The following is a 143,398-nucleotide window of genomic DNA, read 5'->3' as shown; positions in this document are numbered from 1 at the left end:
GGGTCCTCTTGAAACACCATCTTTGTTTGGAATCAAGAAACAATGGGAGATTGGTGTCAACTACCATTGAGTGGATGGGTGTGGTCCAAAGACAAAGGCTAGAAGTAACTCCCAGGTACAGCAGCTGTCAATAACAGCCCAGCTCTGAGTGCCTTCACAGTCTTGTCCTTTCCATATCACCAGCCTTAACAAACTTCCTTTGACCTCCCTCAGACAGCCAAACACGGGCCTCACGCTTAATAGAAGTAAGCCTAGGCTGGGGGCCAGACCAAAACCCTGTAGCCAAACCCTGGCTTTCTGTTCGCTCCCCCTCCTGGCTGCCAAATGAAGTGTGTTAGCAGTGACTCACTAGTTTCAGCACTTAGCTGAATTGCTGCCTAAAAACAGTGTCCCAAACCTCATGGTACAAGCTGGCTCCCAGAGAGGCACAAGGCTATAGAAACCTGGTTCCTGTCTCCCTATGACTTTATTTTCAGCATATCAGGAGCAAAGCTTTCAAGTAACAGCATTTGGGAATGGGTCCAGGCTTCTCACTGGACCATTTTCTTTTTGCACCCTCCCCCCGAAAATAAACCAGTTTGTTGCAATGGGAGCATGCTTTCTGTAAGAATCTGTTGACAAAATCTGGGCCTTTATTCCAATACTGAAAAGAGAAATGAGTCAAGGGAGCACTTAATCTTGTTAAGAGCTCAGAGGACTCTGAAACATTAATTGGCCTGTCTGGACCAGTTCTGCATCTGGACACGTTTATTGTAACCTCTATCACAACTATTGAAATTAGAGTTTGGGACCACACAAACACACACACAGACACACATACACACACACACACACATGCATATACACAAAATTTAATTTCTTTTCCTTACATTGTATACCCTATTTCCTGCTTTCAGGCTCTTTTCTTGTAATTCTTAACAAAAAACAACATACTTCACCATTTCAATTGGTTTTTGTATTGCTAAGTTTCTGTGCTTTTCAGCTGCTGTGAAGAAAAGCTAGGGCTGTAATTGCTTTAGAAGGAAAATACATAAATATGATGCTAAAGAGTAAACTTAGGAATGAAAGTGCTTGTCTGGCACAGACATTCTGCAACACAATCTTAAGGGAAGGATCCTCTGAGCAACAGATCAAGGTTCAAGTTTACACCTCAAATGTGGGTAAAATCTGAAGAAAATCTCCAAATTTCAAAAGACTTCTGATTGAGACAAGAATTTCCCCCAGACCACATTCAGGGGGGACTCTATCTGGAGGAGAGGATGCTTCATCTATCCCGACACACTGGTGCTTGCCTGGTGCAGTGATGCAACACTGGTGGGGAAAAGCCAGGGTTTATCAGAAAGCAGATGACCAAGAAGAAGCCCACCAGCCCATGTGGACTGTCCAGGTACCCCCCTACATAAACCTCCACTGCTCCAACACCATGCATAGACCCCAAATATGGGGTAGTCAGGAAAGAAATTGATGTCTGTCATTGCAGCAGGGCACTGCACCCAGGTACTGGTGTCTAGCCCATTTGTCTCTGGTGTAGTAGTACACTCATGCAGAAGCATCTCTCATGAGGCCAGGGGTGCCCCAAGGCTTTTAATGAGTATCACACTTCTCAGAAATGTCTCATAAGTCATTCTGGAATTGCCATGAGAGGAAATTGCATGGCAATAAAGCAGAATTATTTGGTTCCTGTTAATTAACCAGTAAGGTGGTAAACATTAACTATCTTTGAGAATCACGTGATGCATAGAGATGTTCAGGTTCCCCTCTCAGCTCAATACAGTTTTCCTTATTTTCATTTGGAGGTTTCTGGAGGTGGGCTGTCTCCAGGAACATGTAGGCTATGACAGAGCACTAAGGGGGAGTTAAATGTCCAGCACAGGAAGGAAGAGCAGCAGCTATGCTTCCCTGCATCATTAATCACTGTCATATCCTTTGCCCTACAGCAGTCCAGGGAGTTGGTATGACAGCACTGGAGCACTGCAGCAGCATTCACCTTTCTAGCAGAGCATGAAAATGAAAGAAAGATCCATACATTCCCCTGTATCTTCACTAGGCATATGACCACAACTTCACTAGGAGGGCCATGATCTGTGTGTGGCATGGCGAAGTAACTTGAAAACCTCTTCTGGTTGGAGGCTGAGGGTCAGCCTGGCTGTAGAGGGGGTGGAAAGGGACCCATTGCTCCTCTGTAGCACACAGAAAAGGCAAGGGCAGGTCTTCTCCTCATGCCCTGTTTGGCAACTAGGAAAAGGTTGCCTTATAGTCCTCTGCTCCAACAGACAAAACTGGTGCTGATAGATGCCTGAAATGCATCACTGGCATTCATGTGACTTGTAGCCAGTCACATGAGGGACATACTTGGGTACCATCTGTCAGTGGTCACCTTGGTCATATGGACAGACCCACAAACCACACATACATGTTGGCCAAACAGCTGTGAAATCCTTATGAAACAGTGATACCTGCCACCAGCATGGATATGACATTTTACAGCATTGCTTCTGCTTGGATGTAGCTGTGGCTTGAGGTGTCTGATGGATTAGTCTAAGACTCGAAGGCTCCTCTGTCCTGGGGCTCTGGCTGTGTGGTTCCTCAACCCTATCTGTCATTGCATGAATCACAGACCCCTCCAAGCTTTTGGAAGGGGCAGGAGCACATGTCTCATGAGATAGCCACCTAGTTTTGTTTCTTCCTGTCTGCTCCAGGGCATTTCAGCCCTGTTTTCCAAATGCTTTATTACAGATGTCTTCAAGGATCCTAAGTTTTTTTTCCAGGATGTGGTGACCATCTTCCTATTCATCCCTACATATTTGCACATCCAAAAATATAATTGCTTTGAAAAATGTCAGCTGGACAGCTTCTGCAGTGTAAACATGGGTTCTTCAGCATTAATTGTTTGGGCACAGAAATGCAATTGTATGTGCACTTTCTCCCCAGTGAACATCATGGTTCTGTTAAAAAAGCATCTAGGAAATCACAGATTACAGGTTTTTAAACTTGGACTCCATACCTACAAACAGCCATCCTGTGACCTGAGCCAGCAACAAGAGATGAAGCACCGTTGGTTTTAGGTAAGAAAATGAGACAGTGATGGTTTATGGATGCACTGCATTTGCAAGGCAAGTTTTTCATAGTAGAGGTGGGGGGGCAGTCTATAGGGGTGGCTTCTACAACAAGCTTCTAGAAGATTTCCCTATGTCCAATGGAGCCACTGCTGGTCAAAACCGTGCCCTGAAGAAATCCAGGCCAGAGAAGGGGAGGAGTGTGAGGAGTCCTCCCCCTGCAGAGAAAGGAGTAGAAGAGACAATGTGGGATAAATTGACTGCAGACTTCTCCAACTCCCTGCATTCTGGGGGATGAGGTACAGAAATTGCCAGGAAAAAAGGAGACATGGGATGAAAGGTGATTCTTAGGCATTTAGTTTTATTTTTTATTACTCTACTCTGATTTGATTGGTAATAAATCCAATTGATTTCTCTTCCAAGTTGAGTCTGTTTTGCCTGTGATGGTAATCAGTGAGTGATCTCTTCCCATACTTATCTCAACCCACGAGAATTCTCCCCTCTGTCCAGCTGAAAAGCAGACTGGCAAAGCAGCTTTGAGAAGCACCTGGTGTCCAGCCAGGGATGACCCACCACAAGAGGCAACCATATAGCTGCATTTTAAGAGCTCAGTCAACCCCCCAACCTATGGACAGCCATGGGTGCAAGGAGAGAAAACAATGGTGAGGCAGTGCCCTAGTGTTCTGAGGCACACCTTGTGGGAGGGATGTGATGCTGTCCCACAGCTGAGATGACATTAAGGCCTTGAGACACCTTGGGATGCAGGTCCAAAGCTAGTTTGCTCTTTCTCTTTCCATCGTTTTTCCTTCACACTGCTGACAGCTTCTTTACTGCACTGCTATGTCTCCAGATACCAGATCACTCATTTCAGGGTTACAAGAGGAGCATGAAAGAGCTGCATGGAGTCCTGAGAGAGGTAACACACTTGCTCTCCTGAAGCCAGTGAAGTAGACCCAATGCCCCAAATCCATTCTAGTTTTTGGAGCAGAGAGGACCATAGAGGCACTAAGTGTAGGGACACTAGTGCCAAATTTGTCTCTGCAGTGGTCTAGGGAGTGTACTAAACAGGAAAGAGGGAGCCCCACACCTTCCCAATAGGACCATGAACAACTCTCAGTGTACAAACCACATCATGTGTTCTTAAATCAGACCTGACAAATGCATCACTGCTGAAGGTCAAAGTCTGTGTGGCTTATGCATCTGAGTCCCTCAGCCTGCAGGTACTGCACGAATATGGAGGTTTGTGAGGCAGATTCAGAACTACACAGAAATGTATTCTTACTTCCAGAAGAAAAGATGTAGAGCATGGTGAGAAGGAAAAAAAAAAAAAAAAACAAGGAGAGGTCAGGAATTAAGAAAAAAACAAGACAGGAAAGAGGGTGACACTGAGAGAAAAAGAAAGCAGAACAGCTTTGGGCAGCAGACAGTCAAAAACAATGTTTGTCATTGGCACTGGTTTGTAATTTGAATGTGATGCAAAGAAAAACTAAGAACTGAACCTTATTCCCACACCCTTTCTCACACACTGTTTCTTGCAAGAAGCACAGCGTGGTCTGCCACAGCCAGCTGCCAAAAGGCACTGGACTCCTATACATTTGATTGGGAGATCAGAGCCAGGCTTGATGCAAGGACACCTGAATGGTGGCAGTCAGAACAAACACTTCAGGACCACAGGAGCCTACCTCAGGTGCATAGGTACTTTTTTCGGTCTGTGAACAAGATTTGGGAAGGTAGCTAAAGATAATTACAGCTTGCAACTTCCCTACATTACATAACAAAGCACCCATGTGTGATGTCAATATTTTTAACACAAATGTGTTAGTTCACTGGTAACACACCAACTCAGTGTATTTCATTCACAAACTTGCATTTAAGATGAAGAAAATCAAGAGCACCTGGCAAATTGTGCTAGTGGAAACTGGCTCAGCCCTGTAGACTTCCTGGAAACTTTCTGATGAAAAGGGTCCTGCCCACACAACAATGAACAGACTTATTTTGGGTGAAATATATACATTAGTCATTTCCAGGAACTAATTGTATTTCAGATAAAATCTAAATGAAAAGCAGAGGACCAAATCCCTGGTGAATGGGAATTATGTGTGAAAGTTTTGGTAATAGGGGGCCTGCAGGAGTGGCTTCTGTGAGAAGCTGCTAGAAGCTGCCACCACATCCAACAGAGTCAATGCCAGCTGGCTCCAAGATGGACCTACCACTGGCCAGATGTAAGCCTGTCAGCAAAGATGCTAGCATGTCTGGGGTAAGAAATCTAAGAAAACACCAAAGTCAGTGAAGGAGAAGGAGGAAGAGGTGCTCCAAGCACCAGAGCATTCTTCTTGAAATCTTTGGTGAAGACCACAGTGTGGCAGTCTCTGCCACTGCAGCCCATAGGGGTTCATGGTAGAGCAGAACCTACAGGACCTACAGTTTGTGGAGGACTTACAGCTCAGAGCAATGGGATGCCCAGGGGAGGATGAGATCCCATCGGAAGCTCATTCTGAAACAGGTTTCTGGTAGAGCTTGTGGAGCCATGGAGAGAGTAGCCTGTACTGGCACAGGTTTGTTGGCAGGACTGCTGACCCCCCGGGGGACCCTGGCTGGAGCAGTCTGTGTCTGATGAATGGCACCCCAAAAAAGGGACTAATACTGGAGCAGTTCAGGAAGAACTTCTGCCCATGGGAAGAATCCACACTGAAGAAACTCATGGAGGACAGTCTCCCATGGGAGGCACCCCACAGTGGAGCAGGGCGGGGAGTGTGTGTGCTGCCCTGCAGAGGAAGGAGTGGCAGAGAGAATGTATGAGGAACTGACTGCAGCTCCCATTCCCCATCCTCCTGTGTCACTGGGGGCTAGGAAGTAAAGAAAATGAGCAGTGAAGTTGTACCAGAAATAAGGGAGCGGTTGGGAAAGATGTGTTGCTATTTCTAATAATCCAAATTGTGATTTTAACTAGCAATATATTAATTTCCCAAAGTTGAGGCTATTTTGCCTATGACAGTAACAGCAGTCTGTCCTCAACTCAATCCACAAGACTTTTGTTACAAATTCTCTCCCCTCTGCAGTTCAGAAGGGGGAGAGATAGAGTGGCTTTGGCAGCCAGCCAAGGTCAACCAGCCACACCGGGAAGCAAAACATATACCAGCTATTTTGTCCTCCATGTAGACACCACATACACATTTATTCTGCATGGCCTGCTTCCTCAAAGACATCTCCACATGTGTATCTCCACATGTTCTGAAACATCAGTGTTTGTCTATTGTCAGGCCAAATCAGCAGATACTGTCCCCCAGACAAAATGTTATGAAAATGCACATGTCCCAAAAAAGCAAAAATATCTCATCTCCTCTCCAGGAGTCTCCTGATCTCCCATTCTGCAGATGTTCAGCACAAGCACAGCGACCACAAAGTGCTAAATTTCAGCTTCATGCTTTGGCACAACCTTGAAATTCTCTTTTCCTCTTTGTCCACTGCCGTCCTCAAGGCCAAGAGCCTTGTAATACCCTCCTGCAGCCCAAAGAGTCTTGCTTCTGTGTAGTAGCAGGGGACATTTGGACAGACAGATTCAGCATCATTCCCTAGGAAAATGAAGGATCCCCTAAAAAATATGTGGTTCTCTAGGGAAAAAAAAAAAAAAAGACACAACATGTATTGTAGAAAAAAAAATGCAGATCTGCTTGCTCTAGACTGCTCTGCTACCCAAGGAAGAACAGAGGCTGAGAGCATGGAGGAGATGACTGAGTTTGAGACACTTAAGGCAAATACATGTGTTTGTCTTGACATGAGGCCTGAAGTGTCTCGATAACAGAGAGTGCATATAAGCATTCCCATGTTCACAGACCTCCTGTCAGGGTACCTTCCTTTGTGGAGACCCACAACATGGCATAAACCCAGGTGAGCTCACAGAAGCTTTCTTTAAAAAACAGGTTCCTTCTAATACAAGTCCAAAAAGTAGTAGCTTCATCAGTTCTGGACTGTTTTGAAATTCTTTTCTCCAAAGATTCAAAAATGAAGCAAAAATGAGGGAAGGGAACATGTATGTAAGGGAAGTGACTTGGATGTTTTCTTGATTCTCAGAAGGGCTTTGTTAACCAACATACCCCCATGGTAAGGGGAGATGAACTGCGGTCAAGATCTTTATTTCCCTTTTTTTCCCCCACATTTTACTCAGCTTCTCTCTTTTTTAATCATACATGCTACACCAAGCATTCAAAAGACTCTAGGCAATTACATCTGCAGTACATCAGCCTGCAAGAGAGAAAGAAGTATGTTTCCTCTGTGACTTATGCTGGCACAACACCAAGCACACCTATCCAATTATTAAACATTTATTGCACCTTTAATACATGAGTTACAAAAGCAAAATCCTCCAGAAGGGCAGGCTGGAAGGAAAGGGAAAGTACAATTAAAGGTTGCTGCCCTGTTGCAATGTCAGGGCCAGATGTTACACTCTCAATTTACATTGCAAGACAATGGCAAATAACCTGGCCTTCCTATGGTAAAATCTGATGCTCCTATGGCTGGAGTTGTTGCCTCTAGCAGCTGCCTCATTTCTGCAGCTGGATGCACCATTTTGTAATGTTGGACATGACTGACCATCTGTGCCATGGCTGTAGTATTATTATCCTTGTAGCTGTGCCTTTTATTGAATGACACATTTGAGAGGTCAGGACACTTAAGAGTGGTTTTAGGAGACAGAAGTTTTTCTTAGATATGCTCATGGATGTGCAGTTGCAGACCTACAGCCTACCTTGGGTCTCACCACGCCATGGCATTCCTCCATCCACCAACATGCACTGGCATACAAAGAAAAGAAAAAGCAAGCCCTGGAAAGGTAATTCATGGTCCCAAAGCCTTTAAACTACAGATCTGGAAAGCCATGTGGAGCTGGGGGGGCATCACACCGGGACCGTGTGTCACAGCTCTGGCTCATTCATCCAGAGGGACACCATGATTTACAACCTGCCTTGCTGGTCATCCTGTCAGGGATTACTGCTGCTCACCTTTTCTACCCTCCTTCCCACCTCTCCCAGCAGCTCAGAAGGAACTGAAACTGTAATTTGCTCAGCCTCCCAAAACCCTACTGCATGTCAGACCCTGAGCACACCCCGAGTTCACCTCCAGGGTGAAGCTCTTTCCTACTGCTGGCCCATGTTGCTCTCACCTAACAGGTGACATCAAACAACACAAACAAAGCCCAAAAAATAAAGGATGCCTTCCACCACAGGAGCTTTAAAGGTGACTAAAACAACACAAATTGAATTCCCACCTGGATGTTTGTGATGACTGTGGCATAGCATGAGCTCTCCAAAAATACAGTCCTTTTTACTGGCCTACACCTAAGTGGTACTGATTAATTCACTTGAGGGCACCTAAATTTAGACCTTCTGACTTCCTCTCCCACATGTTTTGCACACATCCAAGGAGCGTGGCAAAGATATACTCAGTTATAGTGCATGGGTGGCTCAGTCATTTCTCTATGTCTCCAGACTTTCTGCAAGAGAAACTATCTAGGGACTAATTTTTGAAAGTTACATTGCCTTTTCACTCTGCCCCTCCTCAGACCACATTTTCTGACTTCCAGAAGCAAGCAAACACACCCTCCTGAATGTCTTTAAGTGCTTCCTCATTCTCTGTCAGCCCAGATTTGCAAAGAGCCATCTACTGGCCACCGTCCTACCCAGTGACTCCTGGGTATGACACATCATACAGCAGTCTGCTGAATCATGAAATTCACGTGATTTTCAACTTCTCCACAGCCAACTTGCATATTTTTAACATCCACTCTCCAGCAGCCTGGGGGAGAGAAGTATGTTGCATTTGTGGTTGTGAGGAAAGTGGGTGGGAGTGAGGGCACCTGAGAAGCTGAGGCTCCTATGGATGAGTGACTGTGTACATGGGACAGCCACAGCATTGCTGAGCTAAACAATGAGATATTCCACAGTTTAAAAAAACAAAACACCCATTTAGAGGATACACATTGCTCTGTAGCATTTTTATTATGTGCTGTCATGATAGTAATTACAACAATTTAAGAATCAAGCACAGATCACATATATTATATTACTGTCCAGTTATTTTAGGCATCCATACAACAATCATACAGCAACATTTTGAACTTCAAACTGCTGTATGCCTAAGCCTGTTAAGTCAAGTGACTGTGAGCACAGCAAGAGATGAGTGGCCACATATGGCACCTAAGAAAAGACACACTTTTCCTTCTAGTTTAGAGAGGGTTTACCCACCCACACTTGCCTTTAGAAGGCTGTTGGTTTCTAAGAATTTATTGTTTGGGTGGGTTGTTCCCTGCATTTGCTTGCACTGGCTTCTGCAAGAGCCACATAATGCTTGGCTGAGGTGGGGAATTCAGGAGTTGGACTTTGAAAGTAGTCTGGGCTTCTTAATTTATCCTGCCAGGCCGCAGGTTGTAGAGAAAGGTGCCTTGGCTGATGAGGAATTCCTGCTTTCTTCTGAGCAGCAGCTGCACCTCCCCAAAGCAGCACAGGACACATGTACCAGTTGTGTTTGTCAGCCACAAGGCACATGGACACAAGGGCAGCAGGGACCAGCTGGAGGAAGCTGGATGAAAATACAAAAGCCAACAGAAACCACTAAGCCTTCATGGTGCTGCTTCTCACCCACTGGCATCCTGGCTCCTCTAGTGATGCTGCCAAAGAAAAAAAAGGAGATGCTCATGGTATCTAACAGGTGGGGGAAGAAGCAGAAAGAGCAGCAATCAAAGTGTTTCAGGCAGACAAAACCTATCAGGTCTGGAAAGATATAGACAGGGGATGCAACCATAGGGCCAGAAAAGAGCTTACTAGTTTTCCTGCAGTAGTATGACACACACTTAATAAACTTCCAAAATAAAAAATTACTTACTCAGTTTCTACCACAAGTAAAGCAACATATGAGGGCATATCCTGTTGGGATGGGTTGGTACCTGTATCCAAGGCAAACTGTCTTTTGTTTTCTTTTTCTTTTCAAGAAAGAACTGTATTTCTTTTTTTATCCAGGACCTGCACTAAGTCTTCTCACCTTCTGCTCAGGTGTATCCCAGAGCAAACTTTCACAGGCTGCTAACCCAGCTGCTAAAACCTGCAGAAACAGCCCGTTCGTGACACAGCTGGCACCAATATCCCAACACCTAACCTTTCCTGGGTCCCGTGCAGTAGGAACTGGAGTCAGCAACGTCCAGAGTCCAACATTAAACCCTACCAGCCCAACAGAAGGAGAACAGGGCTGTGGCAGGCCTGTTTTGCACTGTGGGGTGAGCTGTGGCACAGCTTGCGATGAAACAAGGGACGTCTCCAAAACACAGAGAAAAAAACCAAGATGGATGGAACTTGTAGGTTCCACCAGAGAACCCCCTCGGATGGGAACGCTAAGCTATTCCCTTGAGGAGTCTTTCTGGCTGAGTCCCTGCATGAGGGGAGCTACGGGAGGCGGTCAGAGTTTAACCCCGGGTTAAACACCGCAGCCTTCCGCGCTGCACAAGGGCCCACATCCCACAGAGCAAGGGCGCCACTCCCTGCTTTTGGTGGTGGGAAGGAAAACAACAAGGGAAAAAAAGTAACAAGGAAAAAAATATTCCCGTCATTTATTCCTGCCTTCCACTCTGCCCGCATTACGGGCAACACCAGCTCCCTTTCTCGTAAGGCGAGCAAAACGCCGCGTCAGACAGAGCCGCTCCCCGCGGGGACGTGATGGGGGGGGGGGGGGGGGGAGGGGGAGGGGCCAAGCAACTTCCTGCTCATCGTTACACAGCACTTTTCCAACCTCCTTGGGCTTTCTTTCTTCCGCTGCTGCTGCCGGTTCCCCCGGCAGCCGGCAGGGACGCACGCTCCCCTCCCGGGCCGCCGCCCCTCAGCGGGGCCCCAGCGGCGCCGCGGGCAGCGGCAGCGCCAGGAGGCGGGTCGCCCCTGCGCATGCGCGGCGCGGCGCCGTGCTGGGCATAAAAGGGCGGCCGGGGCGGGCCGGAGACGCGCTGGGACGGCGGGAGGCAAGGCGGGAAGCTGAGCCTTGTGTGGCGACGAATCCCTTGGTTCCTTGCCTTTACAGCACCGACTCTCCTTTCCCACCGTCGCCGCCATGGTGAAGATCGTGAGCAGCCTGGTGAGCCCGATGGGCGAGGCGGTCGTGTCGTTTCGCCGTGAGAGCGGCGCCCGGCGGGACGAGCATCATCGCCCGGCGGGCGGGCGGGCGGGCGGGGATTAGCAGTGCCCGGCGCGGTTTGGCCGGCGGGGGATCGTGCTCGGGCTGCCCCGGGCCCTCGAGGGCCCGCGGGAGATGGCGGCTGCGAGCCCGTGTGCTGCCCGGGCAGGCGGAGCCTGCTTCGCCCATGCGGCGCGGCCGGGGGAAGCCGCGCGGAGGGCTCGGCCGGGGCAGGGTTGGGAACTAATAACTGCGGACCTGAGGCTTCGGGGAGTCGGAGTGAGCGGGGACGTGATGCAGTCTCGCCTTATGACGGGCTGTTCATCGCTCTTTTAAGGAAAAGGTTTCGTTTCTCAAGCGGATAGCAGGGCACTACAGCGACAGGCGGAGAGAACGCAGTCTTAAGCTGCGTCAAAGGAGGTTTAGGTTGGACATAAGGATGAATTTCTTAAAAGACAGGGTGATTTGGCGTTGGGGTACGCTTCACAGGGAAGTGGTTGAGTCACTGTCCTCGCAGATGTTTAAAGAACTCGACATGGCGCTGAGTGCCATGGTCTGGTTGACAGTGTGGTGTTGGGTCACATCTCGGACTCGATGATCTCGGGGGTCTTTTCCAACCTAACTGATTTTGTGATATAGTATCTTGATTTGGCAGTTCTGATTTGTTTTATGTACTGCTAGTGTGTAGGGGACTAGGTGGCTTTCTTAGAGTTTGGCCTGTTGCACTTCTGGGGAGGACATCGTGCAAGAGTTCATCCATTCTTGACTTGAAAGGAACTGCTAGAGCCCATTCCCCGTGCTTAAACAGCAGGAGTTGCTGGCATAAGAAGTATTTCCCTTGTTATGGTGCTGTCTGTTGTATTCACAACCCTAATGCAGCACATCACTGTTTGGATGATTCTGTGAATACAAACACATCTGTGGCTCTGAGATAGAAAGTAGTAATAAAGCCTAGACACATGGAGAATATCCTGCTGGTGATGAAATAGTATGTGGTTTTGTGCACAGCAGCTGATCTGGTTGATAGACAACAATAGAGTACTTGTTAGCTGTAACTTAGGAACCCAAGTCTCGAAAAATATTCTCCATGCAAACTTAGCAAGTTCTTAATTTCAGGAAAAATCCTGTTGGGCTAGTCTCACCCTTTTGAACTTGGAATCTGGTGCAAATGTCAGTTTGATCTCATTTTTGAGGCATCTGCAAGTGATGGTGTGTGGGTATCCTGTAAGGCCCCAAAAAGTCGCTCAGCAAGATCTTTAACAGGGCTTACAGTTAACAGGTCTTTGACAGGGCTCATTTACTCTGAGTTAGACACGGGAGAAATACTGTCAAGATATTCTCAAGAGGTCAAAAAAGACTTTACTGGCAACTTTAGAAAATCAAAGAACTTTGGCAAAAGGTTTTGTGTAACATTCAGTTAACATAAAACACTTCCCAAAGCATTAACTTAGCCCATTCAACTTGGCAAGCTCTAAACGTGTTTGATTTCAAGTCACTCAAAAATTATGAGAGGAGAGACTTAGAAGAAAAAGATAGAAGAGATATTAAAAAGGGCACATACAGCTACTAACTGCTGGGTTCTAGCAGTGTTCAGCTGATAGAAATTCCAAGAGGAGGCAGGGTCAAGACATATGCTTGCAGCATGTTTGGCCTTAAGTGCCCCTTGCCTATAGCGTGCCCATGGTTGGTGGTCACTGTCTGGGAGAAAGGCTCTAGGGATGCGGGTGTGCACTGCCTCACCAGAGCAAGGTCTGATCTGCCCCTTCCCCCACACATTTGCACCTCAAAATGTTTTGAGACCTCAGTCTTTCCAGTCTCTCAAACATCCAAGTTTGTTTTCTAGGCCGTGCTCTTCTACAGTCAGTTCGCTTTATATATGAAAGGCATGTCAAACCTCTCCCACTGGACCGCAAATTGTTGGAATCTGATACATAAATATACAAATTAACACTTGTGACCACAGCTCAAAAGCAGGTGAATGCACAAACCTCCTTAAGAGGAATGAAATGCCTTACCATTTCAGGTTCTGAAGAGAGAATGGTGTGTGACTACAACCTAGAATTGTTCTGCTTTGTATCTCTTCCCCCTTCTCTGTCTATGGTGCCACAGAAGGGGCAAACTTTTGGTGTAAGGGTGTAACAGATTAAACATGGCAAGTCAAACCTGGCTCTGGAGGAGGAGCCTACTCTTTAGGCAGGCTTTCACTATCCTCCTAGCTATGAGTGTTGTTTAACAGTCTGCTGTAGCTAAAGCGAACTTTGGTTTTGCATTCATGGACAGTGTGAACTCGGCAGTCATGCTGACAACAGCATTTTAACCTCGGTGACACCCAGAGTATTCAAGTGCAGTGCAGCTGGGATTTCTGGATTAATTCTGGTTTTCAGTAAAGCAGGTTTGTATTATTCTCTGATACAAAGGGTAAAAACCCATTCTTGCACTGTCTGCAAGAGCTTCTATGAGTGAGAGCTAGGTAGGTGTGGCCCTTTTCCCTGCACACCTCCTCAGAAGGAGACTGGCTTCTGAAGAATGTCTACTTTCAGGGTGCCTGACTGTTCCTTCTGTAGTACCTGCTATAGCACAGAAGGAGATGTATTGTTACTGTTTTTTAGTGGCCTTGAGGTGAGTGACTAGTGTAATTTGTAAGAGGGTTTGACTATGGGACATACTGCTTTTTATAGCCAAAGCTAATGGGGTGTATAAAATTAAAAAGCTGCCAAAGCTTTTCTCTTCATTCTAGCTGCCTCTCTTGTTATTTAAGTTAAAGAAGATGCTGAAAAATTGCAGCTTTTGCTGTAAGTGATAATTTTAGAGGTGGTGTGTGCTAGGGAGTTCAGGCAGTTGAACCTTTGCTTTGTTTATGCTAGCTTCTGTATTTTAAAAAACCTCTCTAGATTACATTGGCACTCAGCCGATGACTGGGTGAATTCAAGGGTGACTTGAGAAAATAATGTTTACAACCAAGCTGTAATCAAATATGCCAGATAGTGTGGACCTATATTATCTGTTGCTGAGAGCAGCAGACTCCTTTCAGCACCATCTGAAGGAGGCCAGCAGCCTCCTTTTTGAAGCACTACCTGGTGCTGGGAACCTCTGAGGCAGTAGAGGCTTTCATTATTAGAGCTTCTTATTTGGCCCTAGGGAACAGATGCCTGCTACCAATGTGTTTGTTGAAGGTACCAAGTTTCTTTTCTGCTGGACAACAATACAAGTAAAATGAGGTCTTGTGTTCAGGGAGATTGTAGTTAAATATTTAAGGAAAAAAAAAAACAACCAAACAACAATAAAAAAACCACCACCACAAGGAACCAACCAATATTGACCATCATGCTAGCTGAGGTTTCCCCCAGTGTGCTGTTACCCAGAGAAAATGCTGCTTAACAAAGCTGTAAGATCCTTTCAAAGTGTGACAAATAGCACTGTGATGGGAGGTTCCCCTTCTGGTAACAGAGATTATTTAGTTTTTCATAAGAAATCTTGTCACTTTACAGTTAACATGAAACAGAACTAGTGAAGTCAGTTGGACAGGTCAAGCAGCTTGTTTTTTGTTTTGTTCCTGCTACTGTCTTCCTTCCTCCTGGGAAATTAAGCTGACTAGAAAAATTCAGAATTTCTCACTAGTTCGATACTTTTTAACTTGAAGGGGTAACACCTTTGGATCTAGCATCTCTTTTCACTGTCCTGCAGCAATTTTGGATGATAGTAGAGATGATCTGCAGGGTAACATCTGATTTGTAGTCAGGACCAGGTCACCAGTATACATGGTGACCAGCTGGTATACATGACCAGCTGTAATTATGATGCTGTCCTACTTTCCCTTTGTTCTGTGCAATAGCAAACCTCAGGTGTGTGGCCATATGATGGAACACATTCTAAGGCTGAGCTTCCTTTTACAGAATACAGTAATTTTTTAGGGGTTAAAAGAGGATGGTCTAACTGGCAGCTGCGGGAAGTGAATAAAATACAGTAGTGATGTAACAGTGCAGAGGTCTGAGAAGCTACACCAAAAATCAGTAGGAGGATTTCAAGGCCGAAAGGAGTGAGAAACTGAGGACTGAGCAGCAAGTGTGGATTGCTGTGTACAGGGATATTAAACATTGTTAGTGGGAATGGGCACAGGAATGCATATGTCAGTACAGGAGACGGGGAATCTAGGGAGACGGGAAAACTTAACTGTTCCTATGTCTTTCAGAATGAGAGTAGGTGTTGTGGAGTGTTACTACTGGTTTTGTAGCAGAGTAGACTGTGATTGTCCAAGATGCAGGGATACTGTGCCTATGAAGAGAGCTACATGCGAAGGGAAAAAGTCTGTTAACAGGGAGATGTAATGCTGAGTGTATTTGAAGTTACAGGAAGCTGTGAAGACTTTCACATAGGCTTATGCATACATAAGAATGCTCATGCAGGATTTCTGCTTGCTTGTTAAATATATTAATGTCCAGTTTGACTTTGGCTCCTCAACTGCATGACATTCTTTAGCTTACTCGAGTTGAGTCACAACTTACTGTGGCTGATTACAGAAGCAGGTATGAATTAGTTAACCTTTGGGTTGCCCTGTGTACATCTGGCAGTAACCATACTGCTTTCAGTCAGCTCTTGCTGACAGGACTCCAGTCCTTTGCTCCATTAAGTTGTGGGGGAGCTAAAGCAGCTATCTTTTGGAGTTTATACTAACAGTTCTCCTGAAGCTTGTTTGCCAACACAACAAATTTGAAAATTACTGAAGTGGCTTGTTCTTTCTTTGACAAACAGTATCAGAAAGTAGGTAATCAGCACTTTCTGCTTCTGCCTGAGATATTTGCTTGCCTTTTGCTGGCATGCAAGTATTTATCGCTTTTCATGTCTTTCAGTTCTGCTAAAGCTTTCTTTCACTTTTTGACCAGTAAAAATGAGTAATGGCATGTAAGTAATTTAATTCCAAGAAATATTGTCCAGAGATGATTCATATGACTAAGTGCAACACAGACTTGAAGACTCAGAAAAATTATTGGTTGTTTACATGTATAGTCTGCATATTAGTGTTGCTTTGGCTAATGATGTGAAATGTGGGTTCACTTGGCAAAATATCCTGTGAGGTTGTTTTCAAAAATGTGCTTTAGAGTAAAACACTGTCATTTTGATGTTAGCTATTGATTGGAAAAGTCACCAGAGTGGATGACTGTACAAAGGTTTGTCATTGTCTGTCATTTCCAAATTCTGCAGAGGAAAGTCTGTCCCGAATAAAGATGAAAGTCTTGCTGCCAAGACAGAAATGAGAATATGGATTATAAAAACTCTAAGGATCATATTTTGGGGATAACCTAGAGCTGTCAAAGTTGAGCATCATAACTAGAGAATTTCTAACTTGTTTCCACAATTCAGTGACTTTGAGCATTCTGGTTGTTTTCTTATTGGTGAGACATAAGACACTGACTGCTGCTAGCACCAATGGAAACAATTCATACTGAAGCACTTACATGATGGTAAATAACCCATTTAAGTGTTTAAGACTTGTCATAATGATTAGTGTGTTAGGTCGGAGAGCAAGCCAACATTGGGATTAGTCTTATCCTATGTGTCTTTTTTTTTTGTAGGTTGAATTTGAGGCAGAACTGAAAAATGCTGATAACAAGCTCATAGTAGTTGATTTCTCTGCCACATGGTGTGGACCATGCAAAATGATCAAGCCCTTTTTTCATGTAAGTAGTTTTTCTGGATTTATTTCTGCATTAAATTGTATATACATGTTTGTGTTGCTTGACAACAACATGGAGGAAAGTACCTTTTGCCTTATGTGATTGCCAGCATTTTCTGGAAAAGTGAGAAGTTGCAGAAATATCTATTTTTAAGACTACCAAGTGAAACAGACTGACCATTGATATAGCTGGGAACTACTATGAGGTTTGGCTTTTTTCCTGGTGCTTACATGCATTTAAGGTACATAGAGACCTTCCATTGCATTGCAGCCTTCTGTACACCACTAATGTAACTCCTCCAGCTGTGTTTAGATGGCTGTGTTAACTCCTGATAAGGTATGAGAAGCTGAAGTGTCTTTTGGTGATCAGCTGAAGGCTGTAAGAGAAGGCCTTCCACCTGTGTCTTCGGATATTTGAGTGTATGCTGGGAGAACATGTTTCCAGAGACTCCTCCAGAAACAGTCTGCAGCAGAACAGAAAATTTTTGCTTTGGTAGTAAAATAGCTGCTTTAAGATGACAAAGCATGTTTCATTAGCAATTTAAGCAGCACCAGCCTTTCCATGGAACACTTTAATGGAACACTGTAACTGCATAGATCTTTTTATTTCTTTTCTTTTTAGAGTTTGTCTGAGAAGTATAGTGAAGTGATATTCATAGAAATCGATGTGGATGATGCCCAGGTAAGGTCTGGGGTGGTGCTGAGGAAGGACAGCTAAGGACTTCCACACAAGTGACAGACAAGAATTCAAAATGCCTTCACTCATTTTGAAACAAAATCTAAAACAAAACAAAGTTTACTTAAAATTGAAACATAGGGATTTAGCTGGAAAGAATGATTTTTTTTTTTTTTGCAGGTAACACCTGAACAGAACAAACTATCTTGATTATCAGCACTATTAAAGTCCTGTGGCATGTGTTGGATAACTTGGAAGCAATGTCCCTTTAGTTTGGGAGGGGGTATTAGTCTGAGGTCTTAAGCTGCTGTGATGCAATCTTCCTTAAACCTAATTGTTCATAACCTACTGATCTGTCTGGTCCCTCCACTGCTCTTGGCACTGTTTCCTCTTTCATTAAAAATGAAATCAGATCTTGAATTAAGTGCAATAAAATGTCTGCTGTATTGCAGTTTCAACATAGTCAAATGTCCTTGAAAAATATCACATAGAGGCCCAAGAGTTGCCATAGAGCTCTTAAAAGCAGACATCTGTTTTGATGTGGAAGTCTGTTTTTTTTCCAAACATAGAGTACAGGTTAAGGTTTTTGCTATTGCATTAAGTGTTAAGAAGAGATCTTTAAGGCTTACTTCAGGTTTACTTACTGCACTGGTTTTGCTAGTGATGAACTAGGAGAAATTCTTTTGCTTTATATTGAGCAGTAATGGCTTTAATCTGTTACCTAAAGAGAAGTCAGCTAAAGTGGGTTCTAAATTTAACTTCTTTAAGAATACCCAGTTGAAGATGGTTTTTTTATCTCTTCCAGGATGTTGCTTCACACTGTGATGTGAAGTGCATGCCAACGTTCCAGTTCTACAAGAATGGAAATAAGGTAGGCTCTGCCTTTTTGGAACTGGAGCGGGCAAGCTAAACACTTGAAAGAAGTTTGGGAGTGTTGGGCTACTTAGTCTTCTTTCTCTTGATTGTGTCTCTATGGTACCACTAGCATTAAGACACACCTGAGAGCAAGCAAGTTGATCTTAGTACCGCAGCATACGTAACCAGCAGTTAACTGGTGACACAAACTGTTGTTCACAGGTTAGTTAGAACTGAGTTAGTTATGGGTTAATCTTACAGACAGTTTCATGAGAGACAGAGAGACACATGTCTGTTTGGACTGCTGGTCTGTCTGCTTAGCGCCCTGCCTTTTACTTGGTCAGTGTTTGCCTATGTAATCCTGTCCAAACAGAAGTCTCTAACCTGGTTGAGGTTATATACAACAAACAGCTGTTTAGTTTATTTCACAGGGAGGCTATATAACTTTTGAAGTGAAGGTCCTGTCCCTCTTTTAAGGACTGAGCAGACCTCTTGTGTCTGGTCTGCCAAGAGATGGATGAGATGGGATTCGGAGGATAGTTTGAATAGCTCTTTGAACTTGCTGAGCTGAATGTGTTGTCTTAGGCTTTTAGTTGGCTAAGCAAGCTGAAGGTAGGCTTTCCTAAAGGAAAACAGTACTTGGGAGTAAGTTGCATGGCTGAAGGCAATGGAATTGCATCTTGGGTAGTTGAGTGTCTATATAAGGTGACTTTCAGTTCAGAATGGGGTCAGTATGAACCTTTGACAGTTCTGTTAGAGTGAACTTTTGCAACTTCATTATGTCATTGGAAGAATTGTGATTACAGTGTGACAGCGTGTGGCTTTTTGTGTCAAGCAAGCAGTTTCATGGCCTGTAGTGTAGTTCGCTCTGTGCCTTGCACCCCTGTAGATACAGGAAGACAGAGCTGCTGTTTTTGAGACAGCAAATGAATGTTACCTCTTATCTTTCTGCCTTGTAAAAGAACAGGTCTCACAGTAGAAGTCAGGCACAGGGGTGTCCTTTCAGAATTTGATTGGAAGGGTCCTGAGCAACTCAAGATTACTTTGAGCTGCCTCTGATATGTTCAGAGTTTCTTCAAGCCTGTTTTTGAGTCTTACATAATATTGATCCAGGATTAATCCAGGTAGTCTAGAAGTGAAGTTTGCTAGTCTTCTGCCTCCTCTTTTGCATGAGTTGAATTGAGTGGGAAATAAATGTGTGAACATCTGCAAAATACTATGTGTTTTGAGGGTGGGAAAAAATTTTAGCAGAGTTGAAAAGATGTGTATGTAACTGCAACTAATGTTAAGAAGCATTAAATGCAGGAGTTCTGAAAATCAGTCTCTCTTTACAGGTGCAGGAGTTCTCTGGGGCCAATAAAGAGAAGCTGGAAGAGACCATTAAAAGTCTAGTCTAATCTCCAGTCATGAAGACACTGAAGCATGACTGCTTTGGCTAAATCACAGCCTGCAACTTTTCTACTTAAAAAAAAATAAACAAGCTAGCTAGATTAAATGGTGCAAACTATCTTCTTGGTCCATGTATATGAGTAAAATAAAGTATAAACTCTTCACTTTTGGATATTGCTGTGTGTTTAATAAAAATCTTGGGAATTTCATAATGTCAGGTGAGTGTCAGGTTGTACTGTGTGTATACAAAGACTTCTCAAAGTCAACCTCATCCATTGTTGGCTCGGGATCCATGACAGTTACTTTAGGAGGAGTCTGCGGCCACCCTACTCAGATGGTAGTCACTAGGCTATAATCTAGTTTACAAATACCAAAAGAGGAGTTGGAGAAAAGAGGGTAGTCACTGGATGGGATAGTTCTTTCTTTCATTACATCTTTATAGTTAAAAGATTTTTAAAATGTTTCAAGCTGCATTTTCAACTTCAAAGCTAAGACTTGTCCTTCCAGAATATAATACCAGTCTTACCATGGAAGTGCAAGGTAGGACTTGGACTTGCTTGGTCTTTTTGCCGTTTCAATTTGTCTTGCCATTTGTTTGTGTACCTTCTGATTCTATTAGTTGAAAAGTGTGTTTAGGCAGAGTTGGGCTGCTTTGTTCCGAGGCAGTAGTCTGGAAAAAAGGACTGAAGAAGTAAAAGTTATAATGTCTTATGGTCAAGAGAATTTTAGATTTCTATACTCTTAACGATTTTCATTTGATTGCACTGTTGCACTTTCAGAACACGTTTGACACTGTGTTGAACAGTAAACTGGACTCTGGCTCTCCAGTCTTGAATCAGGCTGTATAGATAAGGCTTTTTAATACATGCCATTCACTTACTCTTGACACTGTAACCAAGGGGAACAGAGTTTTTTCCACTGTATCAAAATGGCTTCCTTGCTTGTCCTGTATAAGAACTTGGTGAAGAAGGCAGCAGGGCTGTAGCTAGTAGTGAGTGCAGCTTAGTGAGCTGTGCTGCTCACTGAGTATCACTCATAGAAAAGCTAGACTTCCTGCTGCATATGCAGACAATGTGGAATGAGTGAGCCTCTTGTCTTTTTGGTAGGAAACTCACCCATGACTCAGCCTTACACTCACTTCACAAGAATGCATGAATTTCTTGATGGCTCTGGAGGACTGAGGGCCTTGAACAGCTTAATATATATGGTCCCAATTTGAAACAAGATTTTTCTAGTCCAAGAAGTGGCCACACCCTTTACTTGAGAGTGAGCCATCAAGGCTCTTCTTGGTTATAAGTTCCGAGTTGTGATTATGCAATGAGAAGAGCATGGAAAATACTTTGCATGTAGCACTGGCTATTTGACTAAGAAGTGCAGGTGCATGTTTGAACTGTTCAAAGGTAAATGGGAAACCACTACCCCAAGTGGTACCATGAACAGACTTGTGAGGAGAGAATAAAATGAAGCTGTAGCAAGAATGCACTATGAACACACACTATCTGCAAATAAACACTGCTTTTCAAAGCAGTTTCTGCATGGCCTACTTATTCCCTTTGGGCAGTAACTGTGAGCAAGAAAGGTTTAAAAAAATACTGCTGAAAGTTCCAGGTGAAGTTCAGTAAGAGGCCTCAGCATACCACTTCATCCTTAAGAAATAATACTGAAGTGTCCTGCAACATACTGTATCTCTGCTAAGGCAGGACCAGACCAGGTTGTTACAGGGAAAAGGTGCAGTCAGTGGTGTTTTGCTGCTTGCATGTTGAGTTTAACTTATACTTTTAGTTTTTAAATACAATGCTACTCTGCAATAGCCTTGGACAATCCAGGTGACAGTGACTAGAAATTCAAGTTGTGATTGGGAAGATGGAATACCTTTTGTGCTGAAGCAAGGGGTGCAAAGCAGTTCTTAAAAGGGCAGTTAGTTCAGCTTCCTTGCTTCAGCTTCAGATACTTGCTGCAGTATCTTCCTCTCCCAAGAACTGGTATATAGGTATACTGTGATGAAAATATCTTGCGTAGCCTAATTTGAAAGATGTTCTTTAAGGCTTGGCTCTTTGAAGACTATGTAGTGAGGATCTCCATGTTAGGTAAACTTTCTCGTTAAAGGAAATAACACATGGTCCTCAAATGCAAAGTTATACCAGAATTTCACTGGGTCAAATTGTAGTTTGCCCTTGTCATTACAGGTGATGGAAGGCAAAGCCTATGCTTTATTATGGTTAAATGTAAGGAGCCTGTGTTCCTAGAGCACAAGTGCTCCTACTGGGAGGAGAGAACCTTAGCCAGGATGGGAACTGGCTTAGATCTTTCAACAGGCAAGGACAAGGTGTTTTAGTCTTTAACAAGCCTAGGTATAGCAAATAAACATTTTCTTCTAAATGGAATGGGTATGAGTATCCATGCTAAAGCCTAGGGCATCTCCTCGGCTCTCCCATGAGTGTTAAGTAATGATACTTCATAGAGAGCTTGGTGGGTACATATCTTCTTTGTTATTTGTGTGAGGCCAGTATTGCTATGTGCCAGGCAGTAGCACAGCATTCACTCTTTCATTAAACCCTGTGGTCTACTTCTTGCATGAACAGAATTGGCTGCTTTGACCCAATGACCTGCAAAGATGCCTGTAAGAGAGAAGTGGGTAGATGGCCAACTGACTTCAATGTTTGGTAGACTTGATGTACACAGCAGACAAAAAACAACATAGAAAGGTTTCTTTTGGAAATAAGGGTTTCAGGAAGAAGTTCTCCCCTCAGGCAATGACTGCAGTCTGTGTCATTTGGCTATGAAATAGCTGGGATCTGTGCCTTGCTGTCAAACAAGAAAAACAAGATGTTTTCTGCTGCAGGCCTGTTACATAGCTTGCTTATAATGGGCTGGCCAACAGGAAGAAAAGTACTTCCTTGAGTACAGCAATTAAAACACATAGCTGGAATAATTAAGCTTAATGAGAGAGGACTAACATGAAAGGAAGGGCCAAGGGGTCACAGTGAGTGGACATATGAACTGTGCTCGATCAAACTGCAGTGGAATAGTGACACTCCTTACCTCCATCCAGGGGTTCTGAAAGCGCTGTTGTGCACTTGGGGAAGTGTATGTCATGCACGTGAGGTGCTTAACCACCCACATGTCTCTGACCTCTTGCAGCAGTCAACCTAATTGCAACTCCAGCTAGCCATCTGCTTTCCCTTCTTTCCTTGACCTGAATGAAAACTAATTCCCCTCTGGAATGATTCCAGTGAGAATATGGTAATAATTTTAATGTTTATTTTCTTAACTGTTGATTAAAAGAAGCTAAAAAGTTACATCTATTTTTTTACCAATGCCGACATACTGGCATATCAGCTCCTCTGTGTTGTACTCTATTGCAGCTTTCAGCCACCAAAGCAATTGGCTTGAGGAGCATACTGTTGAAATCCTTGCTGGATTAATTCTGTTGTGCTGGTCCCTGGTCCTTGGTGAAGGGTAGGAGAATCTGACTTGGTGAAGGTGTCTTTCAAGATGCTTTTTCTCATGTGGTCTTGTTTCTTTCTCACTACTACTACAGTTAAGATTTAAACTTAGCTATCACTGAGAGCTTGGCTTTGGCCATTGGTTAAGTCCCCTTTGGCGCTGGCTGTCACTGGGTCTATCTGATGTGATGGCAGCTTCTGGTTCTCACCAGAAGCCACCCCTACTGCCTCCCCAGTAACAAAACCTCTATAAGAATGAACTAGATGAGTTTGAGAAACTTGAAAACACCTGAGGAGATAGTGGAAATGGACATCCACCTGAAATGCAGATTTTCCTCCTATGATCGAAGTTGGTACACAAAGTGGGGAGGCATGGGAGCTGTGCCATGCAGATTGTCACAATGTGGCCATGGCCATGGCCATCTGTGAGTCTTACACGTGTAAAGGCAGGCAGGCTCTGTGAATGTCTTGTGCTGGTACCTCTGACAGTGCTGGGGTGATGGTTGTACCTTGAGGTAATGGGCTAGAAGGGAATGTATAGGGGAAGGTGGGCTCCTACTATCCTGGTGGCACCATCTGCCTGGCTTACAGGAATTGGAGCATTTGTCATGGATGTAACAAAGGTATAAACAGACTTTAGGGAGTGCTGAAGCTAAGCATTAGGTCAAACGACATAGAAGGAGGAAGAGTTTTAGATTAGGTTTGGGTCATCTCCCATCTACACTTGCTCAGGGAGACAATGAAGTCTGGTATTTCAAATTCCTTTGTTTCTAGTTCCTCTGAGAGAGACACTTGGGGGAGAGCAAGGAACAGTATTATATCTGTTAATCCTGCTGATAAGGGAAACACAATGGGCAGTTTTAGCACCACTTAGCAGGATTGCTCCAAAGGAGGCTGAGCCCACACTGGGCTAGTGATGATGGGTTGAGGACAGGGACAGGAGGCATCTCCCTACACTTCAGGTGATGGCCAGCAGCAAGCTAACCTGTCTGGAGCCAATGGTGGAGATGAACAATAAAAGTAAGGGGTCATAGGAGCAAGATAAAAGGAAAGGATCAGAGGTATGGCTTGCTTGCTCCAGTACAGGCAGAGGTGGTGGCAGGTCTAAGGTTGGATTTGATCCAGCTGGGGAGTGGATCTCCCTCACATAGAAACGGATGCTGTGACTGGGCCATGGTGTCTCATGACCCCTCCTGTGGGCACTGACCCTGGAGGGACCATGAGAGAAGCTCATCAGGAAGCAATGTCTTCCAGGGATTCCTGGTTTCAACAAACCACAGGCCTTTGCAACAAGTTCCAGTGCTTCCTGATGCCACCTTTGGTGTGGCAGGCTATGGTGAACTCCTTAAGGAGGTACCCACTGTGTCCTGAGCTCAGACAAGTTATTACCACTAGCTCCAGCTTGCTGCTGCTTAGGAACAGGAAATAAAAGTTGCATATTTATTAGCCTGGAACAACTCTAGAGACTGCTTCATTTTGCACAGGCAATCAAAAGGTGTTAATCAGTTAAACCACTACACTAGAAATAACGATATGTATAAATGAAGAGCTATTTAGCCAATAAATTCTGAAGCCTGCAGCTGTTTACATTTAAGATAAACTCTTCCTCTTGCTCTTAAACATTACATCCTCAATTAACTACCATAAAGAAGTCTCAAGAATCCCACTGCCACTCTACGTGCAAACTGTAACTTACGTAGTGGTACAAACATGACCATGTGGACTGGAGATAAGCAGCAAAAAAAGACCAGAGATGATTATCAGATAGCCACAGCTGAAAGGTGATTGAAGACTGACCATTGCACCCTGGGCAGAGCTGACACCCTTTCCACCTTTGCAGACACACAGCAGAGAGCTGCTGAACTGACCTAGCCCAAGGCAAACTCTTGCAACACCTTCTGGCAGCCAGTGGGACCACTGGAGCTCACCCCTTCCCAGCAAGCCTTTAGATCAGCTGCAGAGTGATAATGTTGGAAGAGAAGGAGCCTGGCAGAGTGCTGCTCACAGGCCCTGTGCAGCTCTCAGAGGATCGGCTGGACTGCCTGCATGGTACTACCCATGCTCTACCCCTAAAAACACGCAGAACCATGAACAGTCAGAAAAGCCAATCCCAGCAACACATTGCTGCGTCTTTGTTCTAGGCTGGACCTTGGCTCCTTGTTAACATCATTACCCTGGCTGTACTCATAGAATTAGTTTGCTTCACTAGCAGGGTGAAACAGAGAGACTTTCATCCTGCCTTGTGCCACCGCTACAAGGAAAAAGACAAACATTTTTAATATTTTCTTTTTACTTTCAACATGTGGAAAAAATAATCCAGGTATTGTTCCACTAACTTAGAACTTTGAGGATAATAAGGCTCACAGTAAGAAACTACTGCAAGACCTCAAACAGTGCCAGACAATGAGGGATAAAACTCATTATTCATGTGGTGGCAGTGTTCCTGATGTGTAACAGAAAACTTGGATTTTCAGGAGGATATAGCTATATTCCCCAGAGAAGTTCAGAGGCTCAGAGGTGTGTAGTGTTGGTTTTACACAGAAAAATTATATTTTCATGGTTAAACAGCCTTGCAAAATCAACTGCTATTTATGAAGCATAAAATTTGCACACATCAAGGGGAATGTACACATCAGTATTTTAGGAGAAAGCAGGCTGAGCCAGGATTTTTCTAAATGACAAATCTTTCTGCAACTCTAAGGGATAGGAACTCCATGTGGCTGTTCTTAGTTAATTTCCCAATCATCACTTTACTTGAAACAAGAGATAATTAATTCACTGGACTTAAAACAATTCAGTATTTTAGGAATTGCAAGCCCTCTGAAAATTCCTCAACAAAAAGCTACCACACAAGAGCACACCTCTATGCGGTGCATCTGAAGCCTACTGACAAGTTCCCTTTTTTGGTTTACTTCTTTATGTGATATGCAGTGGTATTAGACCACAGATCTTCCTCAGTGGCCAATGTAAAACTACAGCACAGAAGCTTACTCAAATTGTCAATTGATTCTCCTTCGAAAACACTATAAAGCTACCAGAATCTCTTCCCTACTTGTGCCAAGAGTCATTATCTTCCCAGTGGTCAGCTGACCTGCATTTCAGGGTATGTTTTGTCAAGTCCACTCAGCAAGTATTGTCAATCTATATCTTAAATAAATGTTCTCTTTTTGTTGACATACAGAGCATCTAATCCTGGCACTGCAAAGATATTAAAGCTGCTTGGGATATCTCTTCAAGGATCAGTAATGAAATCTTCAAACCAAAAAAGAAGTCCTCCACAGTGACTGAAAATGCATCACAATCACCTTCAGTGCCTGTCTGTATCCCATAGTAACATGTCATTGTTATTTTTCAGAACATCTAAGATATTTCGTATTGCCAATCTGTGTGTCTCCATTGTCTAGCACATTGTGTGTGCTGGGCACCAGTTTAATACAGCAGGGCCATCATATTCATCTCACCTTCCAGGAGAGCCAGGGTGAACACTATAGCAAGGTCAGCTCCAAGCTTGGACAACAACAAGTTTCTCAGGGAAATTAGTAATCTATCCATACCACCTGTACTGAGATCTGCTGAGATAAACAAGTCCTTGTAATATTTTAGCTCCTCTGTGTTAACCATAAAGAAGTGAGAGTGTTTCACAAATACAACTATAACATAAGCAAAGTATACATTAAAGATTTATTTTTCCTTCCCATATTCCCAGAATAACTGAGATAGTTACACTGCTTAATGAAAAACAAACAAACAAACAAACAAACAAAACAAAACAAAAAAAAAAGCCAGCTAGAGAAGAAGCTGGAATCCCCAACTGCTGTTAGCTAGTCCCCAAGTTTATTCTCTGCTCCTTGATACGGGTTAAAAAAATCCCCCTTGCACAGCTCTGGGCCAAATCAATGGGTAAAAATTAAATGTGCATTCAGTTAGCAAAGCTTTTCAAATTGATTTTCCTTGCTACAAGCCTGTTCATAGAAAGGTTCAAGCTATTATCTAATCTGTTCCAGTTTTGATTTTCAGCAATTTTAAGGTATTTTGTTTTGTGTAGCTCTGGCAAGCAGTTCTCAATTTCTTCAAGAGCAAAGCAACTGGAATATACTAAGACTTACTAGCCAAATTATTAATAGAAATTACCATCACCAAACATTCAGCAAAATGATTGAAACATACTGATCATATGATTTCACATGTGAATTAAAAGCATCTAACAGAAACACATTCTCCTGCGCCAGTCTCCCAGAAATATCTGATCTTCACACTTTTACAACAGCTTTTCCAAGATTTTCTCCCTTTAACATTCCTATAAAAGCCATTGGCATGTTCTCGAATCCTTTAGTGACTTGTTCATGGCACTTCACTTTTCCCTGTCAAAAGAAAATAGCTGAATTTTCATCCACAAAAACTGAATAAATTGCAGCAATATTTTCTCCAGCATATGTATTTCATTTGAAACATGCAAGCTGGCATGCACCAGGATAACTGCAAAACCAAGTGGGCTCTTGTGAGGATCTGCTTTTGTTGTAAAACCTGCTTTGAGTCAAAACAGGAAGTAAAAGTCACTACTGTAAAAACATACCAGGACAAATTTATTGCTACTTTGTCCTCAAACAATTGACAGGTAGGGGATCATTTCCCCAAAATCAGGCCTGTCTCTACCCATACAGAAGTACAGAATTGCAAATCCCATGATCAAAACCTGACCCATCCCAAAACCTCATGTTTCTAAAAGCTAGAGCCTCTTAGCCTTTATTGGTCACACTCACAAACTTCTCACAGCCATGAACTGGGTTACTAACTCAGCCTCCACCTAGAAAAATAAAATATAAGAAATTCCCTATTAAATCCCTTCAAAGCCCAGCTCCCAATACTATAAATTCATTCTTGCCAGTAACTTCAGCACAATACTACAACGGAAATCCTGGCCCATACTACAAATGACTGAATGAAAGATACAGGAACTACTCTAACTATGAAAATCTTCATCATCAGATAAGTGTTTTGAGGCATGTTTCTGGGAAATTTATTCTGTACAGGTATGAAGCATGTATTCTGGAAGCATGCTTCTTCAAAGCCTACATGTATTCTGGATTATATGTGAGCCTACAAGCTGGTATCACATCTCAAAACAGAAGGGGTCAGGCTATACTGAACTTTCTTTATAGTTTAAGTGTCTCTAGGATCAAGGCAGGGAGAAGGAAAGTATCATGCTGGGACCTCACCTAAACAGCTATGACACCTCTCTTGCAAAGATGGACTCTGCAGTATGAGTACACCTTATGAACAAGTGCCCCTTCCTTCCTTACCTCCATGACCCACTTCAGCAGGGCCTGCAGACCTTCCTCCCGGCGGCTGTTCCATCGGGTCACAAGAAACCCTTCCATTTGAAGCTCTTTGAAAATCATGGGCATCTGCACATATGGCCCTGCAAGAGAAAAGAACCAGCAAGCCACCTGTAATATCACTTGTATTTAGAGCAAGTCCAACACATAAAGTGAGCTTTTAGCCAGCAGAGACCACTGAATCACTTTCTTTCAGCCAGGAGCAACAGGTATTTTTTTCCAAAGAGAATTTCCAGCACAAAAGACCAAAGATTCATGGACAGTTACCTAGGGAGAAAAAGGCCTGATCAAAAAAGCTGTGGAGGTAAACAATTCTGTAAACAATTTAATTCAGAAATAAAGTGGCCTCAGCTTCACCTGAGAGACTTAAGCTGTATCTCAAAAATATTGTTTTAACACCTTGTTTAAAAGCCTGACAGGCTGTCATGCTCTGACTCTCAGAATTTAAGTTATAAACCCTAGAAAAACAGTTTCCTCAGTCACAAAAATGTGTGGTAGTCTCCTCATTACCAAAAGCCTGTTCCATTTTTTTAAAGCAATCTAACAGTCCAAAGCCAGTCAGCTACCAATGAGAATCAGTTCGCCTATTTATTTAGAAGGCACATCTGGAAAACTTAATGCTACTGAAAATGAATATTCATTCAGACACATTTCTCAGCAGTTTTATTGGTAGCTGAAATCTTACTGAGGGAAAAAAAATGAGAAAGCTTAAGCTGCATCATCTAACAACTGAGGGAAAACCATTATCTCATCTTAAAATACATACTACTGTATAAATGGCATCATGACACCACACCTGCCTTCTGCTGATCCAGATTTGCATAGGGCCATATGGAGTTCTGTTTTAAGTATTTTAGCCACTCCTTTATTCCTAATCAGCCGACGTTCACCGACAGTGTGCAAAAAGGAGGATGCATATACACACAAGGAGCATGGTCCCAGTGTTCCACAGCAGCAGTTAGTTACCCAAATGTATACACTTAAATGGCACGGGGAAGTTAAACAGTAGACTGCTGTTATGTCTTTCTGCCATCAAAGAGAAAATAATTTTAGACGCAATAAGGACCCTCACCTTTCTGAGGCACAGAGTCATTGTACTGAGAGATGGCGCCACAAACTGCAATCCTTCCATATTTCTTCATTTGGTTGATAGCAACACTGGCAAATTCTCCACCCACCTACAAGAACCAGAGCATGTGCAGCATTAGAGACAATCCAATATTCAGCATTGACTGTCAAAATCTGCCAACATTGCATTGTTGCACCAATAGGTTAAATCAGGGAAAGCAACTTCCATTACCCCAAAGACTTGGTGGATGCAGAAACCCTTGCATTAACACAGTGCTATGACGACTCAATCTCACCCTCTAAAAATTAGTTATGAATATAGGGAATTAGTTTTAATTCCAAATCTGTTTCCTGAAGCTTGATTTGGAAGCATCAGGCAGGACTAGCAGATAGATCCCTCCTCCCAAGGGTGCTAAGAAGCACCAACTCTGCTTTTCCCACATACCAGTCTGCAATTTTTTTTTTTTTACATCATGGTGATATAAACATCTTAATTTATGGTTTTCATTTCCAAAATAGGGAACAGGCATGAAAAGAAGCTTCTAATAGTGAAAAGCTGTGAGAAAATATACTGCTGTGCAGAACTCTGCACAAAAAGGGAGATACCTACATCAGCAGTCTCTATGCCAAATGAAAATTCCACTTTCTTAGCTCAGCAAGAAAACTGTCTTGCACAAAAGTTAGAAGTGAGAATTAAGGGAATGGACATGACAATAAAGCCTATTTAAAACTTTAGCAGCAGGGGACATGAAATTTGGAAGGCTAAGGCAAAGTGGCAGGAATTCCTGCCAAAGAGACAAGCACCTTGCCCTGACACCAAACATTCCTTTCAATTGCCAGAGAAAGGCAAAACACCATGGCCTTCATCCCTGGATTGGCAAAAGCCTTCTGAAGGAAAGACATGCTAAAGAGGTGATGATGGCTTCCTTTAAACCGAGTAGCTAGCCAGGGAGGCTAGCTAGTACAGTTTAAGGCTAGTATATCCTCTAATACCCCTGTGGCCAGGTATCATATTATTATCAGGTATAATACATATGTTAGGTATAGTAGGAAATCAAAAAAGACAGGGTTAGTTCTGTATCTTGAAAGTGAACTGACATGATTTAACTGCATTCATACTGTTAAATTTTCTTAACCTTCAAAACAAGATGTTCACGTTCAAACATCTATCAAGAACAGTACATAATCCCCATCAATTCCACCTGCATTTGGGAGATGTCAGAAACTTTCTGAGGGCTGCTCCAGTAGTTTTGCAAGTGGGTCTTGCTAATGTTTTGTTTATAGGTACCAATTCAGCCCCCATGACTGTGAGAGCTGAATTGGAGGAGCCAACTGGACTGGACATGTGGAGCCATCCACACCCATTCTCCTTTCAGCAATAAAAGAGAACTGCCTGTGGTGGAAGGTGGGGCCAGGAATGGACTGGATCAGTCTCATATTACTGTGACTGTCACTTCCCAAAATGTGCCATGCTTTTCAGAAAGTGAAGCAAAACTTCTCTCTCTCCATTCATAAACACTGCCAACAATCCATCTTTGCCTTTTGTGTTTTGTTCTTTCTATTACTGCTCAAGTCAGCTGCAGAAATATGTGTGGGAAGGAAACAGAAAACAAGTAAGCTCCTATAGAGACACTGCTTAATTAAATAGATCTCCATATTGAAATCCTGGTGTAGACTTCAATTAGATGATTACAATATTGAGTTCCTTCTACAGTTTAAAGAAAATGACAGCTGCTCAAGGCAAGGCCTTCTCTCTGAACTTACATTGTCAAAGAAACAGTCGTAGCCATCAGGAGAGGCTTTACGCAGTGCTTCATCCAGAGATTTAACAGTCTTGTAATTAACGACTTCATCAAAGCCTATTTTTTCCAGATAGGCAACCTTGTCATCTGAGCCAGCACAGCCAACCACTTTGCAACCCTGCAAGGAGAGGAGAAAAACATTTATAAACATGACCTGACAATACAGGCTGACACCCAGTGTGCTGGGTGAAGGGCTCACCCTTAAAGTAAGGCTGTTGTCACATATGAGCTCCTGAAACTTCCAGCTAGATTTGCTACATTTTCAGCAGTTTTTCCATCTCAAGACCCTAATGTAGGGATGCTTGTCCTACTGATCATTCATGGTCTTGTTGCCCTAATTTACAGCTACGTCTTCTCAGCAGTAAGTATGAGCAGTTCAAGCCACTCACCCCAATTTTAGCGATCTGCCCCACCACAGAGCCCACAGCACCAGCTGCAGCATTAACCAGTACTGTCTCTCCTGGCTTCATCTTGCAGACCTCCAGCAGACCAAAATATGCAGTGAGGCTGTAAAGAAAAGTTAAGAATGTTCAGTGAGAAACAGAAGACAGATAAAGAGACGTGACTTGACCACATTAATCCAAAATATTGTCACCACCAGAACAAGATAGTTTTCCTGTATTGTGAAAAACAAAACTTAATCCAGCCTTCTTAATCAGATTTTTTCACAGCCATCCCAGGAAAAAAACCAGATACACTGCTGGGAAAGAGATTGTTGTGACAGAAATCTCTCTAAGGTGGAAACAGCTTTCATTGTGCTCATTAGTTAAAAGGAGAAACACAGATAACTCTGCGACAACTCAGTACATACTGGAAGAGATAGTAAATCCAACATAGACAGAAGTCGCCAGTTGGTAATCTAATCTACTAGATTAAGTTATACTCGCCTGTCCAAGATTAAAAAAAAAAAAATGTTTTCCAATTACCATCTGAATAAGAGTTGCCTTAGGGCAGTTTTCCTTATCTGCTGTTAATAGCCCCATCAATGCCTGGCCACATGACTCAGAGATAACACTGTCCAGGAGAAGGAGGTGATTTAGGACACACCTTGTGACTCATAATGACCCATTGTGAGATGCTCTGCCCAAGGGGAGGAGCTAGGCATTCCCACCTAAATAAAAGTAGAGATTTCTAGACAGAGGGGAGCCTTTTCACAGGTTCTCCGAGAAGACACAGCAACTACATCTGCCATCCCAAGAGGACTGCAGCTACTCCAATTCGGACTGCTACCAGCATGCTGGCCAGGTTGTATTCTGACTTTGTCAGTAGCCTTTCCCTTTGTATTATTGCATGTATTTTTGTCCTTTTTCCCCTTTTCCCAATATATTGTATTTCTGACTTGGAGTCTCTCACTGGTTTTACTTTCAAACCAGAACAGCCACAAATCAAAACTGGCAGAAAAGGATAAAAAGGCTGAGAAAAACTTGCTGAACTGATGAGCTCACTGCTCCAGAGGACTACTGTGCTATGGCTACTGCGTGAAACAAAATGCTTAAGGTTGGAAAAGAGCTCCAAGATCACTGGGTCCAACCTTTAAGCAATTACCACCTTTTCAACTAAACCTTAGCACTAAGTACCACATCCAGCTGTTTCTTGAGCACTTTCAGGGACAGTTAATCCACCACTTCCCTGGACAGCCTCTTCCAATGCTTGACAACCTCTTCTGCAAAGAAATTCTTCCTGATGTCCAACCTGAACATCCTCTAATGCAGTTTGAGGCCATTTCCTGTTGTCTTGTCACTTGTTACCTGGGAGAAGGAACCCCCATTTGGCTACAACTTCACTTGTAGAGAAGAGTAAGGTCTTCTTGAGCCTGCATTTATCCATGCTAAACAAATCCAGCTTCTTCAGCTGCTTCTCATCAGACTTGTGCTCCAGGTCCTTCATCAGCTCTGTTGCCCTTCTCTGGATATGCCTCAGCAATTTAAAGCCTTTCTTGTAGTGAGGGGCCCAAAACTGGAAACCGTACTTCAAGTCTCACCAGTGCACTAGTAATCTGTAGGAACCACTAAAGTAGCTCATTGACTGGCCCAGAATCCCACAGAATTCTAATTTCGAAATTTAAGCTCATTTCTAAATTCAAGCTCAGAGCTTCCCACATGGTCTCAACTGAAAGAGCTAACTGAATCCCTCTATACGACATCTAGAAAAAATATGCATCTTGACTGATGCCAAAATGCAATCTGAGATGTTTTCCACCACACACAATTTTACAACCATTTTGAAAGCCTTCCAGATCATTATGACTAAAAAAGTCCTGATCTCACATAAAAACTACAGAGAATGAGGTAAGAAATGCAAGCAGATGACTGAGAGATTCTGATAGTATGTACAGATTTGAAAGCTTCTGTCTGCTGCAGTGCAATTCAAATGACATCTATTTTGCTGCAGGATACAGCATCTGTCTTTTGCATTTTTGGGTTGATTCTGGAGAGCCCAATCAGTAAAAGCAGACTAGTCCAGGTGTCAGTGAAGTTTGAGACTTTCCACTGAGGTAAACACAGACTGAACTCAATTCTTTCCAGCTCTTCCTGGATCCTCCTTTGGACTTAGTACAGCTCCACAAGGAGAGGCCCAATAATGTCCAAGGCAAATCTCCCCTGATGGGCCAAAGGATGGGCCAAGCTTCATGCCCTATACAGGGCAAGGGCATCCAGAAGCATACCTTTATTGCCAGTGTGAATAGGCAATATGCTGGTAGAACAAGACTAATGTCAATACAAACACAAAATGCACACCAAAATCCAGGGGATAGTTGCCTTTTCATCTCAACACTTACCCTGGCATGCCAACTGTTCCAAGAGCTAGAGATTTAGGCAGTGACTCTGGCCAGCTGGAAGGAAGGAGTTGTAGACCTTTGCCATCAGAGATAAAATGAGTTCTCCAGCCCCTGTCAGCCACAACAAAGGTCCCCACTGTGAAAGCAGGATTTTTGCTTTCTACAATCCTGTTTAAAAAGTAAAACAAACAAACAAACAAAACTCAAGCAAAACCACATCCAGGTTAGAAATCAATACTGGCTCTTCTATTCTTCCTATGATTCAGAAAATAGTATTTCATGTCATTATTTTTAACCTATAACTGCTGATGCTGTAGGTGTCAAGTGTCTGTCCTGAAATGTCTATAACCCCTCATCATGAGGAAAATACTGGCAAGATCATTTTTGATTCAGCCCCGCCCACAATAAACCAAATTTTCCCACACAAGTGCCAACTGTCTCTTTGACCAGTTTGGTTTGAGATCAGACCAGGTTTCTGTATGTTAGAATGCAGGAAAGAGGATGATGTAATTAAAACATGGAACAGCAAGGAGTTGCTGATTGGTTGTCTGTTCTCAGACAACCTGCACCTCATTTAAAAGCTGAAGATCCTGAAAATGGAGCCACTTGGGGTAATGAAACCAAACAAAAAGCAATATCTAAAATCAGGGAGATACCCACATCAGCAGTCTCTATGCCAAATGAAAATTCCACTTTCTTAGCTCAGCAAGAAAACTGTCTTGCAAAGGGTTAGATAAGCAGCTTAGAATTATTACAAACAGTTGACCTGTTCATCAGACTTGGCTGTTAATTTATCCCAATCCTCACTGTTTCTGCAGAGAAACACAAGAGTCAAAGGCCACAGATGTCCTGCAGAACAGCAGGAACAAGACAACAGAGAAATATGTGTGCAGCTACATTACCACAAGCTTGGGAAAAGGATGGATTTAAGGTTCTATAACTCTTTGGCTAGAGCTGTATCTTTGGTGATGTGGAGATATTTTCAACTGGAGTATATAGCATGCATGGCTGCTGACAGACAGCTACTAGCCCATCAGGTTTTAAAATGTGAAGTTCAAAATGTGTGCCAAGTACAATGGTTAGTCCTTTATATTTGCAAAATTTGCCTTTGAAGACATTATCGCCAGAAAAAACATACAGATTTTATCATAGGTCTAAATGCTCTCCAGAAAGGCAAAAGAGATTATTAGAGGAAAAACACATTCCAACCAGTTACAGGTAAGAATGTCAGTAGCAGAAGTATGTAGACACAAGTCTAGGATGGGTAACATGAGCTGCAGATGTCTCCAGTGTCAGCACATTCCTGTTGTGATCTGCCAGGCACACTGATAACAGGAACTGAAGGTCTTACCTGGCAACCTGTGTGCCTATCATTATGTCGCCTTCCTTCATGATCCTTCGGCTGTAAGGTCTGCAACACAGGCACAGCTTACTGTGGGCAACTTTAATAATGTTCCAGACACACTACAAAGTAATGGCAACTGTTTGACCCAGGAAGAGAGTATCTATTGTTGACAGATCACAAATAGCTTGTCATTGTAACAGCATAACCAGATGTTTTCCAGAGCCAGGTACTTGGGCATCCTGGGCAGGAGTGTTGGAGGGATGATAGCATTAACCTTCCCAGCATGGTCCATCACTATAAGAAGCCTGAGACCCAGAGAACTATCTCAGAATTTAGCCTCCACAATGCCTCGTCAAACCACCCAGTCTCCCTGTGCTTCAACTACCACCTATTGGGTATATCAGCAATGTCCAGCTTAAGAGTATGTGTCCTTAAGTGCAAGTTTGCTAAGTTAAATTAAGCAGGAATTGCTACGAGGCTGGAGTCTCATTTGAGTACACTGCATGCCAGTTGAAGACATGACAAGAAACAACAGCTGATTCCAAGAAAAGTCTAGGGCAGCAGAAGTGTTACCCCAAAGTCTACCTAAATCTGACACAGCTCCATATACTCAGTCTTGTAATTCACAAAACTCAATATATGTATTATGTAGTATTCATACATAATATATGTAAGTAATTCATATATTCAGTCTTGTACATTCTTAAAAAAGCAGACAAAGGCATTGGGACTCTGGCAACAGTGTGTGCTGCTTACTGTTGTTTTGAGGTTTAAATGGCAATTCAGATGAGGTGCTTTAGCCAGAAATTCAGAAAGGACAAAAAGGTATACCTCATGTAAGGATCAACACTGAGAAATATTGATTCAAGCAGCAACTCTGCAATGAAAGACAAAAGCAAATTCTTGCATATTAACAGCGCAGTAAAGCATAGTTTCCACAAGTCAGTCCTTTCAGCTAAATTGATAGGAACTCCTGACAGCTCAAAACCCCCATATCCCATCTTTGTTTAGGGAAAACCTACCAGAAACAACTACTCCAGTCATTAGTTTTGGGTTATTGGTATGCTGTTGAAAAAGAAACTTTCTCCAGTGTAGTTTTAGGAAACTACCTTATTTTCAACCTTGCTATTTTGCATGTGTCTTGTCCCTCTAGAGAAGAGTCAAGCAGCCAGAACTCCTAAACAAAATTCTCATTTAATTTTGATGTACATAAAATGTCATCCCATGATTCAGCCAGAAGAGGGTGGCACAGGTCAAATACAAACTAATTGGCTTCCTTAAACATAAGGCATTAGTTTATCTTTTTGAAGTAGCCTAATCCGCTTTACTCTCTCTAACAACACTAGTTTTTGGGAAAGACATTGTTAAAGGTGTTTTAAATTTCTCATTTATGAACCACTTTTAGTGGCTCATCTCCACCTACTAATATTTTTTTTTCATTGTCTGTGCTGCAGCAGTCTAGCTGGAAATGTACTCAGATGTAAGTACTTTCCCATTACTAGAGAGAGAGCAGAAAAGCCATGTAATGTAACAAGGAAGGCCATCACCTTGAAAGTGTCATTGTAGTGTGAATGCCTCTTTTTGCTTTAGGGATTAAAATAGGAAGGAAACATATACTCCACATTCTTAAATACACACAGGCATTAAATTTTTAAGTGTATCTGTAAATGTAAGAAGAAATCTGTTTTCAAACATTTAAGTTGTAAACATAATTGGTACTTTAATATCCTTCTGCACAATTCCTTCTACACCCCTTTTAAAGTGTGCCAAATTTTGTAAATGACAAGTGGTGAGATGAAGCTGAAGAAAATATGCTACAAATGTCCACATGAAACCAAAAATCAAAGTTCATTCTTTTTTTATCAACTGCTCTTGCTATTGATATGATGCTAAGTTATCATATTCCTTACTCTTTTCAAAACAGAGGAACACAGGAATAAAAACTGTCTTTTTTTTTTTCTATTTATATTCAACCTTTCTTCTTGTTGCAACAGATCAAATAAGATAAGGACTGTCAAAAAAAAAAAATATTTTGAATGCAAGCACTAATCTTGCCATCTTACTTCTTGAAATAAAAAATCAACCTTCATTGGCTCCACCCCTGAGGTCTTTCAGCTACAGGCTCATTCCCAGTACAGTCACTCTGCTCTCCTCTAGGACTATCCTCAGTATTTTCTCTATAAGCATGAAAAATTCCACAGAAAATGAATTCCTATAGGGTATCATATTCTCCATCTTTTTCCAAGGGATTTTGCAAATTAAAGTAGATAAAAACATTTTACTGGTAAAACATGTTAGGAACTTAATACAGTTACTTGACTGGGTCTGAGTCACAGTCCACTTCTTGTCTTTCTCATTGAACAAATTCTGTTTTCCTTCTGGTTGTCAGTTTTGAGGCCATATCAGTTTGGTAATTTTCTCCATTTGCAAACACATTCAAATACCTTTTTAATCAAGCAGCAAGGGTGATTAGGCAGTATGAAACTGGGAAAGGAATGCCACAACTGCAGTGCAATGGACTTAGAATTCAATCATTGCTTCTAAGGGCCTTACCAGAAGGCAAGGTGTCTTTGAAACAACCAACTCCATCAGTGTACTTCTTCAGCAATTGTCTTCTCTGTTAAGGTGCATGGCTTGTGGTAAGCCAGCAATTTTGGAAATTCAAAGAGAAACATCCCATTTTATAGATCCACAGGCAAACATCAGCAAGCATATAACCTCCAGAAAAATTAGTAGTAAAGGTAGCACTCTGCTCACCTCCATCCTTTAGATTTGGTAGCTCTATATTTTTCAGGTCAAAGTCACTGGTTTGGGGAAAACCATCAAAATGCTTCTTTAGAACCCACGCCTTGGCAATCACCATCCTGTACAACGAACACAGACAAAGCACACCTGTCAAAGCAATGCCCACCAGTGCTCCTGGGACTGGTTTAGATTTCATCAGGCAGAACACCTATCTCAATAATGTGCCATTACACAAGAAAGCCTCTGCTTGTCTCTGTGGTAATATCACCAGGTTAAGAAAATGTCAGAAAAGTCCCCTCACTGTTTTAGCAATCTAGATCTTCCTGTGACCTGTGAGACCTCTGCCTGCTGGCAGCAAGTCCTCATGTGGGAAGTCATCCCAGCAAAATGTGTAACTCCCACTCTAAAGATACTAAAGAAGGAAAATCTACTGGTTTTAGGAGGAAAAAAATCCCTTTAGATAATCAAATTTAAAACTTTTGTCTATTGCCCCCATTACCTTTAGTAGAGGCTATCTACTGAACCTAAACTTTTACAAGCTTGAACCAAAGTGCAAGTGAGAAAAACAAAGGTAAGTAAGAGTTCTTTCTGTGATGCTCATTGAAAGAAAACACTTCTCCAGTTGTGAAGACTGGATCTTGGAATTGGAAGCACACTGCTACCATACATTTTCTGTACAAGACAGAAACGAACAAATTACTTGCATTAATTCAATCCTCATAGGTCCTCTTCCCTTCTTACACCTAAGTGAATCAACAAGAAAAAAGAAAGAGAAGCTTATACTTAGAGCAGGCAGATGAAGACTGGGTCTTCTGCTGACAAGTCAAGAAAAAAACTGGGTCTTCTGCATCTGCAGAGTCAGTGGCTGGCCTCCTTCAGTCACACACACTTATAAAAGATGAAAATGTCTGCTGTTGGTAGGTACCACCCTCAGTACACTTCCCAGGAAGTAGGTAAACACAGCCTAAGGCACACCCACTGTGATTCACCATTTTGCAGTTAAGATTTAAGCTCAACCTTTCAAATCTGCCCAGTTCAGTGTCCAGCCAGTTGCACAGGCACGTTGTAAAGCACGCAATGCTAAATTGCATAAAATCCATGGTTCTAGAACCCACAAAATACTGCAAGACAAGACTATCCATCTAAAAGGAGTTTCTTCAAATTACATTTTACCTATCCAGTCCTGAAATTCTTAATAGTTCTACTTCTGTGCAAAAATAATTAAAAATCAATGTCCATTTCATTGCTCAATTCATACTTTAACACAGCAAATACATTCTCCACTCATGGTGTGTGCCCTGACATGTTCACTGTTCCCTGCACAAGGAGAGCTTGTGTGGCTAAGCCTCTATGTGTGAGCCACCTTAAGAAACAATAGCAAATGTTGGCATTTTGCCCCGACGATGTTGCAATGAGGTATGTAGCAAGAGAGAAAACTTTGTGCAGGGGACCATCTTCAGCTTTTGTTCTTTTTCTGAAAACGCACAAGTATAATATGAAGGGTGAAAAGTGTGAAAAAAAACAATATATAGCAATGTGTTCAGCTACAAAACCCATGAAGACTGAAGTGCTAATTAGTAGCAAGGACCTGAGTGGAAAAAAAGCAAAATGTGTTTAAGGATGCACATGCAAAGATCAGGGAGAACAGGTCAAGCTCTCCACTATTTAGATAAAAGAGTAAGTCACCAAATCCAGAAACTAATCAGCCCTCGACAACTTTCTGCGATGAAACAGAGATATTCCATGTTCCTCAATGACAAAGAAACACAAGTTAAGGCTTCCTGCACCAGAAGTGTGTGCTGGGGAAATCACCTTTCACAAAATGAACTATCATCAAAATCGAAGTACCCCACAGTAGGTAAGTGGGCCAGCTTTTGTTTCTACTGCTTTATGTATTTACTTTGGTGTCAACAGTGTTTGGCTGTAACAAAAGATACCATGACACTGCAGCGACAACAAAAACAGAAAACATGTTTACAAGAGCAAAAGCTGAGTTTAGAGAAACACAAAACTGATCCCACTCACTAGCTTACACTCACAGGCATTGAGAAGGATTTGTCCTAACTGTGTGCCCTGCATTTAGATAGGTATCCAAGTGCTCCAACCAAGAATGACCAGGGACAAAGAGATGCTGTCCAGACCGACAGCATTCAGTGATGCGCCATTTGTATCCCGGGGGAGCCACCAGTGATTCAGAAATTACTTTGTCTTCCATCTTGTCACGTGTTTGTGAATCATCAATACCGATTTTTGTCTCTGTTCTCTGTATGCCTGCAAGGCACCAGCCCTGTGCTTTACTTTCCCCTATCCTATCTTAGTAGCTTGAGTCTTCACGTCTGAGTACAGAACTAAGAACTTGTTACTTGCTTCAGGCTGTCCTTTGTTTTCCCTACCTGGCCGATTCACACCTGCTGTCATCATGACGATCCGCAAATCTACGTGCCATAGTACTGGCCATTTCTTTTCCGTAGTTTCTTCGGGTGCTTCTACTCCCAGATCTCCTATTCACACGAATCCTCACCTTCTTATCAAAGATCTCTACTTTTTGGAATACACGGGGTTTTTTCTGCAGAGCAATGATCCTGCCTAGGAACAATATTGAAACACTAATTTCACTATACCGTTTTTTATTATATTTAAGCCTAATTTTGGAAGGAGGACAAATTTTCTGTCTACTATTTATCTTTTCTCTCCTGAAAATGATTTTGCTTCATTACATCCACTTCAATGCTAGGAGAGTTTGCTGTAGGTCATAAAGCAAAGAACCCCAAACCAAACAGAAAACAGAGGTGCATACTTGATTAAATGGATCCACAAACTGATTTCCAGGTTAACAAATCAAGACGATTTTGTATGTTTAGATACAAAATCATAAGAAGTCATAAGGACTACACTGCTTAAGCATATTAAATAACTCCAAAGGATAAACAGCAGTGATAAAACACTTATGAGTTCCAGCTAAATCTTACTGGACTAAGTATGTCATAGCCACAGTTTCAATTCCAAGAACAGTAACCTGCTCTTGTAAACTGTAATACTACTTTGTTTTCAATGTCAGTAGATTTGTATAATACATTTATTTTGATGGTTGTATCTTAGTTAACCAGGAGTTATGTGATTTTAAAAAAATTTTGTAATGAACTACATTTGATTAGTTAAAAAAAAGTCTGACTGAGATTTTAGCTGATTTTGATTTAGATTTGTGTTGGCTGAATGCCAGAAGAAGACCCTGAGAAATTACGTCACTGCAACTGCAGAAAGGAACTCCATGAACCCATACCTCTTAGACAATCTAATCAATAAAGAACAAAATTTAATAAAGAATTATTCAATGGTTATCAATTAACTAGAGATTAATTAGAAGTCACAGAAAAAGAAAGATAAGGAGTCAAAAGGTCTGTACATCCCAGAAAACTTGACTAGTACAGGTGCAGATGCAGTAAGGGACCTATTTCATAGTTGAGAATACTCCAGAAAACTTAATCAATAGGAATTGTCCAACCAGGACAGTAAGTTTAATAAAGCACTGTTTAGCTGGATAAAACTTGGGTTATCCATAAAAAAAAAAAAAAGAGATTAAATGTTCTGGAAGTACTTAAAAGAAACAAACCATATATATTTTGATGCAATAAGTAAGGCAGATTTTTCAGAGTGTCAATAAAAAATCTTGAATATTATAGTGTATATAAATGCCTGAAAATTGTTGGTTTTTTGAACAGGTCTCTGCAAATAAATTCCAAATATGTTCCAAATTTTGACTCAAAATTGTTATTAGGAACATTCCTCTAACAGCTTTTTGATAGTAGATTTAAAACTCTTTGTTTCACTTCTGTGTGTTTTCTGTATAAAGTGTTTCATAGACCATTATAATCATTACAGTAAAGAGACTGCTATGATAACTTGAGAAGGAACAGCACAGAGAGTGATAAGAAGACACCTTTAAAAATAAAGTGATGCACTTCTGCTTGATTTTCTTACAAAAGAACCATCAAAGCCTTTGCTGAAATTTATGTCCAAGACAGCATTTATTCTTGATGTCATTGATGTCCTTCAAACCCTCCTTGCCTGTGGTCTAGCCCATCAAGTTATCAAATAATAAAGACTATCAAGGAAAGAGGTAATGAATTGGGAAGTCTTGGCTTTTTGCACTAACAATGTATGTAACAAAGCAAAGATCCCACCTGTATTCACTGCTGCAAACTGCAGCAGGGCTGAAAGTGAAAACAAAGCACCTTCACACAGGTAATCATAGCTCAGTCCCCAAAATCAGCATGAGTAAGGATGTTCACAATTCAGGGGAAAATGGAAAAGAAGGAGGAAGAGGTGAAAACTGGAATACCATAATACATACTAGCAACGAGAAAAGAAGAGAACAGACAAGTCTGAGAAAACTGAAATAGTTTCAATACACTGAAGACCTAACGGTGATAGCTGAAATCTGGGAACCATCACATTAAAGCAGAAAAGCAGTAAAGCTTTCAAGACAACATGAGTCAAATTAGAAAAGTTTACTTTTCTTAAATAACCTTAGTTGTTATTCCTGAGTGGTGTGGTATAATTTCCTAGCCTGGACTTGCCCAAATCTAACCTTGAGGACAAAATCCTTTTTGAAACCTGTCAATTACATTAGTTAAATTCAAATTTTGGGTTCGTTTAACAACTCTTCTTCCTGGCAACCACAGTTTGCAGATATGATTGTGGCACTTTTATCTCCATTCTGAAGCAGTTACACCTATGCTCACACCCACATTGGAAGAAAAGGGTATGATTAAAAGTTGAGTAAAGTGTATCTCAGACAATTAATTTGTAGATTGGTTCTAAGGAGAAATTCACCCATCACCACAACAGCAAAGTTTTGCTGGCAATCATAATCTTTTTTTTTTTTTTCCCCAGATCTAATTTATTAGTCTTCTGCAGCATTTCAAAGCAAAGTGGTAGCATAAGAGACAAATACCTTAAAAAACCCCCAAAACAAACAAACTAAAACAAGCAAACAAACAACAAAAAAAACCAACCCACAAAAAACCTCCCAAACTAACATAAAAGGACTTCTTGGCATAGATACTGCCAAGGGAGTAGTAATCCAGAGGCTACCTCAGGACATCCCATACACATACAAGGATTACCAATTACCTGGGAGTGAATATGGACTCAACTCCTACATTCCTACTCGCTTTAGCAAAAAATTACTTGTTCTTCCCCTCTGGCTTAGTTCTTACAATGCCTTTTCAACGGTACTTTTTTTTTTCCCGTGGTAAGAAACAAGTAAAAGCAAACTACTCCCATGCTACTTTTGTCAGAGACCATACCGCAAATATCTATGCAAGCATGACACTGCATTTTGAAACAATAAAGCTGCAACTACACTTACTTATGCAATACTATCTAATCTTGGAAGAAGGTCAGAGACTGAAGGTGACTAGTTTTCACTCTGCTAAATGTGCCACCCTGTACTTTGTTATCAGGTCACAATTCCATCAGAGGTTCAAAGGAGCAAGTTCACACAATGAAGTGAAAAGGGAAGTTAACACCATCAATATCATCAATATCATCAAATAGGTCAGCTGCATTCACTCTCAGAAACTGGGCATAAAGTAAGACCTTATCACTGTCTACAACTATCTGAAAGGAGGCTGTAGCCAGGTGGGGCCTGTCTCCAAGGAACAGGATGAGAGGAAATGAGCTTACACTGAACCAAGGAAGATTTAGTATAGATGCTATGAAAATATTCTTCACAGAAAGGGCTGTAAAGCATTGGAACATGCTGCCCAAGGAACGAGTGGAATCACCATACCTGGAAGTGTTCAAAAAACATCTGGATATGGTACTTGAGACCATGTCTACTACATGGACAAACTACATTCATTTACTGGTGAACATGGTGATGCTAGGTTGGACTTGATGATCTAAAAGGTATTTTTTCCAATTTTAGCAGTTCTGTGGGGCACAGCAGTTGATGTGGGCTGACAAAAAAAGCTGAAGTTTCTTAAAGGGCCTGCTGTGCTTTCCTAGTCACTGCATGGCACCCTAAATTTCCTTTTAGGCACTTTTATTACTTCTGCCTTACTTAAATGTTGAAACATATGTTGTAGCATCAGTAAATGCAAAATTTTACCAAAACTGTAGAGACACCCCATGTAGCCCAGTTTCACTTCTTAGATTTGCAACAACAGGCCAGTACTGCCCCACAGAGAGAAATGTTTAATCTGCTTGATTTTACAACTGCCAAAGAAAGCTTTGGGTTCTTAAAAGCATAGATTTCTACAAATGTTAAACACCCCCTTGCAGTGTACAGATCTCTTGCAACATCATGACTAAGTGAACTCAGAAGGGAAGTGACAAAATTCGAGCTGATGCTTTCAATTTCTGTAATATAACAAGGGTAGCTTCATCACTGAACAAGTTCCTGCTTGAAACATGCACAACCAACTTCTCCCTCAAGACAGAAACCCGCTGCTCCGGCCTGCTTAGCATATACATACATCTGATCTGGTATCTGTTACCTTTTATCTTATAATATTTAAAAGACAGATAAATTAAAAATTAAAGGGACATGAGGAAAAAAAGAAGATGAAATGAACAGGTTTTATGCCTTTATTAGTGTTCAACTCTTTATTAAAAAGTCAGCTCGGCAGGGGGGGTGTTTGTAGCTTCTTCCGGTAGCTGAAGGGCGAGAAGGCGTACAGAGTCTGTCCCTGGAGTCTCCGTGGCACACTGGTAGCCAGAGGTGAAGAGGTGTCCAGTCTGTATCTGAAGTCCCGATCAGCAGAGCGTCCTCTCTCTTTTTCTCCTGGCACACTGGTAGCCGAAGGGTGGGGGGATGTGCAGAGCCTGCTGCTGAGATCCCGCAGCAGCTATCCCTCTCCTTCCCTCCTGGTAACACCAGGTAGAGTGTCTGATTCCTTGTGCCTGCTTCCCACAGCCCAGTCCAATCTGATCCTCTGCAGGTTATAGTGACAGGTTAAACATAGACTAGGGATGGGGTCCCTTTTCCCCAACCAACACACCCATCCAGCCCCCTCCACTGTGCCCCTCTTTTTCATTTTGGGGTGTTTTTCATCCCCAAAACCCCCTCCCATGATTCCACTGGCTTATTTTGCATCCTAGTCCTAGTTTGGGTGGGGGTGTAGGTGATTCCCAGGGGCGATTAGCTAATTAACATTTCAATGTCAGTACTTAGGTCGAGCCAAGTGTCCCAGCCAGGCTGTTTTGTTCATAACAGAAGAGGTATGTCAACAAGAGTCCAAGGAAACAAATTTTAAGAGTGGAAGTACAGATCAGATTGTACACAGACATGCGAAGCTGTATTACTTTTGAAAGATAAAGATTTCACAATCTCTTCAGGCAACCTGTTCTAATATCTGACCTTGACATGGCTTGGCAGGGGGAAATCTCAGGACTCTCCATGCGCCACTGGAAAATACTGTTTAGCAAACAACATTTATCATCTCTTACCATGCATTCCCCTCAGATGAGGTGGGTTCCATTCTCTTAAAACTGTCTTGCTAAGCAGCTAAAGAAGGCAGCAGAAACAATAGCTTTTGTTTCTGGAAACTGAACAAAGCCATTTCTCTCTTGATTTTCCTTCATCATCTTGGTGACCCTACTCTGGATTTGTTCATGTGTGTCAGTGACTTTCTTCTACTAGGGAACTGAGAACACTGGATGCAGTTGGATCCAAGTTCAGGGTAGTGGGGAAAAGATTCTGCTCTTCCAGGTCATGACTGTCTACATCTTTCATAAAGATATCAAAAATTATGGCTAATAGTGGGCTGCCAACTGGACTTTGTCCTCTGTTGGACATCCTCCAATTTAGGGACAAGTTTAACTCACCAGTTTGTCTCTGAGGTAGGGCTAGATGAACACTCAGATTTACAGAACATAGGAAATATCTCAGTCAGAATTCACAGTCATCATTCATTTGATCAGTATCATTCATTTGATCAGTGTTGATCACTGGCAAGAGGCAGATCTGTCAGGTGTCATATGTCACTGAAAGATAGCTTCTTTATCATGACACTGGGACTCCTAGGATGGCATTTTTCACAGATGCAATCCCACCACTAGACCTTCACTTACAGCAGGAAACACTTTGCTACTCCAGTCCTGTTGAAGGGTGTGGGAAGAGAGGTGGTTTGCCATTGAAGACAGGCAAAAAATTTGTTGAGTACCTCAGTTTTCTCATTCACTGCTACCTGTTTGCCAGCCTTGCATTTCCCACAGTGGTATGTGTGTGTACACTTTCTTTGACTTCTTCTGTCAAAGTAACATACCTGTAGAAACCCTTGTTGTTATTCTTAGCATTCCTTGTCAAGTTCAGCTCCAGATGCCCCCTGGCCTTCCTCAGCCCATCCCTACATAATCAGACTCCCTGTATTCTTCCCAGATATCTGTGTCTGCTTCCACTGCCTCCGCATGTCCCTCTTGCCTTTTTGTTTGACTCACTCATGCTGATTTCTTGCCTTCCTTACCCAATTTCTTGTGACTGGGCATCACTAGCTCTTGTGTTCTATGGAAGGTGTCCTGAAAAATATGTCACCTCTTGTAAAAAAGGCAGTTTTGCACAGGATTCTACTGACTAGCACATTGAACAGCTGGAATTTTGCTTCCCTGAAGTTCGATAAAGTTCTTATAACAATAATAAAACCATTCCTAGATAGCCAGCTGCTAAAAATATATTTTCCTTGCTCAAACCATGTGTTATATTCGCTCCAAGGTGCTAACTGCATGTTAAATATCTACAACCGGATTTATATTCCTTAAAATGAAGCACTCAAATTTAAGCCTTGTGACATCAAAGCTATTACAGATCTACTTAAGAACTTATTTCTTAATACTTAAGAAATTATTTTTCTTTCCCACATCATATGTAAATGGGGACAAACATGGCTGTCTTCCTATGATGAAGCCTCTCACATCAGAATTGGTTCTGCTTTATTACTATTTCCTTATTTCAGGCTGTGGTTAATCTGGATGGAAAAGGAGCAGGCGGAGCAGGTACAGTACTAGGTCCCCAGCTGCCAGCTCCATCAACCACACATTGAGAAGGACTTTGGCCATTTGAAGAACAACCAGGTGCCACCTTCAGTGTAGTCCAAGCAGCCACCTCTAACAGAAACAAACCAGGAACTTTCCTGCAGGCAAGAAACACTCCAGTATGTTTGCCACAGAAGGTAAATTCAAAAATAATTTGGGAGCATTTTCAGTTTGCTAAATAAAGAGTGGGCTGCATAGTTACACAGTATCAATCTGACTCTTGTCCAAATTAAAAATAGTTTTTCCCAATATAGGTTCCAGATGTAAGCAAGTGAACTGCAGATAAGGGACCATCAAGTACTTCTGGCTACAGTAGCTCCAGCAGCAGTGCTGTCACGCTAATGCCTTAAACAGCTGCATCCAATATAATTCGTGCAGCAAGCAAATGCACTATATTTTTCTTCCCTAATGCAATGTAGACCTTCAGTCTGAATTATTTCGAATTACTGAAATAACATCAAACTCAGTAGTCCAGGGCACAAAGTTTTACAGCAGACCTCAACAGTAACGCTGTGCAGCTGCAAAGTCCTGGTCTACCTACACAGCACGACAAAAGCAAGCTCAGAAACGAGTAAATGCATCCAGCCGACTTTGCCTTCCTGCTTTGAGCAGCGCAGCAATGGACAGACAGCTACCTTTCTTCCAATGACACGTACTCACGTTTTGAACAAGCTCTCCTTATTCTGCTCGAATGGAAGCATGTCTGTATAAATTACAATAATAGATTTGAACAGGCATAAATAGCGCTTGGGTTTTTTTTTTTTATTCTTTGGGGAGGAGGGAGTGGGTTAGGGGTGGCATAGTAGGAATGCGTGTAGGAAGTATAGAACAGCACTTCTTTGATTTTGATGTAATTTCAGGGAGGACAAAGCCACTTCCCGCCGCAGCCCGGAGCTAACGCTCAAGCTCCTCAGCCGCGCTGCAGAACTCACCACGAACTTACCAAGCGCCTTCCCGCCCACCCCCATCTCCCTCACGGGCGCCCGGCCGTCCTCCCCGCCATGGGCCGCCACCCGCCACTTTCCGCCCCCGTCAGAGCCGGAGGAGCCCTTTCCTAGCCGCGCCCGCCTTTCTGCGCCCGGTGCGCGCCGTCCCTCCCGGCCAGGCGCCCCCGGCACCGGCCAGGCGCCCCCGGCACCGGCCAGGCGCCCCCGGCACCGGCCAGGCGCCCCCGGCACCGGCCAGGCGCCCCCGCTGCGCCCGCTCCGCCGGGGTGGGGCGGGCCGGCCGCGCTGAGGGCGCGGCGTGGCCGCCATCAGGCGCCGCCCCTAACGGTCGCAGCGGTCGGCGCCAAAATTTGATCGTGGCGGGCGGCGCGGAGCGGGTGCGGAGGAGCGAGTGAGGCGCTGGCATCGAGGGACAGCCCTGCACGGGGGTGAGCGGGCGAGGGGCCGGGAAGGGAAGCAGGCCTCGCACGGCCGATGCGGCGCCAGAGGCGGCAGGGAGGGCTCGCTGGAGCAGGGCCGCGGGCGGCAGCGGTGGGGATGGGGCTCTGCTGGGTCCTCGCTCGGAGCCCGGGCTGCCGCTTCCCGGGATTCGTCCCTCGCGGGCGGTGAGGCTGGACAGGTACGGCAATTCCGCAAGCGGGAGAGGGAGACCGCGCCGTGTCGCTTTGCGACAAACCGTGGCTTTGCCGCGAGTCTATAGCCGAGTGTTCTGATAAACTGTGCGTAAAGTCCCTTAGAAATGCCGAAGTGCAGTTGGGATACTGCCTGGATCTGTGGTTTACTTGGCTTTTTTAGTTTATAAATGTATTATACTTTTGTTGTAAAAGGCATGCGTTCTTTCATTTCCTCGGGTCTAGTTGTTTGTTTGGCAGTATCATTCATTTGATTATTTTTTTTCTTTGATGTGTATAGGATTATACTCCGGATACCTTTCTCAGTGCTCAGAGGAATACTTGGCCTGGAATACCTTTTGGGAGCATTGGGAAGATGTACATTAAGTCAATTGTTCTTGAAGGTTTTAAATCCTATGCTCAGAGGACGGAAATTAGTAACTTTGACCCGCTATTCAATGCCATTACTGGCTTGAATGGTAGTGGCAAATCCAATATCTTGGACTCCATCTGTTTTGTGCTGGGAATCAGCAATCTGTCACAGGTAAAGAGATAGGACATTTAAGAAAAGTCTTTCTTCTGTTAGCAACTTTTAACGTTACTCTAGTGAGTAACCTCCCACGGAAGACCTGACATGGTGTGTCTTTGAAAGAAATATTTTCATTATTTCGATATTTCATTGCATTAATCTGGGTCTCTATCATTGTTGCTCAGCCTTATGTTGAGTTACAACTTCATCCACGTACCACAGTTACACAAGTATGTGGCTTAAAACAATATAGACTAAAAATAACCACTTAAAAGCTAACAGCTTCAAGCTAAAGGTCCTTTTTGCATCTACAGGCACTAATTTACTAATTTGTAATAAATGTTTTCAGTTCTGGATTAAGTCTTAAAATCTGGCTACCTGGTTCATCAGAAAAAGATTTAAAAGTGATTTTCATACAATGCTTATTATTTAAGTGATAATATATCTGCTTTATTTTTACTAAAATATATGTGCTTTGACATCAGTTTCAATCTCTGTCTGAAGATGATTTTTAAATTTGCTTTCTTTCCCATCCCTACCTTCCCCCAGCTGTTGACAAAGCAGGCAGCCCTCTAAGGAACATTTTCTGAATCATTTTCCTGTGAACTGCATTGTGAAAAATAAGTGTTTGTTAAATAAATTTACTGTCAGCTGGCTTTTTTTACAGATGTATTCAGTGTTTTTCAGGAGCCTCATGCAGAAACAGTTATCTGGATAAGTAAAACTAGACTGGCACACACTGTAGTTTCACAATGATAGCACCTTGCAGCTCCCGTGTGCCAGTTCACATGAACTCAAATATGCAGCTAGATCTTTGGTTTTTATATTGATTTCTCCAAGACCTACAGTATTACAATTAAAATGTTAATTTCTTTCAAAAAAGTATTTATCTGTTCCCTGAACTTAGGTGCGAGCTTGCAACTTCCATGATCTAATTTATAAGAGTGGGCAAGCTGGAATTACAAAAGCAACTGTGTCTATTAACTTTGATAATTCAAACAAAAGTCAAAGTCCACTGGGATTTGAAGCTAATGATGAGATCACTGTGACTAGGCAGGTAAGCCTTTAATATCTGTATTTTTTCATAACCTATTTACATTTTTACCATGCTCATGAGTGGGCAGGGAAAAAGGGGGTGATTTTCTGAGTTTCTGCAGTAGAGGCAAGGTTTCTATGTTGCTTTTATAGTGTAGTTAGTTAGAAAAACTGTACCAGTGTACGAGCTAGAAATGTTCATAAAGCAAGTTAAAATTTTCTACCTTGCGGCTTTTACTGCTTTCATATCTTTCTTCTTAATATCTGAACTCTGTGTTAAATTTGGCCTCCAATAGCGAAGGAACCTTTATTTTTCTGGTGAAGATGTTGGGTTTTGGGTTTTGATTACTTTTTGATTATTTTTTTTTAACGTAGAGTTTTTGGAAGGTTTCTTGACAGTATTTTCCTCAATGACTAATCTTATATTTTAGTTAAATATTTTCGATGTCAAACAAGTTCTGTTTTGATGTTCTGCACAGTTTGTACATACATACATATGCAAAAATATAACAAGTGTGATTTGCTCAGATTTTTTTGTTCTTTATTGCAGTTTATATTCTCACAACACCAAGCAGTTTTTTTGTCTTTGTTCTCTAGGTTGCTGTAGGAGGTAGAAGTAAGTATCTTATCAATGGTGTGAATGCTGCCAACAGTCGTGTGCAGGATTTATTCTGTTCCATTGGACTGAATGTCAATAATCCTCATTTCCTCATTATGCAGGTATTGTGTGCATCTTTATAAAATCCAGAAAGAGTAGGACTTGTACTAAATTTAAGATGGGGAGATAGTAGGAAAATAATTAATTCCTAATTAGAGTGTCATTTTACCAAGAAAAAATGAAGTCTGTTAAGTCATTAATATTTCCAGTACAGCATAGTTTGACCCTAAAACACATCTTGTAGCACAAGACCTCATGCGGCCCTCATGTTAGCAAAACTTTTCCGAAATATATTCCCATTTTATTTTTTTTTCTTCTTAACAGCTAGGTATTGCTTTTATAAATATTATAAAATGGTGGGTTTTATTTGCTATTATTTGTGCTCCCATGTTAGACAGCACCTTGAATGAGGTTGAGATATGTACCTTCTTAAGTCAAAATTATCAAAAGAAAGTTGACAAATTGGGAGGACTGTAAGGGACTAGGCAAATCCCTGAAATATTTGCAAGGAATAATAAAACAGAGGATTTATTGATTCAAAGGTAACTGTTCCAAGTGGATGCCAAAGTGAGGAACAGTTTTGTACATACTCTCTTTCTACCTGTTATGTATGAGCTACATGACCAATAAAGCTGGTTTATGATTAGGAGCTTATTCAACATCAGAAACCCAGTAAGACTCTAGGAAAAATATTTGAATTACTCCTTTAAGATGTAGTAAGAACTGTGGAAGATTAGCCTAAGATACATTGTAAAGGGCCACTTCAAATATATTACCTGAAAGAGTGACTTATTTGAACTTTGAAGAGCAAAACAACTGAGTAAACTAGATTATTCTTGTAGCAAAAAAAAAAAAAAAAAACCAAACTTAAAAGTGCTTGAACTTATATACAATGTGTAAAAGTGAATGGAGGTTTGGGGTTTTGGTTTTTCTTTTTACTACTTCATGATACACAACCACTGATCTTGATTTATGTTTCTGTTACCAGGGAAAAATTACCAAAGTTTTAAATATGAAGCCACCAGAGGTAGGAAAGTTGTGGGAGTGTTTTTGTCTAAAGTTATTGAACTGATTTGAATAACAAGAATAAACATGTTGGGAGGGGGACAACAAAAATAAAAATTGGGGAGAGATGAGACATTCAGCTTAATTGAACCAATCTAACATAAGACGAAACATCAAAGTTTTTTGCATTGCTTTATTTTAGATTTTAGCTATGATTGAAGAAGCAGCTGGAACTAGGATGTACGAGTGCAAGAAAATAACTGTCCAGAAAACCATAGAGAAGAAGGAATTCAAACTGAAAAACATTCAAATGGTACTATGTGTTGTAAAGTAGACTTTCATTCATGTTTGTTAAAGATAACTGATCAGCTAGTTCAATGTTGACTTTGTACAGCATTCTAGAATATTTCGTTCCTGCATCTGGAACTAGATATCCATGCCTATACATGTTTAAATTTTAGAGTTCAGTAAAATCAAAATATAAATCTTCTGCTATGTGTTTCAGGTCTTAAATGAGGAGATCGGTCCAACTTTGCAGAAACTGAAAGAGGTATGGAAAAATTAGATTCAAATACTGAAAAAATACTTTCACAACTACCCTGAACCAGTAAGTTTTAGCTAAAACAATAGCATGTTTTCAAGTACTGCAGAGTCTTGTAAGGGAAAGAATTTTGTTATTTTTCCAAGTACACAGAATGTGACATTTTGGACTTCCAGGAAATCCTAGAGAGAGATATAGAGAGAAGGAAGAAAACAACAGAACTAGATAAAAATAGATTTTAAAATGTCTTAGTTTTAAAAAATAAGTCAAGTGGTATTTCTGGTGTGCAGTCTATTATATGAATATTATTTTAGCTGAGAATAACATGAAGAATCCATCCTCTTACTTACAAATACTGATGTTTAGGAGTACTTACAAGATTTCTCTAGTAGCCTTATGTAACTCTGTTTTTTCATCAAAATTTAAATTTAGTGCCTTTTTTTGTTTGTTTGTTTGTTTTGTCCAGAAACGAGCATTATATCTAGAATACCAAAAAGTAGTACGAGAAATAGAACATTTAAGCCGTTTTTGTGTAGCTTATCAGTTTGTTCTGGCTGAAGAAACAAAGATATCCTCCACTGGTATGCTAAAGGAAATGCAAGCTAATGTAGAGAAGTTTAAGGAATCAAGAGCTGAAATTGAACAGAAGGTAAAACAGCTTAATGAACACATAGCAGAGATGGAAAAGAAAAAGGATAAGGTAAATGAAAAAATGAAAATAAACATTGTACTCCTCTGAATACCTGCATACAAAGAATTTTAAGATACTGGAATTATTTCTAAAGATAGTATACCGTTGAATTTTTGTCTTCTGGTGTGTAGCTTAGGTTATGCATTGTTCATTGTCGGTTTTATCTAGAAGATATCAATTTAAAGTTTTTTTTTTGTCTGAAATGTAAATGAAAAATAACTGAAACATAAAAACTGTTTGACTTCATGTTTTTACTCTATGCATTCAATGGTAAGTTTTGCCAGAGGCTTTTTTCTCCCTTTTTGTTGATGTCTCAAAAGAAAAGTAAGGAAAGTTTTGTTTGGCAGTAATCAGTATTGACTTTGATTTTGGGGGCAGTAAATTTCATGACATACAGGATGGCCCATAGAGGCTTTAGTGTTTAAATCCACCTTCTGTACAAGGACAGTGTCCCATCTTATGGAGTGGTGTGGGTCTTCAATAATAGTTCTAGTTAAGTTGTATTTCAGAGGTGGGAGATGATCTGACCTGTTTGTATTGAACACTACTGCCTGCTTGGTCAGATTTCCTTCTACAAAAAGCTCTGAACAGAAGGCAAAGTATTACAAATACTGCATTGGTGTCACAGGCTAAATTAAATTTCCTTTATTACTGGTTGTAGGAAGTTGGTGGTAAACTCCAAGAACTAGAAGCTGCTCTTTCAGCAAATCAAAGAGTTAATGCAAAAGCACAAAGTGCTCTTGATCTCAAGAAGCAAAACTTAAAAGGTGAAGAGGTTAAGTATAAGGAATTGGTAGCACGTATGCAGAAGGTAAGATATTTATATATAATTTTCTTTACATACTAAATTAATTCCGATTGTGGGAACAGCTGTTTTTTTCTTTCCTGTTGTGGTATAAAGAATCCTGTGATTGGCAAGAATTACATTTAGAAGCAGAGACAAATATTAAGGGCATTGTTTAATTTTTTCAACATAAGTAGTAGGTTCTCTTTAGAAAAATATGTGATGCAAATACAAATAAAGTGCAGCTCCTTGTGGTTCCACATTTTTTCTTAAGCTCAGCAGAGGTCTCTGTAGCTTCAAACTACTATGCTTTCTGGATATTTGTTACTCTTAATGTTAAATGAGAAATCTCTGCCTTGCATATTTTTGACAATCAATGTTTCGTTATGCAGGAGGATCATTTTTTAGGTATTGGGAAGAGCGAGATAATTCTAGGTCTTTGGCAGTTGCTACCACTTTCTGTGTTTCATCTCTCTGTAGATATTCAGTACACTCATGGGGCGAGTAACACATTTGAAAACATGCAAAGACATATTGCTAGATCACAAAATCTGACAAAGGGTCATAGAAATTTAGATGATAAAAACTACTTGTTGCTCCTCAGCTAAAGAACTTGAATTTCAAAGTAATAGACTCAGGTTCTCTCTTTTTTTTTTTTTTCTGTTTTGCTGAAGGATTCTAAAGCATTAATGTCAAAGGAGAAAGAGGTAAAGAATCTAGAGAAAGAACTAAATGTTTTACTGGAAGAAAGTGAAAAAGATGCACATGCTCTAGTTGCAGCACAACAGCATTTTAATGCTGTATCTGCTGGCCTGTCCAACAATAAGGATGGTGAAGAAGCTACTCTTTCAGGACAGATGATGATCTGCAAAAATGAAATTAGCCAAGCAGCAATAGAGGCTAAACAGGTAAGAAAAAAAACTCTGCATGTCTCAGACCTGCCTTCATGCTTTTGGAAATTGTCTGAAAACCAATTGACAGATGCTTGAAAGATCAATGAAAAGAGGTGCAGAATATTTATGCAAGATATTTTACATTTTAGCATATGCATTAAACTAACTTTTTGATAAAATATAACTGAAATATCCTTGCACAGGAAAATGCTGTAGCATTGCTGCAAGGAAGTATTAGAAACTGACATTTGAGATATAAAGTAGGATTCACTGTACTCAAATGATCAATAGTATTGAATAGGAAAAAATGAGGATTGTTGTTTATGGTGGACAATCAAAGAGATTTTGGCAGTTAAACTTAATGGAATCAAAATAAAGATGCATGTCATTTTGAAATAGAGAGTTTAGAAGAAACTATTTTCTCCTTAGTTAAATTGTATGTTCATCACATGACTGAAAGAGATGATGCTTGTTTTGTCTTAGGCTAGAAGACCTCTGCTGGGGTAGTTCTGATAGCAGAGTTTAAATTTCAAAAGTTCACTTTCTTTGTCTCACTTAGAGAGAAATTCTTCATAGAGTAATAAGGACAGCTATATCCCACCTTAAATTACTTTGTTTCCTCTCAGAGTTTATTCATGTTCTAATATGTTACCATAGTTAAATACAAGACCTATGGTTTTGGTTCTAAATAACCTTTGCCATTATTTTCAAAAGCTAAGGCTGTTTTTTTGTCATATCTGCAACCAGTGGAAAATTGCATAAATTAGATAGGCAGCTTGATAGAGCAAGTGTTTTAAATTTGCATCTGCGAGTTTGTCTTTGAAGATCTGGTTCCAAATTTGCTTACTCATTATAGGCACAAATGAAATTGAATTATGCACAAAAAGAATTAAAGGCAAAAGAAGCTGAAGTTAAAAAGATGGATGAAGGCTACAAGAAAGACCGAAACACATTTGAAGCTGTTGAAAAAATGAAAATAACCCTAGAGAAGCAAATAAAGGAGCTGGAATATTCAGGTCTGTACAGACTTCTGCATAATTTTGAGGCAATCTGCAAAGGAGTATGGAAGTGTCATGAGTTGACCCTGATTTCATGCCAGGTGTTTGCCAAAAGGTGTTCTATCACACCACTTCTTAACTAGACAGAGGAGATGATATACTGCAAAAGCTCATATGTTGAGATAAGGACAGGGAGAGCTCACTTGACAATTACTGTCATGGGCAAAATAGATTTGACTTGGGGAAATCAATTTAACTTAATTTCCCAGGCTCTATTTTGTTTCTCATTTTCTGTACCTCCTCTCCATGAGTGGTGCAGAGGGATAGGGAGTGGAGGCTGCAGTCAGTTCCTTACACGTTGTCTCTCCCACTCCTTCCTACTCATACTCGCAACCTTCCCCTGCTCCACCATAGGGTTTTTCTCCAAGGGAGGCAGTCCTTATTGAACTTCTTGAGTGTGAATCCTTCTCATGGCCTGCAGTGTTTCACAAACTGCTCCAGCACAGGTCCCTCTCAAGGAGTGCAGTCCCTCAGAAGCAGGCTACTCCAGTGTGGGTCCCCTTGGGGGTCACACATCCTGCCAGAAAACCTGCTCCAGCATGGGCTTATCTGTCCGTGCAGTTTCTGACAGGACTCTGCTCCAGTGTTGGTTTCCACAGGCTACAGGTGGATACACTGTACACCATGGTCCATGTTGCTACATCAGCATAGTTTTCACCACAGGCTGCAGGAGAATCTCAGTTCCAGTGCTTGGAGCACTTCCTCCCTGTCCTTCACTGGCCTTGGTGTCTGCAGGACTGTTCCTCTCGCATATTGTCACTACTTTCCAGCCACTGCAGATAGGTTTGGCCTTTTTTTTCCCCTTTCCATAATATGTTATCCCAGAGGTTTCACTACCATCAGTGATGGTCTTGGCCTTAGTCTGCCTTGGAGCTGGCTGGAGGATGCAGAAACAAAAGAAAACAAAAGAATTTATGCACTGCTTCCCATCAGGAATTAGAAGGCATTTTTCAGCCACTTCTTGTGACGTAGGATCTCAGTACGCTGTTTTGGAAGGCTGTTTTGGAAGACAAAGGCCTTAATAATGGATGCTCCCTTCCCTCATCCTTTCTCTTAGCTTTTACTGATGAGCACACTTTCATAATAGTATGGAATATCTGTTGGGCCCCATATCCTGTCTATGTCCCCTCCCAACCTGTTGTCCACTCACAACCTACTGGCTTTTGGAAGAGGGACTGGAGGGATAGCCTTGGTGCTGTGCCAGCATTCTTAGTAGCCAAAGCTGTGTTACATCTATTCAGTAGAAACACAAACAACAGCACTATGAGTGCTGCTGTTGGACATCTCACCCAGCCCCAGTGCAGGAGGGAAATGAAAATCCAGCACATTGCTTTCAAGCATAAATTCCTCTGATGTGAGCTCTGCAAACTCTTAAACTTTGACAGACAGCAGCTTAAAATAATTTGATTGAATCAACTTTGGGCTGAACATTTTGAAGTTTGATGGCACAATTAAACTCCAGCTAAAATTTAGATGTTAAAAGAGACCAAGACTCTTATTACTTCCTGGTTTTCTGTACCTAAAACACTTCTTAGAGTTTGTTTCTAATGCCAGGTAGCAGTTGTTTCAGACACTACTGTTAGCTGATATTCCAGATTAACCTTTAGAGAAGAACATACTCTTTAAACTTTTTTCTTTGCATGTTTGGTGTCATGATGGTATAAATTTATTTAGTTTGAAAATTTAAAAATTATTTTAAAAAGTCTTCTCTACATATATGTAGATAAGCAGTGTAAGATGCCAATTTTTAAGCTAATAGATTTCTCTGCTCTGGATATATGTCTACTGTTTGTGTTCACCTCTAAAGAAGAAAAAAGGGAAGAAGCCCTCCTAGCAAAAAAGAAGGCATTGATTTTTGATATCAGCCGGCTAAGAGAATTGAATGAAAAATTACTAGCAAGACTTCCTCAGCTACAGTTTACATACAAGTAAGATCTCAGTGTGATCCTGAAAGATGTTTGAAAAGGCTTTTGGGGGCCTTTTACCACACAATTCTACCAATGTCTTAGCTTTTGCTGTCTTTTTCTTACTGCCAGTGAATAATGACTGTCTAACCCATGCTGCAAAGTGAAGAGGAAGGGGAAGGTGAGGGGGAAAGTCAGGAAGTCATAGAATCTTCTCTAAGTCACTAGAATTTAAAAGTTTTGTCTGATGGCATTTCCAAGTCATAAACTCAGTAGCTAAAGCCATAGAATCCAAAGGTATAAACTGGGACATATGTAATCACTGTTTCCTGCCTGTGGACTCAAGTAGACTTGCTCCTTGGAGGTCAACTCCGGCCAAATATCTGTATTCCCAGGTTTAATTTTTTGTGTAATAGGCTGAGCATACTCCTATAGCTGTGGTAATAGCAGAGCCCATTGGAAAAATCCATTGAAATAATGCGGAAATAAATCAAGAATTACATTCTTTTAATGACTATGTAACTGAATCATATGTAACTGACTATTTAGTGTTGAATCTCTTCCTGTGGAGTATTTAATGTAACCATTTTTTTGTGGGTTATTTTTCTGATAGAATTTAGAATTGCTTATAAAAGACCAAGAAGCATCATGGGTTTCAAATGTAAATTTTTTAAGGATGTGTGAGAGAAAACATTCACAGTCACAATTTATATTTATTTTAAGATATCCAGAAAAAGGATGGAATGCAAGCCGGGTGAAAGGCCTTGTTGCGTTTCTTATCACTGTGAAACTTCCATCCAATGCCAAAGCCCTGGAAGCGGTGGCTGGAGGGAAACTCTATAACCTTGTTGTGGACACAGAAGTAAGTTTATTTCATTAGTACACAATTCTTAAATTTTGAGATGTGGTTGCATGATTTGGGTTGGCAAGCATGTGCCTTGTTACTGAATGCTTGAGAGGGGTTTGAACCTACGTACATGTTTTAATTGGGTCAAGAAAGGCATACATAGTTGGTGACAACAATGTGTTCTTCCAATGCCCTGCTGTCTTACTTTACAAAATTACTTGTGTACTCAGGTATGCTTTGTACCTATTTTTCATTTGAGGTTACTGGCAAAAAGCTGTTAGAGAACGGTGAACTAAAGCGTCGATACACCATCATTCCCTTAAACAAAATTTCACCCAGGTGTCTTCAAGAAAACACAGTCAAGTTGGCCCAAAGCCTGGTATGTAAATAAATACACTCTTTACACTATATTGCTTCTGTCCCATTTTAATTTTATTTCTGTATTAAGAACTTGAGATTCTTAATGGGTATTTTAATAAGAATTTGTACAGGGTTTGATGATATATTGATTTTGTTTTCCTTTGTATCCTTTCAATTTTCTGAGGGTTAAATGGGTATTAATTATTCCACTTGTAACTGAAATTGTTTTAAAATGCAATGATACTTTTGTAAGAGTTGTATCAACAAAAGACAAATCAAATTTGAAACTTCTTTTAACTTAAGGCATACTAATTGCATTTTGTTTGATTTCTAGGTTGGACATACTAACTTGTATTTAGCCCTTTCTCTAATTGGGTATGAATCTGAACTGCAAAAAGCAATGGAATATGTCTTTGGAACAACATTTGTCTGTAATAACATGGATAGTGCTAAGAAAGTGACTTTCAACAAAAGGATAATGACAAGATGTGTTACTCTTGATGGAGATGTGTTTGATCCCCAAGGAACTCTGCATGGAGGCAATTGCTGGTTCTATTCATACAATACTAATAATATTATGTGCTGATTTGTTTACTGCTCTTGCATATTTTTTATAAAATTTAACAGTAACCTTTTTACTTAGATATGTACTGGGAATAATACATTTGAGCTAATGCAAAGTTGTCTTCAGCTGAAATAATATTAATTAGTTTAAGAAAAAATTAATTATAAACTTGACGTAATTTAGATTTTAAATACTTCAATCTTATTAAACTGTATAATCCTCTTGGACGCAAAAGTGCTTGGAATTCAAGCACTTTTTGAAGTAATTAATCATTGGTTTGTGATAATCTCATAAATTATGGAAAGTTAGCTGTTTGCATAAGACACGCATGTACAATATTCAAAGACTACTGAACTATGTTCTGTAACAGATGAGGTAGTCTTTCTCTCCTGAGAACTCTAGCTTAGCCTAGTGCCTTCTCTGTTTCTCAACTAAAATAAATCATCAGTCTGCCTCATTGTTAATGTTTACAATTTGCAATTACCAGTGGTGAATCCACTGGTTTGATTCCAATCAGCCTGGCTTTTAAATTTTTTCATTGAACAGGTGCATCCTTACAGGCTGGATCAATATTGTCTAAACTTCAAGAAGTGAAAGATGTTCAAACAGAACTCCAGAAAAAGGAATCTGAACTTGAAGCAGTAGAGAATGAGTTGGCAACCTTGAAGACAGTTGCTGAAAGGTAAGGTTTGCATTATACAATGTGTAAAATTTCTCTTAATGTGATTGAGTAAATTTAATGTAATGAGTTATTTTGGGTGGCCATAGACCTTTTGAGAATGTAATATGCAGAAAGTAATTCCCTTCCTCTCTCTCCTCCCAATAAAATTAGTAAGTTCAGTAATCAAAAAGCAAATTCAGTTTTTAAATAAGACATGCAAAACCACTTTGTTTTGGATAATACAGGGCAAAAAAAAGGGTACACATTGGTAGGTAATTGAAATTGGTTGAATTTTCATTAAGTCTACTGAAGAATGGATCTGTTCTAGACATATTTTTAACACCTGTACACAATTCCAGTTTGTGGTCAGTCTAATTTTTCTCACAAGGAAATAAAAAGATGTTAAAAAGGACTATCTGAGTGATACTGCTGTAAGCATTTAAATAAAATAATATTAAGTATATTTGATTTTTAGCTACTCAGTTACTGAATACTGTATTAAAAAATGGAACAAAAAAATTATGTTCAGTCAATTCTGCAAAAATATCCTAAGGAAGTAGTGTTGTATAATATGCTACTACCAGCTGGATTTGTTTCTTCAAATTGTTTTGCGCTGCAGTAGACTTCCTGAAATATCACCAAGAAGAGGAAGGAACTTCTGCTTTTAGATACCTTTTCTTTAATTCTTCACCCTAACATCTGTCATGCTGCCAGTTGGGAAAAAAGTTGCATTTGTTTTAATAGGTCAGATCAGGTCTAAATAGCAGGAGCTACATATATAATAACTTGCATGCCTATAAACCTCACAATTATTATTTAAAGCAATTATATCGGATTTTCATTCATTTAAGCTTATTTGCCGTACTGTCATCACTGTATCTCTCACATGAGAAACAGAATATAGATATTCATCTACTTATTTCAGCTTTGAAAGTGAGATGCAGTGTTTGTCACTACTGTCTCCAAAGGTATCAGCATCTGAAGCAACAATGGGAGCTGAAGTCTGAGGAAGCAGAGCTGCTGCACAAGAAGCTTTGTCAAAGTGCTTACCACAAACAAGAGGAAGAGCTGATTGCCCTGAAGAAAACCATTGGTGACAAATGTGTTCTTACTCTCATCTGAAAACTAATTGCTGAGAATGAGATGGATATCAGGCTGTTTGAGTTACACATCCTTTATTTAAGAAAGAAGTACTTTTCACTTTAAAAATAATAGCTTTATATTTTGGAACATGTAACAAGCACAGAATCACAGTATACTTGCACAGAAGTGATTCACTTAAAGATGGTCATTCGCTTATAGTGAAGGCTATACTCTTATTGAATGTTTTTTATATACTTTGTAAAGGAAAATACATCTTTGCAGGGAAGTTTAAAAATTGATTTAATCCCATATTTGTGTAATCTTTACTTTTTTCAAGCCATCTATTTTTGTAGGTACTTAAGGTTAATAATATAGTTTGCATAACAAGAAAGCATGGGAAAGAAATAGCTGAGTGAAGACAAAATTGCACAAAATGTAGCAACAAGTAAAATGTCTAAAAAATGGCCAGAAGTGATACACATCTAGATCTTATATTCTAGGGATAGGATGATATCTTGTTAGATAGCCATCTGATTAATTCTTGATCCTTTGACTTGACATTCTTCCCTCTGTTAAAAAAAATGGTCATCTTTTCATAATGCCTGTTTGATCTCCTACCAATAACTGATAGAAAAAGTACAGTTTTAGAGTAATCATTGAAATACCTGACTTCAGCAACTAGTGAGTGCTCAACCACTTTTTTCCTGTTGGGGCAAAGAGATTTATTTCATTTGTCATTTAGGATGTAAATTTAAAGATGAGAACAGTGCTCAGTCTCAATACTCTACTTCTTGATTCAGCATCTTGTGAAGAGACAATAAACAAAACCGAAGAGAGCAAAAAGAAAGCAGAAAAAAAATACAAGGAATTGGAGAATAAAATTAAAAACGCAGAAGCAGAATGTCTAAAAGAGAGGAAAAATGCGGAGCAGAAACTAGACAATGCCAAGAAAAAGGCAGACATTTCAAGCAAAAAAATAAAAGACATGCAGCAGGTAAAACTTCACTTCTGTTGCCAGTTCTCTTAATGCTAAAAGTGGCTGCATAAAGCAGAAAGTATGATTCTCCTGAGGTTTTAATACTCTCAGTTTTGGGACTTAATATATTACTGTGCAGTCACCAACATAGTCACTGACTGAGGTTTTTTGTATTTTTATTTTATTATTTTGTGGGATTGCACTCTTGCTCAAGAATGGATGCTGTTAATCTTCTACAACTTTTACTACATCAAACTGAATCTTAATTATTTCCATTTAAGTATAACTAATAAATTGGAAAAAATCTCTTTAGGAAGTGAAAGCTTTAGTTCTGGAACTTGAAGAGCTGAAACAAGAGCAGGCCTCCTATAAACTACAGATAACAGCTGTAGAGGAAGCAATCAAATCCTACCAGGATGAAGTGGATGCTCTGGTGGCTGAAGTGGCTAAAACAGAGGTAGAAATGAATAAATACTGTGTTTCGTTATCTGTTTTGATGTTACTCTGTGATCCTCTGAACCTCACATTATAATGTGTATTTTTTTCTGCAGATTTACTGCACTCAATCAGCCTAGGTAGTTATTTTTTCGCTTCACTTTCACATGTGAATTTTTTTCTCCTTGCTGTGTAGAGTTCTAATAAGACTATAATGCCAACTTTAGAAGAGGCCAATAAATGTCTGCTGATTTGCTTTTTCAGGAATCTGTAGAGAAAGCACAGAAGGAGCTTACCAAGCAAAAGGAAGTAATGGCATTACATGATAATGCAATTAAAGACAAATCTGCAGAGATGGTAAAATACAGAGAACAAAATAATGAATTACAGCTTAAGGTTAAAGAATTAGAACACAGCATCACCAAATGTGAACAAGAGGCTGCTGATGCTGATGCCAAGGTATTTTGAAATTGTGCTTTTCTTCACATTGTGACCAAGGATGGTTATTCCCTTGCCACATACAAAGGGAACATGAAAGCCTTTTTCCTTTAAGCACTGTCATATTTGCAGCTCTCAATATAAAATTTTTATCTGAGGAAGAGGGATTGTACATTGTAAAAGAGCTTATCTGTATGGAGTAACAGGGGGTAGATCATGGTGAGAAAGTGATCAGTAAGAACATTCTGACTGTATGGACAAATTCGCTAACTAATTAAAGAAAGCAATTCCATGATGTAGTGATATTGGCATAGTTCAGATGTAGAAAAAATGTGTTTGAAGTAAGTAAGATGTACATGAAAGTTACCTTAAATGGTTCATTTGTCCACAGTGAAGGAAATCACACAAAACATTGTAAAGATATGTGCCTGTACTGCATTGGGGTAGAAGAATTAATGTGGTAATTTCAGAATCTAGGTGGGGTTTTGTTTGTTTGTTTGTTGTTTTGGTTGGTTGGTTGTTTGTTTTAAGCATGAGGAAAAAGCCTCAACATAACTTTTTGTTTAAAGGTGGCCAAAATGCTGAAAGAATATAAGTGGATAGCTTCAGACAAACCACTCTTTGGCCAGCCAAACACAGCCTATGATTTCAAAAGTTGCAACCCTAAAGAAGCAAGTCAGAAGCTGCAGAAATTGCAGGAGCATAAAGAGAAGATGGGAAAGAATGTGAACACCACAGTTATGAACTTGCTTTCTGATGCAGAGGAAAGGGTAAATATTCTATGCTTTTATCTGTAAAGATTGGGCAGGCTGGTCATATGGTATATACAGTATATACCAATATATATAATGTAGCTTTATGTTTTCATGTGCTCTATTTCTCAATACACCAAAAATAAACTAAACCTTTTGCTGGTTCTTTCATACTAATATTACATCTTTAAATTGTTCATTAGTGCACCAGGTTTTTAAGTTACTCATAATTGTGACTTTGGATGGTAAAAAATACTATTTTATTCCTTCCTACCCCAGTTCATCCTAAGCTGAAGTATTAGCAAGCTTTGTGATGTTCATTAGAGTATCTAAAATCTATACACTGAATTAAAAATTGCAGACCGAAAATATATTCAAGCTTGATGTTGTTTCTTGAATTAATCTGTATTTTCAGGCTATTCAAGGATTGTCTGAAAATTGCCCACCAATTTTATCCTTCAACTTTTCTAGTACTGTTTCCTCCTATAAGCCTCCAGAACTATCCTTTCTTCTATGGAAAAGCAAGTGAAACATGATTAACTTCGGAAGTGCAAGAACGATATTTCAGAGCAATGTCGTTCTTCCCCCTTGCTGATTGTTGAAAATTCTGATGCTTTAATTTGCAAATAATCCCCAAATTTATATCCCTCATGCAGCTAAATGAATGCACTGGATTTTAATCTTGTGGTTAATTACTATTTCATAACTACACAATGATACAGTGAAGCTGTAAGATTAGCACAAAATGCATTTGAGCACAAAGTTCATTGAAATCAATCTTTTATTCTCTTTGCACCAGTACAATGACTTAATGAAGAAAAAAAGAATTGTAGAGAATGACAAGATAAAAATTCTTGCAGTTATTGAAGAGCTTGACCAGAAGAAAAAACAAACTTTAGATATTGCTTGGAAAAAGGTATGACACTTGAAACTTATCTTCATGTTTTAGTTAAGGATCAGATTTATTTTGGATTACTGTTTTGCATATTTCCTTGGGGAAAAAAAAGTCTGTTTTCAAACTACCATCCCTGACCCATATTTTAAAATACCCACTTTGTTTCTCCTGTTTATTCCCACTTTTGAGAATAAGACATTAATTCTTTGAGAAGTGCAAAGGTCAATTTAAACCTGAAAAAATACTTTCTCATTCCCTTTTAGTGTACACAAACGTTTCATGAAGGTTAAGGCATATTGAAATCCAGCTGAGTTTTATTTTTGGGTTTGGTTTTTTTTTTTTCCTTAAAGCAGTATCTTACTAGAGTAAAAATTCTTTATTGCTATGTTGCCCTCTAGAGTGCAGGGCTGTGGACCTATGGTAGTGCTTCTGTTACTGTCAGGGTAGAGCAATGTCTGATTTATGTTTCTGTTACCCAGGCACTTTGCCTTTTTACCAGGTCTCTCATATAATGAGAGACTTTATACAAAAGTATAAAATTATCCCTTTCTACATGGAAATGTTCTGACACTTTATTTTCTGCTGTACCAGCGGAACTTGTGGTTTTTGGCTTTTGATAAAATTTATTTTAATCAAGATTAAATTGCACATAGATGAAGTATCTATTTAATTATTATGCTGCCTGTATATAGGATATCACTGAAAAAGTGGTACCTTTTAATTGTAAAAATTGTGTTTGGCAGAATTTAGTGAGCTGTAATGCAAAAGCACACACATGTTGGAATACGTGTTTTCAGATAAATTCCTAAACCTAGGACATTTTTAATCTACATTTACAAAGTTGCATCCCATCTCATACCTGGACATTGCTTAAGTAAACCTGGGAAGAAGAAGAGTTGGGAGGATGCCAGCATGTATCTCTTACATGGTGCTTGTACTTTTAGTAGTCCATTAATTGAAATGGAAATTGCAATTTGCCGGTTTATAAATCTGAGTTAGGGCCATAATCATTTCCCTGGCTGATAGCATAGAGAAGCCTTCCAATATGTCTTTCATTGGATCCTTCTAAAATACTTAGCATGAGGTGTCATATATCCTTTGGTGTTGCTTCTCTCTTCATTGCAGAAAAAGTAAAAGCTAACATTTTCTCACTGTCCTGTATGTGACATGGGAAGTCACCATGTTGAACTGGAAAGATGTCTTGGGTGTCGTGCTGCTCATCACTATGTTTTTTACTCTTTGTGCTCTTGATCCAAAGCACGCTTATACATCTTTTGTGGTCTGACTTCTAGGTCAATGAAGACTTTAATTCCATTTTCTCAACACTCCTACCTGGAGCCAGAGCTATGTTAGCACCCTCTAAAAGTCACAATGTCATTGTTGGTATGGAGTTCAGGGTTGGCTTAGGAAAGATCTGGAAGGAAAACTTAACAGAACTTAGTGGAGGACAAAGGTTGGTGAATTCACTTGTTTTCCATTGTCATTTTGTATGTAATTGATACGTCTAACTAATTAAAGTTCTAAAAAGCAAAAAAATTAATCTTTTTCTTGTCAAGTCAGGGACTCTGCTTCCTTCCTAATGAACTCAATATTGAAAGCACTATTAATATATTCTGACTTAGAACAATGCTTTACTTACTATAACAAGCAAGATTTTGCTCCAGTCACACAGAAGTGGGGAAAAAAAAAATTTGAATGGTGATAAAACCATTTAGTACTACCACTACTTTAGGTAGTACTAACATAACACTGAATTAAATGCTCCTCTCCTTGAGCTGTAACCACAAAAATCTATATAGGCAAGTATTTCGCTGGTATAAAGTTAGTGTCATGGCAAACAGTTTCCTTCTCCGGTGTTTATGGCTACTGTGTAGGGCATGTACTTCTTTGCAACTTCTAAGGAAAAAAAAGATCTTTACTAACTGAAAAGCAGAAACAGAATTTAGGAAGAGGTGAGACAGAGATATAGAATTCTGTCACATTCTGTTCTGTCTAAGGACAGAATAGTTGAAGAACCAGATATGGAAAAACACTGCAAAACTTAGAATTGGGGATTGAACAACAGCATAATTTCAAACATCATCACCCAACTAATGTGATCTTCCAATAAGAAAAAGTAATATTTGCTGTTTCTGACAGAAGACTTCATGTTTTGAAATAGGGAAACTAATATTCCATCTCTTCAGAACCATAGCAGTAATGTGCTTTTGAGGGACTATTTTAGAATCATAGAATCATTTAGGCTGGACAAACTGTCTTAAGACCATCAAGTTCAACCATTAGCTTAACTGCCAGGTCCACCATTAAACCATGTCATTAAATCCCACATCTACATGTCTTCTAAATCTCTCAATGAGTGCTGACTCAAGCACTTCAGTAGCAACCCATTAAAATGCTTGATAACCATTTCAGTGAAGAAATTTTTCCAGATATCCAATCTAAACCTACCCTGATGTAACTTAAGGCCATTTCCCCATGGTCTGTCTCATTATCTGGGAGAAGAGGCCAATCCCCACCTGGTTACACCTTCCTTTCTGTGGAGAGCAATAAGGTCCCTCCTGGACCTCCTTCTCTCCAGGTTAAACAACACCAGTACCTGATTCTCACCAGACTTGTGATCCAGACCCTTTACCACCTTCATTGCCTTTCAACAATTCTTTTCAAAAGCCAGAGCCCTTCATGTGAGACTAAATCATAATTTTCTTGTCTCCATACTAGATCATTGGTGGCCTTATCCTTGATATTAGCCATGCTCCTCTTCAAACCTGCCCCAGTTTACATCTTGGATGAAGTGGATGCAGCTCTTGATCTCTCTCATACCCAGAATATTGGGCAGATGCTTCAAACTCATTTCAGACGCTCCCAGGTATGTTCTTGAAATTATTGTGGTAATAGAATGGTTTGGGTTGGAAGGGGCCTTTAAAGATTATCTAAATCAATCCCCTGCCACGGACAGGGACACCTTCCACCAGGCCAGATTGCTAAGGGTTCTGTTATTTACAAAGGCAGTTTGGCACTGAGGGCTCTGAGCTGTTTACCCCTTTCATCCTATAGATGTGTGTTGTATTTCTGAGTTGTTTCAACTGAAAACTAGACTGACATGGCAGTTGTGAAACTTGAATGTTGTTGCTGCACTGGTTAAAAGGGACCAATAGGGAGGAGTATTTGTGATATGCTCAATTTCAGGCATAACAATGTCCTGAATTCTTTTTTCCTAGAGATATTTAATTTGAGGTTAAAGATATTTCATGTTGACCCTAATGAAATTAGTCAGGCAGTACTGGAAAGGATCTCTGTATCATTGTGACCTGTACAAAAGAGAAAAAGAGGCAGTACCTGTCTCTGTTTGATGTAATTTGACCATTCCAAATTATTTGAGGAGGGGAACCAGTATTGCAAAATTATTTGAGTAGTATCTTTTGACTAAGTAAGATCTTGCATTCTTTCATAATTAGTGGCAGTTATGTCCATGTTTTCTTCCACCGCAAACAGGCATCCTGCATTGTGGATTGTATCCCAGGCCAGGTGCTGGGATATGGACAGGAGTGTCATTAGCTGCAGAAAAAGTGGGTTTACATGAAAAAAGTGGGTTTACAGTAAAAGTGGACCTGTGTAACACAGATCCCACAGTTGGGACCTCTTGAACCTTGGTTAGTTTTAAATATTTTTTTAAGATTATTACTGAGGTATTAGCCAAATTTAGGAAAAGAAGTCCTCTCTTTGGAAGCCTTTTCTAGTGTTGTTTGGATAGCAACATTTATTTTAAGTATTTCTGGTTTGTTTTAGTTTATTGTGGTGTCCTTGAAAGAAGGAATGTTCAACAATGCAAATGTCCTCTACAAGACCAGGTTTGTGGATGGTGTATCCACTATTGCAAGATACAGCCAGATTGAAAAGCAGAGACAAAAAAAGCGTGGACAAGAAAGTGCCAGAAAAAGAAAAATTACGGAGAACGGTGAACTGAGTGACATAGGACCCCCAAAGCTACACATCCCTATTCTTTCACAAATCTCGTAACAAGTTAAAAACATCAGGAAGCAACAAGGAACATTTATGTGTTTTAATGTTTGTTTTAGTTGGTATTTGCATTTTATTATAGTCTGTAATAGCCTGTTCTTTTAAGTAAGCTGGACAATTTTGATCATTATGGTGTGATGCAAGTCCTGTCATTCCTCTCTAACATTTACATATAAATGTATATAAGCAGTAACTTTTAGTAAACTTAAAGCCTTTAGATGAGGAAAAGCTGATTCAACTACCAGTGTTCTATTCAGAAGACCTATTGCCAAGTGTAGTAAGTCTTCCTTGCCTGTTGTCAAATTCCACAGAAAAGTGTCACTGGTAATTTTTGTTAAGGAGCAAAGCAATCCTCAACAACTAACTACCAAAATTTTTTTACAATTTTTTTACCTGTTGTTTTTCCAAGATAAATATGATATACAATACAACCTGGTTGTGTGTATGTTTGCCTTCCTCAAAGTTTTTCACTGAACAGTGCCTTCTCAGAATTGAACCCTTTCTGAGTTTTTACATTCTTACCTGAATGTATCCTGCTGCTTTCACTGGCCAGAAATGACACGTCGTGGGGCTCAAGTCCAAAGCAGCTTTATCATAGCACTACAGAGCAGGTCTCTGCTCACCACAGCACAGGACCCGTGTCTGTGTATGGTGGGTGTGTGGTCTGATGGCATTTCCCTGGCCAGATGATACTTCTGCCACTTGGTGGCAGCATAGGTGAGGTTTGTGTTTGTGTGCTGTCCTCTACTTACCTCATTTGTGTCCCTTATTTTTCTTCCTTTCTGAATACTGTTTAGAAAAGTACATATAATTGAGGTAGCACTGGGGGGGAAATGTGTGCATGGCTGGAACAATTTGGAAATACTGAAGTTCTTGAATATTATTTTAGTAAGTTTTCAATCTCATGGCTCACCTACCATGTGTATGTAATACATACATGACTTCAAAAGAATGTGTCTGTAGTACAGACACATGGCCTAACCCTGCCTCATCTCAGGGGACCAAGCTATGGACTCAATAGCACACAGGGCTGCAGAACCACCATGTGTCTCCATGAAGGGAGGGCAGTGGGCTGAATCTGAAGCACAGGAACACTATACAATACCCACCGCAGGAGAAAAAACACTACCAGTTACTCCAAGGAACAGGTCATGCAGCTTTTATTTAGTTTTTACCTTTTTGGTAAGCAGGAGGGTTTTCTTTCAGTCAGACCATTCACATATTTGGACAGTACAGATTGCAATAAATTTGATGGAGGTCTTGCAACATTAGAAAACTTTTCTCAATATACATCCATTTAAGCAACAGCTTGTAAGTCAGAGCAGGAGTGCTAGAGTCAAGTCTGCGCACTGCACTCCAGGTATACAAAGCATTGCAGCAGCACAAGAAATGCCCGTGCTGGGCAAAGTACAGTGTGTTTTACATAGTGCAATCACTTTTAGAGGAGAAACTCTAGGAAGGCCACATCTATTTTTTTTTTTTTTTAGTCCTATCAAGTTTATAAATGTGAGGGGGGTAGAAATCAAACCTCTGACTTAATTAACTTTTGTACAGGTAGGTTTTGTGTATAGGCACATGCTTTAGAGAGGAGCTCTGAATCTGCTCTGTAATCACGAGAAAGACATATTGCTTTGTGATTCAGAAAGTGTCATACCGTCTCTAACCTTCCTAACACTCTTGGCCAGAGTTGTTGATCCAGCTGTTTATTATAGAGTTCCTAGAATACGCTCTTCCCTCTAGTGTAAATCCCCAGTAGAGAAATTAGGTTGCTATTGACAATGATTACAGTTATTCTACGTACAGTCATTTGACCATACTAGGCATTGCCTCTGAATACTCCAGTCCACAGTGAAAGCTCAAATTACCAGAGACATGGAGGCTCTTGCTTTTCTGTTACTGTCACTCACCAATATGAAAAAGCCCAAGTCAGAAAATGAACTGCTACTGCTACAGCAAAGCATCACCAGTAATATTCACCTAATAAAAAACAATAAAAATAAAAAGGGCACTCATGACACATGTCACAGTAAGCAAGTTTTTTAAAGATACTGCAAAATTATTTGCCCAGTAAAATTTTAAAATGTACACTGTGCTCAATAGTTCAAACTACACGTAAACAAAGAGCAGCTCCCTGCAACAAGGTATAAATCAAAACATCATTAGCACCAGCTCCCAGCACCAAGGAGTTGCCCACTGACCAGTTCTAATGTACAACGCAATAGTGCTTGCTGAGGTTTCTGCTACACAAGAGCCACAGTGGGACAGCTCTGCCCATTTCTTCCTGACATTCTCTTACCAGCTGTGCACAAATTACATTCTTCCCTATGAAGAGCAAGTCAGACAACAAGATTGTTACAGTACCAGGAAACACTGACTGGGGAATGGCACCTGAGGGGAAAGTAGGTACTGCATACCTGAATCTGAATAAATGGGCATGGAGGAAACATGATGTCATCTAAGCAATCCTCCCCTTAGAACGCGGATCTGAAAGCAGCTGCAGACTGCAAGAAAAGAAACAAAGCCTTCTGGTGCTGAAAGCCATGAACATGATATTGCCCACACTAATGATTTTATTTCACCATCAGCAAAGCATTTATCCCCAAAAAGTTGTACACATACTGGTCAGATTATGGAGCAGTGCTATCTTCACACTATTAAAGTTTGTTATAGTGGTCAAATTTGTCTTTTGTCAGAGGAGGAAGGAAAAAAAAAGGAGACAGGCAGCAGGCCACATCACCATACAGCAATTTTACTCCCATGTTAATGCAGATATAATCTTAAGTGCAAATTGCTAGAAACCAGCATGACTTGGGCTCTGATAAATGACAGATGATTCAGTTTCTTACAAATATTGACAAGTCTAAATTGTTACAGGTTTCCAAAGCAAGAACAGGTTTACGAACAGGAAGGGAACAAAACATTACCACTACTATTAAAAAAATGTGTCATTTCAAACTTCAAACACTCTTCAAAAACATATCTAAAAAAGATTGTTTTCCATTTCTTTTAAATTTCTGGGAGCTAAGGAGTGTCCATGCAAAACAATTTTGAGAAGAGCAGTGTTCCACCTGGGTACCAACTAGGCTCAACTTTGTCCCAGACAGCTTAGTAAAGTGCTCTCTTGTGCATCCTTTTGGGGAAGAAGTTCTCATTTAACATTTGGGAGGCCAAGGTTGCCAGCTGGGGAAGGCATAGTCTTGGTCAATCCATGCTGAGGTCAGAAAAGGAGAAAGGAGTGACGTTAACAGTACTCTGCCTTTTATAATGCACAGACAACAGGCTGCAAGGAAGGAGCAAGCAGATGCAGAGGTGGGTGTCAGATGAAACCCTGCCCCTGGGAAACCACAGGAGTCAAACACAGGCCTCATCAAGGGAAACATTTTGTTCTCTACAGATAACAAACACCAGCACTACTGGAGAAGACACCAGTTAACAAATCTCTACATACAAAAATTGTGAAAACTAAATATAGTTTTACTTTCTGTGCTGGTGGATTTTTAACAGTTTTTCTGAAGGACAAAGGGGATCTGAGTAACATTCTTCTGCCTAGTCAAAAAAAAAAAGCATCTTGCCCTTGTGTTTTTTATGTTGCACACTTACAAACATTCTAGGGCAGATGATATTTGCTGATAAAACAACTAATGATCAGCTTAAGAGTAAAAATAATATTAATGGGGAAAAGAATTTAAGGCATTTTTTATTTTGGCCAGGAATGATGCATCCTACAGAGTAATCTTCATTTCCCCACTTGGTTTTCAGACCACTGCACTTTTTTGTTTTTGTTTTACATGGCACTTCAAAATTTATGTTTTACAACTTAGTCAAGATTTTCAAGTGTTCTCTTCAACACAAATGCCTTCTCTTGCAGCTCAGGTCTGCTATCTGATGCCATTGTAGACAATGAATGAACGAGGTGCTCTCTGCTTTCTTGTGTCAGGCTTTTCCACTGTTGAGCTTCTGTGCAGATAAAGACAGACAAACATTGGACATGAACACTGTGAACATGAACACCAGAAAACAAAACAAACAATTCCAAAAGGACATTGCTTTCCCCACACAGGCTAAAAGAGTGACTGCTTCAACCTTTCACTCACAGTTCATACTGCACTTTCAGGAAAACTCAGATTCACCTGGATGCTCAGGTGCATGTGCTGCCTCCTGCCAGGGAGTTGCACCTTTCTAGACCAGCTGTTATTGTCTAAGCCTGCAACGTGTGAACACAAAGGCCTGAAGAACCGTGTTTCCCATGTTGCAAATGGCTCATGAAAAAGGCATGTAAGATTTTTGCCCAAATAAAGGAAAAAGAAATGCATACCAGAAACCCAAAGGAAAAATTTGCTACATAATAACTGCAGACACACATAAACCCAAGACCTAAGAAGACCTTACCCTATGAAGACAATTCTGCAAGGGTTGAATACTACATAATAATGAGAAACCAAACTTGACACTGGAAATGTAAAAATCACTCCTCTGTACTAAGAGGAGTTCCCCCCCTCTATGGAGTTTGAACGTTACACAGACAGATCTGACAAGACAGTTCTATGAGCTCCATGTGGGACTCTCCTTACTGAACGTTTTCCTCACCAAAGGAAATGGTATCCAAAGGTACTTTAGAACTCTGTATTAGCTTCAGTTACTTCAAGGCCTTACTTCCAAGTCCCAGCTTCCCCAGAATCACCCAGTGCTGCAAGCAGAAGGTAAGGCCATCTCTCTGGAGTTCCAGGCCATACAGCCAGGTGCCATCTTTACCAAACAGTGGCTCTTCCAGGTGGCAAGTGAAGTCTCACCTTGTAGTCTGGTGAGCAGCAGCTGTATCACAGACAAAGCTTCTGTTCTTATGGATGTGTAGCTTTTATTTTCTAAGAGATTTAAAGAAAACAGACAAGAAAACCCAAAACCACGTTGAGAATCAAATGCATTAACCTTACAAAAAGCAGTCACCTCTGTGATCTCCAGACCACTTTTGCTAACACATTTCACTGAGCTCTTGTTTGTGGTGTCAGTCTGCAGTGCCCTCTTGAACACTAGGCACATTTCAATGGCAGAAAGCCAACAACTGGAGGCTGACAAGTCAACTAAATTTTGTGCATTGCCTCTGCCACTACCACAGAGCTGCTCTTCTTACATATTTCAACAGGGAACAAAATTCTGCCATAGCTGCAGGGTAATGGCAGACAACTTCTGTGTGTAACAGAATGAGTGAGTTGTACTGGCTAGAGACCATACAAATGTTAACAAGCAGGATTAAATGAGGGTACATAAACCCCATGCCAGCCATCAAGCACAAGCTTGTCACAAAGTTACTTGGTCTCTGACAACTTCTGCTTATTGTGCACTTCCTCTACCACACAAACCCCCAGAGGACAACGATATTAACAAGTAATTAATCATCCATCACAAACCAGGAGAAGTCCATTTACCTAAAGAATGGGTGATAGAGGAACAAGTTTCCAGAAGTATTTCTGTCAAAGCCACAGGGTCAGAGTGCTCCTCATCAAACAGCATTAGCCTGTCAAATGCAAAAAGAGTCAGGCATCCTGTATCCCTGGGACAGAAGTTTGCTCAACTTCTCCATGAATTCAGTGTCATCAAATTCATTAAACAGTTTCAAGGAAGAAAAAGAAGACAAATCACTGCTGAAGTGGAAAGCAGAAAGAATAATTACCCTTGAAAGTAGGCATTCATGGCTTGTAGCACTCCAAGCTGCACTTTCCATGTGCTGAGTTTCAGACGGTCACACATTAACTTGCAAAACTCTTGGCGATAGCAACCTACAGGAGAATAAGGGCATAACTGTGCTACCACATGGAAAGGCAGAAGGAAACACTTACTGCTCTGTCTCCAAAGTGCTCCTCAACAAGTGACATCAAGTTAATCATATGACCAAGTCAGCATCCTGTAACGAGTGACCCCGAAAATCTTCACCACATTAACTCACTTATTAAAAATGCTGTCAGATAAAACAGCTGCATTACACACTCTGGCATGCTAATAAAAGCAACCTTTTCCCAACCCTCTCCAGGTATTCACAATTCTTGTACTAGGCTTTGATGCAAACATAAATATGAGCAGCAGAGTTAGGCTTCTTTTCATTAGACAAGCCACCTCACTCATCCTACACATCTATAAACTCAGAACATTTTTGTGAAGTGAACTTAAGACAACAGTAAAGATTTTTCCCAAGCATGTCTTATTTTGCCTGAAAGCTGTTGGGGCAGCTGTCTTACTGAAGACCCTTACTATCTGCCTGCAGGGAGATTCTGCATCTTTTCCTGCACTCTTCTCACTCTGCACGTGATCTCCAGGTTTTTCCCTTCTTCTGCTTTTCATTTTAAGAGAAAATAATTTGTTCTGCTAGTCATCAGCTGACTTACGCTGTGTCTCTGGGCTCCTTGGCCAGGCTTTGCCCAGGGTCTCGAAGGCACAGATCAGGGACTCCATTTGAACCTCTTTCTCCCTCATGTCCTCATCCTCTTCATCATGCTTTGGAAAAGCTGCTCCCATGCTCTCCAGGGAGTTCTGTGGAGGCCATGGGGGAAGGTGTGACTGACAGAAGGATGAGGGCAGGCTAGGTGCACAATGCAGTGCAGCCTGCACACACCAGCCCAGCTCTGGCACTGCTGGCAGCCTGCAGAGGGGCACAGTGGGCTCTGTGGCCTGGCACCCAGACACGTGCCTGTGCTACATGAGTCCCACTCTTTGAGCTGCAAGGCTTTGCTGATACTAAACACAAGCACTCTACACAGCTTCCCAGGAGCCTTTTGCTGCCTATAGAGCAGTCAAGAATTAACTTTTCAAGTGGTAACAGGACAGTGGTGAATATCACAGGCAGTACTCTGTAAGAACAGTTGAGCTAATTAAGAATTTCGACAGCACAGGCAGAACCACCCCAGAGCTCACCAACTGTCTGGTATTCAGTCCCACCAAAGATCCGGCAGAAGTCTGGCATGCAGCCAGCATCACTGAACTATCACCACCTGAGTGTTCTGCTTTGAAAGAGAGAAAACTCACGAAACTGTCACCTTCTTTATCATGGGGAAGATGATATCAGCAAGTTCCTGGAAGCGGTCTTCCTTTGTTGCCTGCAGCACCCCAGCTGCACAGCGCAGTGCCACCATCTTATACTTCAGGTTTTCTTTACGACATTCTTTCAGGAGAGCCTGGACAACATCTGTGATGGTGGGCTGACCTGGCACTGACTTCTGCAGCTCTGCACTGAAATGCAAGGCACATGGACACTATTATGTTAATCTCATCTCAAAATCTGCTGTTCCCAGAGAGGAGTTAATTCCTGTGTCAAGGCACTCAGCTGCCTAGCAGTAATTGTAACAAAAGTTACACTGGGGTGTGCTTTCTCACTGTTTGTCTGCTCTCCCTGTTTTAGTCTCTTATTTTCTTACATGCTTCCAAGGCAGATGCTCCCTTATTACTCTTCTACCTCTTCCTCCTTTTCCCATTTAAGGTCTTTCCTCTTAGAAATTGTGGCCTCTCAATATCCTCCTCTTCCTTTCTAAATCAATCATTTACTTCTGCAGGTCTCTCTGAAGCATCACTTGCTCCTCATATGCCAATAAGAGCTCAGGATGGTGATGACAAACTTTCTATAATCTCCTTAGTACGCTGTATGCATTAACACTGAACAACAACCTCCCTTTTGAGATCTCAGATCCTGAAGGTACCACTTCATTCAAGACACTTACCTGCACACAGAAACAACACTGGCAATGGCCTTTAATAGCTCCTCCTGCAATAACAGAAGAGACATCACTAAGAAGTGCCACATAGCCAAAATGCACAGTCCTGCCACACGGGGCAAACCTTTGTGTTCTTCTGCAAGGGGCAGTGGGGAAACATGCCTGTGACATCTGTTTGGGAAGCAATGTCTGTCTATCTCTTGCCACTCCTCCTGCAGAGGGCTTAGCTTTCAATCTGCACAGAACTGGCAGCAAAAAGGGGCCTTGCAGCACCACTGAGCACATGCTACTATCCTCCAGGCTAGAAATGGTGCAGTGGAATAGGTCTAAGTGGGAACCCAACTCCTAAAGCAATCTGAATTTCACCTATCTATCTATCTATCTATCTATCTATCTTCCCAGTCAATTCTATCTGCTAAATGCAGGACAAAAGGCAGACTCCCTGCATCAGCATTCTTATTGTGCTGCTCTGCAGCAGAGAGCATCGCATTTCCCAGCTCAAGGGCTGCACACTGCTGGGCTTACAGCAAACCATGAGATGACAGTTCCCTCTTTACCTTCCCAGTCCAGGTTCTCCCCGGCAGGCCTTGCAGCAGTGCAGAGAGCACCATTCCCAGATGTGGTGGTACAAGGGAGCCTGTCTGCTTGGCAATTGATGCCATGGCAGCTGCCCCCTGAGCTTTCATCTTCCAGGACTGGGACTGCAGAGCCTTCTGGGTGAGGGATATCAACTCCTGCAAATACAGTCTGATCCCACCCTGAGTACCTGCATGTCAAATGGAGGGAAACTATAATTTTTCCACAAAACAAACATACCTTTGAACTTACTTAAAAAAAAAAACAACAAAAAAAAAACCAATACAACTAAAATAAACCAAAAACCCACAAGCGAACAAGACCAGTGCTACCGTGGAAAAAACAAAAAATAACCAGTTACAGATCTCTTGAGGTTTTTGGCTGTGAGATATATCAAAAAGGTCTACTTCAGGCAAAAGCATGAAGAATTCCTCCCAGCCTGGCTGAAGATGGGTTCTTTTCTAGAGGTTCCAAATAAAGTCTTTGCTGTGTATTTACACACACAACTCATTCTAGTCCTTCCATATAGCATTGTGTTAGCCTGTTTCCAAGGAATATAATGTCTTTTTTCTTCCAAGAACAGGTCACTAGAGAACCTTTTTCAGCTCCTTTCTCAGACTCCAGAAAAATCATCTGGTGACTGAGGAACCAGATCTGAAATCTGAAAGAGTCAGCAAAACAATATAATACGTCCAGATCTTCCTCTATAGAAAGAACTGCACTTCTATAGCATAGATTCATTCACTGAATCTAAAACCAGAGGTATTACCACAGAGATCTCCAAAAGAGAGAAAGGTCAAAGCTCCTGTAACTTAGAAGTGTGCGGTGGCCCCTACAGGCTGGCATAAAAATTTCCAGAGATGTTTATTTATCTGTACCATCAGGGTCACATTACAGTGGCATTAAGTATATCACAGTTTTAAAATACTTCCACTGTGCCTGTCCACCCTTGTGATCAATGCCCCTGTAATCATTTTAAATAGCCAGAGAAGGTAAACTTCATACAAGAAATCTAGAGCAAGGAAGAAAATGGGAACAAGCTTCCCAAATCTCTTACCATGAAAACTCTCTATTTCAAAATGGAATTCCAGAAATCATGCTATTTCTTGTCCCATGCTTCCCAGAAAGGTTTACTACTCTTAACATCACGTACCAGGTACATTTTCCTGCCAAACTTCAGTCCACAGAGTAGAATTCTCTTTCTCTCCTTTGTCTTCTTCAGGAACTTCATGCATTCCAAGAAAAGCCAATGGCAGCACCTGCTTGGCATGGTTCTTCAGCACATCTGGGCTGTAGCGTCCCATAGCATGTACAGTTAAAGCACAGCCTGCTCTGTAAACTGGCTCTGAAAGAGCAAAACAAGCACCTTATGACTGGAAAGGAGGATTATCCTTTTAACTGCTTGGTTTGCCTCTTGGAAAGCAGAGTAATTCACAGTATTGTGTAACATTGCATAGGAATTATTCAGCAAGTAAAACCAAGCATCATGATATAGAAATGTTTCTTTACTAGCTTTTGATGTCAGCAGGAACTTTTTCTGCATTGTATTCTGTAAGAGAATACCTCAAAAGCAACACACCTTCCTTCTCCATGTACCAGCTGCTGAGTTTGTGCAGCAGCTTCTCGGTGCTACTGTCCCGAGAAGTCTGTAAGAAGGAAGAGACTCAAATTATTCAAACGCTTCAAGGAAGATCACCTATAAAGAAGCAAAATAAAACTTAAAGCCCAACTTACCCTGACTAGATGCCCCATAGCAAAGGCAAAAGACTTCTGTACCACAGTGTTGCGATCAGTCAGGCCACTAAGTAAAGCAGTCATAAGTTTGCCTGTTGGAAGAAACTTTACTTAATCAAAAGCACTATGTTTGATTCCTCGGTCAACAATTACAACAGCCTGCATTTCAATTATTTATGCATAATTGAATTTATGCATTTTTCCTCACTGCATGGATGTGGGGTTATTAAGTCTGTAAGTCTTACATTTAAATTAGTGCTAGTGTTTTGCACACCTTGACTGATAATGTTCCTGTATGCAAGCACTCCATGTTTTCATGCTTTCAGCTTCACTTCTATTCTGCAACAGAAAGGTGAGGCTCTTTCTACTGTCAGAAGAGAGCCAATGAAGCAAAGTTGCTGTTCATAGTCTACCCATAGCCCCAGTTGAAAAGACAAGTTCATAGTGACAGTGCTGCACTAGCACAGGCATCATTAGACTGCTCCAAGAAAGACAAGAAATACTTTTGCCTATTCCTGCTCAGTGCTAGTGAATTGCCTCAACTCCTTCCTCTACCTCTTCCAAATTGGTGAGGTACTGAACCTACTCCAAGCATGTCGATCTCAAACAAAAAAGATAACTTCAAACAGCTGTCTGATAAAAATAAACATGTAAAGATCATTCTTGTGCTAAGCTCAAGGGAAAAAACACCACAACAACAAAAAGTCCCTTTAAAACCTGACACTAAGAGACAGACCTTACCTGAATAAGGTGTTAAGTCTTGAGGGCACTGTGTGGTTAATGACACAATTACACTGGCACAGCCCCCCTGGAAGATTGGCAAGGGAAAACAAAGGTAAGATAAAACAATATTTGCCACTGGTTATTATTAATACTTGCTCTGGTGCTACCTGTGTTGTAGGACATGATCTACACCCATTCAACTCTATTATAATCCAAGAGCAGTAAAAGTTTGCAAAACATGAATGACAAAATAGGAAGTGAAAAAGGACCCACAGTCAGGACAGATGATCCTAGAAGATTTACAGCAATCGAGGACAACCTTCTGCACTCATGTGTTGCAGAGCACAGCAGCCACGTAGCCCAGAGGAGGCTAGGGCAGCACACATTGAGCACAGTGATTAGTGGGGTGGGACTCAGATGTCAAATGACTCCAGTATCTATCAACCCAAGCTGTTGCTTTGAAAGACATAGCAAAAGGAACCATATTTAAATTGATACTGCCCTATATTTCCTCCTTCCTTTCCAAAAGAGCTATTAAAAGCACAGACATACCTTTGTGCCAAGGCCAACTCCACTTTTGATCAGTTCACACAGCCGAGGGACCAACTCACTGAGGACAGATACATCCAAATACTGCAAGCTCTAGAGAAAGGTAAGAGACAGGAAGAGAGAGGAAAAAAAGTAAAAAAAAGGAAAGGTAATGATGGTAAAGTTGGCATATTCCTAGCAGAGGCTGCCTCAGCACTGCTGGCTGTTCCTCATCTGAATCACAAGAGTTTGCTGCATGATGAGAAAAAGCCCACATGAAGTGGATTCCATGACATACAGAGTCTCCTGTCCCACTTCTCTGTTGAGCTGACCTTGCTAAAACTATCATTTGCTGGAACGGATGTTCTCCTGCACTCCAGCTCTTCAGAAAGCCTGAAACTAACACACTAGGGTAGATAACAAGATCCAAACTAGATAGTGACATGGAACCAGTCAAGCCAGGTTTTTAAACAGGTCAAGACAAACAAGCAGCATAAATGACATAATGGTAGAAAAGGGATGGGATCAGTATAATTTTTAATCTGCTATGCCTAAAATGCCACTGGGCAAAACAGAAAGCCTCATGTTACCAGCACTCTGTGTAACATACTGTGTCCAGAGGCATTCTCTAGCAAATTCAAGGATCACATACTAAATGAAGGTAATTGAGCTTCCCAAGTCAGATCAACTGTTACTTCCCCCTCCACCACTGGTATGGTGAAGGAAATTATCCATATAATCTCCCAGCCAGCCCCAGAATATAAAGGAGGTTGCTCATAAGCCAGGATATCTTCACAATACTCCAGGGAAGCCATTACTATCTCTCCCCTACCCTACAAAATCCCAATCAATGATAGGGGCACCACAGCTGTTCCCCCAGGGCTGGCAGGGTAGGGCATGGCCTGGAGGAGAGACAGCAGCAGCTGCTGCAGCCTGCAGGGTTGCAGCAAGTACACTTTTACACAGAGCCTTTCATTCCCAACTGCTTTACACTCTGTTTATAGAGACCACTTCACCTGACACCAAAACTCAACTCCACACATGTTATGTATAGGAGGGCTTGCTGTTGCTGTTTTTTCAGAAGTCAAGGAGACAACAAATTGCTCTGGTGGCTACAATTCTCCTAAAACTTGCTAAACCCTCACATTCTCTACCGGCCCACATGCCCCTTGGCTGTATGCAACGCCTGAGCAGACAAGAGGTGCCTTTTTTTTGGGAAGGGACAGGTACGTACAGAAGACAAGGAGTTCTGCCAGGACAGATCCTACAGCTCAGCATCTGGGCATCAGCAACTCCTCCTCTAGCAGCAGGAAACTGGTGCCAAACACCACTTGCTGACAGTGCTTCCAGTGGTTTCAGCATTCTCTCTAACTACCTCCACCATGAAAGTATGGGCGAGGCCCAGACAGGAATATCTAAGGCACCACAAGGCAATGTTTCAACAGCATTTATACCTTACCAACAACTATCATCAATTGAAGGCCCAGGTGAGAAGTTGGTTTTGGAGTTGTGGACCAGAGATGAAGAGACATGCTAGTAAACATAACCTAGAATTAGCTGAGGCCCCATCCAAAGAAAAGCACTTGAAGGATGCCCTCTTCATCAAAGCAGGCAGGTCTTTAGATGAAGAAGCAACCCATCTGACTTCAAATGGAGCCAAAGTTATTCACAAACTTTGAGGGGAAAGCACTGGTGCATGATGAGAAGTCTGTACATGAAAAGGAAGTGGACACACAGCCACATGGAGATGTGATAAGAAAATAAACCCTGAAGAGATACTCTGTAAAGCTTCCATTTTAATTCCTCTTCTTCTACAACATACCTTACAGTGGAACCCTTCTGAAATCAATACATACCATGTTAATAGTTTCCATCATGGGAGATGACTTGACAGCACTAAGTCTGGCACTATCCATTGCAGTCTCAAAACAAAACAAAGAAAACCATCAGGAAAAAAAACCCAAACAAATCCAAGTTTAAACACAAAATAAAAACAGGAGAAAGGGCAACAACACCAGCTGTAATTCACTACCTTACACTAAAATCTATTTCAGATGCATGGAGAAAGCAATTATGCCTACACATTATGAAAGTTTCCCTTTCAGAGCCAGAGGGATATTCTAGAGGGAGGGAGAGATGAAGAGAAAACAAAGAGCCGGGAAAAGAGATAAAATCTCGCACTGAACTGTTCACATTGTTCACTCCCTTTTCATTTGTAAAGGAATAATCTAATTTAATCACAATGAAATTAGCTAAATTTGTTTCTAATCAATGGGTTTCAATCACTTTCACAAGAAGACTGTGATTGTTTAACATGGTTCTCTGACAACAATTAAAAAACATGGTGCTGACAACATCCACCTCTAGCCCACACCTTCCAATTGAAGTTATATGAAGTCCTGAAGTTAATACCTTGGGGAAAACAGCAGTGACATTTAAAATCAGATTACTAAAATTGCTCTTCACTTTTGGAAACATAGAGTACTCTAGTAAAAAAAGATAATACCAATCCTTCAAAAAAACTCCCACATTTTCCAGCCATATTCCGTGACCAAACTTTTTAGTAACTTATTAGCTATTTCTCTTTGCTTTTTGAACACCACTCTATTTAATCTGCTATTTTTTCTTTCACTGAATGAGGATTAAATCTTTGTCATCTCTGCTGTGTGCATACTTCCCCATTATAGCTGCACTTACTTTCTCTTGATCTGTTGCAGAAAGACTCAGATAATTGAGGACCTGAGGCTCCAGCACACTCAAGGATTCCAACAGGGCTGGGATAAGTTTTGGTGCATGAGGTTTCAGCATAGACCCAGCACTTTTACTGATCTTCACAAGAGTGTTAATGCTGGAAAAATATTAAAGGGAAGGTCAACAGAGATACACACAAAATTATCTGAAAAGCCTCTCTGATCTACTGCAATCCAGATATACTAATATAAATCTTCCTTCAAACAAAACCACGTGTAATTTTTGCTTAAACAAAATTATTCCCTAGCCCTGAGCTTCCAAGGGATGTTATGTATATTTTGGCCAGAGATTGTTTACCTTGGCCCTGGAATCACAAACGGAATGGGCAAAAAAGTAGTACTGCAGACAGATAAGGAAAGAAATAACACACCCCCATGTTTTAAACAAGCACTGGGCAAAGTCACCCTGAGACATGCATTGTCTCTGCCCAAGAAAAGACAGGTTACAATAATCTATTCAAACCTTACTAGTTGGTTTCAGACTGATCACATCTCTCATGCTGCATTTTGACAAAGAGGTTCAAAAGGAACAAAAAAAGTTCAAGAAATATTATTTTGTTAGAAGCCTTCTAGTCTTCCTAAGAATTATTTTCATGAATACCAGCTAACCACCCTTCAACTCTGAATTTTGCAGTTTTTCTGTCCCTCAGTAAAAGGAAAGAATACACAAGGTTATAAATTGACAAGTACATAAAGTCCCTATACATCAAGGGACATTGAACTGTTAAAATACATAAAATGTATTTTAACAGTGTGACCAAATGCAGTCAGTCACATGTGGGATGTGAACTGTCAATATTACAAGAACTTGTGAAATCAGACATGGCTGTTTGAAGAACCATGGGACTTTTTGTTTGCAACCAGAACATATATGCCACTCCCAAAGGCCAGCCTTAGCATGGCCACTGCTTCTGGATCAGCTTGCCATTTGTACAGAGAGAAAAGAACTTCCTGCTTCCTGGGAACTGAATCTGGGCATTTGCAGAGAGGCCACATACTCCCAAAAGACAGGAAGAGGTCTCAGGGCTGCTGTTTAAACTCTGTGAAAGAAGAACTCAGCAGGAAAGCTCTTTTGGGGAGCAACTTGTCACTTCAAACACAAAGAACATTCTGCAACTCAGGTGAAGAAGCTTGGTGTGTTTGGTCAAGACTCAACCCCCAGGAACTTACACGGTGCAAAACTAACCTGAGAGATCGGACTTCAGCAACTGTGCTTACTATTCCTTTGTCTAGGAGGCAAGGGAGCAACACAGCTACTGTCTTCTGACCTGCTGCTCCTTTAGAGGGGTCACACATTTTCACACAGACCTGGGGATAGGTGAGAATCAGTGCTGCAAACATGTAGAAACCTCTCTCCCAGATTATATTATAGCACCTTCTCCTTCACACAGAAGAAGCCAACAGCAACTAGACAAACTGCTCACAGCCAAGCCCAGGCTCTGTTACACCTTCATCTTTTAAAAGGTAGTTAAGCCCTAGGAGTCATTCCTAAAAGGGGTTTCAATTACAGTCCACTTCCAGAAAAGACAAATCCAGAGTCTAGCAGGCCTTGACCTGAATCTGGATGAACAGGTGAACCAAACGGCCTCTCAGTTGAAGGACAGCCTATGTAGGGATGGTTATAGGGACTCAACCATTCCACACAGCAGAGCAGCAAGTCCCAGATGAGAACAGATTCTGCAATCACAACCTTTTACAACAACATTTTCAATCCTCACTTGCAGCATTAAACTCTCACGCACTATGAAGTCATCACTTTAGATAAACTCCCACTAATATGACTTTTTCAGAGGATTACCAAACAAAATATCAATGATATATGTGTATTACACCCAAAAATCCTTGTCAGTAACAGCATCACAGAGTAATCCATACACAGTTCCCCTGTTTCATACTAGTGATGTATCACCAGGCTTGGTTAACTTGATCAGTCAGTCTTGGTAAACTGTTAAACTTAGTTAAATTCCACTCCCAAGTAAAGAAAAAACAACATCGGAAGAAAACCCCACAGTTTATTATATCCTTCTTTTGCTTGTACAGACCTTAACATTGCATTGCTCTCAAGCAGCAGGACTTCACTAGCATCAGTAAAAGTACAGGGGACTGGTGATGCTTACCATGACTACTCCCTAGGGCAGTCTTTCAAAGTTCAGTCTTTCATAACTGGATCTTACACTAGAGATTCTCTGAGTAAATATAGTCTACGATTACTCCTGACATCAAAACCATACATGCCTTGTCTACTTGTGCATATGACAAAATTGTAAAGTTTTACCTTGCTTAAAGTTTTTAGGGCTAGTTCCGCCGCCTTTCGCACAGTCTCCTAAAACAAGAAGTCATCAATTACTTCTTTTATTTTTGTTCTTCTAGAATTATTAATATTAATTGATAAGCATTAACACTAGAACAGACAAGGCTATCTTCATGGCCAATACTTAATAGAAAGTAGCAATATCTTTAGAAGAAAGTATTAGAACATCATTAAAAGAAATACTGGCTTTGGTCCATCTGAGTATCTGGTACAATCAATATATTCACAGAGCTGAAACCTGAAAGGACCCAAAGAATCTGATGTCATATATTCAAGTTCAGCACACCATACACCATAAATCAGTTCAGCATATAAGAAGCCCAAAATAAATGTTTTTATATTCAAAAGTTAAGCAACTACTCAGGAATTCTTTTATAAGAATTCTTTTCTCAGGAAAAAATCTCGAATCATCTAGAATAAGCACAGCAGGAGTGAAACCCAACACTTCAAACATAAAGAGAATTTCCACTGTGGCAAGGAAATTTTACTTTCAAGAAGCATGAATTTCTAGTCTGCTTAATAATCAAAATTCCCACTGGCTTCAAGCTCATTTGTCAGAGAAGCTCTCTTTCAATACCTCAGAGCTTGATCACTGTACTGTTTGTTTAAGATTCCTATTCAGTTCTCAGTTCCATTACCTTAATGTCATCTTGCACTCTGAACAGGACTTCCCAGATCTCTGGAAGCTTGTCTATGACATCATCCAAAGGTCTCCCTCTTAGTAAGTCATTTAGTGCCAGACAACTGCAAACAGGGAATTTTATTTCTTTCACACAGTATTCTTACTTGATATAGCTGTATATATTCAGATAGCCTTATAAATATAAATAAAAAGTTTAGAAAAATGAGAACTGTTTCACACTCCTTACTTTCCCCAAACACTGAATCTACTCTGTCACAAGAATGTCTCCTTTGGCAGAGAAAAAAATGCTCAGTTGTTCAGGTAAAACCTGAAACAGGTGACAGGAAGTGAAAAAGGCTGCTGTGGTGAAAACTGCTACTGTAAACATTCCAGTGACAAAACTTTTAGTCTTCTCTTCTTTAAGCATACAATGAGAAGAAATCAAAATGGTATGAAGTATGGAATTTAAATTAAAATTGAGGTTTCCAATACAGCATAGCTACAAACCATTAAAAAAAACAAAAAGCAGTTTATTAAAAATGGCATCTTGCTGCCAAGTACATAACTGTCAGATTGGCAAGGTTATCTAAGAGAAAGCATTACTTCAGATTAAAGGATAGGCAAGAACTAGTAACCAGAAAGCTCATTCTTCAGAAGATTTTAAGTATAAAGCAACATGCAAGAAAAAATTTCAGGCAAATATCTTCAAGGTTGTATCATAATTCCAAAGGCAGGCTACAAGGCTGGGCTGTATCCTAATCAAAGGATATGTCTTCTTTTCCTCCTCAGCCTCTTCAGACTAACAAGTTTATGGTGAACAAGAGAAAAGAACTGAGTTCAAACACAAATCTAATACTTTTCCTAGCAATACCTGGATTCTCTGATCCTCCACAGATTGCTGGTTAGGTTACTGATCAAATCCTCAAGAATTTCCTTCATGTATTTATCAACCTATGATTAAAAAAAGGAAAAATCATTAAACAAGTACAGCTATGCATCCTTGTCCAGTACTCTTTAAAAAAAAAAAAAAAAAGTCCAACAAACAAAAAGGTTGTATTTTGCACGTTGAAAGCAAAATACAACCTGCTTTCAGCCACATCAGATGAAATGCTTGCCAGTGCTGTGCAAACTTTCTCCAACTGTGCTTTAGACATGCTTTTTCTCTGCATTGCACAAGTGCTTAACATTGAGGAAGATGCAACAAGAAAAGTCCCCTAAGGCCTTTATCAGCTGAATGTTAAAATGCAGCACCAAACATAAATTTACTCAAGAAGCAGTTGGGCTTTAATGAAGCATTAGAGTGAATGACTTCACATTAAGATCAACTTTCCTAGAAGAAAAAAATGCAAACCCAATTCCAAGCCTTGCAGAACCAGAGCAAGGTATGTTATGAAAATCACTTATTCCTGAAATACACCTGAGAGGAGTGCTCCTCAAACAGATGGAACAGCCTCCAACCCCAAGCTTCCTCCCACTCAAAAACTGAGGAACTATATTTAGTTATATAGTCCATAAGGATTAATGAAAAAGTTATCATAAGCAGTATCAAAGCAATATCAAAGTGGAAAGACCCCATTTTAAGTAAATAATACATTTTAATGCTGGCTGCACAAACAATGTCAGCAAAATCCTTTCACATATGAGAGAAAAGTGCATAACCTCTGTGCAAGCTCCAAGCTCATCCATGGATTTAAACACCTCCTTTCCAGTGCAGTACCTCACCTCTTTCTGCACTGCCCCTCCTTTCACAAAATGCATCTGTGCCATGAGGATCTCCAGTACACTGCTGGCTGGCAGCAAAGCCCCTTGCTGCACTTTGCTGGTCACTCACCATCGACTTGTCAGTGACCAACGCGTTCCAAATGCTGGTCATCGCCTGTCGAATGCCCAGGTTGGGGTCAAACTGGTAACGATAGAGCCGGGGAAGAAGCTGGGGCAAAAATGGAGCCAGCTGCTCTCCAGCCTTGGCAGCTATCACATTGAAACCAAAAGCTGCTCCCTGAAAAAAACAACAAAATAGTATTTGTTGAAACATTGTTTACTCACCCAGTTATTGCTCATGGCCACACCACAGTCAGGGGCAAAACTGACTGACATGGTTCAGATTTAGACCAGATCAAAAGATTTAGAATGGTACTAGAATTAGCCCATCCTCACTGCTACAGTAACACAGTAATCTCACACTCAATACACAACACACTACTTCAAAACTTTCTTCCAACCTCAAATTCATGATACTGATTGATCTCATTTGCAGAAATAGTACTAGTGAATTAAAACTATGCAGATTTAAATACGTTCTTCCAAAAGAGATTATTTCTTGGCTAAACTGGTGAGAGTGGGCCACAGCTTCCTTACAACTCTGCTGATTCAGAAAAATTAGAGTAACTTAGGAACTGAAAAACTAAAACCAGAATAATCCCACTTTATTTCTAAAACCTGAAATTTCTAGGTATTATAATTTTGCATCTGTCCATATTTACTTTAAACTTCAGTATTCTTTTATGACCTTTTCTTTCTCCAACACTGTCAGTTCCACTGTCACTTCTAAAACAGTGGAACTGATGCTTGCCTGTGAGGTCCCACGAGATTTGGCAGCATAGCCCAAGAAGAGATTACTCAGTTAAGGCAATGCAGTGACTGTCTCTAATGACTGCCTATTTTCTGACTTGCAATGTCAAAAGCTGCCACTCAAAACCCCACACTAGAGATTTCAAAGGACAGGATGTGTTGTTTGGGTTAATCTAGAAACAGCAATAAAGACACATTTTCAGACAGGATCACTGCCATGAAAAGCAAGAAGCTGCAAAAAGTATAAGGAAAAGCAGGACCTCCAAGGCCTTGAACAGCATGCTCTGTTTAGCTCTTGTTGGGTCAAGAGCTAAACAGTTGGGGGGGTTTAGAGCACAGATTTCCAGATATCCCGTTCAATTTAAAAGACTTTGCAGATTCTTCAAATGCCAAAGCTCAACCCACTCGTTCTGAGTGAATTTTCCTAACTCATCTGTGCTGGAGAAAGTCCATAAGGGTCAGAAACCTAACTATACTCCTGGTGCTTTTGAAGTCACAGTGCTGAAGGAAGTCTTAAGAGGGGCTGAATTGTCAAACTCTGGATTAGAGTTAAAGCTGGGACTTGTTTTTTGCACTAAATGTTGTTTTCAGGAACTCAGAACAAGCTTTTCCATGCTTCCATGAAGCCAGTGAAAAGTCCCCACATAAATGCTCTGAACAGTACACCTAAATCTTCAAACTTAAAATGCTCCTTTTTTCACCTGGAAGTGAATCAAACAGTATTTTAGCTTTGCTAAAGCTCCCAACTGTTTTACAATATCAAGACTTGAGTTGAAAAGGGATACTTTTGGCAACAGTGCTTTTTAGCAACTTGATTATTACTTTTTACTCTGCCTCCTTAAGTAACAAAGATTTCTTTCCTTGGCATCCAAAAAATCATCCAGTTTTCAAAACATTATCACTGTTTGAACACACTAAGGATTGTCCTCCTAAGCACACTCAAAAAAAGAAAAAATCAAAGGATGTCAAATAATTCAGAGGGGAATGTAGGATTATAGGAATACTCTGATACCAAAGTTTTGTTGTAAGAATTTCAGGTAATCCTAAATTTTTTTTCTCAGCCTGCTAAATTTGCCTTGGACTTACACCAAAGCATCAACATATGCAGTCATTCATAAAACGTATGATCAGGAAAAGAGAAATGGATTGTTTCCAGAGCTCACAGTGGGAATGGAAGATGTGAGAAAGCAGAGCATTACCTTCCGAGAATTCCACATGGCATGATGGTTGGCCAGATTCATGAATTTGTACACCAGGTCTGGCTGATTGAGGTCACTAGCCAGTGAACAAAGCTCCTTGTAGGTAGAAAGACCTTGACTTTGAAAAGCAGAAGGGAAATCAGTGTTACTATTTTTAGTTAGACAAATGCTACATCACCTAAAGCTATATTCAATTCACACTGTAAAGCAGGCAGGTAAAGGTGAGTAGCACATCTGTATTACACAGAAATAGTTAAATAACATAGAGAACAAGAAGGAACAAAATGCCAGGAAGCAGATTTTTTTAGGGAATTCTGTTTCAGCACTGACTGCGTCTCTGACAGAGACTATCAGTAAACTTACCCATCTGGGGTTTTACTCAGACCTCCCTGAAATACCACAGTTTCTCCAGTCATCTCATGTTTGGCTCTGATAGAAAAGAAGCCCAGTATCAGCATTACCAAACTCTACAGCTGAATATACTGCATACTACAGAACAGGTAATTTGGCTTTATTAATTCAGGAGCTTCACATTTTTTTCAGCTCCAATCCCAAAAAAACATATAGATGGGCAAAGCTACATACACTGCAAGGAATGTCATTAACCTGTATCACGTGTAATGTTAAGGAGCGATTACTGCAAGTGAGAGTTTTGCTACCTTTGTACAAAGGTAGAAAGTCAAAACACTGAATGATGACTTTTTAGTTCTGTCCAGACATGAGCCATAAAATGGACAGTAAATGTGTACTTAAAAAATAAATAATACAATTTCTATTAATCTTATTAATTCCTGCTTACCACCAATGAATCCCTACACTCCAAGCCTAGGTTCTTATGATTCAGTGGCCAAACCTACATCAGGTTAGACAGGAGAAGTCTATTGAAGAGCATTTCCAGTACTGACCAACATGATCTCTAGCCATGAATCTTGTAAGACCAGTATTTTTCATACTAAAGCTGACAAGCAATCATTAACAGCACTTCCTTAGCAAAAGGTGCACTTCAGCACAAGCAAGTCACCATTTCTGCAACATTCACAATGCACAGAGTTGCTGCAAGTAGTCATTGTTCTCCGCAATTACACAATGTAGCAAGTAGCAAATCTAAGCAAATCCCAGCCCATTTGATCAGGACTGACATATTATTTTGAAGCTTTGCTGAATGGAACAAAATCAGAACAACTTCTGTTACAAAATACTCTAAGCTGATTTAAGAAATGTTCAGTTTGACTCTCTGTGAATGGATATTGGCTTGCCCTTGACCCCAGAACATCTCTTTCCACACAAAGAAAACGGCACATTTTTATTCCCAGACATGTAACTTAGAGTACTCTCTCACTGTGTTCTGAGTTCACTGTACCTTTTCCCAGTCATAAGGGTATCAACAAGCGTAGTGACAAGCTCTTGCTGATCCTGTTCGCTTCCTAGTTCATATATCAGCCCAAGACCTTTTGAAGCAACATCTTGACTAAGCTCTGCAAGAGATTTTACCAAGCAAAATTCAAGATAAGCATGTAACTAAGCAGTACACAAATTTCAAAAGTAAGGTTCAATGAAAATCATGACATAGCTAACATGGCTCAGTTGAACTTCAGAGCTCTCTCAATTTCAGTGCAGATCTAGTCTGTGATGACAAACTTTGTATTCTGAAGGCATAAACTCCTTCAATAGTTACCTTCATATAATTATTGTTACTGCAAATTTTGAAACAGCAGAAAGAGTTCCAAGAGCTATAGGTATTCTGACATGCTAGTGGCACCCAAAATCAGCTGTAGTAATTAATACTCTCTTCAGCTTCAGTGAGCTTTGCATAGGCTGTTGGATGCCACTCTTTCCACTAGCTGTCATGTGTAGAGCTGTAATCCAAAATGTGCTAGCTTGAAGAGGTCCTCAGAGTTTCTGTTCATGCAGAACTCTGTGATATACATCCTGCTGCCCAAAACAGAGATGAAGTAACACCACTTCTGTTACTACAGTCTGAAGGGGCAAATGCATTGTGCTTCACAGCCAAATGCACAAAAATGTTGTGCTTATCTCTGTACATGTGCTTCTAATCTCTGTACATGATGCCTAGAAAATAAATCATTCCTATTAACATAAGAAATGGGAAGCTTCCACAGTCATATTTTGATGTTGACTGACAGAGAGTGCAGTTGACTTTATGCCTGTTGAAAGATTCCCTCCAGTCTTCTGAATGACCACGAAAAGACAACTCTAAGATGCAACAGTACTTACCATCACTATCTGACAGAATTGAAACAAATGCACTTTGAATATCCTTGAGATGAGACTGTAAGATGAGAAAAAAGGGCATTATTTTGGATCTTTTGTTTGTTCTCCAGGTAAGTTTCTAACAGAGGCTACTGTATCCATGGAGTTACCCATGTGAGCTACACTTATGACAAGAACCGCCCTATTTTAATACAAGGCAGCAATCATCATAAATCCAGATTGCAACCAGATGGGGCTTTCTCCATCCCTAAACTGGTGAGTTTTGCCACCTCCCTACAAGGTGCACTGTTTATATGAGTGCAATATGTGGCAATGTTTTATATATAAAAATTTACATTTGCAAAGCAGCTTGTCCCAAAGCTCTTTATCAATACCTGTGGAGTACAAAATGGTTACCTGATCCCATCACAGTCCATAGTACATCTATGCAAATAGAAGACATTTTGGTTGGGAATGTTTTAATTAGTCCTTGTATAGGATGTTTCACGTTTTCTCATTATGCACAAGCACTTTAAATACAAGGTTCATACAGCATACCAAAAATACATATGGAAAGTACACAAAGCACACTGTAACTGCTCCTAGGAACCAAAGACAAACACCATGAAATAAGTAAGTTCTGTTCTCCTTTTTCTTCCCCTGCTAGACCTCTCAAATATTTTCCAAATATAAATCCTAAACACTATACAGATACCAAACTCTTCTTCCCAAGGTAAGACGTAGCGCTACTTCATCTTACAATAGCTATTTACATTGAGATTACTCTGACTTGGATGCAAGTCAGATGTTTACAAATATGACAAGCACCCTTGTTCATCTGCCAGATAGTCTGTCTCTCTAGAAACAAAAGATAGGCCATGTCTCAAAAAGACCTCAGTAAAGACCATACGAGCACAGGGAGAAAAGAAGCAATAGAAGTGAAGGGGAAGGAAGGGACAGAAACAAGATGAGAAGCAAAAATAGGGACAAGGAGCCAGTGTTAGGAAAAGGCATATTTCTTACCTTAATTGCTTTGTGGGTGCTCAGTTTTTTCACCAATGACAGAAGCCAGATGCAAGCTGCCTGTCTAACATGTGGGTTGGGACTGATGATGTGCTTGTTCAAAATAAGGTCTAGGACCCAGGGCACTACATCATTCACTTTCAAATCTATATGAAAAAAATAAAGGTGGAGGGGAGGAACTTTGAGAACTATCCACACCCATTTTAATGAAAATAATTAAAAACTTAATGAACTCAAGAGTACTCAGGTGACACCTTAATCTCTGCTTATTTAGGAAGTCACTGGAGTCACTGGGAAAGTAATAAAAGTAGAATATATAATGAAAATACAAAATACTCCTAACTCTTCATGAATCTGTTTCAGAGCCTGTGTCCAAGGAGAGGTACCGTTCATATTGCCTAAGACTCAGAGCAAAATATATTTTTTTTGTTAGGAGTCACAATTTCTAGAACAATGGCAAGGTTTAATTTCTACCACATGCTCAGTGTTCTGTACACTGCAAATCTAAGACCACTCTCACAAAATTAAAACATGTGTTTGCAGGTCTGAGACTGATATTCACAGCTGCCTGAATTGAAGCTAGCCTTTTGTCACACTTTTGTTTCAATGAGTACAGAATCTTAGTCCTTAAACAGAATTTCTGCATTTACTGAATGTAAATTTCACTTAATTGTATCACTTGAAGTTATTTGAAAACACTTGCATTTTGATTTTATAACTCTATCTTCCAGTTCAGGTTTCAAAATGGTATTTTAAAAGATTTGTGTATTAAAACCCCAAACTAACTCAACATGGCAAACAAAAAAAAAAGAAAAAATGAAACAAATACAGACTCAAGTGGCAATGAATTACATAAACAGCTATTTAAAAAACCCATTAATAAAGTCTCTCCTCTGAGCAGAGGGACATTAAGAGGTAAAACAACCTGTATATAACCACAAATACAAAAACTCTCTTGTGTATTCTGTTATAAACCAAACACCACAGAAATGAAGCTTGGAGAGAAGTATTAGCCTAGGCATTTCTCAACCTAGCCCCTGCATTAGGAACAGCTACCTGAAGGAGGGATATATTCCTCCTCTGTGACTGTCCATGCGTCCCGGGCAGCCGCTGAGCTGGTTCCAACAGCAGCACTGGTAATGGCTTCACCAACAGTGAACTGCAGCTCTATCTGTTTGGCCTGAAAAACACATCAGAGCATCACTGACAGTACTAATGAAGAATACACCAAGGCTTCTGTCACTTAATAAAACAAAAGCACAGTCTCTTTCCCAGTCCCAACGTTCAGCACCAATTTACAGTAAGATCACTCTTCTGGTGAGCCTCTGATTCTATGTGGCACCTCAGACCCACTGAAGTTGATGGAAAATGAGGCAATGCCAACTATCTGAAATGAATGATAAAAGCTTAAATTTCCACATTATTTTAAAGCATACCTTTGGCAAAGTATTAACTAGTCTCGGCAGAAGCTAAACTTGGTGTAAAGAAATAATTCAATAGAATAAAAATAAAACAAAGTTAAAATGCTGATAGTGATTAGTGAAAATTACTATGGCTTTACTACAATTGGGAGTATTTAAAGAGTCTCCTGTAATTCCATCCAGAAGCTGATGTCTTAAAAGATGCAGAAACCTTTTTTCACATTAAAATAATTCAGATGGTACTTGTTTTGCTTCACTGCCCCCCTTACACTATCCTCTGAGCCTTTAGGAATGAGATATGCCACTTTCTTGTCAGTACTCATGATGAATTTTATGTTGCAAGAACTCGTTTCCATAATTGCTGAGTACCTTCTAGAAAGTTTTCCTTATGCTCTAGAAGCACAAAATGCTCAGGCTCTTGGAGAATGAAGCCCTTAGCTTCCTGCAATCTAAGATAAATAGTTTTTTTTCAAGTACACCTTTTATAAAGGAAATTGTAATGTCCGCATGCAGTTACAGGAGAAAAACACGGCACTCGGAAACAACTTTTGATGTTTCTGTATACAGAATTCTTAGTATTTTTAGTATTCTATGTATAGTGATAGGACAAGTGGTTAAAAGCTTCAAACTGAGAGTAGGCTTAGATGAACTATTGGGAAGAAATTCTTTACTGTGAAGGTGGTGAGGCACTGGAAGCAGTTGCTCATAGATGCCCCAACCCTGGCAGTGCTCAAGGTGAGGCTGGATTGGGCTTTGAGCAACTTGGTCTAGTGCAAAGTGTCCCTGCCCTGTTCACAGTAGGGGGGTTGGAACTAGATCATCTTTAAGGCCCCCTCCAACCCAAACCATTCTATGGTTCTTGCTTGTTTGAAGACATCAGAATTGGAGCACTCAGCAAAGCATGCCTGTCTGATAATCAAAAGACAATTTCTACAATGCGGAATCCTATGTCAGTATCAGCAAGGAAGAAAGGTAAAGGTTTTTCATTTACAGATAAGCTGTAAATGAAAAACACTAAAAAAGCTCCTTTTATTATTTAATTTTGTTATCTGGCATATTGCAATAGGTATAGAAGCTCTGAAGTACTGTGAAAGAATGAAGTGCACTTCAATAATGAATTTAGATGGACAAGATATACATATATTCCTATGGACTTCTAATTCAAGTGAGTTGTATTAGCTGATGTACTTTCAGGGTACTTTTGAAGGCCGAAGTACAGGCCTAAGGCTTCATTAATATAAGCCTACAAAAAAATCCATAAACCTCTTTAAGGTGAACAAGTATTTGCTCAGATTGAGGCAGAGACCTGGACTAGCAAGTAAACTGTGGCATAAAACCTTTCACCAGCCCCAAATCTATCTCTGCTCTCTATTTCAAGGCAGTTTAAAAAATCCCAGAGGCACTATTATAAAAAGCCAACTCCCTTTATAAATCTGGCTCTAGAGTACATAAAAAACACCCAAAGAGAAATAGCAGTATATAGGTTAATACACTGGTAGTGTGCAGTGTAAAGGATAATGCACTGGAAGTGTCTCACCTCCACAGAATCCATTAAACCCTGCAGCAGTAGCTTCTGGTGAGGAAAATCTTCATCTCCCACTGGGAAGTAACCTAATGTTTGTATTGCTCGTTCCTTCATCTTAAATATAAACAAAAAACAACACCATCATATAACTTTCCTGTAAGTCCATAAGATGCACCTCAAACCCACTATTTCTCACCCTTGCTGAAATTTTACTCAAGGAATCAGAGGTACATGCAAGCAGCTTATCAGATCATCAGTGCACTTCTTTTCCAAAGCAGGTCAGAACAAATGTCCTGTTGCCTTTGAGGATTGTGTGCAGGTAAAAAATGTATCCCCATTTTTCTTGAATTAAAATTAAGACCATTCATATTTTCATCTCTTAAGCCCCTAGTTATGACTATAGAAAGCACAAGTGATCAGTGCTATACAGTATTAGAAAGACCCATACCCTACCCAACTCACTAAAGCCAACAAAAAGCCAAATTCCTTTAAAAAAAGAGGCTGAATTTGGCATGTAATACCTATACCTAATGAGCATTCAAGAAAAGAACAAGAATCACAAGAACACTACAAAAACCTTGCCTTATTTGTTTCCTTGCTGGAAGGGATTCGGGCCAGTAAGTTTTCAACAAGTTGCAGTTTTGTAAAACCTGTTCCTTCGTTGGGGATTGGCAAGGGGCCATTCCTGCCAATCTCTCCAAGAGCCATACAAGCACCCACCACAAGGAAGGGAGAGGTACTGTCCAAAAAAGAACCTACAGGGAAAAGAAAACCAGGATGACTCAGATTTTGTATTATTTAGCAGTGGACAGGCACTTGTATTTTACCCATGCAAGAAGCAAAGCATTAATCTCCTCTACAGCTGGTAGGAAGCATTATGTTAGAAAAAAATGGGAGTGAAAGGAGACATTGAAAGCAATCTAGACAATACACCACTCCTGATTGTGCTGTGTTGGTCTGCAAGTTACAAAGCCCACCTAGACTTTGCTGAAATGTCCATACATCTAATTCAGATTACATTCTTACAAGCTGTAAACTCTACCTGACAAAAATTGAACTCAACATTACACTACCTTATGAGCTGAGCATCTAAGAAAAACCCTCAGCCTGGGTGGACTAAAAAAGACAATAACTGTTACATGCAGCAAAGTCTTAGGCAGGAAGTTACCTATTGTCTCTGTTGTTGACTTTATAAGTTGTTCTTGTTCCGGCATGACTGAAGTGTTTGGTTGTTCTATGTCATGTAGCTCCATTGTTCTGATTTTCCCTTTGGCCAAGTACCTTCCTACTGTAAATCCCAAAGCCAACAAGGATCCATGTTGGACCTCCGGGCTCTACAGACAACACCAACAGTGCAAAAAAAAATCTCGTTTTCAAAGTAAGCAACACTTTGCACAAAGCACTGATTTAAAAACAAACACAGACAAACCAGATCAGAAGGCACCCTGAATAATGCAGAGTTCTAATATATAATAAAACAAGAGAGTTTGGTATTGTTAGTGCTCTCTGATGAATGGAGTTCTTTAAATTCATTAATAAAACTTGAAAGAGGTCTAGGAGAACAGATTAGAAATTTATCATCAGCACTTACATTCCTAAAGCTATCCTGGGTACCCAGATTTAAAAAAAAACCCAAACTACATTGTCTCTACTTAAAAACCAGACATATTCAGACTAAGGGGACAAAATGTACTAATTGGTAAAAATCAGTACAAGGTAATCACTCTATATTTGCATATAATATTTGACTTAAGAATGAGTTCACACCTGGCCTATGCTGAAGGCAATGCCTCTACAGCTCGGCAGGCCACAAATTATGAAATCTAATCAATACAATTAAATGTCAAGAACACCAATTTCTCCAGTACTGATTTGGTACTGGAACTATTTAATGACCATGTTTAGTCTTTATTCCTACAAGTGTATTCTAGCAAAAGGATTTTGTGAAGAAACAAGGCTGTAAGACTCAAAAGCTACCTAACTGGAAAAAAAAAAAAAAAACAAAAAAAACAAAAAAAAAAAAAAAAACAAAAAAAAAAAAAAAAAAAAAAACAAAAAAAAAAAGAAAAAGAAAAAAAAACCACAAAGGGAGGAATGCAGGAGTTTAAGCTTAGATTAGTTCATACTTCTTGGTTTTTTAACACTACAAATGTTGCACCGGTGCAATTGTGCTGCCACAATGGGATCCTCAACCTAGTCTGGCCAGCAGGAACTGTTCCTTGATGTGGTCTCACTGCAGCAAAGCCAGCAAAAGATGGATCCTTCCCCCATCTCCACTTTAGTTATACATTCACACTGCAGTCCTTACTGACACACTAGGATCACCACCACCCCTAGGTGTACAAATTCAAGTGATTTTGTATAGTAACAGCAAGTCAGAGCTCTACCTGACTCAGACTCACAAAAGCATGGGAACACCCTGCTTTTTTTTTCCTTTCACAGTTCAAATGGGTAAGTGGGGCTGAAAGCAGGGGCGGGTTGGGACCCATCTATACCAGCTTCATGACTGCAGGAGCTGTGCCCTACACAAAACTGAGCAATGACATGGCTTTGGCTCACACATAGAGCTTTCACAGATTCAAAATAAATCATGTTTGTTAACTACAACATAAAGCAATCAGCATTCTTGTCAGCCTGTTACCTGTAATGTAAAATAATGCCCCTTTAAGTCCTTTAGAGAGATTGCTACAAAACCATTTTGGGGAAACAGAACCTAGAAATACTACTACTTTTCTTCCTACACAGGATTCAAGACACACCAGCACAGAAACCAGACCAATTTGTTTCCAAGACTCCTTTTCCATGCTTGCAGTGGCAAAATGGAGAAATAAGGATAAGGGGAGGCAAAACGAGCTGCTGGAGAAGGGTAGGCAGGCAAACTCACTATGTAAAGACACAGCTGTGGAGCTGTGCTGAGCAGTCCATATGCAGCAAGAGGGAAGAAGGCACAGCCCTAACACACCGCAAGATCCTGAGGCACCAAGGACCCAGGAGGTAACTGTAGCTCAGGAGGGGAGGAGCTGAACATTTAACAAGTTAAAAATTTTCTTGATTCTGTGAGTGGTCAGGAATAAGGAACAGGTAAACAGTTTGAGGTAGTGTGATCTATTACCACTCAAAGGGATGTGGCTACTTAGCTGGCTGAAACTGGTTAAATACATGACAGTGCTTTACTTGGGACAAGCCTCCATGAAATCCTCCTACTGACCTTAACAGCTTCAGAGATTAATTTATTTAAAGACCTGTTGCACTCACCTACAACAAAAATCCCTTCTCACCATCCAGCTGAAAGCCAGTTAGTTAATTTTACACCCAGATTAAGGTAAATATATCCTGGACACGTGGTGAGATTAAAATATCCTATCAGCTACATGCTGTGAGAAAAAACAAGAAGCAGACAAAGGTAGTTACATGGTTGTCTTTTGTCATCTTGATCAGCTGCTCCAACGATGCCCTAAGCTCATCTCCAGACATGGTAGACAGCACTACAGAATAAAACAGGGCTGCAAGCTCACGCATTTCCTCTTTGTTAGTGTTCATCAGGTTCTGTGGGAGTTTAAAAAAAACCAAGCCATAAAATATGGAAGCAACTACTCAGTCTGTTCATAAAGAGCTTCAATATACAAAGACAATTGTCATGGAGATACGTAAATAGTTTTTTGAGAAAGCAAACTTTAAAACAACAGCGTTATCACGTAATAAAAAACAAAACCCTCAATTCAACAAAGCATTCATTACACACTGAGCACTTTAGTGAAAGAAGACCACTAGCCACAAGAAGGCCACACATCAGTTCTGTGTCAAAACATGCACATCGAATTCTTGGCTGAATTTTGTCTTCAGCTAAGAGCTTCCAGGTTTTGCATTCATACTTCTATGAAAAATTCATACCCACATCTTTGAGAGCCTTGGGCCACCACAAAGAAACCAAAATGAGCCACACAAACAAGAAATGATCTGTCAGGGTCATGAAATGTAATGTTAACTTCAACCAAGCATCAGATCACGTATCTGACTTCTAACAAATCCCTTGACCTGTTTGTTTCACTTAGCAAGGCAAAAACACATGAAATATGATTTACAACACTATTTCTGAAACTCAGTACTATTAATAACTACCCCAGAATCTTAATTCTGCAAATGGACATTAGGCCAAGGACAAAGAAGAGTTTCCTACAAATTATGAGGAATACTGTAAATGACAATGTTTTAAAGTATTTTCCTGTGCAGTTCATACCTGCACATAGATGAGAAGTGATAACCTGCACATAGTGCAATGCAGCACACATATCATCAAGAGAAACTATTGGAACACATTCTAATGTTTTGTAATACTTGACAAAGTGTTTCTGCCAGATTGCCCCAGTGAAAGCAATGGCAACCTCTAAGACCTTCAAAAATCATGTATGTTTGAGGCAAATAATGAAAAAGCAGAGAGTAGCCTGAGAAAGAATCTAGGGAACATAGATTTCCCTTTGTCTTATTCCCAAGCAGACTCCAGTGTATGGGTTTTTTTTGGTCTGGGGTTAGTAAATAGAAAAAAAAAAACATAGCCACAGGAAGGTCCCTAAAACAACTAGGGATATAATTAATCTCATGTTATAAGAAGTCATTCACATCTTCCCACTGAAAACATTCACACTGTCAAAAAATGTGCAGAATGCTGCCTTTAGTTTTCTTCTGCAGAGAAAAAAATGGATGACTATACCTAGGATAGCCGACAGACTACCTAGAACATGTAAGTGAATGAACAAAAACAGTAATTCAGAAGAACCAAAAAATAATTTTCCCCATCCTAACACATACAACATTTCATGAGGTGTTGACTGTGAGTAGAAATACCAGATTTCAAATCAAGTGCATATTTGGAAATAATATTCTGTTTCACCATGAGAAATATGCCAGATATTGCTAGTTCCAAATTCCATCCATCCCCCAGAAAAACACCCCAAAAATAGGGTTTTCATAATACCTTAATCCAATCCATTTTGTCTATAAATCTGGTGGCTAGTTTTTCTGGATACACTGAAACAACTTCTAGAAGACAATACATGACCGGCAAACCTAAACAATAATTAAAGAATTAAAGAGGTAATTAAACAGCTGCAGTATTTACAACAATGTAACATTCAGTGCTAAAAAGAGGCAAAGATGCATCAGGTATTTCTGGCATTTATTTGTAAATCACTAGGAATAACAAACAATACAGAATAATAAGGTATAACATTTCTCAGACATATTAGGGACTCTAATAAAAGCAAACACTCTAGCAGCAATTCATTCAAAATGCATTCAAATGTTTTAGACCACACTTGTGGCAGATAGGCTATTATCAGAGTGAGGAAAGACACATCATTCACTGGTGAAAGAAGCTGTTGTACACAATGGCTTCACAATTTTACACTATTATGTCAAGCGATGCTGCAATTTTATAGCTATGCTTTCTCCCACCTACAAAATAGCACAGAAGAAAACAAGTTTAAACTAAATAGTATACAGTCTGTGTTTCAACTCTATGATTGCTGAAGCCAAGTTGAAAAAACAAGACAACTTATTTTAAGTAAGAGAAGACACTTATTTCTTCAGGATACTGCTGCACACAGCTTCTTACCTCCAACACCAGCTAAGAGCTGCTGAAGAAGGCCAATATATATATGTACAGGGTTGGTTTCTGCACTTTTTGAAGAGGAGGAGGAGGAAGAGAAAGATATGTGGTTGCCAGACATGAGGTTTCTTATGTAACGTCCAATGGCTGGAGCATGATCTTGCATATCTGCCAAGCTCTGTGAGGTTGGCACCACACCAGCACTGTGAGCAAGACACATCCGCAGATAGAGAACTATCTAAGTAGAGAAGATAAAAAACACAGGCTCCTGAATGCATAAGCACTTGAAAAACCATGCAGGAAACAAAAGAGCAGAGAATATGCTGTATTCAGTGCAATCAAAATGGAATAGTTTTTTCTTTTATCAAATACAAACAGAAAGGTTAGCATAGAGACAGGTACAAATATAAAGTGTAACAAACCTTAGGATCACTTTCTGCAATAGGACTGACAACCCTACACCAATGTCTCAAGATTAAATCATATGCAGACTTTTGGTTTATCATCAGCTGGTGTAACTCCTTGCAGGAAATTCAGCCTGTACCCTATTCCAATTTGGTGCGTGTACAAATGCAACCCAACACATTGGTAATACAAATCTCACTTTCCATCTCAGTTTATGTCTACAGATCACTGGAGCATGGGATTCTGTTAGGAAAAAAGCCCCAAGGAGCATAATGGGACCTCAGCACAGGACTGCCTGTCTGTATCTAATGCTACTCCATTAGAGACACTTCAGAAAGCAGTGAAGCAACCATCCCATGAACATTCCTCCCAAAACCCCCAAGAAAATCTTGTTCAGACTGCCGTTTAATCCCAACATGTGCTTCGAAGAATTTTAGAATGTAGGGTGATTTATGGTACCTGTTAGCTTCTAATGCTGTCGCCTAGATAAACAGTGGTACACATATCTGAAGAAGTAAAACCAGACAATTACCTCTCCAAATGTGGCAGGATTAAAAGGCAACACTGCAGTTCCAGTCATATATTTAGCTGGAGTTTTCATTCGGTGAGTGGCCTAAACAACAGAATACATTAGGAATGGACCATTCAGACCCATAATACCAGAGATGCTGGAAAGCTCAGTGAAATTTTACTGATAGGACTGTGTTAATCCTCCACTTAACAACTTAAAATGTGTAACAGCTCTGTAATAAAAAGGGCACCGTGCACTTGATAATAATCAGTTCGATCTACTTTACATCAATTCAGAAAGTGAAAACTCTGAATGCATGAGAGAGAATAGCAGGGGAGGTTGACGGAGTACAACATTCCTTCTTCCTTTCAGGAAACAAAGAAGCACTTAAGAATTTAAAAGTAAAGTACCTTACAAAATTCCAAACTCTGAGTCTGCCCCCAGCAGGCAGCCAGAAAGCTTTAAAATGGCAGCTCTGCCTGGAGAGGCTGCAGAGCAGCCACACTTCCCCAGTACTGGGGGGTAAGTGCCCTGTGCTCCGTCAGCCAAGTCTGGGGAGCCTCTCAGACTGAAGAGACTCAGAGGGAATCTCTCTACCTGCTGTGTGGAAGGCTGCAACAGTAAGTGAGCGATTTCTTTCCATGTAAATGTTACCTTTGACAAGCAGGAATATGCCAGCAGAAAAATATCTAAACAGGAGGTTTTAAGTGGCACCTACTGCAAATGTTGCAGAAAAGCAATATTAAACAGGCAACATGTACATCAGTGTGGCAGCCTTGTACCTGAGTAAACACACAAGGCAATTACAGAAGAGAACAGATCCTCACTCCCCTTAATACACAATGATCTTTTGCAATGATAATTTTAATGACATACAGAATTATTAAAGAAAACCTGATTTAGTGAACAGTGACTCCCTTGAGGAATGGCTTCCCACCCATACCCAGCAGACTGGGTCCTACTCTTTCACATGTATTTTTTTTTTCAAAAACAGAGAAGGATCATGCTAAATCATGCAGTCATTTGTGCCACGCAATGCATTCAGACTTCTCAAACTATTTCCAAATGTCACAGATTATTGATAGTATGTGAAAAATCACACTTTGAGATAACGAAACAAATAATTATACCTCTAGGATTTTTAATGCACATTCAGTACACAAAGATCTGAAAAGTGCTCAAAAAATTTTACATTTCCTCATGATTGAGGGACTCTTGCTTTTGTCACTAGTGATTAAACTACACTGAATCCATAATTATTTAGTGACATTATAAATGTTAAGGAAAACTTTAACTACGGTGCAGCAGAATTTAAGAGTGTTATCTAAAACTGAATCTTGGTTTCTTGATTTTTTTGTATCTACTTAAGTAGTCAGCATTGCGGACAAATTAGCAAGTTTGCTCAAAGAACGTCAAACACTTCAGAGTATTAGTAGAGTACAACACCACCAGAGCACATATTTCACAAGAAATCTCTCAGGTGTAAGAGTTCTGCTGTCACCGATCTCTTGCTAATTCACATGTGCTTCAACATTACATACTTCTGACACTTTTTAAAAGGCAGGCTATCACAAGAAAAAATACTGTCAGTGACTCTCCACTTCTCCTTTACTGCTTATAAACCTAGTACAGCTGCTATACACGGAAGTGTGTAACACAGACAATATTTTAGCCAAATAAAAACCAGTCTTCTTGCACCTTCAGGAACTGTTTGTAAAACATGCTGGATTATAATCCTTGAGAACTGGATTCCTCATTCCACATATCATCTGCACAGATTGCAAGAAAGCGAAACATTCCCTTTATTAAAAGATCTGCCTCACTACTTAATACTTGGATCTCTTGCAATCACTGCTAGCAGGAAGCGATGACAAGTGGTAATTTTGGCATTGAAATACTATGTGTGGTCCTTACTTTGATTTTCACTGATTTTATTCCTTGGGGCAGTTGTAGGAAACAGACACAGGGAAGGCAAGACCACACTTATCCCATGCCTGAGTATCACATATCTATTTGTCATTTACTGTGACAAAAGCACTGTACCTTGTCTTGAATGTAATGGACCATTTCAGGGAAGGAAGGCATCTGCTTCCCAGAACTCTCCTTTTCATTTTTTCCAGAAAACGTTCTCAGTACCCGCTGGGCTTCTCCATGTACCTCCTCCCGCCTTTCAGAAGAAAAGATGCAAAACAGACATTACTTGCACAGAACAGAAAGCCTTTAATGAGCAATAAGATACGTTGGGAAGCTGGGAAAGAGAGAACAGATTTTAAATGAGATGTGGGATTGTTTTGTTTTGTTTTTTTATGAAAGGGAGAAAAAGTCTTCCACTTCAACTTTTAATGTTTGTTTATTTTAGAGACAGGAAAGGAAAAAGGGATAGTACTGAGTGCTCTTTGCAAAACCGTCTGGATGAATTCACTTCCGTTCCTCTTACATCCTTCTAGTGTTCACCATCCGTTCCTGGTTCCTATATCCTTGTTTTCCTATCTGCTACTTTGCCCTATCACTTCCTATAGTCAAGCTTCAGCTGCCACCTACTAGGTTTATCACGATCTACTTAACAATAGATAACTACTCCTGAAACAGTGCTGACACTGCAATGACAGAGCTGGTTGTTGGAGCTGATCTGCTTAGCTTTCCTTAGTTACTGCAACAGCTGCTTTCATCACAACTTTAGTAATTAAAGTAAGTTGGGAAAAAAACCCCACCATTTACACTGCAGTAACAGAAAACTCCAAGTGAAATGGTTACTGTAGTTTAATGAGTCACCTACTCCTCAGCATAGAGTGGCAACATGCCAAACTCTCTGGAAATACAAGCTAAAAATAGACTGACAGAATTTGCCAGGAAAAAATAACTTCTGGACACTCTAAAATTGGTATCAGTTAATGAATTTTTACTTTTGCAATTGCAACTGATCATTACTATGAAATGCTTTAGTGACTGCAGTTCATTTGAAACAAGAAAAACAATCTCAAGACTGTCACTGGGTAGAGTAACAGTGCTCCATCAGAATGTCAAGAATGTCAAGTTTGATTTCCAAATTACCGTATTTAATTTCCTTTGTGTTATTTATGTGTGAACTTACACATACACAGATACATGTATTCATATTTAATGCAAATATACATATATTATACTGAATGTATATACATGTTTGTGTGCATATGCATATATATATATGTACACACATATACACACATATATTAAACAAACATGCATACATACATATACAAGAAAATAATTTATCAAGAAAAACAACTTACGGGTCTCCTGCAGCTAACAGGAGTAAGTATCTGGAAGGGATATGATCTGGAGGGAACACTGTGCTAGCAAATTTTACCGCCACTTGACGTACTTGAACTTCAGGCTTAAAGGGAAAAGATACAAACACGTGGTTGAGTTTTAAATGACAGCAGTAATGACTTTCACTCACCACTTGGACATCATCAGTCATTTGTTTTGACTTCTGGTACCAACATGATTTAAACTTTAAACATTTTGAGACACTACTCATACTTACAGTTCATATGGCAGGAGACAGGGCAAAGAAAAGCAGACTTCTCATTTATACACAAATGGAGAATTAAGTATTTAATTAAACACATACACACTTTAGGGAATCATACTAATTCTTAAAAAAACTGAGCTGCTCCATCCAGGCAGTTTTGAAATGAAACTGACATATATCATCTCACCACAGAAAACAGAGCTATGCTTAGGAGCAGCACAGCCAGAGGTGGGAAAGAAATACCAGCTTAAGGTGGTGATTATGTCTGTAAGGTACACATAATCTCAAAAAGGTAGTGCCTGGAGATTTAGATCCCTTGAGCAACGGAGTTATCAGCATGAAAATTGTATCTTACACTAGAAATACATACAACCTCCACAGTCAGCCTGAGTACTCATGCAAACACAGAGTATATAACACTCACTCCTGAAAATCCAGACCTCTGGTGTATTCTGAACACAAACAAGGTACTCAAAGTATGAGTAAGTCCAGTCTGATTTAGTCTAGACTAGTGCCTCAAGGCTAAGCTTCTGGAGAAGTTCACAGGTGCCTTATGTCACATATCACACAGCCTGCTGAAACCCCATTTAGCAGTGAATGATCCTTTCTACCAAACTCCCAATGTCACATAGTGTATCAGAAGACTGTCCCTGAAGCATTTACTTCTCAAAGTTTTCTAAGGAGGACACCATGAGAAACATACAATGAAATTGTAATGGATTTGTTTTTTTGTTAAACAGAACACAAAGAGAGAACTGCAGTATTACCTTCCTTGCCATCACTGAGCCAAATATTTTATCTGAGCATACACACCCTGTCTTCTCCCAGACAGGCCAATACATTCAGTAAGAAAAGGAAGATCTGCTCCAGAATTATTGAACAGGAAGTATCAGGAAAAAAGGAAGACAATTAACTGCTCTTTTTTTAAGGTATGTGATTTCAACTCCACTGAAAATACCTTTATTAAATAAGAAGCTACAAGAGCTTCCATCAGGGTACGCTGGGCTCCTTCCAAGTTACTATATGCTCCAACCATCATAGACAATGCCTCTTGAATGGCAAGCCTAGTATCAGCATCTTCCTGCAGTAAAAAACCAAGAGTTTTCACTTTACAATGTATAGTGTCAAGAATTAAGCAAAATCAGAAGAAAACAATAATGATTTCCCAAAGCCCCATCAGCACCCACCTTGCATAAGGCTTCAAAAAACTGCTGTACCAGAGCTATATCCTTGGTAAAGAGCTGAGGCATTCGGCTGAAACAAGATATTTTAATCCATGAAGCTTTTGTTTTATTAAATTGAAATGCTTCACACCTCATTGGTCTTCCCCTCATTCCAAATTTTAAGTGTCAAACAATTAGAGCCAGTACAGAAAGTTTGCTCTATCTTAGCCATATCCATCATAAAGCAGCACATTCTCCCTCCCTTAACACAGTTTGGAGACATTTTATGGACAGCCACTTAGATCACCAGCACATGACTGAACATACACTTGCCTAGCTTCATGCACTCTGGTCTTTGATGTACATTCCTTAAATTTATATTTCTGGCAATCCAGAATGCAGAACCATTCCTTAAATTCTGTGCGTAATTCATGAGCTGACATTAATCACTGCTGGAGAAGCTATCAGCTAAAAACATATTTCTTTTTACATCTTTGGAGTTGTCACAAGAATTCTTTTCTCTGCATTGTGCACTCAACTGCAAAATTGGTAGGTGGCATAAAGCTTGCTGCTGATACATTAATTGATTACTCTGGAGAACTTATTCAATGTCCCATTGCTTAAATGATGCTTTAGTTACCTGGAGAGCTTTCCAACTGCTGAATATGCCATTGATAGCAGTTTTGAATCCTTGAATAATAGAACAATGAACAAATTTAGCAAAACCAGAAATACACACAAGTATATTTTATTTATAAATAAACATTTGCTTAAAATCTTGTCTTTAAATTGCTCAAGCAGGCTTTCATGGAAAAAGAGTCCTAAAATACAAAGCATTTCTATCCAAGAATAAAAACATTATATAGAAAGAGAGGGAGCACACTTTTGTCTAAGAAACAGAGAAACTGCAAATTGTGGTAAAATGCAAACCTCTCCTCGTCTTCTAGTCTCAGCTAACTACATTTTTGTTCAAGAGAAACAAATAAGGACATTCAGTGAGGATATGAGACAGTAGCAGAGGGACAGAAACTACTAGCTCTGAACAGTACCTGTACACAAAGGAAGCTGTTTGCACAATGCATCCTGTGGATGACCAATACAGCACATTTATACACAGGGGCTTACTTCCTCCTTTTTCATTCTCTTCCCAATGGCAGGGTGTCCCATGCATTCAAATGCCAACTTAGGCCACATTCAAAGGTCAAACAAAGCAGCAAGAAGTTCAAAGCTGCAGAAAAGGTGATCTGCAACATCTGCCCTTTCTACAGTACATGTATGAGTATCATGGAGAATTTGACTTTTGAAATAGCACTGGAAACACCTTGTCAGGCCAGACTGGAATTTGCAGTTCTCTTTGGTAAAATCTTTCCCATAATAATACCATCCCTGGATAGATAGGATGGAATGTGTAACAAGCAGGCCTATTCAGATGCTTAACACAATGGGATAAATAGCCAGAGTTGAGGTCCTTGTATGTTCCAGAGTAAGAGCAGCTAGATACTGCTTTTCTCTTTATATTACTAACACTATTGTTTTTTCAGATTTTGCAATTGATGCCCAAGCACCTATCTATCAGTGTTAAAGATATAAAACAGTTTTGCTATATAGCATTTTCAAATATTTGCTTCTCTTCCAACAAAAATTCTTAAAAAGTATCCTCCGGTAACCTCTCAAGCAAACACAAAGAAAAAAGATGTATCAGTTTGCATAATAAATGTATTTACCATTTGTTTGTATTCGTATGAAGAATTATAGTTAAGAACTTTTCATCTTACCTCTTTGTATTCATTGATCAGCTTTGTAAGTCCATTTAAAAGCATTGGACCTAAGGGCTTTATTTTACTCTCTGGACAACTGCAATTAGAGAAACCAACAAAATATTATCTTTTGCATCCCTGAAAAGGTTTTTCTCTAGTGTCAACTTCTCTCGACTGTGTTAAGATCAGATATTACAACTTACTGTGTGCAAGCACAGACATAGTGAGCTTTCCAGATTAAGTAAAAAAATCCTACTCTCTTTCTCAGTGTTTTAGTACTCATTATTTCAGTTATATCTTTATTAAACAGAGTGGCTTCTAGGCAAATATCTAAAAATCATTGTGCTCTCTGAAGTACTTACATGACACAAATATGATGCACAAACTGCAAAGACAGACTTCTCAGTTTTGCATTTGTGTTTGCACCGAAGAGTCCATCATATACCACCTGACAAAAAGGAAGGAAAAGATTAGAGTGTCTGGCTTCACTTTCGAAGATTTTCATTCCCTCTCTTCTTTAAACACTGTCATCAGTAACAATGCTTCCAAATTCTAAGTACAGGAGAAACTGTATTATCAAACTTACTAGGAAGTAGCTTTGGAAAATAAGCATCACCTGAATGTTAGCTGGGAACATTTCTGCAGCTTGCCGGGATCGTAGCAGATGAGGAACTATCTTTAATTTAACACGGGTGCTGACTGACTCTCGTTTCATTTCAGGTTTCAGGACAGATCCCTGTCAGAAACAGAGATTGAACAGTGTATCTCTGGACAACAGTAAATTACTTTCTGCTGCAAATAAGAACACACTGGCACAGAGAAAAAAAATATTCAATAGCACAGATATTCAGAGAATGCAGATATGAAAAGACGTAATAGATTAGAGAAATACATACATGTTTTTTTAAATAAAGTAAGACAACTAAAATTACTTCTTCAGTAATTAAGAAGACAGACAACACTGAAGGCAAATCTTACCTCCTTGGTTTTCAGTGGTATATCCCCAAGATACACTTTATACATTTTGTTGATGATAGCAGGATTGTTCCAGTCAATTAAACTGAAGGAAAAAACCACATTGAACACAAACATGTTATGATTCTGACCTTTGACTACTTCTTAAAATACAGCATCATTTTGCATCATATTCATATCAGTCCCAAAATTTACAGACCACAGTAATCTACCAATTGAATATCAAACAGTAATATGTGAAGCAGCATATATTTCTTAAAAAAGACAATCAACATTACATATTGTCCACACATTATTTTTCTCTCTAGGCATCTTTTTATCAGAAGGAAAGATGAGACAAGAAGGAGAGACCAGATTCCTTAATCAGGTTTCATCATTTAATAGACTGAGGTATGTGAACAGACTTCGGCTGCAGAAGGTTTCACATAAAAAATCTGACTCCATGTTAAATAGTCCTACAGAAGACACCTACATATTTCAAAGATGGGCGAGTCTTGCTCCAGCCTCCTACCTGAGCCAGAAAATCTCCCACTCTCAATGTCTCATTATCAACAGCCATTACTCTGGCCTCTTAATAAGTTAAAGACAGAAGCAGTGTCTTTAGATGATGATTTAGATGGTGAACTGAAGGTGAGCAGAAGCTTCAGTAATAATGAAGTGTTTCAGCTTCAGTGTTTGCCAAACCCTTTAGATATGATTCACTTTACGATTAGTCTCTTTACTCTCCTAATAAATTAAATCAAAGTATACATTTCTGGGAATCATTTACTAAAGTCTTACTGACAATTGATAATCCTGAGGGGGCAATGCAGAAACCACTGTTATTTTTTATGATTTGGTAAGAAAATGGCTCAGAAGTGATACCAAAATTATCAAACCCACACAGCTAAAGCTGTCAGCTTTGGAGCCAAGTGACATTTCCAGCTGCAAGACTGCAAACCACACCATTCCCAGCCCAGTGGGAACATATGGCAGCTTCACAGACACAAGGGAACTTCAGTCTTCCTCAACTCCAGCACAGTCTCTCTGGAGCACTACATTCATTGCAAATAGCTGTTTCAGGAATAATAACACCATCTTTTCCAACCATCCAGACCATACCTTTGCTTGCTCTTTAGTTCAAGGTCTGCTGCAGTGGCAACACTGTGTCTTGTATCACTGGAGGCTACAACCAGGTGTATAACAGCTTCAAGTTCCGGCACTTGCTCGGCCTCAATGAACTTCACTATCCCCAGCTTACACTGTTCAACACCAGGGAAAAGCAGTGTTACTGACAAGAAAGCAGATGTTACAGTAACTGTAGCACCTCAGCTGTCTGAAATCACGGCTTCTGCTTTCTTAAGGAGAAGTTCACACACTCTCCATCTCTTAGCTCGCCTCCTGTCAAAGCCATCTTGCAGCAAAGTACCAGCATTACCAGCAATACTGTTACACCACTGTGAAAAGGGATGCTTCAGAAGGCACTTGTAGACTGCAGTCATGGCTACTTCCCAATGACCTTCCTCCTTCCCTCACCACTGCTAAATTCCTTAAGGCATCATACAAAAAATTCCCTCAATAAATTCCCTCAGAGCAACTAAAGACCTGGTCAGAATCAAGTTACATATTTTCCCTCCTCCATTCCTCCATCTGCAACTGTCCCAATTACCATACCCTCAATACACCATGGACCAGCCCCATAGCTCCAAATACCTGTTCTAGCAGCTCTGGTGTCCATGGACTATCTCCAATTACCCTTTTGGCCGCATAAAAGCTCATCCCTGGAGGTGGCTGAGGGATTCCAGTACCTCCCACACTACTTGATGAAGACCCCTGGGATGAGGGCATGTTTTGTCGACTTTGAGATTCACTCAATACAAACCTAAGAAGGGAGGGAGAGACTTTTATTAGAGCCTTTTCCAATCCACATTACCAGCTAAATTAGATTCTAGAATTGAAAAAGAAGCATAACTTGTCCAACTTGATTGTTTTTCTTTAATTAATCCCATGACTCTAACATAAAACAGAATTTAAGGCTCTGCTACCAACCATCCCAAAATATTCTGCAAGAGCCATAACAACGTCATTGTAAATGAAAATGAACTTCAGTTAGAAAAGGGAAGGATCCACTGGCATTTCCAGAAAGAGTTCTTAGCTTACAAACCAGAAAAATAATTTCCTTTGTATTAGAAGTAAATTCTTATGCTGTACTACATGAAACTCATGCTAAAAGCTCCAAAAATACAAACCTAAAAAGGGAAACAATGAAGCATATGCAACACACAAAAGTGGCAGGAAACATCCTGATGTAAAAAAATAAATAAATGAGATACTGTAATGGAAAATGGCAGTTTTAGTGCTGGGCAGAGAACAAAAGCAAAAATAAAAAAGAAGTTCACAGAACTTGTTCTTTTGGAAGACCGGCTAGTCCAGCTGCCTTGTGCTCACCTTCATGCTTTTATAAAAGCCACTTTCCATGGAAGATGGCCAAATGGCCTCGAAATTGCACTGCAGAGACCAACAAGAATTCTTTTGCTCCAGCTAGCCTCCCATTTTGCATTCAGCACACAGGCAATAAAAAGGGGCAAACAATCTCAACAATAGGAATTAATTCCAAGTCTCATTAGCTAAATCTTTAAACACTTTATTATGAGCTTTAAACCCTACAGTTTAGCTTTCTGGTTGCTTTACTGCAGCAAACTGGTAAGGCTAAATCACAACTGGACAATGACAGGCCCAATTCTAACAAGCATAAATTAGCTGTAAACCAATGCAAACAGCTTTACCCCAGGGAGCAAGACTTTAAGAGACTGACATCTAGAGCCACAGGCTATGTCAAGACACTCTCTAGCACCTTCTGGAAAGAAAATTAAAACCTTCACTTCCTACTTTCAGTGTCTCTGCGTGTTTTCTCAGAGGTGTCTTCCAAACAAAATGATTCTGTGATTTAAAAAACTCATGCTTCATGAGAGTATTAAAGTGTGTAAGGGAGTGAAGTCTCACTGGAAAGTCCAAGGATTCACCTGTTGACTACAGCCATGGATGAAGCCAAGGGCAATTAACCTGGGCCAACTGAAGAGTGTGAATCATGAACAGAAGAACAGGCATTTGAAACTGTGAGCTGCAATATTCTGTATATTCAAACAAAAGGAAAGTGGCCCCCTAATTATCTGATGGAAAGCACAGCCTTCAGTAAGTCTTTCTCCATGTCAAGACCATGTGCTTACTATTTTAAATTCAATCCTTCAGGTTAATCCACTCAGGAAAGCAAAAATTATGAGTTCAAATAGATCATACTGGCACCAATCCTATGAGACTTTTATTGCCAGAAAAAAATAGAAACGTGTTCAACTATCAAAACTTTTTTTTTTTTTCAAAGCAAAAGTTCCCCTAACAATACAATGACACAAAAAAAAAAAAGTGGGAAAAACATTTTGAGAAAGTATTGATTTTAGACACTAGAAGTTTCCTAAGTTCCATACAGTGATCATTAAATTCAAGTTGTTCTGTATATTCTTCTTGCTTTCAAAAACAGTGTTCACACTAAGACAACATCACTGCAGTTTGAACATTCTTCACCAGAAGACAGACAAAAGACCAATCTTATTCAAAGTTCCAACTCTGGAAACCACAAGTTTTTAGAGATCATTCTTGCTTATGATTTCAGAGCAATAAACCTTAAAACTAAACTGCAGAAAGATGGGCACACATTTTTGTCAGGCTTCTCTTTGAAAGGGTTGGCTATTCTTACAATTATCAGCTTCTTTTGTACTTTTCTACTAGTTTCTTTCGAGCTGGGAAGTAACAGCACATTTTAAATGTGTTTTCAAGGGTGCAGTTTGTACTGTTTCACACATAAAGAACACATCAATGCTAGAGGAGACTGGTATCAACTCACCCATAAGGCATAAGAAGAACATCCAACATAAAGTCCAAAAGCAGCTGTACAGTCTTTGGTTTTTCAGCAAGATTAAACGGAGAAGCTGCTGCTTTCAGTGGTTCAGCAGGGTATTTCATGTGAAAAAGGGTTGGTATTAGAAGATGCATTAGGCTGAAAAACAATTACATTTACTGCAACCATTTAAAAAAACACACCTTTTTACTTATAACATACAAGACAGAAATCTTTTACAATAAACCGTTTTTTTCCTTAATAGCAAAACAAGAAAATCTTAAAAGTTGAACATATTCACAATCCGATGGCTTCTCTTTACCACCTGGTGTATTTAAAAATGGAGAGCAGAAGATAAATTAGGATTTCTCCTTAAAATGGAACATACATGTCTGCATGCATGCAGACATCTGGAGAGATAAAGTCACTGTCTTTGTCCAGATTTTTGACAGTTTCATAATTATGCCACAAAATACAGTATACGGCTGTCTCATCCTTAAGACACACTGGCAAATGCACTGGCTGTATAGCAGTACAGCCAGATTTTCCAAAGCTCTCTCCACTCATGTACTTGCCTTTTCAACAGAGAAAAACCACACTCCAAGTATTTTCACACTAATCTCATGAATGGAAGCAAGATTTTACTGCAAGACCTTTCAGTAATGTAATTGAAAAGTATTTTTACATCATTACAGGATATAAAGTGAACGAAGACTGATTTTAATGATTTTAATAATATCTTCCAATACCAACACAATGTAAACTTATCTCATTGTGAAACATAAATTTTAAGGAATTTAGAGATTTTAGAGGAGCTAAGATTTTAGTTAGAAATAAGCCTTACTAGAGTTAATTAAAATAAAAATAATAAATGAGTATGCCTAGATGAAGTAAGGAGTTAGTAGTTAACTAATAATTGATTGCTTGTCAGCACAATGTTTAGTTAGCTGGGTTTATAATGAAGAATATAAAAACTGACAAATAGCTTTTAGGAACATAAGACAATTGTGGGCCTCCTCTGTTCTGAAACCAATTGAAGACAAGGAATGGGAGTTCTACCAAGAGTTCATTTGTCATATTTGCATTGAAAAGGTAGAAAGGTCAGAACAAGGATGACTTTATTTACTTCCTCATTTTGGGACCCCTCCCCATGAAAGGGACCACCGACCCATTTCAAGGGACAAACTATGAATCCTTAATAGCTTTTCGAGTAATTAGCATATGAAGCAGGGAATGGGATGTACCAAAATTATGAATATGTATTTGTATTTTGTGTATTCAATACTTGGGTGGATAAAAGGGCTCTGTAATCAGCTGGAAGGGGTGGTGTGTATTCGGGAGCTATCCCACACGCTGCCCAGCATCGAATAAACATACACTTTCTAACTTTAAACTGTTAGAGTGTTTTTGTCCGTCACAGTTGGATATCGGTACTAGACCAATATCCATATTTTTTCAATAAATCAATTGTAGATAAGAATCAGGCCCACCCATACAGGTCCTTAGTATACAGCAGTTGCCAACAATTCTTTCTTCACATACTACAACTTAGCTAAAACTCCTACTTTATTTAAACACTATATCTCAATTTAGAGTGGTGAATCTGAGACATCTAGCACCACTCCTACAGCTGGTAAGAGGGTATCTACTGAAGGCGGTGCCTTAACGTGGAAACTAGAACCTGATGAAGATGCATGGGGGATACTGAAGATGCATATGGGACAGGCATTTCACTCCCATCATAACACAGACCTCTTATCATATAGGGAGTCTGCTGCTGCAGATTCTGTATGTTATTACAGCATTAGACTATAAGAATTTCTTGTACCACTCAAATGACTGATTTACTGATCCAAATTGTACCTGGAAAGAAGTACAATCCTAAGTCATGAAGACAGCACTTAAGGAAAGGAAATCTTTTAACAACTACTATAAATTATTTTACTAAAACAATACCAACAAAATTCACTCCAAGAGTAAGTAGCCATACCTGTCTTGTTGTGGTTGAGGTTTCCCTTCCATTGCAGTGAGAAGGGTTGGAGCCAATTCACATTGTTTTTCCACGGGCAGACGGGGGTATCCCATCTTAACATAAATTATGGTAAAATTCTAAAGGGGTAGAAAAAGCACACAGTATTGCAGCAATGGAGAAGAAGTATGTGTTCCTTAGCCTCTTCTTGTATGTTCTGCTACATAATTGAGTATTGGAAACAACATATGTTTTGAAGACCAATTCCTCAAGTCTAAGACTTATCAGATTGACAACCATGGTAGTGGAGACTAAGCAAGAACTAGTCAGAGCAGGTCTTGCTGCGCCTCTGCTTTAAAAGATGTAAAAAAACAATGAAAAAAACTCTCTGGTTTGTCTTTTTCACTGCCAATTTCACCAAAAGCACCTGCAACTAAGCAGCAGCTTAAAGGAAAGCTAATATAATTATTTCTCTTACCTATTTCTGAAATAAAATATAATACAATATGGAATAAATACAAAGTCAGCAGCATAGACAAATTTTCTCTTGAAAACATGTTTCTAAAAAATTTCATTTAAAAGCTACAAATGCAGGAAAGAGTCCAGTGACAAGACAGCACAGCAGAGCAATACTGAATACTGGATTATTTAACTGTTATACCGTTCATCTAAGTCCAGCCAAGAACTGCAGAGGTAAGAGCTGTGTTCCATGACCTGGCTGAAAGAAGCTCCAAAGAGCAGTGTTGTAATGCACTACACCACTTTGTAGATGACATCTGAACTAAAATCCTACAAAGCTTTATGATGCAAAGCAATATGCATCACTGAGACATATGAACAAAAATACATTTTTGACAAGTACAGCTAAATACAGAGTTTGTTAAGTATATTTTTAAACAAGATGGTTCATTTTGCTCTACATGACATATGCACTCCAGAAATCTCAGCCATTACTAAAAAGTGAATTCCAGATAAGGCCATTTGCTGAGGACAACCTAAGACTACTTTTATGTATGTCACTGCTGTTTAAAGTCTAAATATTTCTCCATACATTTCTAAGATGTCATATTTTTAATTTATGCTGCACACAGAACTTAATAATAAAACGAAAAGCACAAAGTTTCCCTGTGATTTAATCACTTTTGTTTCATGATGATGACTGGCAACAGACCTATCAAAACTGAAATGTAAACTGTTTCATAGTTTCAGAAAAAAAACTAAAATTATTTTCACATTTTAAATTAGAGTGAATGAAATAATCTACGAAAGTTTCACAATCTATAGAATAACATTTTTTTCATCTTGCTCAGCTAAGATCCTCATGTATTCTAAGAGATAAAGGTGCTTTAAGTAAAACTCTGATCCTGCAGATACCAGGATAAGGATTGATAGCTGTTTGCAAAATGCAGCTTTTACCAATGAACACACCCTTTACAAGACAAGCAATGACAATTCATGCAATCATGAAATACCAAGAGTAACTGTCAGTAATTTGAACAGCAAAATGCTTTATGAAACCAAGTTTCACCCACACCAGACTATAAAACTGAGTATAAAAAAGTTCTTAAAACATCAACTTCATAACAATTACTTGCTAGGAAAACTGACAGAGCTAAATATGGGAGCTTTAAAGAATATTCGGCTTGCTAAAGTAAAGCAGCAAACAGTCTTGGAAGAACAGACACTTACAGTGACAAATGACACTGCAGAAGGATCTTGATACTGAACTAACAATGTCTCTACTGGAAGCTGAATTTTTGGTCGACTTTTGATGCGCTTATTCAGATGAACCAGCAACTCCATGACCTGACAGGAAGAAAAAAAAACAACAAAAAAACCTGAAAAAAACACCACTGATGTTGCTACTTTGAGGTCCATCAACCTCAATCCATTAGGCAGGCTTAGTACACGCAAATCAGGTCTGATTTAGCTGATTATTTCATTTGTAAGAAAACAGCAACCATCATTTATAGTATTATCTTGAAATCCTGTGACTGTTAAGACAAACAGTCCCAAACCACACCACAATCAATAACATCCATCAACAGAAATAAAAGAAAGGATTACTGACGACAACCAGTTCTCTCCACAGTTTGGTTACTGCCTGTCAAAACTGTCTCTGGCTTGGAAATTTGCACTCCTGCTCTGTATTGAGCTGCAGAGTAACTCCAATCACATAGCAGACAAAAAAAAATATCCCTACCCCTAATAAAGTCACCAAGTAAGTGTATGAGAACTTTTTGGAGTGTAACATTACAGAACTGAAATCCTTCAAACAAGAGAAGCCAACAGGAGTGCTGTGAATGTCAGGCAGAAGCAATGTGCAGTCCTGCCTGGGTGGGCAGAGCCCCAGCAGCCAATGGAAACCAGCACTTGCTTGGCGGGAATGACCCTGGGCTCTGACAGACAGCAAAGCAAAACTGAGGCCAAAGTGTGTTGAAATAAGAGATGTGCATCAAAGTATTCCCTCATGATGAAGGTTATCAAGCAATAAAGTTTAGGCCCAGACGGTTGTACAGTCGTTATCCTCAGAGGTTTTCCAAGACCCATCTGGATAAAACCTTCACCTTCATTCAGAACTGAACTTGTAATGGACTGCTTTAAATAGGAGATTGGTCTGGAGACCTCCTATGGTCCTGAATTATTCCATGATTCTACAATCCTATTAGGTAGTTTCTAAGCATCACCAAAATGCCATACCTAAATCTCCTGAAGGACATACCATCATTGAATGAAGAAAATTGAAAAACTACAATTTCTACTCTGGAACAATTATCCATTCTGAGAAATCACACTGAACATCTGCATCTTGCTTGCAAACTTTATTAGATGCTCAAAAAAGGTGGTGCAAAAAATGGAAGTGATGTTAGATGAAGTCAATTCAGTTCTGGCAAAACCAGTCAGAGCCAGTCCTAGATTCATGTTAACTTCAAGTAATTCAAGCCAAAAAGCCAAGGGTGTCCTGTGTTTTCAAGGGATCATTGCCTTGGTCATAGTATGCTGTCCCTAAAGCCCATAATGGAAACTGCAGAACTGTATGGATGCCGAGCTCCATATGAGCAGCCTCTTGACACCATCTTTACATCCACTCCATGACTAGGTCTCCAACAAAATGTACAGCTATAATCCAGAGAAATTACAGAACTGACTACAAGCATGATCAAAACCAGAGATAAACTAACAAACTAAGTAACACTGACAGCTATCAAATTTTGCTGCTGTAAATTTATTGCAACAGTTACAAATTCATACTATTTTAGAGAGAGAAAAAAAAAATCTGCACAGATCTCTTTGAGAAACAGTAGGAGATACTAAGACAGAACTCAAGAAACATGTTCAAGGGACTAATGGTGGCTGGTAAAAAAGACATGGCTACATTTGGATATGTATGTGTGCATGCATATGCATGGCTGTATGTGTGAGGGTTTAGCTCATGTCCTGCTTCTCTAATCATTAATGTCAAACAAGTAAACTAAAGATCTTCACCAGTAGTACTCTTCAGACCTGACCCAAGCAAACATCAACACTTTTGACTTCTTTTGTTTTTGCTGGCCTCACACAAGGTGCACTTAAAGTGACAATGGTATCCAGTTTGGCACAAATGCTCCCACTGCAAAAAGCACTTCTTGGAGCTCATCTGAAGAAGCAGAGTGAATTTACCCTGGATTAGTTCTCTTTGTGTGACCCTACTAGGATAACTGATTTTGTAGAAGATATCCTAGAGTAAAATTTAACTCATTTGTCAAAACTGTGGTCTGAAAAGGGATTACTTCTTCAACCCAAATGGATTAAGAAGGTATAAGCATTAGAAGCTTATCCCCACACTCAGACTATATCCTAAATCTGAAAATGTATGAGGGCAATGAGTTCCAATAACTGCGTGTTGCAGAAATAGTGACGTAACAGCCATAAAATTAAGGGCAGCAATAAAACCAACAAAGGAATACACTAAGGCAACAGGAAGAAAAATGGAATTTAATTTCCCCGTTTTATTCTAGCTGTACGAGCTTGAGGACAAAGTAAGTCTGGGGAGCTGAAGTGAAATTAGAACAGAGTCAATCTTTCTGGTGTACTTGTGAACTAAACCATGCCTCCAAAGTTGGGTGAAAGAAGTCCTTGAACAACTGTAATGCTCTACATTTTGCAGTATAGTCACAGCACACAAATATTCTTATTTGCTCATGTCTCTATAATCAAAAGCTACACTTTCAATTCAATAAAAATTATGTCAGTTTTTAAGCCATTGTTAACTATAATGGTACACTTTTTTATTGCTGTTGGTGGCGGGTTTTTAACCACAACAATCACTGCAGGAGAGAGAAATTACATGAGGGGGGGACAGTTTTGTCACTGGTAATAGGAGTCACTTAAGAGTTTGCCCTTCTCCTTCCATTCTATTTCATTAATTTGCTTTATTAGATTGGTTTTCCAATCATGTTAAAGTTTCCAGTGCTCATGTTAAAAAATACATATTGTCATTTTGCTTACATTGACTTAACATGATTTATGCTAGTGTCAAACAACAAGCACATTCTTAGTTATTCACCAGGCAAAATTAGCAATGGAAATTTAGATATTTGAAAAGGCAGCAGAACTCTTAGCATGTTTTCCCACTACATTAAACAACATGAAAGAGCAAGAAAATTGAGAAGCTGAGCTCCAATATAAGTAATGGAAAACAGGAACGTGCACATGGAAGAAATTTACTTGCAGGTTGTACACTACATAATAAATGTTCACTCATATCAATTAGAATAAAACACTCACAGTCTTCCCCTCACCTCTGACTCACTGAAAAATTATTTTGGTATGTGAAAATCATCAAATTAAAAAAAATCAAGACATACAGAGTCTTCCTGATATACTGAAAAAGTTAAATGCCTTCACTGATATGGCAAGGGTATTCAGGGTAATCTACATGGATGCAATGAATTTGACAAATATCAAGAAGTACATGGAAGTGCTATAATTGTTTGTATTATTATCTGTTGATAATAAAAATCAAGAGTTTCAACACCTAAAAGGGCAAAGAAATGTATTTTATTTCATTATTCACTCTAATGTCAAAACTATTATCTGCTATTACTACAATGCACCCTTAAGTAGGCTGTGTGATTTCAAGCAGCCTCTTAAAATTTAATTTTCAAAAGACTCCCCCTTTCCTTAATCTTCCAACACTCCCAAATAAGTGACAACAGATTCCAGCTTAGAAAAAAAGTACATGAAAAAATACTCTATGAAATTTCACCAGCTGGTTAAATGCCTTTCTTCACAGCTTCAAGCACACATGGTAAGCAGATATTCAGAAGAACACCCCATCTGAGTTGGAATATCCGTCTTTCAGCACAGTGGAATGGCATGACATCCATGGATCCACTTTCATGTCATCACTCTAAAGGCCACGTTTTGTGCAGAACTTTGAGAAAAATCTATGCTAGAGTTACTTGCAGATTCTGAAATCTACTTATAAATGCAGTGACAGTATGATAATTTCCTTATTTCTACAAGACACAGGGACTTATGAAAAACTTATTTTCCACTACTAACTCCTAACACTTCATCTGCACTCTGCTCCAAAACATTCCAGTCCACTCCTATTACTAGACCTAAAACCTAAAGCAGGAAACTTAATTCCCCAGTTACATATTAAATTCCACCTCTAAAACTGCTTGGTCCTTGATCCTTATGCCGGGCTACAGGCAAAAACCAAACAGTTTTGGTACATATTAAGGTATATGAATGAATTTTGTGATAAAGCTGCCTTATGTACCAGGGAACTGATTGTTTTTCAGGTAGGTATGACAGTCCATCTTTAAAATTACTTGGTTCTTGCTCTTATTCCAGTTATCAGTCAAGTGAATAACATCTATGACTATGGCTTCATGGTATTTTGTGCACAGAAGCAAGTTTGCTTCACATGTGCCCTAAGTCAGGTGGAAGCACAACAGCCCTGGAAGTCATGGCAATGGCAGCAAGCCTTGGTCCCAAGCTAACTCAGAGCTAGCTGGCCTCAAACAAATACAGCTTCCACACATCTGCAAAATCCATGCTGACACAAGTACTGACTGTTTTGTTTAAGCTCTAACAGGTGTAACAAATTAATTCTCTATCATGGTAACGATAAATTTTCCTCAAAGAGTAATTTTCTCAACAGAGAACATCCAAGCATAGCAAATCATGATATGTCACAGCCATTTCTTTCTCCTTGATCAGGACAATGTACCTTTATGGTAAATTGAATCTTTACCTTTTTGCGAACTCCTTCCTGTGTGCTGGACAGCTTGAGGAGAACAGGGGGTAGGAATTTGGAAATAATGTTCTGTAACTGCTCATCTGTTTCTGCATGGCCAAGACGTAAGAACACACGCTCCAGTTGATCTGCAATTAATCAAATAAAAAGAAAAGGAGAAACTGGTTGAAACTTAAATTTCTGTAGCAAGAAAACTTTTTCTGAACATCCCCTAATAGACTTACAAGAAGCACTGCACAATGTGATTTGAGTATTTATATCTCAAAGGCACTCATCACAGATTTTTTAACACTGAGAAAACAATTAATGGTAAAAAACAGTCTGATGGCTTCCAGTAATAGACTTCACAAGTAGGGGGAAGACCTTTCCTAGCAAAGACAAAAACAATTAAGGCTGTATTTGCATGTACAATCCACACACCTGAAAACACAAGACACACTCTAGAGTGAAAAATCAGTTTTTCTGAAGCTCAAGAAAACTGTTCCAGGGTAAATTTGATACGCACAGGTTAGGGTTTCAGAATTATTCATATGACATCTTGACACAGGCTAACCTGTCCAGCACCTGCCCACTGGGGCACTAAGGTCTCCCAGAAAATCTGAACAAATACCTGCTGAGCCAGTACTTGTTTGTTACAAGTAGTTGATTTGTTTTCAAATACATAGCACTATCATCAATAGGAGTAAGAGCACAAGCATGAAATGTAGGACATACTGATGTGATCCTACTATCACTATACAAAGTGGCTGGGGTATTTCAACTTGCCTTCCTCTGGCCAGTTGACCTACTCCCCCCCAACCCAGAAAGGAACAAACAAAAAAATCATTTCACAAAAACAGATGACACCAAAATCTTCTGTCAAGCACTCAAGAACAAGGCTGAGGACCACTTGTTTTTATAAAAAAAAAGGTTAAAAGTCCTTCTTTCAAGTGCCAGCATGCAGCTGCCCCAACAGCTACACCAGAAGCAAAGCAAAGCCTCCCCAGCAACAGCAGCATTCCCAACAGCTGAACCGAGAAGAGTCCTTGTGCACAGGACCAGGAGCATGTATTTCATCCTGCAGCAATGAAGCCCAGACCCACAGGCAGCAAGGGGACCCAATGCTTTTGAAGGGGCTAAAGGTCTTAAGACATCTTACAAAGAGGAAATAATTTCTCCAAAGACTAATGTAAAGTAATCTCTGAGGAAGACCAAAGAGAGGCCTCCTTCAGCAGAGGAGGATCATGAAGCTGATTCTAAAGGACTACAGTGGCAAAAAAAAAAACCAAACAAAAAACACTTGTACAGGTCAGCAATAAAGACTGAGGTGAATGGATACGGTTAGAACCAAAGTGAACAAAGGGGATGTTGAAATGCAAATACAGCTCTACTCAGCAAATTTATCATTATTTTGCTTCAGAAGCCTTTACTGTCCTATTTTTAAAACTTGTGCTATCTCAGCATTCATAGCATCATTCCTCCTCTGCCAGATGCAGATTAAACATACACATACCACTTCCAAGATTTCATTTTCTGCTGAGCAAATATGACAGGCAGCTGGACAGAGGATGATGAAATTTTACTGTCAAGGAAACTAATGCTGAAATTCTGCAACATCTATACAATAAACTGAAAATATGAGTCAATCTCATTTCAGAGAGATTTCACAGACTACTCAGGCCATCAGCTAGTCAATGGCTCTGTAATACTTACCTCATGTTTCAATTTTTAAAAAAATCGTGACATTTGATTTCTTCTCACCTCCTTCTTGTGTCATCCTTCCCCCACCCCTCCTGTCCCTCTCATCCCAATGAGCACCCATTCAAGGACGTCCTTGGGGGTCTCACTACCACACAGGCAGTAAGAGACTACAGAAGTCACATCAAGCAGCTGAAATTATTCTAACAATTAATAAAAACTATAACATCTTTCCCCTTGGACCTAGAACTCCAGGAGAACACCGGAGATCCATCATTCTCAAGCAAATCAACTGCTGAACTTTCTCAATATGTTCTTTTACATAGTAACAGCTCAAAAACAAGTGTAAGAAAACACAACCCAAGTTAGTTCTAAAGCCATTTGTTGGTAGTCACTGGACTACACACAGACCTTCTCAATGTCAGCGACACTGACAGAGTGCACTTCACGTGTGCACTCAGGAAATGCAGCAATGTACTGAATTACAAGCACCTGCCCCGTTTCTAGCTTCCTCCATTATTCTCATTTCAAGCAGCCACCAGAATGGTGGAAATAATAATAATATCAAGACCAATAATAACAGAGATCAGGAGGAAAAAATGCTACCCCCTTCTTAATGCTGTCTGTGAGATAAATCTATTACTTTTCTCATACCTCTGCTGCAAAGTCAGTTAAGCCCTAATACTGTCATCAGATAGTCTTCCTTTAACCATAATCATAACAAGACTCTTCAGCAAAATCAAGGATACCAGTCACCTGGATGTAGTTAAGAAACTGGCCAGGAGTTTGTCAGACTATTCTCTCATGCTGCTGATGCAGGCTGTATCCATATCAGTGAGATAGGAAAACAAAGAGCTATAAAACTTCCCACTTTGTACATCAAACATTTCCTCCATCATTTTTATTTTACTAACAATTAAGACCATTTCTCAAGCTGACAGCATTCATTACAGCAAGGCATAAACACTGGAGATTTAATGCACCACACACAATGGTCCAGGAATATAAGTGTGCATGAAGTATCTGCACCTCAGATGCTGTGTCCTGTCTTCCTGTGTGCTGCAGACCTCCTGGCTAGCATAAAGTGTTTTTCCCTCCTTTATATCTCTTCACAGCCAGCAAACAGACCACTATGCACCAGACATCAAACAAGACAGTCTGCTCACAACTGGTCCCAACTCCCCACATCATGCAGTTTTTAAGTATAGAGCTAAAATCTCCATCTGATTTTACAACCCCTACTAACAACTGAAAAACTGCACAATTGCAATTTTATGAGCTTATCTGATAGCAGAAATAAGTAAAACAAGATGTCTAACTTGCTTTACTACATACCACGGAGAGTTGGAGGGGGGGGGCAGAAAGGACAAAAACTGATTGGAAAAAGCCTTAGCAACCAAACTTAGAGACATTATATGTGTGCCACAGCTATGACAGTTAGCATTTTACTATGGATTAAAAAACAATGCAACAAAGAATAAGGTACATGAGTAACAAAATTGCTAAGTAGATTTAGTTTTAAAATACGTACAACTAAGTCCATGCAGAATTTTAAACAGTTATTCATATATTTTGGAACAATCACTTCTTTTCATGCTGCTGTGTAGTACTTTCACAAAAAACACTAATTTTGTGGCACTTTCTTGAGGAAAAAATGGTGTTTACAAAAAGACAAAGATAAATATGGAGAACCAAACAAAAGGCATTGTATATGAAGAAGACATTTCCTATCATTGTATGTAAAAGAAACAAAGGAGCTGAAAAACAAGATCTATCTTCATATCCCTGTTTTTAACACCAGTGTCCAATTTGTGTAAATTGACATCGTGTATTTGGAATCTGCAATTCCCAAGTTACCATGGCAATGTAGCTACCGATCTGTGAGAAAATGCATGTTTCACTTCTGGTTCTTTCCAATCCCCATTTAAGATTACAAGGAGGAATACTGGTTTCAGCATTTAAAAACCTCGAGAAGACAGAAAATAAAGGAATCACTTTCAAAACACAGGTATATACACAAATTCTACAAAAAAACTACACTGATAATGAGACACTAACTTCCAAATCCTGCAATACCATCCACAAAAGGGTCAGTGTTATTTAAAGTTTTGTTACTTCACAACAGACCTTGTGGTCACCCAAGGTAACAGTAAAACCCCATGGCCTGCACATAGGGAAAACATGCCCTTTCCCTCCATTTGGTAAATACTGACATGGAGCTCATCAAAGTGAAATGAGAGAAAGACAAGGACGAAAAAAGGATAAAAATATGGATAAGCAGCAAACAGCTACCTCAATACAGCCAGGAATTCAAAGAGTTTACCCTCCTTATTTTAATTACAAAAAACAAACAAGCAAACAAACAAAAAAGCACCCAAAAAATAAAAAAACTAAAAAAAAACCAAACAAACAAACAAAAAAACCCCTAGCTTTACTGAGGTAGCTATGCCACTGTTTTATATCTGTATTTTTATCACAGAAATCTCTCAGTTCAGCCAAGCACAGTTCCATTTCAAATCAGTTCCCTCTGGCATTCTCTGGAATTTATAGATATTATGTACAGCACACCAGTTACTCCACACAGACTCCTCAGCAATGCACATTTGTGTAGCACAGTATCAAGTAAAACACACACCCTTCCTTTTATGAAAACTGACTCAAGAAACTGCTGGGGCTAGGACATGTCAAACTAGCTGTACTTTGTTTGACTGTTAACCACAAACATCTGAGGAACTAAAAGCAGCGTCTAAGTTGTCTGCAGAACAGAGCAGATCTATGCATGAAGTCAGAATTTATTTTCAGTTTCCTGAGAACTTGATAGTTTGACAGATTGGTGGAACTGTTACAAAATAAATCATTTCTACAACAGTTTCAGTAAATCAGACGAAAACCTCTGAGACCCTGCTCTATTACCTGAACATGCACAAGCATCTCTCCGCATTTTCTCCAAATGGCCCTATATCAAATAAAGAGTACAAAAAGCATTTCAATTTGACCTTTTGGATGACAGGAGTAGTTTTAGGGGCAGGTTCCTACTAAAGCAAAAAGTCTATCACGCCCTTGTGTCTCTCCATAACTAAGCAATTGAGCAATTGCTTCTGCATTATTCCACATGCAGAAGAATAAAGCTCTCATCTGCTGTGCAACTACCAAAATAGGAGTCAAATTCTTGTTCAAATGTTATTAGACTCTGGGAAAAAATATAACTAGTATGATTATAGCAGCAAACAGTGAGTCAGGATTTGCTGGTGCTATTCTTGTCTCTACCAGTAACCCCTTTTATGCCTATAACCAAAAGACTTAAGGGAGCACTTGTACAAACAGGCCACTCACCAAGCAGTCAATCTGCCTGGAAAAGGCTAGGAAAGCCTGTTGGAGGAAGGCTATATTATGGGTTTTTTTCCCATTATATTCTTTCTCTTTATAAAAAAGCTTATGTAAAAGCTTGAATAGTACATCAGAACCCATGCTGCAATTTGCAATATTCCAGGTACAGGTTCTCCATTTGAATGGATGACTACTATTACTCAAGAGTAGCTTGCTCCTCTTGCATCTAAACTCTTGTGGCTTTAGGGCCAAGTTACTAATTTTGCATTAATTTTTAAACTGCCATATCTTATGCTGCCTTCAAACAACCTGTCCTCTAAAACGAGGAGCATCATTTACACAGCATTTAGACAGAGTTTCCATGTTTGACAGGGGCTATAGATGAAAGCTTCCTACAGGCATTTACAATGCTACATGAATATAAAGCAAGGAAACCTGGTTTTCCAACCTAGAACTAATGGTAATTATTTTTGTTATTCCAGGACTAGTCATCTGTTACAGTGCACTCCGGCTGTGCTCTTCCCCATTTCCAGAGACCCCTGTGACTCTGATCAGATGAGAGAGGTAGGAGCATCAATCATCATCCTATAAAATAAAGGCTTTCTTTCCAAATATGCTGAAATGTAAGTATTTGAATGTATCAAGACAGCAAGCCCACACGGAGGCTTAGTTTCCCTCTCTCTTTCTCTACATTAAGTTACTCTTTTTTCCATTAGCTTTAATTAATTTTTTATTTAAGCATACTGTACTTTCTATTCAGTGACAGAGAGGTACCACAAAAAACCCAAATTAAACAAAACGAAATTTCCAAAAAGAGATTCCTCCTCCCACCCAAAGAAAATATTTCTAAGCAAACCAATAAAACTGTCTCATTTTTGAAGAACGTCATGGTCAAATAACCTGAGCAAAATAACGTAATTATTAATGTGACTCGTAGTCTAGGGATATGTGTCTTTCTAGTCCAGCTTAAGAGAAAGTCCTGTGTAGCAACAGGCACACGGCTGAGGACTAATTTTTTGCAAAATCAGATCTGGAGCCTGGAAAGTTAGATTACATACAGATAAAAGCCACAGAGTCACAAGGAAGATATTGGCTGGTTTCACCAAGGAGAATCACAATAGCATTGTGAATCTAACAACAGAATCTCTTGGATGACAGCAGCAGTAAGAGCTTGAACTGTCCTTACATCAATTTATCCCAGGTGTCAATGGAAAAAATATCTTGGCATTTCGGTCCTCCAGTTCTAGGATTAGTACAGGATCAAGATTTTTCTTTACTCCACCATGGGACCTTGGCTACATACGGGAGATCCCCACCATTATCATATCACTCAGCCTACTTCTAGTAACAAAGAGCAGCATTAGGATGTTGTCTACACAGAAGCTCACAATAAAAAAAAAAAAAAAATTAAAAACCCCAAAAAACCAACAATGGAAAAATAAACAACAAATGAAGAACCAGCACATAGAAATTCTCTAGTACTGAAAGCTAACAGTACTCAAATATGCTCAAAGTATTTCTTTTGCCCTTTCTCTCTGACGACTGCCAAGTACTATTTCAGGGTAACCAGAGGCCCTCTCATTTGGCTGAGTCATATGCTATCTTGCTATTAACTCTTCACAGGTAAGAACCATCTTTACGCCAGGCCAGGAAAAACAAGGGAAGAGAAACCGCTTTTTTTGAAACTCCATAAGCTTATCCAAAGAGCAGCTGATCGGGCGCTTCCCCAGAGTCTCTGAGAAAGGGTTCTGGAGAGGACAAGAAGCCAGGCCGCGCTCCGCTATCTGGAACGCTCGGCGGCAGCGGCACCTCCGGTGCTGTGCCGGGCGCCGCAGGGGCGGCCGCGACGCGCTCCGTACCCGCGGCCCGGCGCCGCGCCCGCGGCGCGGCGAGAGCGCGCCCCGGGACCGCCAGCTGCGCTGCGTCCGCGCCGCCGCCGCGGCTCAGACACGGCGCTCGCACGACGCAGGGCCCAAGTACCGACGGGCAGAGGCGGCGCCGCTTGTGCCCGTTCAGGAGCGGTGGGCGAGGCCGCTCCCGCGGCGCCCGTGGTCCCGGCGACCCCAGGCTCCGTCCCGGCCAGGAGCCTCCGCTGCCTCCCCGCAAGGTCACGCAGCCGGCGTGAGGGGCCGGGGATGCGGGAGGTACCGCTGCTCCCGGTTTCCGCTTCCCGAAATGGCCTCCCACGGCCGGTCCGGCCCCGCTGCCGTCACCGCCCGGCCGGGCCGGGCACCGGGCCCCACCGCGGAGGAGACCCGCTGTGGGGAAAGCCCGGGCCGCCCGCCCGCCCGGCAGCCAGCCCCCGCTGCGAGTCCCTGCGCCGCGGGCACTTACTGAGCTCGTCCTGCGCGGCCGCGGCCATGTTGCCGGCTGGGGAGGGAGGGGAGGCGGCGAGAGACGCACCGCGCCTCCCGCCCCTCTCCGGCACCGGCACCGGGCCGGCGGCCGCGTCTCTCCTCCTCCTCCTCCTCCCTCTCCACCTCTTCCACCCCCTCCTCCTCTTCCTCCTCCTCCTCCTGCTCCCGGCGGCTCCCCTCGACGGTGGCAAGCTTCTGTCACCGCCAGTTTATATTTAGAGAGACCTGCCGTCCCCACCGCCCGCCCCCGTCGCGTACACGGCCCGGCCCCGCCGCCGCCCCGCCCGGCGGGCCCCGAGGAGGAGGTTTACGGGGGCAGCACTGACCGGAGTCCGCGCTGACCTCCATGGCGGCCGCGCCGGCTCGGCGCTCGGCACGGCGGCGCAGGGATGCAATGGGACGGGACGGGAGCGGCGCAGGGCGCCCCCGCGCGGCCGCGGGTGCGTTGGCAGGGGAAGGGCGGAGAGCCCCGCCCACAGCCGGGAAGGCCCCGCCCACCGAGCGGTATAACCACGCCCACCGAGCGGTATAACCACGCCCACCGAACGGCATGGCCACGCCCATCGAACGGCATGGCCACGCCCACCGAACGGCATGGCCACGCCCACCGAACGGCATGGACACGCCCACCGAGCGGCATGGCCACGCCCATCGAGCGGCATGGCCACGCCCACCGAGTGGCATGGCCACGCCCACCGAGCGGCATGGACACGCCCACCGAGCGGCATGGACACGCCCACCGAGTGGCATGGACACGCCCACCGAGTGGCATGGTCACGCCCATCGAGCGGCATGACCACGCCCACCGAGCGGCATGGACACGCCCACCGAGTGGCATGGTCACGCCCACCGAGCGATAGGACCACGCCCACCGAGCAGCATGGCCACGCCTATCGAGTGGCATGGACACGCCCACTGATCGGCATGGCCACGCCCACCGAGCGGCATGGACACGCCCACCGAGCGGCATGGACACGCCCCCCGGCTGCCGCTGCTGAGCCGCTCTTCCAGAGCCATTTCCCGAAGGGATAGAGCTGCTCCGTAGAATTCGTCCCCTGCCGTTCTGGGGTTACTCAGAGAGACAGCCACGCTGCGTCTTTTTCCCAAACTCTGCCATGCCATATGGAATCTCTGTAAGGAGCATCCCGGCAGCATGCCGGGGAGCGGACGGCGTGGCGCCCGCCCCGCGCCTCCCTCCCCGCTTCCTGCAGCCGGCACGGGGCAGCTGCTGACGGCTCCCTAAAGCTCCACGGGAGTCCCAAGGCAGACGTGAGCTCAAGCGAGAGGTGTCAAGAGGACTAGCTTGTTTCTCGAGTCAGGAAAAAAAAGGCGACAAAAGCGTCCATGTACCGGTTTTGTTCCATCTGTGCAATGTTTCTGGCTGAGCTGGAGTTCGTGTCCCCCACAATAGCCCCCATCTTGCTGCACTTTGCGTTGATAATTGGAAAGGTGCTGATAACACACCAGCTGCTGCTCAGCTTTGACTATTGCTGAGCATCAGCACTGTGTCTCCAAAATTCAAGGGGGCTGGGGGTGGGCAAGATCCTGGGAGGGGACACAACCAGGCCAGCTGACCCAAACTGACCAAAGCCTTATCCCATGGTATATGATGTCAGCTCAGATACAAAAGCAGAGGGAGGAAGGAGGAACGGGGGGGGGGGGGGGGCATTCATTTTTTTACAGTTTTTGCATTCCAAAGCAATCTCTACGATCCTGAAGTCCCACTCCCCAGGAAATGGTCAGACATGGCTTGTGGCTGGGAAGTAACGAATAAAATTACTTCCTTCCTCTTAGCTTGTGTATGCATAAGTTTTTGCTTTTGCTTTAGTAAACTGCCTGATCTCAACCAACAAGTCGTTTTCCATCTTGTTCTGTCTCTCCCATCCAGCTGAGAAAGGGAATGGATAGAGCAGCTTGGTAGGCACTAGGCACCCACCACAATTTTTTAAGGTCATGGTCTGAGGAGTTGACTCACAGCCTCCAGTCATGAGAGACTGGGCTCTAATGAGGTGTAAAGAGGTGGACCTTTTTTTTTTTTTGAGGAAGCAGATTTGGAACCCATCCACAACTGATGTAAATCATAAGCATTTATTATTGCAGAAAGGAGACAGGTGGAGGAGGAGACCAGCCACATGGGAGGCACTCTCATTTCTAGCTATAATAGCTTTAAGAACAGCACATGCTCTGATGAGCTGACCATTTTTGTGGTATTTGCAGCATCAAGCCCATATCTACTTTCCTAAGAAATGTCAAACACTGAGGTGATGATGCTCCTGCTGGTTACACCAGAGCAGAGATGTAATCCTCCTTTCCAGGAGAAGTCTGGGTATGCAATATCACAGGTGGCAGACCTGCTGTCGAGGCCACTATTTGAGGGAGCTGTGCATACACAATCACTCAGAATCACAGAATGGGTCAGGCTGGAAGCATATCTGGTCCAACTTCCCTGCTTAAGCACGGCATCCTAGACAACATGGCACAGGATTGCATCCAGACAGTTCTTGAATCTCTCGGGTGAGGGAGACTCCACAACCTCTTTGGGCAATCTGTTCCAGTGTGCAGTCACCTGCACAGTAAAGAAATTCTTCCTCATGTTCAGGTGGAACCTCGTCACCCTCCCTTAGTATACTTCTAGCCATAGATGAGGTCACCTATCAATTATGTCTTTGGGCACCCACAGGAGGAATTTTCTCTATGATTCCGTGCCATGGAGGCAGTGTACTGGACAGTTCCCAAAGTGGGGCCAGTTAAATTATGGTGGGCCCTACAAGACAGGTGGTCAGACCCTGAGCTCTGCCAGGAGCAAGCCTAAACCAGGTACAGGCTCAGGAAGTACTTTAAAGGTTTCTTCCCTGACGAATCACAGAATCATTGGGATTGGAAGGGACCTCTGGAGATCACCTACTCCAATCCTCCTGCCAGGAGAAGGGTCACCTAAAGCATATGGCACAGGAATGTGTCCAGGTGGGTTTTGAACACCTCCAGAAGGGAGATTTTGTGATTTCCCTAAGCAGCCTGTCCCAGTGCACTGCCACTCTCAATGTAAAATTGTTCCTCGTGTCGAGGTGAGACTTCTTGTGCTTATGGCCTTCACTCCTCCTGCTACCGCTGAGAATCACTGAAAGGTCTGGCACCATCCTCTCGGCATCTGCCTTTGAGATGTTTATAAGCATTAATGAAATCCCCTCTCAGCCGTCTCTTCTGCAGACTGAACAGGCCCAGCTCCTGCAGTCTCTCCTCATGAGAAAAACGCTCCAGACCCCAAATCACCTTTGCGGCCTACTCTGGACCCCGTGTTTTTCTTGAGCTGCGGAGTCAGAGCTGCCCGCAGCAGATCAGACGCGGCCTGCCCAGGGCTGAGCGCAGGGGGTAGGATCACCTCAAAGACCCACTGGCAGCGCTCTTCCCAATGCATCCCAGGATTCCGCTGGCGCGGGCGCCACGCACGGGCGCACTGGGGGCCGGGGCCGCAGCCGGGGCCGCGGCAGCCCGTGAGGAGCCGGGCCCGGAGGAGCCGGGCCCCGGAGGAGCCGGGCCCGGGAGGCGCCGGGCCCGGAGGAGCCGGCCCGGGAGGAGCCGGGCCCGGGAGGCGCCGGGCCCGGGAGGAGCCGGGCCCGGAGGAGCCGGGCCCGGGAGGCGCCGGGCCGGGAGGCGCCGGGCCCGGGAGGAGCCGGGCCCCGGAGGAGCCGGCCCGGGAGGAGCCGGCCCGGGAGGCGCCGGCCCGGGAGGCGCCGGCCCGGGAGGCGCCGGCCCGGGAGGCGCCGGCCCGGGAGGAGCCGGCCCGGGAGGAGCCGGGCCCGGAGGAGCCGGGCCCGGGAGGAGCCGGGCCCGGGAGGAGCCGGCCCGGGAGGAGCCGGGCCCGGAGGAGCCGGGCCCGGGAGGAGCCGGCCCGGGAGGAGCCGGGCCCGGAGGAGCCGCCCCGCGCGGCCCCGCCTCCCTCCCGCGCCGGCCCCGCCGCCGGCCGCGCGCACGGCGCGGAGCGCGGCCCGGCCCCGGCGGAGCAATGGCGGCGGCGGCGCGGCGGCGTCCGGGCGGGCGCTGGGCGCTCTGCCTGTGCCTGTGTGCGGCGCTGCTGCCGCGGCCGGCGCGGGGCCTCACCGACCGCCTCTACTGCGGCCGCCGAGTCTGCTACGAGGTGCTGGGAGTCAGCCGGCAGGCCAGCAAGGCGGAGATCGCCCGCGCCTACCGGCAGCTGGCCCGGCAGTACCACCCCGACCGCTACCGCGGGGAGCCCGCGGGCAGCGAGGGCGGCGGGGCGCAGGCGGCGCACGAGAAGTTCCTGCTCATCGCCGCCGCCTACGAGACCCTCAAGGTGAGAGAGCGGGACCGCCGCCGCGGCCGGAGCCGCTCGGGTAAGCAGTCAGGGAGGGGAGGAGAAACACCCCGAAATGCCTCCTTCCGTAGCCAGCCCGAGAGTGCGGGAAGGAGGATGGAGTGCGCTTGGAAGTCCTTCTGTGTCTAGAACGGGTTGTTTTCAAATTTATTTATTTACTTATTTATTTATTTATAACCGACCGACTAGGCTTTATCTTGGAGATATGCCTTTAAAAGTAGCAGTGACTGGAGTAGCATGTGGGATCTGTAAGGGAAGGCTTCTCAGGGCAAAGCATGTGTGACTTGGCAAAGATGCAAAGATGGAACCCGGGAATGGAAGAAGGAGACGTGTAAGTGTTTTAAGGCTACAGGGGATTAGAAAAGGGAAAGGGAACTTTTTTTTTCCTTTCTTTCTTTTTTTTTTTTTTTTTTTTTTTTTTTTTTTTTTGCGAGGCAGAAGAGGGGACGGAGTTTGAAAGGAATTCAGTTGAGCATCGCAAAATTATATTTCCCCTCCTGCTATTGCATGGAGGAAAATGATGAAAAACTCAGAAGACATGAGAACAATGAGATTTTAAATTGGCCTTCCATTGGACAGATTCCATAGCCCTGTAAACTAATTCCTTTAGGTTTTGTATGACAATTTCCTAATAGGTTCTTCATCTGAAAATCTTTTCCTGAGCAATACTTATTAACTCCAGTCCAGCTGGACTTCGCATTCTGAAGTTAAACAACTTACTGCGTGAATTTTAGTTGCTTGTCTGTTTTCTAGTTTTAAATGCCTTTGCACAGCGCCTGCTTATTCATTTTACAACTAAACATGTCATATGTGCATGGGCAGATAAGTGCAAGAACAAATTAATAGAGAATATGAGTAAACAAATTTCCTCTATGTTTCATACTCCCTTGGGCTATCAACAGTTTTACAGAGACATGGTCCTTAATGAGATGTAAAACACGTGTAAAATAGAGTAAATGAAAGCAGGAATTTAAACCTGAATGAGTTTTTCATGTCATCCTGCAGGATGAAGAAACACGTAAAGATTATGACTACATGCTGGATCATCCTGAAGAGTATTACAGGCATTACTACCACTACTACCGCAGGAGACTGGCACCTAAAGTAGACGTCACAATAGTGATCCTAGTTACAGTATGTGCCATCTCCGTGTTTCAGGTAAAATTTCATCACATTTACATCATGCTGCTCTGTGAGTTTCTGAATAAGAAGAGAAGAAGTGGCAGCTGTCATAATGTACCATTTAATAAAAGTGTCAGTGAGGAGCCCTGTTCCTCTATGCTGTGGTTCAGGTCTGTTTGCTGTCCATAAAAATCCTGAAGTCAGGAGGTACTTAGCGGATTTTTGACTGCCCTTGGTACCTTGAACAAAGGTAGAGATTAGTTTCTTTTAATTTTGTTGAGACAAGGTGCATCTTTTTTGAAGAATTTACTTGGTTATTCTTGGCAGGCTCAAGAGTAGCTCAGGCAGGACTAGTGCCCCAAACAACGTGTGTCAGCTTGTCAGTATCCATAAGTAAATTAAAAAAAAAAAGCCAGTATAGCAAACTGAATTCAAGACTCAATTCAGATGATAGGACTGAATATCAGGAGTTTACTAAACTTGTGTGAATCTGTCATTGCGGTATATTTTAAATACCACATTGATGAAGTCAGGATATAAGCAAATTCAGTTCAGCAGAGTTTACTGTGAAAGTGGTAGATCCAAGGCCAAGAAAACCCCGTGTTTGGCTCGTGCTGTTGCTGACAAGAGGACAGAAGTTCGTAACTTCTCTTTAGGATCTTTTAAATCACTGGTTCAAAACACCATTAAAAATACCCAAGAAGTTTAAGAGATGAAGATACAGCTTATGCTGTAGTGTAAGCAGCTCAATGTTTAGTGGGATATTAGAAGTCAGAATAAAAATTATGTTGATCAGAATTTGAGAACTTGGAATAATAAATTCTAATGGCATATTCAGCCAAATATCTAATTTATCTTCAGATTTAGTAGTGGCATGTCTTATTTCTTATTTTTTATGCAAGTGCAGACACTCACTTTCCTGGAGTCCCAACTGCAAAGTGCTTTTAAATTCAGTGTAAGCATGTGTAAACTGGTCTGCCCATCTTGCTTTCTGTTGTTTCTGCTTCTTGGCCTTTGCTAAGGTTGTATAGTGGGTTTATGTCTGCGCTTGGTCTTGGTAAATGGTGTGAGATGCGTCATGGTTAAAAATGTTGTGAGACATGCTTGGATGTCCCAAGAATGAAATTGAGCTGCTAACTTTTTCCCTCTTTGCCTGTCTGGTTTCTTCCATGTTCTCCATGCCTCATCTCAGGTCATTTACAAGATCCTAGATGGGTCTTGTAATCATCTCTCAGCTAGTCCTTGTGCTTCTTCTGTCTTCAAAAGGAAGCATTCTCAGGGCTGTGCTGTACAGGGCTAGGAGCTGGACTTGACGATCCTTGTGAGTCTCTTCCAATTCAGGATGTTCTATGATTCTGTGTTCCTCCAGGCAATAATTTTCTGGTTTGTTGTCTGGGGTTTTTTTCCCCCCACTCCCTTGAAATCCAGAGCACAGCTGGCGATCAGAGAGGTATGTTGAGTCTTGTTAAGTGGACACTGCCAGACTAATGAGATTGTCACATACTTAGGCGGTGTTCAGTGAACTGTTTTAAATGTGTAACAATTTTACACTTAAATATTCATATACTAGCTCCTATATTTATAAATATAACAAGAGAGGCTTCTGAGAATGGCTGGCACAGCCTGGTGTTAACTTGCAGGAGATTGCCATCTACTCAAGAACAAAACTGTTCAGAACGGTGTCTGCTTGGCCTTCCTTGTCATCGTAAATTGCTGTGAGATATGCTTGTATACATCCATTTTCCAGGTGCTTCACTGAGTCTGGAGGGATAGCTTCTGTGATACCACAGCAGTACTGTTAGCTTCACTTTTTGCCCTTACTGTAATATAACCATGGTTAAAAGTATGTGACAGCATCACTTTTTTGTTTTCCTGGCAAACCTCCAGATAGGAATGTGTCTGTATTAAAATATGATTTTTACTTTTACTGTTCTTAAATTACAGTTCTTCAGCTGGTGGAGTAGTTACAATGAAGCTATCAGCTACTTAGCATCTGTGCCAAAATACCGTATACAAGCTACTGAGATTGCCAGGCAACAAGGTTTACTCAACAAGACTAAAGAAAAAGGCAAGAACAGGAGGTCTAAAGAAGAAATTCGTGAAGAGGAGGAAGAAATTATCAAAGACATTATTAAAAATAAAATAGATATAAAGGGTGGTTATCAGAAGCCCAAAATATATGATATCCTTCTATTTCAGATCCTTCTTGCTCCTTTTTACTGGTGCAAATACATAGTTTGGTACTGTTGGTGGATTTATTGTTTCACTATTAAAGGGCAAGAGTATGGTGTGGAAGAGAAGTTGTACATCATACGGAGGTACATGAAAATGTCTCAGTCTCAGTTTGACAGCCTGGAAGATCATCAAAAACAGACCTTTCTTGAACGGCAACTGTGGATACGGGAAAACTATGAGGTGAGTAGTGATACTGAAATCAGCCAGGGAATAAACTTTCTAACACAACTTGAAGTATTAGAAAGCAGGCATTCTTCATTCACTGAACACACCCCAAGCTTATATCCTCTAATTAAATGTATGTCGTGAAACTTTACAGTTGGGTATTTATTCCATTGTGATTGTACATATTCATTACAATATACTTCCTAGCTAATATATAAACATCACTTTTCCTAGAGCTAATTTGCATGCATCCAAGTCCTGCTGGAAGTCCTTTTATTGTTCTAGAGGCATGTCTGAAGGGGTCTGTGATGGTTATATTGACTAAGTGCTTCAATATTTCAGGTGTCCTTTCCTTGAAATTTTTCTTTGGGCACGTGCTGTTGTTTCTTGTTACCTGCAAGAACACCACTGTTTTCCTTATTTTCTGTTCATCCAGTGGTTCCAGCTACTTTTACATACCTTTACCTTTTTTTGCTAATTAGTCTTTAAAGTCTGTCCAGCAGCTTCAGGGAAGCTGAAGATCTCGCTTCTCTATGTTATTTATCAGTAGCCCTGGTGGAAAGACTAAAGTTGGTTATCGAGCAGTCCCAGAGCAGTAATAACAGTGTGCTCTTAAGGTAGCTTGAAGACTATTGTCTCTTCTCCAAACAGTAATCATTTGTAATAAGTATTACCCAGATTTTCTGAAACTCCTATTTCATCAGTCTTCTAACCTGGCTCAGACTGTTTTGATTGTTTGTTTATTATTGTTTTGGTTTGGTTTTCCCATCTGTCCTTTGATAGTTCTTTGGCCTGTGGTGAGTCATAGACTGTTCTTGCAGTGCTGTACACCTGTTCAAGTAGGGATGGCATAAAAACCACCATTAGGCACAACTTCTGCTCTTGCCATGGATAGTCAATAAATTAATAGTCAGTATTGAATAGTCACTGTGTAATTTTTAAAAAATCTGTGAGAGCAGAGAAAGACCATTAGCCACAGCATGGATTTTTCAATCCAGAATTATTTGGGATGCTGAGGCATGGCATGTTGACAGAACCCTTCTGTTATTCCACAGAGGTGCATCTGTGGGCCATTTGCATGGGAGGTCTCTAAAGAAAAACATGAGAATGTGAACTCAGTCTGCTTAAGGGAACATGGAGTTGGTGCTGGAGTTGGGGGGAGAGATGGGATGATGGCAGGACACCAAAAATAAGAGAATGTTTTCTAGCAAACCCATCCTAACTGAACACATACACATACCTAGCAGATAATCCTTTCCTTACATTAATACCTATTTTACCATTTTCCTCTTCAAGTTTATAGGGTAATCCACCCTTGCCTCTTTTGAAGAAACAATCTGAAGTCCAAAGACTGAGTAATGCTGCTAGTTAAAGCAGATGTTAATATGGAAAAAGATTGCACGGATATCCTGTAGTAGGGGAAATTGCCCTAGTTTCTCATCCATGCAGTTTTTAATTAAGGATGTTTTGGTCACTGAATATGAAAGCTGTATTTGCCACAAGTGAAGTCTTTTTAGCTCACATTTGTCTCCTGTGGTGACCAGCAGTTCATTTTCTCTAACAAATACATGACATCTGCACACATATAGTAATATTTATCCATCATATTTTGCAGCTTTGTGACTTTTTGAAAAGGAAATGGGGTCTTTGTACATAATTGCTTCAGTGAGTTTTACCTGGTCACTTGTATGCTGTGAAGCTTTCAGCCTCTGCTGTGCCATCTGGTCATGAGTTCATCAATACTTGAAGAAGGTGGTAGAGGAGGATTTTTCTGAAACCACCTGGACTCATGCTCATTCCAGTATTACAGGAAATGGAGAAATAGTCATGTATTTTCTATAGAATGTGTTTTCTAGGGTGAAAAATAATGCTGTAGTGTTTCTTCCCAAAAGCTTGTCTGTTCCTTCATCACTGGAAATGTCTATCTACATATTGTTCACTTTTCTGGTGTTTTAGGATGGGAATGACCAGGAATTCAATGCACAGGGACATAGAGCTCCACAATATTTTTACAGTTTCCTAATGGTTTTTAAAACCTTTATGATCACTGAGCATTGAGTTTGTGTATTAATGTAGCCATCTGTAATATATTTTTTAAATCTTGTTCGTACAAAGGGGAGCTCTAAATTTAATTGCCCTTTGAGTCAGACTAAGTCACATGACACTGAGATGATGAAATCATGCATGGTTTTGAGATTTATGCTAGCTGCATCTACATAAACTACCTTCCAGAATAAAAAATCAGATACTTTCGCATTTTCATGGCTTTTTTTTTTTTTTCAGATTACTGACTTTGCTGTTAACTATAGATTCCATTGCAGTGAGCGAGTATTTCTTGATAGAATATAATTGTTCATCTTTTAGTACTGTAAACACTGGATGCTGAGATATTTGAGATTTTCTCAACTTTGTTGAGAACCTTACTTGGGAACAAAAAGTTCCATTGTGCTATTCTGTTAGATGACGACTTTGAACAGGGAGAACAGCTAAAATGAAGAGCTGAACAGCTCCATTGGACAGTATGTGTGCTGAAAGGGACTTGCAAGGTTAGCTTTTCAGAACATGAGCAGTTGCTTAGTGTGTATTTTGTTGAGCTTGTCGAGCATCTACTTCTCTAGCAAAAAAAAAAAAAAAAAAAGGTTTTGGAGCTTAGAGGAAGGTTGTTCTGCTCTCAGCAAAAGCACAAAGCATCTTGGGCAGTAAGTAGTAGACTCTTGAGCTGCAGGTCCTCCAACACTTTGTGTTGGTCAGGGTCTGCTTCTGCACTGCAACTCAGTCTTTTGTAAGAACAATAAGCTGGCAAATGATTGAAGAATAAACAGTTAGACCCTACTTGAGTCTCAGGTAAGCTGTTTCTTCATCCTTATTAAAACTTTCTCCCTCTCTTACCAGGTGTATAAACGAGAACAAGAGGAGGAGTTAAAGAAGAAGATGGCCATTGATCCCCGATGGAAGAGATACCGGCGGTGGATGAAAAATGAAGGACCTGGAAGACTGACTTTCATTGATGACTGAAAGTTGCTCAACAAAATGTGTGCTATTGCTGAAAGTGATTTGCAAAACTTTTCATTACACCATTCAGAGTTTTGTCTGCTGTGGCTTAGCAGTGATCTAAAACTCAGGAACTATTACATCAGGCAGAAACATAATACAGGTTTACCATTTTTATAAATCAGACCTATTAAAACAGGCTCAGCCTAATGTATATATGCCATTTACTTGGGGATATCAGTGTGGAATTCATTATTCCAAACAATGTATTTTTGCTCGATACTTCATCATCAATGAAACCATAACTCTAGTCTTTCTGAAAATGTTTTTAGTTCAAACCTTTGCAAGTCCCAGTTTTCCTCTTTAAGCTGAAGGGTTTCTGCAAGTGGAAACTGAAAATGCTCACAAAAGATTCTGAAGCGAGAGCCATTTTCTGTTTTCTTCTCTTTCCCCTACTTTTCAATCTAATTTCTAAGATGCCAAATTGGTTGTTTTTCATGTAAACAATATGGGGATTATACGAGACTACTGCTATTCCTGCTTCACTTGGAAATTGATTTTATTCTTTGTGGGAATAAATGATGCATGATTGATCATCATTGTGATGCAAACAAGCCTTAATTCTTTGTTCTACAGAGTAATTAATGATACAGTATGCTTGGATTTTTGTGGTTTTTCATCTTGTACATTGGATTATACCTGCTTGTTCCAAACGAGTATACCAGTGAATATTAGTTTATTAAATGTGACATTTCTTTCACCAAAGTATTGGTTAAAGGGAAAAATGACCCTTTTGTTAAAAAGGGCAGTTTTGATGCCTTATGTAAATAAAAGTTTATATATGCAGACTTAATTAGTTTTAAATTCTAAATCTTAAAGTATTCATTACATTTATCTCTTCTGATCAGACCTCTGAGTACTTAGAATAAATAATACATAACAGCAGTCTGTGGTTTGCTCTGTAACAAACAAGGTCAGAGAGTTTCTGTGATTTGCTGGTAAAAGGGATTCTGCTACCTTATTCCTCTTCAGTAATTTTACTGGGGAAGGAAAGATGGGAGCATAGTCTCTCTCCTGTCATCACACTTGTAAAAGTGAGTTCTTTAGAAGGAAACTGCTGAAAACACTGCCTTGTTAGCTACTGAAGAGGGTCCACAGAGAGCCAGCCAAAGTAATGACACTCAAACCAACATGACTAGATGTCATCCTCCTTTATTGTCTACTTTATTCATGCTTTATACCTTATTGTCTTACAGTAGCTAATTAACACTCATTGGCTAACGTAATGTAATTACATATACAAGTCACTTATTGATTGGCTGTTACACTACAAGTGTCTGATCACATTACAGTACGTGACATTTTTCAGCATCCAGCATTGACTATTGTATTTGTACAAAGCTTATTGTCTTTTCAAGGATGTCCTAAATACTTCTAAAGTAACTCTGTAATCTGTAGACCAGGGTTGTCCAGTTCCTGCAAAGAAATACCATCAAGGATATCATGCCCTTGCTCCATGAGAAATTCCTCTACAAGCTACCTTCTGTGGAGATTGGTTCTGGGGGTACAGGTTTTGAACTTGCTACTCCTGACTTTTTACACATTTTTGAAATGTTTCAGTTTTCTGTTAAAATATTTTCAAAACCGTGTTGTAGTTTTATGCCCAGCTGGAGATGAAACACCTCGTAGCTGCTTGTTCAGCTCCTCTCTCTTTTCCCCCCACCCTGGTAGAATGGGGACATAAAGTAAAACTTGTATGTCGAGATAAGAACAGTTTAATAACTAAAAATACAGTAAAATATAATAATAATGGGAAATAGTAAAACAAGTGATGTATGATGCAATTGCTCACCAGCCACTGACAGATGCCAGACTCCCCTTCCTGTACCCAGATACACTGGCCTGGGTAACCCCCCCAGTTTAAATACCAGTTTAAATTCTGGTGTGGACTATCCATTTGGTCAGTTTAGGTTATTTGTCCCAGCTATGCTCCCTCCCAGTTTGGCTTTTTTTTTTTTTGTTTGTATCTTCTCAGTGGCAGAACATGAGACAAGGAGGGGAAAAGTCCTTGACTTTGGATAAAAACAACTTAGCAAAAACCAAAATATCACTGTGTTATCAACACCATTCTCATTCTGAATCTAAAACACAGCAGTCTAAACAGCTACTGAGAAGCTGTAATCAGGACAATACCCACTACTTATTCCATATCATCTGCATTATGTCAAATTTCACACTCCCCAGTATCCCATCACCTTCCCTGTTTTGATAGATGCAAAACATCATTCCACATCATTCTCTTAGTCAATGGAACACTATTAAAACATCCACACAATTTAAAAAAAAATGTTTGTATTAATTTAATCCATGGCTTTGGCCTTCATCCTTGCTAAGAGTCTTTCAGGCAGAAAAGATGGTATGAGGTGCTGGTTTGTTGCATGCTGCACATTTGAGCCAGTTCTGATCCCAGTACTGCTGCACATGGTGGTTTTATCAAAGTTCATTTTTGTGAGCGCGATGATCAGAGGGAAATCAGGCTCAGATCCCCAGAACAATTGGGATTAGGATTGAAGCAGTGAGGTGCTCTATGAGGTGTTACACATGCAGATATTATTACTGCTTCTACACACAGAAGCAGTAATACAGTGTTGCATAGCTGTCAGTACATCATACAATTTAACTCATTGGCTATTTTCACGTAAAGTCAAATCACCTTGAGGCCCACACAGGACTTGCCCATCTTCCAACATTACCCACCAAGTGCACCTGGGTCCTTGAACAAAAGCAAGCCCACAGATAGGTTTGCCTTTGCATGGGGCAGGAATAACCCAGACCCTTTTCCCCAACATGCTTTTAGTATGCACTACAGGAAATTTATCCCCTTCTACACCACGTAAAAACTTTGGGCAGGGCCAGCCTGGCTGGCAGATCCTCTGGTATCTAACCACATGGCCTTTGCTAAATGTGTATGTATCCCAACATTTCAGTGTCCCGCCACCCATTGCTCTTAGTGTAGTCTTTAACAGTCCATTTCATAATTCATTCTTTCCAGAGGCTGGTGCATGATAGGGAATGATACATCCACTCAATGCCATGTTCTTTGGCCCAAATGTCTATGAGTATGTTTAGGAAGGATGTCCCACTGTCTGATTCAGACCTTTCTGGGGTGCCATGTTGCCACAGGACTTGCTTTTCCAGGCCCAGGATGGTGTTCCAGGCAGTGGCATGAGGCACAGGGCATGT

General features: G+C 40.8%; 5 protein-coding genes and 1 long non-coding RNA gene across 17 annotated transcripts; 3 read left to right on the top strand and 3 right to left on the bottom strand.

Moving 5' to 3' along the window:
* Window positions 1–9,015: 9,015 nt before the first annotated feature.
* On the bottom strand, window positions 9,016–10,704 carry LOC146763739 (uncharacterized). The gene is made up of 2 exons (XR_014951436.1): window positions 9,933–10,704; window positions 9,016–9,717 (listed from the first exon to the last, which is right to left on the bottom strand). It is a non-coding gene; the product is annotated as an uncharacterized LOC146763739 (long non-coding RNA).
* A 330-nt stretch (window positions 10,705–11,034) lies between these two features.
* LOC110467752 (thioredoxin) lies at window positions 11,035–19,959 on the top strand. Its single transcript, XM_021525013.3, has 5 exons — window positions 11,035–11,165; window positions 16,775–16,879; window positions 17,498–17,557; window positions 18,357–18,422; window positions 19,741–19,959. The coding sequence occupies exons 1-5, from the start codon at window positions 11,142–11,144 to the stop codon at window positions 19,801–19,803; spliced, it is 318 nt and encodes a 105-aa protein (XP_021380688.1). The 5' UTR covers window positions 11,035–11,141; the 3' UTR covers window positions 19,804–19,959.
* Window positions 19,960–27,053: 7,094 nt separating this feature from the next.
* On the bottom strand, window positions 27,054–43,467 carry PTGR1 (prostaglandin reductase 1). 6 transcript variants are annotated; one of them, XM_085567176.1, is made up of 11 exons: window positions 39,021–39,159; window positions 38,329–38,435; window positions 36,403–36,448; window positions 35,578–35,637; window positions 34,227–34,394; window positions 31,837–31,954; window positions 31,410–31,565; window positions 29,650–29,755; window positions 28,542–28,660; window positions 28,002–28,045; window positions 27,459–27,602 (listed from the first exon to the last, which is right to left on the bottom strand). In XM_085567176.1, exons 1-11 carry the CDS (start codon window positions 39,035–39,037, stop codon window positions 27,593–27,595), a joined length of 951 nt encoding a protein of 316 aa, XP_085423302.1. In that variant the 5' UTR covers window positions 39,038–39,159; the 3' UTR covers window positions 27,459–27,592. The 6 variants fall into 6 exon arrangements, with proteins under 6 accessions (XP_085423301.1, XP_021380727.2, XP_085423300.1 ...); XM_085567175.1 differs by lacking the exons at window positions 28,002–28,045; window positions 39,021–39,159 and adding an exon at window positions 43,450–43,467 and having other exon boundaries at window positions 27,054–27,602; XM_021525052.3 differs by lacking the exon at window positions 28,002–28,045 and having other exon boundaries at window positions 27,054–27,602; window positions 39,100–39,253.
* Window positions 43,468–48,651: 5,184 nt separating this feature from the next.
* On the top strand, window positions 48,652–69,482 carry SMC2 (structural maintenance of chromosomes 2). Of its 2 annotated transcripts, none has more exons than XM_021525054.4 (25): window positions 48,652–48,727; window positions 49,212–49,454; window positions 50,347–50,496; window positions 51,072–51,194; window positions 52,121–52,159; window positions 52,340–52,450; window positions 52,643–52,687; window positions 53,145–53,378; window positions 54,031–54,180; window positions 54,828–55,061; window positions 55,903–56,062; window positions 57,912–58,032; window positions 58,732–58,870; window positions 59,115–59,234; window positions 59,550–59,754; window positions 60,327–60,462; window positions 61,410–61,534; window positions 62,325–62,518; window positions 62,814–62,957; window positions 63,200–63,394; window positions 63,943–64,143; window positions 64,925–65,041; window positions 66,313–66,473; window positions 67,739–67,886; window positions 68,807–69,482. In XM_021525054.4, exons 2-25 carry the CDS (start codon window positions 49,287–49,289, stop codon window positions 69,035–69,037), a joined length of 3,651 nt encoding a protein of 1,216 aa, XP_021380729.1. In that variant the 5' UTR covers window positions 48,652–48,727; window positions 49,212–49,286; the 3' UTR covers window positions 69,038–69,482. The 2 variants fall into 2 exon arrangements, with proteins under 2 accessions (XP_021380729.1, XP_085423299.1); XM_085567173.1 differs by having other exon boundaries at window positions 48,652–48,918.
* Window positions 69,483–70,180: 698 nt separating this feature from the next.
* Window positions 70,181–130,008, bottom strand: ECPAS (Ecm29 proteasome adaptor and scaffold). 6 transcript variants are annotated; one of them, XM_021525016.3, is made up of 49 exons: window positions 129,636–129,789; window positions 121,946–122,076; window positions 117,388–117,504; window positions 115,720–115,838; window positions 113,736–113,888; window positions 111,551–111,719; window positions 110,960–111,099; window positions 109,862–109,943; window positions 109,500–109,619; window positions 109,246–109,331; window positions 108,902–108,980; window positions 107,767–107,816; window positions 107,151–107,217; window positions 106,922–107,044; window positions 105,719–105,822; window positions 104,493–104,616; window positions 102,471–102,551; window positions 101,540–101,771; window positions 100,901–100,992; window positions 99,340–99,474; window positions 97,097–97,262; window positions 96,511–96,683; window positions 95,941–96,042; window positions 94,039–94,162; window positions 92,983–93,128; window positions 91,984–92,038; window positions 91,109–91,223; window positions 90,112–90,177; window positions 89,749–89,866; window positions 87,810–87,977; window positions 86,850–86,929; window positions 85,995–86,100; window positions 85,321–85,368; window positions 84,232–84,353; window positions 82,993–83,143; window positions 82,152–82,217; window positions 80,320–80,409; window positions 79,786–79,852; window positions 79,045–79,136; window positions 78,890–78,956; window positions 78,464–78,655; window positions 77,292–77,500; window positions 76,741–76,784; window positions 76,063–76,255; window positions 75,415–75,559; window positions 74,706–74,811; window positions 74,461–74,549; window positions 73,828–73,899; window positions 70,181–72,994 (listed from the first exon to the last, which is right to left on the bottom strand). In XM_021525016.3, the coding sequence occupies exons 1-49, from the start codon at window positions 129,655–129,657 to the stop codon at window positions 72,855–72,857; spliced, it is 5,538 nt and encodes a 1,845-aa protein (XP_021380691.1). In that variant the 5' UTR covers window positions 129,658–129,789; the 3' UTR covers window positions 70,181–72,854. The 6 variants fall into 6 exon arrangements, 5 of the variants coding, with proteins under 5 accessions (XP_021380691.1, XP_021380689.1, XP_085423297.1 ...); XM_021525014.4 differs by lacking the exon at window positions 129,636–129,789 and adding an exon at window positions 129,287–129,436; XM_085567171.1 differs by lacking the exon at window positions 129,636–129,789 and adding an exon at window positions 126,539–126,680.
* Window positions 130,009–133,292: 3,284 nt separating this feature from the next.
* Window positions 133,293–141,100, top strand: DNAJC25 (DnaJ heat shock protein family (Hsp40) member C25). Its single transcript, XM_021525017.4, has 4 exons — window positions 133,293–133,621; window positions 134,648–134,800; window positions 136,709–137,179; window positions 140,057–141,100. The coding sequence occupies exons 1-4, from the start codon at window positions 133,313–133,315 to the stop codon at window positions 140,177–140,179; spliced, it is 1,056 nt and encodes a 351-aa protein (XP_021380692.3). The 5' UTR covers window positions 133,293–133,312; the 3' UTR covers window positions 140,180–141,100.
* Window positions 141,101–143,398: the final 2,298 nt, after the last annotated feature.

Source organism: Lonchura striata, chromosome Z, assembly GCF_050655825.1.
Source record: "Lonchura striata isolate lonStrDom1 chromosome Z, ASM5065582v1, whole genome shotgun sequence".
Classification (NCBI taxonomy): Eukaryota; Metazoa; Chordata; class Aves; order Passeriformes; family Estrildidae; genus Lonchura; species Lonchura striata.
The sequence above is the reverse complement of the archived record's forward strand: the minus strand, read 5'-3'. Positions and strand labels throughout refer to the sequence as shown.

Coding starts and splice junctions, on each gene's coding strand:
- DNAJC25 (XM_021525017.4), top strand. CDS start 133,313: ATGGCGGCGGCGGCGCGGCGGCGTCCGGGCGGGCGCTGGGCGCTCTGC. Junction 133,622..134,647: donor CCGCCTACGAGACCCTCAAG/GTGAGAGAGCGG, acceptor GTCATCCTGCAG/GATGAAGAAACACGTAAAGA. Junction 134,801..136,708: donor GTGCCATCTCCGTGTTTCAG/GTAAAATTTCAT, acceptor CTTAAATTACAG/TTCTTCAGCTGGTGGAGTAG.
- LOC110467752 (XM_021525013.3), top strand. CDS start 11,142: ATGGTGAAGATCGTGAGCAGCCTG. Junction 11,166..16,774: donor TGAAGATCGTGAGCAGCCTG/GTGAGCCCGATG, acceptor TTTTTTTTGTAG/GTTGAATTTGAGGCAGAACT. Junction 18,423..19,740: donor TCTACAAGAATGGAAATAAG/GTAGGCTCTGCC, acceptor CTCTCTTTACAG/GTGCAGGAGTTCTCTGGGGC.
- SMC2 (XM_021525054.4), top strand. CDS start 49,287: ATGTACATTAAGTCAATTGTTCTTGAAGGTTTTAAATCCTATGCTCAG. Junction 53,379..54,030: donor TGGAAAAGAAAAAGGATAAG/GTAAATGAAAAA, acceptor TACTGGTTGTAG/GAAGTTGGTGGTAAACTCCA. Junction 67,887..68,806: donor CTCATTTCAGACGCTCCCAG/GTATGTTCTTGA, acceptor GGTTTGTTTTAG/TTTATTGTGGTGTCCTTGAA.
- ECPAS (XM_085567170.1), bottom strand. CDS start 129,993: ATGCCACTCGGTGGGCGTGGCCATGCCGCTCGATGGGCGTGGCCATGC. Junction 89,867..90,111: donor CTGAGTAAAACCCCAGATGG/GTAAGTTTACTG, acceptor TGCTTTTCAAAG/TCAAGGTCTTTCTACCTACA. Junction 80,410..82,151: donor TGATGGAAACTATTAACATG/GTATGTATTGAT, acceptor ACCTTTCTCTAG/AGCTTGCAGTATTTGGATGT.
- PTGR1 (XM_085567174.1), bottom strand. Junction 28,661..29,649: donor TGACTCTGTGCCTCAGAAAG/GTGAGGGTCCTT, acceptor TTTCTCTTGCAG/GGCCATATGTGCAGATGCCC. Junction 27,603..28,541: donor TGCTGAAGTGGGTCATGGAG/GTAAGGAAGGAA, acceptor TTCTTTTGACAG/GGAAAAGTGAAGTGCCATGA.